The sequence below is a fragment of the Lytechinus variegatus genome, chromosome 1 (assembly GCF_018143015.1).
Source record: "Lytechinus variegatus isolate NC3 chromosome 1, Lvar_3.0, whole genome shotgun sequence".
Classification (NCBI taxonomy): domain Eukaryota; kingdom Metazoa; phylum Echinodermata; class Echinoidea; order Temnopleuroida; family Toxopneustidae; genus Lytechinus; species Lytechinus variegatus.
The window spans coordinates 60,921,467-61,065,645 of NC_054740.1; the positions used below are offsets into that span (position 1 = coordinate 60,921,467).

The window sequence follows — 144,179 nt, forward strand, 5'->3', positions numbered from 1 at the left end:
GGAATCCACTACGAAGAAATAAAAATGCATGACCCGCCCCTTCATAACCACAATCTCATGTTACACAGCAAAAACTGTGGTGTTAACCGGTGTACATAGATAGAGGACCACATCAGTAATTTTACACCGGGGTTAAATTGGTGGTGTTAGTTTTACACCTATATGTGTCATTACAACACCTTTGGTTGTTACATTTACACTCTTTGGTGTTATGTTCAATCTCTAGGGTGTAATTTTAACACCTCAGGGTGTGGTTCTCTATTAACACCAATTAGTTTTAACACCACAGTTTTTACAGTGTGTCAATCTAATCACAGGTGGAGTGTTCTTTGTAATCTTCATATGTTTTCTTCCAATCCATCATCTCCACCTGCCACATCTCATAACTCTTCTTCCATTTGGTCAAATCGTCCTCCATTTCAGCTGGAATAGAGAGAGACAGAAACAGAGAAAAATAAGATTTCCTTTGCAATTTCACACAAAAATATATATCATATCAGTAGCGTACAGATGGGGGACTTGGGGCGCCTGTCCCCCTTCCCCCCAAAAAAAGAAATACGACAAAGAAAGAAAAAAAAAGAAATGGAAAGAGAGAAGGGTGAAATATATTTTTTCTGAATATTGTATCAAAAATGTATCACAAAATTTGATTTTTGTATTAAAATGTTGGAAGTTTCAACTTTTCATAAATTTGACCCAATACACAATATCACGCTCCCTAAAATTTTTAGCTCATTACGTCACTGTGTGAATTAATTACGGTACAATGCATACAGTCACGTCTCTGATATGATATAGGCATCAGTTTACTTAAATAATATTGAACTTTTGTAGATGATCTCATTACATGAAAACATACATTTCCTATCCATACTCAGCAATTTGTCCTAAATTAAATATTCTAGTATTTTTGTAGAAAAATCACCAAGAGTATTATGATTACATGAGGATCAATACTTACGTTCTGCAATGTTGGTAAAGCAGGATAGAGACGAGAACGTGTATGAAAAGAGAAGTGAAAGAAACATAATAAACACACATTTTTCTATTATCAAGAAGTTGTTTTCCTAGCCTCCTTGCTCATCCACTGTATAATTTTCCATTCCATGATGAGGGGTTCTACAAGCCATGGTCTAGCTTTTTTAAAAATAGATTTACTAGTATATTTCAACATCAAGATATTCTTTATAGATTATCAATATTAACTAGATTATCAATCGATTTTCACATTCTCTTTGTTATCTCAATTATAATGATTTGCAATAATTTAGAATGCACATTCATGATGATCTTAAAGAAAGACAATATTGAGACTTTCAAATCTGAACTGAAGAACTATCTTTTCCAGTAACTTTGTGAATAATGTGAAATAATTGGGGAGCCGGTGCTTTTGATTTTTTTTCAGATAAACAAAACAGCTGTTCGTCTTCATTATCATCATCATCATCATCATCATCATCATTATCATCATCATCGTCATCATCATCGTCATCATCATCATCATCATCATCATCATCACCATTATCATTATCATCATCATCATCATCATCTTCATCATTATCATCATCACCATCATCATCAACAACAAATTTGGTTCACAAAAAATGAAATGAAATGAAAACCCATATTTTATTGTTCAAAAAGACATGAGATGAAATCCTCCGAAAATTTGCTTTGCCCAATTGATCGTGGGTCCGGCAGCCGCTGTGCACAGCGCCAGATTGACGAGGCTCTATCCCTTTAATCGTTGAACACCAAACAGGGTAGCAGCAACTCCCATCTTTCTACGTCTTTTGGTCTGACAAGGCCGTGGTTCGATTTCCCGACCTCCCGGTTGTGAGACGGACGCCCTACCAACTGAGCCAACACACCGGTAATAATAATAACAATGGTTGTGAATATTTAGAATTGCTAAAACAAAAATGATTGTTATAAGCTCACCTTTAGGAGTATACATCTCAGACCATCCTACCACGTCTCCATTCATCGCGTTCTGTTCCTTCAGGTAATCGATAAGGGGCTGGAAGTAGTTGATCAGAGATTGAGCGCTGATCTCTTCACTACCAATGATGGCTTTTAGAGCCTCTGGCCACGGCCTGCTCGATCCCATCTTCAGCATGTCACTAAAATAATGATAAAAGAATATTGGATTATCATTCTTAAAAGCTTTAAAGTGCCATCGACTTGTCGAGATGACGGGATACCGTTGTCACGCTAATGAATATAATCACAACATATTGATTATAATCTTATCATTTATAATTTGAACTGTGAAAGTGAGGATAAAAGTAACTTAATCAAAGACATTTTCCTTTTCGTCCCATCCAAACTTAAGATAATTTGTGGTTAAGAGGTCAGTAATGAATATTGAAGTGAAAAAAGAAAACATAAACATAATTGGCCCGTTTTCTGTCCTGGATTCAATCTAATCTCTGGGGACCATTTCATTACCATTTCCATCCGACAATTTGTTATATCTGACAAATTTCCTTGATTCTTATTGGCTGAGAAGTAATGTTACTATGGTAACTGTCGGATAAAACGACAACTCACTTCATGTGTACACTTGTGTTTTTAAAAAATAACTTATTTGATTGGCTGAAAGGCACTGGCCTCTGACTGTTAGTATGGTAACTGTCGGAGAAAGACAACTTGTCACTGCTGACAACTTTCATAAAAGGGCCCCTGGACTTCAGAATAAGGGGCATTGAAAAGGAATGAAAATTAATATTTATCAAGGGTGACCGTTATCAACTTATTTTCTCTTTAAACAAGTACACACACATAGTTACCAATAATAACAATGTGGCATTTCCATTACTTTAATCTAGGATAAAAGAGCACAGTAGATTAGATGCTCGTGCTTATAGGCCTAAGTGTCTTTGCCGGGGGATCGAACCCCGGACTTTCATGCATCGAGTCAAGCGCCTTAGACCACTAGGCCATGGCACCTCCAATTACAAAGATACTCACGCAAGCAATTGACCGGCTTCTTGTGATTGGTATATATCGCATTTATAGAGAGGTTCGTCACCAACATTACCGTATTGACCGGCGGCTTTGCAAAGGGCTTCGTGGAATTGGAATTGCAGGACAAAACTGATGAAATATCTGCAGATTATGTGGAATGATAATAGAGATACGAATTAAGGAATGTATAAAAGATTGATAAACTAAGGAAAGAATAACAATATAACAGTCTTATGTATATATGACTGTCTTGCTTGAATAGGATACTTCATCGTTAAAAATGTTTATGGTATGGTATCTGTATGATTTGATTTCAAGAAGAAAATTCATACAAATAGTATTGTTATCATTATTATCATTACTTTTACTATTATTATTATTAGTAGTAGTAGTAATATTATTACTATCATTATTATTATCATTATTACTATTATTATTATCATTATCATTATTATTAGTAGTAGTAGTAGTAGTAGTAGTAGTAATAGTAGTAGTAGTAGTTGTTGTAGTAGTAGTAGTAGTAGAAGTAGTAGTAGTGGTAGTAGTAGAAGTAGTAGTAGTGGTAGTAGTAGAAGTAGTAGTAGTAGTAGTAGTAGTAGTAGTAGTAGTAGTAGTAGTAGTAGTAGTAGTAGTAGTAATAGTAGTAGTAGTGGTAGTAGTAGTAGTAGTAGTAGTAGTAGTAGTAGTAGTAGTAGTAGTAGTAGTAGTAGTAGTAGTAGTAGTAGTAGTAGTAGTAGTAGTAGTGGTAGTAGTAGAGTAGTGGTAATATATTGTTGTTATTGTTGTTGTTGACCTGTAGGTTTCTCCTCCCGATATAACTGATTAGAGGAGTGCAAGTGGACCACTACACCTTGACCTCCCCCCCCCACACGACTATTCTATCCGGGGCTTCCATTTAACGTGTCATCCGAGGGACCGAGTGTTTTTCACTGTAACATAGCCTGCATCCATACCTGATATACGGCACGTCTGCAGGGATGTGGTACTTTGCACCGGGATCAAAATCTTCCTCACTCCTTGGTGTCGGTGGTATGATACCTTGGTACCGGAGTCTAAAGTAAATCGAAAATAATGATATTCAATTAAAACTGATTATAGCAATTCATTGCTTCATTTGAAATTTAAATCATTAAAATTAGAATGAAACAAAAATAGCAAAAAGATCACCCAACATATCCGAGTAAACAAAACAATAGACATATACTTTTTTTTATATATATACAGCAAACTTTATACGTTTATGAAATAAAGTCTCATACGAATCTCCATCGTACTGAACCTTTAAAGTTCCACCACCTTGATGATATGAAGAGATATGTCGGCATTAAAAGGTCTTATTTATGCTGACTTGGCGAGATACGTCCATCGCGTCTCTCGCCGCGTTGACACACATACAACTCTTTAGAAGTCGATGGTGAGGTCGTGTATCTCGCCAAAGTCGACACAAAACTTTGGCAAGATACCTCACCACCTCGTCACGTCGATGATTCTAAAGCATTTGGATGCCTGAATCTCTGAGATATAAGAATACCTTAGTTTCCACCAGTCCTCGTTATAGTGATCTTCGGTGGTAGATCCGTTGAACACTCCCCATCTGTACTGGTCCATCAGGTATCCAAAGGGTAGGAAGGATATCTTATCCAAAGCCATACTCATTAAGAAATTCAAATCAGCCTCTGTGTCGGTCAGATCAAAGAAAAAGATGAGTCAGAAGGTAATACAATGTAATGTACGATCAGTCCTTTCATGCTACACATTTTTTTTCTTTCATTGATCTACTTTCTAAATGCGAATGAACTAATCTGGATCCTAACCACACTCCTCCTCCAAGAGTGGGATGAGGGACCAGTCCCGATGGAGCGAGATTTTAATCCTTTAAGAGCGAACCTCCATCTTTTTGGAGTGAAAGTGTGCATCTTTTCTACACTTTCACTCCTAACAAGGCAACAAATCACTCTTGAAAGACCGAAACCTCACTCCATCAGGACCGGTCCCCCATCTCACTCCTTTTAATCTCACTCTGAGAGGAGTGTGATCAAGAACCAGGTGCCCGTAACAGAAAGCTTTGCAATGATCGTATAACATTGATTACAATGTACAATCAATCGTAAAAATCAAGCGTACGATCAATCGCTAACCTTTGTGTTACGGGACCCTGATAAGCTCATTTGCATTTAGAGAGTATTGCTCAATCATTCGACCAGAAAACAATGACTTATACCACTAGACAATAGTTACAAACTTTTGCTCGCGAGTAAACAAAGATTCACATCTCTCATCGGAATTCATTGCTTCATCTATAATATGTGTGAAAAGAAGACAACGGAAAATATCAATACCGTCATCATCCACCACTTCATCAATCAATCCGACTTGTTGCAGATGCTTGGGTGTCGATACCGACAAAGCGAGGACGTCGCCCACTGCCTCGTGGAATCCTGGGTTGGCTCCGCCTCTGTATACCACAGGTAGATCCTTGTATTGAAGGTAATACTCGATGTGTCCCATCTCATGATGTATGGTGATGAAGTCATCCATGGTAATGTCAGTACATTGCTTGATTCTGTATCATAATGATGAAGGATATCATAGAATTCTCATATATAATGATGATGATGATGATGATGGTGATGATGATGATGTTGATGATGTTGATGATGATAATGATAATGATGATGTTGATGAAGATGATGTTGATGATGATGAGGAGGATGATGATGATGATGGTGATGACGACGACGACGATGATGATGATGACGATAATGATAATGGTGATGATGTAATGATGATGATGGTGATGATGATGTGATGATGATGATGATGATGTGATGTTGATGTTGATGATGATGATGATGATAATGATAATGACAATTATAATGGATAATTATGAAATTATATTAATATAACGCAAAATGAATAAAAAAAATCTGTTCTTTGTGTTTTGTGTATAGCTCTCTAAGATTACATGATTACGAAAGGACCAAATGAAGTCCTCAAATTCCACCTAGAGATAAGACTCCTTTACAAGCGCTGTTATGGACTGATAAACTTCTCTATACCACAGTAATACAATATCACATTTTAACAATTTAATGTACAGTTTATGATACTTGTAATTAAAATCAATCGTAAGACTTGTCATGTGGTTCTAAAATGGTACAGGAGGTCTGTTAATCAAGATGCCCTCCTTGGGCGGTGTTCAAACCCCAACTTTGAGATAAACAGAGGTTTCCCTTCCCCACATGGAGAGGAGAAAAAAATATTAATCAAAACACCCTCTGCGTTTATACCATGTGCCATTTTTTCTTACTTGATTGTAGGCCTATATCCGTGGCGTAGCGAGCCACAAAGATTTCGAGGGGGCACAACATACTAGTAGTGTATGTGGAGAAAATTTTCAAAATTCGCGAGCGAGCGAAAATGTTGGCATTTTAATACTAATGAAAATGTAATAAATGTTATTAGTGATAGGTTTTGACACAATATTTAAACAAACAATATCATGTTTCACCCGTTTGTCTTACTCTTTTATTTCATCCCTGTGTTTCTTTTGGGAGGGGGGGTGGGGGTGAAACTTTGGGGAGGGGCAGAGCCCCCAAGCGCCCCTCTCTCTGTATGCCAGTGGCCTAAATTGCCAAATTTATCTCAGTTTGTCTTCACCTGAAGTCCACTTGATTTAGGAAGTCCCAGGCCGAGGCGTGGCACACCACATCCCTACCATCATCTGGTTTCTCAATCATTGAATGATCCCAGAATTCTTGAGGCATCTTGATGAGACCGAGCGACTCGAAAAAATCATCCGAGAGTTCAAACATCTGCAAAGCATCATAGCCCTGAATAAGAGAAATACATCGAAAATGATTTAGATTTAACCATGGTAAAATGCCCCTAGATCGTTGAACCTACCTTGAATTTCCACACTACCATCTTCACGTAGGTAGTGTGGCGGGGTCTGGGGGCTTTGTAGCCCAGTAATAATAGATCAGCCATTGTTTTTTTTTAACAGAAGTCGCGCGTAAACAAACAAAACAATACAAATTAGAACGCATGAATGATAGCAATTGTCACTATTGTATTATTGTCAAGATAGGGCCACTTAACAAAATGATTAACGGACATAGTTGTGATAAAAATACAGAGCATGGCACAATAATGAGGAGGAAATTAGTTTACAGTCCTTATCAAATCATTCACGCCTTATTATTGTACAAATACTTGAAATGATAATAGTGTTGTTGTTGTTGTTGATGATGGTGGTGATGATGATGATGATTATGATGATAATGATGATGATGATGATGTCGATGATGTTAGTGTTGGTGAACTGGTGATAATTTCAGTGTTGATAGTAGCTTATCATCATGACAATCATAATAAGACTAATTTATCCCGACGCACAAGCCCTGTTTTAAGGAACGAGTATTCCTGTCAGGTACCCATTGATTTGATACAATTAAATACAATGTTGGCGAGTTCTTGCTGAAAGAAATCAACACTGTGGCATGGATTCGAACCCACAACCCTCTGACTGAAAGACGAAACTCAGAATCACAAGACCAGGGTCCCGTAACACAAAGGTTACACTGTAAAAACTGTGGTGTTAAAACTGACACCAATTGGTGTTAATAGAGGACCACACCCTGAGGTGTTAAAATAACACCCTAGAGATTGAACATAACACCAAAGAGCGTAAATGTAACAACCACAGATGTTGTAATAACACCTATAGGTGTAAAATTAACGCCACCAATTTAACACCGGTGTAAAATAACTGGTGTGGTCCTCTATGTACACCGGTTAACACCACAGTTTTTGCTGTGTAGCGATTGATCCCATGCTTGATTTTAACGACTGATTGTACATTGTAGTCAATGGAATCAATCGTAGAAAAATGTTCTACGATCATTGCTAAGCTTTGTGTTACGGCCCCAGGACGCTTCTAGCGAAAACGTAGAAAAAATAACTTTTTTTTGACTAATCAATCAATTTATCTGTAATTTACCTGTTCGACGAGGGCTGGGGTAATATCGACTGCTTGTTTTCCAGGGAATGGTTCGCATATGTCGTAAATGTTGATCCATGACTGAGCCCACATATTACCTGTTGAAAGTGTAAAATATATAGACAAAGGTAGATTGAGTGAGGGAGGGGGGGCAATGGAGCTCTTAATTCTGGTGAATATAATCTTGTTCTATATATTTCGTTTCAATCCCGAGACCCGGGGGGCGTTTCATGAAAGGACTTGTCGGACGTTTTATCCGACAAGTTCTATTTTTTCCGACAGTTACCATAGGAACAGTGCCTCCCAGCCAATCAAAATCATGGAAAGATGTCAGATCTGACAACTTGTAGGATGAAAATATTGATGAAACGCTCCCCTGGATGTATTTTATTGTTGCTACCAATAAGGAATCCATTTTAACAAAATTTTCGTTTTATTATGCCTGTTATTTGTATAAAACAAAATATAATAACAGAAAACAAGTTTGTGGTGCATGCTGTTAATTTCATGGGTAGTCTTTCTAACTTTATTAAAAAGCCCCCCCCCCCCTCCGATCTGTATGCCAGTGATCTTAAACTATGATACATATCCAAATAATAACCTAAGATGTGTGCTGGGATTGGTCCTCGTAGGTTAATGTAATCACAGCCGTATCGGTTGTACAACTTTCTCCTCACATAGGCGTGAAGCTCCTCATAGAGGGGTTTCAGCTCATCGTATAGCTTCTCTGCGATCTCCGGCAGATTGTCAACTTCATAATAAGATCTCCAGTACGCCCCTGCATCCGGTTTGTCTGAGAAAACGAAATAAAAAGATGAAAATATATGATTCAAATTGATCTCTCTAATATTTTCTTATTATGATTATTTAAAAATTATGACCGAAAATATTGATCGAAAGTCAGAAACAAAGTGTATGGTCAATTTATTCTGTCTATCAGATTAAATAATGCGAAGCCACAATTTCGATCTTTCAAGGGTTTATGCAGACCTCATAGAAGAGGTAGAATGTTTTGTAGCTCAGAAAAAAGGGCAACATCACTTGGGGGACCTGCACCTGAATCCATGAGATACCAAAGTATCAAAGTTTATCTTAAGAGATACCTATTCAACACTTTGCCAGATAAATCAGTGTCCAATACTAAATTTTATTTACAATTTTATACTGAACTTTTTTTTCTTACTTTATACTTTTCCTATACTTTTTAGCGCATAGGGACATGCAATCTGCTATGTGTGATGCGCTATAAAAAACCCACCAAGTATTATCAAACTTTAAAAATTCATTGTCTTTTTCATTTGAAGAATTCTCGTCAAAGGTTAACTGATATGTTTTTCTCATTTTCGGAATGTTTCAGAACAACCTTATGTCAGGGTAAACATTCCCTTTAACATGTAACGGGATTATGCCACGGGGCCAGTGGTGGTCGCCCCCATTATTTTTTTTTTCAAGTAGTGAAAAAGGGACAAAGTGTGTGTGAAAGGGAGGGGGGGGTAAGTAAATAATAAAGAAGGTAGAAAAGTACATTCAGGAGAGGCATGGGTCGTGTAAACCTGCGATTTAAATGAAAAAAAATATGAAGTCATCTTTAGGTCATTTTGCCCCACCCCCTTCCTCAACACCGCCCAGAGACATATAACTATAATACTTCCCATGATATTGCCTGTGTGGTTTTTTCCTTCTCTTTTTTGTACCAATAATAAAAGACCCCAAGGGCCGTTTCATAAACTGTCCGTAATTTAAGAGCGACTTTAAGAACGACTGGTGAACCTTTCTTACGCGCTAAACCATCGCCAGTGAATATACCATTTACCACAAGAAGAGATCACCAGTCGTTATTCATATAGTTAGAATAAGAAACACATTGATAATGCTTGTATAATTATATAGAATAAAAGATCTGTCGGGAGAGAGCTTGGTTCGAGTTAAATCACACACTGTTCAATATAATATTATGCTATATAGTCAATATATCTTTATAAAATCTCGCCTTCCGCGTCGTATAACTGTCATTATCCGCCTTTTTATGATGCAATCTCGATTATTATACAAACTGTTAAGGGGCGTCACTGGATTTCGGATACAAATCAAACTAACGCACAAAAGATTGTTAGTTTGACAAATTTACCTTCCCAACAGGATGTTGCAAGAATTTGCAACAAAAAGGAGGTAAAATGACCTTTAGTATTGAAAAATCAGAATATGCTTTGATTCAAGAACCTGTTATAGGCCAAGTCACCCAAGGGAGTTTATCCCAAGAAAACATGATTTTTTTTTCAAAATAAATGGGGGGAAATATCGCCGTGGTTGGAAAATATGAAAGCGAACGAGTATGATTCTTTAAAGGTTCGAAAATCACGGGTGGGAAACGAAATGGGAACAAACTACGTCCCAATGGTAACAAACTTGTAATTTCTTTTGTATTTCTTTTAAAGATTTTCGATCTTTAAGATCCCGATATGTATTAAATCAATTTCTCGAATTCTTTCATCCAATGATGCAAAACTTGTTTTGATTTGCTTTGCTTCTTAATGAAAAATGATTAATGAGTTATTGTTATGTTTTATCATCATTTATATCATTGATATATCATTCAAATCTAATAACCAATTGGAAATAATTTACATGTATATTCAATATGATGAAATGGAGAATACTTTCGTCCGCTCCTAGATTTGCATACTGACTATGATATACATTCAGCAGTACTATTAAAATAAGCAAAATCTAAAGAGGCCATGACTTTCTAATTTACATCCAATTTTTATGAAACTTCCAGTAAAGCAGTGCTCTCTCTATATATATATGCTTGGCTAATTACTATTGGAATCTTTTAAGAGAAATCTAAAGACATGTTGTGGTGTAATTAATCAAAACGATTGTGCGCTATACAAGTATTATTTCGTTGACATTGTTATTATTATATCGTTTTCTTGCTAAAATAAACTATATATAGTCAATCCGATGAACTTTAATACAAGTAAAGTTTTCATTTGATTGACCGTACTCTGATCAAGTTTTCATTAACTCTTTATCTCGTTTAGAAGAATCTAGTGTCTGGGGTCTTTATCACCATCCTTAAAATGATAATTGGAAACGGAAAGAGAACAATATAAATACCAAAATGATAAGAGGTGAATGATGACGAGCAAATGTATGTACTTTATTATTTATGAGCATATTATTAAAAGGGTGTTATGAGCTTTGACCGTTTTTTTGTTTACTTCTCCCATCATAGATCATGAAATGAAATTTTGTGGCAGTAATAATCATGAATAAAAACATACCAATATGGTTGATACAAAAGAATATGAAAATGTCGAGTCATGTCTTATTGACAAGTAATATCTATTTTTAATGAATTTACATTTTTTAATAGAAGGGCCGAGGCTATTTATTCGTAAAAGTTATTTGAAACTATACTGCTCTCTATCCCATGTATATCTCTCCCACCCTCTCCCCTTTCTTTTTTTCTCCGTCTCTTCACTCTCTCTGTCACACCCACTCTCCTCTCTCTCTCCCTCTTCTCTTTTCCCTGACTATCTCTCTCTGTATTGTTCTCCCTCCTCCTTTCTTTATACGCTCTAAAAAATGAAGTGCTAATTCAGCTCTTAAAGAGCGTGTGTAGTGACTGCACTTCGGAGTGCTGATTTGTCTAGTTCAAATTTGAACGAGAAAAATCAGCACTCCGAAGTGCAGTCACTACAGTGCGTATCAAAAAAAAGTTTACACTTTGAAAAAGCCCTGGGAATTTAAAAATATACAACATGTGGGTAATTTTTGCACATATAATCTTGGGTTTTGGTCTCATCTATCCAATGAAAGTAAAAGTTTTGTCAGAATGTTACTCTTTAGTGAGCACTGTCCATTTCTGTAAAGCTCGCAGAAATCTGTTTGCGCAGAAATGCTCGTTCTCATGCTGTGTCAAGGGGAAAGGGCGAAATCAAACTTACCCTACGATAGATTTATCATACATTTCCCTTGCACTTTTAGTCAATTGAAATAAAACGGATACATTCCAGCATTTTGTAACAATTTTGCCACCCATAGTGAAATTTCAACTCTTATTAAGCACAACCTTTACCCTATTTGTGCCAGCTGGATCTGAGGACATAACTGAATCTGAAGAAAAGTTTATATCAGACATCTCCAGCATTTTTTCACTAAGTTTTTATCATTGAAAGTGGGTTTACATTTCATTTTTCATTTAATACTTGTTTCTCCAAACTTTTCTCAAGTTTAGCAATGATAAACATAATGAAAATCAAGCTTAAGCCATTCCATGTAAATCACACCTCAGTGTAAAGCAAATATCGTCACGATGGGCTCGGTGTGTGGGGGAGTGGGGTGGGGTGAAATGCACTCTTCGAAGTGTTTTGGGCAAGGAAACAAGTCTAACAAGGTAGAAGATATCTTCAAATTAATTTTACTAGCTAAATTCCATGTGTTCTTCATGATTACGGTCTACTTTTATTCGCATAACTATTTAATGTTCTGCGCAAATCATTTTTCACTAACTTTTCAAAATTAAGTGGTGCTCACTCAAGCGGAAATATTTTTCGACAGTTATATCGTTATTTGCTTTAATGGACCTGTACCAATGTTAAAATGTGGCAAAATCTTCAAGATATTACTAATGCATAATTTTACAGGATTTTTTCAAAGTGTAAACTTTTTTTTGATACGCACTGTATACACGCTCTTAAAGAGCTGAATTAGCACTTCATTTTTTAGAGTGTAGCTTCTCCCCATTTCTTTCTATTCCCCTCAACGGTGGATCCAGGGTTGATCAGCATGGAGCCAAACTTTTTCTTCAAAAAACAAAAACATGACACGAAGAAAAGGGGAAAGTGTTTAGGGGTCACCACATTTTTCACATTTCCACCAATTTTCTTCAAAAAGCAGCCCCCAAAGAAAATTTAAATAAGGGTCATCACTCTAATCACATCCAATCTGCCCCTTGGCGCCAAGGGGGCCGGCGGAGCCCAACAAACACATTACACACAGGTATCTATTGTTGTCAGTTTTAATCCTATTTTTCCTGAAGAGAATGCTCCCCGCCCCCTTCCCTTCGAATATGCCCCCGACTGATATACCCTTACCGTTTGCTATCGCAGCTTGATTTTTCAGCTCGACGTATCTCTTGTAATCCTCTCGGGCAGGTGCCCCGACCTCGGCACGCCATGCATTCCAGGCCCAATATAACTCGTAGTAATCATGTGATGTGGCCATTATCCGGGTGAGATCTATAAAATATGTAAAGAAATGATGTATTAACATGTGTAATAGGAATTTGCTTTTCTGCCAATCACAATTGAGTATATGAATATAATTCAAATTTTGTATTTATTTATATGTCACTTTTTAATTTATTCAATGGGACAAGATGAACTTTCAGGAACTTCCAAGCTACCAGGGATGCTACATATGATTTTATTTTATTATTATCTTTCGCCTTACTTTGTAATTCTATAGCTGAACATTTTAAATGAAATTAATCTTTTATCAATCGGTCAATAAGAACGCCCAAAGTCAATTTTGAGTAAATCAGGAATGTTTTTTTTTGTATGTCCATGGAGTATTTTTGTAAGTTCTTCATTCATATTTCTGTACTTTTGGATGGAATTCCGGATATAAATTTCACACAAGATGGACTCGTTTATAAGTAACAACATACCACGTTTAACTCAAATTATTGTGCTAGTAAATACTATATAAAAATATATAAAATACTTGTTGCAGATTACTATTGAGATAAAATTAATAGTAATAATAATAATCCGCTTTTATATAGCGCTTAATACATCGAAACGACGTGTCTGAGCGCTTTACAGAAATATTATTATCCCGGTCATCAGATTCAATAAATCATTTCTGCACACAATGCATGCACATCTTCCACTCCCTGGGTAATATTCCAGTCAGTCGCCAGTGAAGCGCACACAGTACTGGACAAGCTACAGTGAATTTTACATTCTACCGGATACCCATTTAGCACCTGGGTCGAGAGTGGCGGTGGGATTCGAACACACGACCCTATGTTTACAAGGAAAGAATCACTACAACCACTACATCATGATACATGGAGTGTAAACACCAATGTTTATCGATCATTACAAACTTATTCTGCTACGAATTATAGTATATTTATCACATTTTTATATGAGAGGAAATACATAGGCCTAAATAATGTATAAAAATAGAAGTTCTGATTAGAATTATATCCCATCCAAAATTTGCCGGACTTAAGAATATTTTCCCGAGAACCAGAAAAGTGTTCAAACAGGATTTAAGGAAGATTTCTTCAAAACCATCATTGGTTCAAACTGGAAACGTTGCGTTTTTTAAATTTTAATTATTAAAAAACAAAATTTTCGACAGCCTTGTTTCATCATGAAAAATGTAGGGATCTCATTTAGTGCTTTTATCGTAATTCTTTGTAAAGTCGATTGTAATTTTATATGATATGCTCTAGAATCACACCAAGGAACAGTATATAAATGAGAACAAAATGAGAGAGAATGAGGGAATATTTATATCACTCACCCGGCTCAAGAGAATAACATTTTCCATCCATATCACACGGCTTTCCAGTTGAATAGCGAGTCTCCATATTAGAAAGAATGTCTTGAAGCTAGATTTCAAATGAAGCAATACGAACTTGAATAAAGTCATTTCGATTAAAACCAATTGTTTCATGCTCTTTTATCCTGCTTTCAAATAAATGAAAATGCTATAATGCATTATTGGTAACTAGGTGTGCACTTGTTTTAAAAAAAAAAATAATAATAATTACAGTGATGATACAGTTAGCACAGCATGATATAAATAAATTCCAAGAACATAAAATGCTAACATGTATATATTACAATATATATATATAAATATATAAAATATTACAAAATAAGACTTGAAAAAGAGTGAGCACCAAGTAGATCCTGAATGAGGTTGGGAATGGAATCACGGAAGAAAATCAAATCATTATTACCGAATAAAAAAAAATAACCAAATTATATTAATGCTGATGGGAGGCGAATCACAGATTTTAAATAGATAGCTGATTTTTTTAAATAATTATTTTGTCAACATTGGTTTATCTTTTGACAATTTAATATCTCTGACTTCAAAAGGCTCTGATAATTTTACCAAATTCTTGCCCATGCAAAATTCAAATTATCTTTACTTCAAACCTATTTCTGAGAACGATATCACTGGTGTTGTTAAAAAAGCTTAACTGTCCAAATATTTGTGGCATTGATAATTTTAATCCTCGAGTTATAAAGATTGTTCTATATTGTATAGTCAAACCATTATGTTTTATCTTTAATTTGTCTATTTTGACTGGTATTGTACCTTTCAAATTGAAGATTGCAAAAGTTATACCTGTTCATAAGAAGAGTGATGTGTTGAAGTTTTTAATTATTAACCAATTTCCATACTTCCTTATTTTTCAAAAATGTTAGAAAGGCTTATTTATAATGGACTTTATGTTTATTTTATGTACAAATTTAATTTAAAATGAATGTCAATATGGTTTCCTAAAGAATATATCAACCGAAATGGCTGTCATTGATTTACACGATTATTTGATTATTGTTTTCAATTAAAAAAAATATTGGAGTATTCTTAGACTTAAGCAAAGCTTTCGACGCCATTGACTTTTCAGTACTTTTATCAAAACTTTATAACTATGGAATAAGAGGATTACCCCTTCAGTGGTTTCAAAGTCATTTGTACAATATAATTTAATTGTTTCTTTTAACAATATTTTGTCCAACCCATTAGAGATTTCATGCGGCGTGCCCCAGGGGTCAATCCTCGTGCCCCTCTTTTTCTGATATATATCAATGACCTGCCTTTCTGTTCTTATAAATTGAAATTTATTTTATTTGTTGATGACACCAATTTTTTATTTACTTCAATGACATTACTTCTTTATATGACATATCAAACATAAAGTTATTGAAAGTTTCGAATTGGTTTAAATGTAATAAATTGGTAAATAATGCTGATAAGTCTTACTTCATATACTTTTGTTCCCAATATCGACATTTATCAGCTGATATCCTAGATTCGTTTAAATTGGAAATGTCAGGAAACTATATCAAACGTGTTACCTCATCCAAATTCCTGGGTATTACTATTGACGAAAATTGATCTTGGAAAACTCATATAGCTCAAATTAACATGACTATCTCTAGAAATGTTGGTGCATGTCATCGGCAAACTTCTCCATGTATTGCCTCGATCCGTTTGGCTAATGTTACACAATACTCTTATTTTACCGTATCTCAGTTACTCTAATATTGTTTGGGCAAATACTCATCCAACCAAACTCAAATGTTTATACTTCCTGCAAAAGAGGGTTGTCAGAATAATTGCACTTTCTCATTATCAAGCCCATTCTAGCCCACTATTAAAACAACTCAATATATTTGATGTATACCAGTTAAATGACTATATTATATGTGCAATTGTCATATTTAAACATGTAAACACTGAACTTACTAAATACATATCGGATATGTCTGTAAAGAACAGTTTAATTCATACTTATAATACTAGAACCGGGAATCAATACCACGGATGGAATGTGAATACAGAATTTGCTTTTTATTCAGGTAGGCATCATGCTCCTACAATCTGGAATTCACTTCCTCAATTTCATTTTATAACAGATTTAAGCACAATGCAAAGCTATATTGGATCAAACGTGACTCTCGTTGAATTTTAAATTATTTTTGCCTTTTTACTCTCAACCCCCCACCTCTGCTTTTCATTCTCTCCTACCCTTTACACATATGTTTGTTCTGGGTTTGCCTTGGTGCAAGACGCAATTCATTTATATTTACTGAATTTGTTCTCCGCTTTTATTAATTTATAAAATCTTACGTTATCAAGGGAGCTGTCTTGACAAGACCTTTATGGGTTTTTTTTACAGCGATACCTTATTTCAATACTTTTCTGTACCAATATGCATGTACATATTATTGAATTATTTTATTTGATCTTGAATTATCCAATGTGTTCTAAAATATTTTTAATATTGGAATTGAAGTTGAACTGAACTGAACTTGAACTGAATAAAAAGCGGCCTTACTAGAATGGAAAATGTTCTTTGTAAACTTACTACATGAAGTGCAGTTGTCAAAGAAATATGACGATTTGTTTTTTAAATCTTTCTATACCATCTTTTGGAAGTATTTGAATAACACTTATCATTATTATATGGGCATTTGACAAAATTTGATGGCTTTTTAGCTGACCGAGTTGGAAAATTAATGCAGTATAACATACTGAGTTTTGTGTGTGTGTGTTTTCTCTTTTTTTTTTTTTAGAATGGAGCATACATGAAGGCTATAATATGAGGAGAAAAGACAGTTATTGTTTGATTATTTATTTCATCAAAATAACGTTCGGAGCATTGAAGCTTTTGCTTGAACTCTGTTTCTCATGCGTATATGATGTAAATAACATTCATATCATATCACACACGGAGGAGCTGTTTGTCGGTGATTACGGCTTTGGAAATTCACAACTCCGTTATTGCTTTGGTGGATTGACTTTACTCATTTTTTTTTTTTTTGCTTTTATTAATACCAACTTATCGTCGGGGTGAGCTTCCCTTTCTAACTACCAGCTCTTAAATGGCAAATAATGTTTTCTCAATAAATGCTTTTGTGAATTCGTTTCGAATGATAACAAGTTTTGTTTCAAATTTACCTCTTTGAGTTCATCGTCTGGCAGAGCAGCCGATCCGATGTATCGTATGCTATCTAGTTGTCTCTTGGTATCGTTGCTAAAGCCCGTCTGATCGAATGCATTCGCGTACTCACTCATCACCTTATCAAAATTTGCACTTTCGATGTTTGCTTGGACCTGTATGACGATAAAACCATTAGAAACGATAGTGATAATCGTGTCAGATATTAGTGTCATCTGTGATTGAATAGGATTATGACAATTGTAAAAGCTTATTTTCAAAATTTGATGAATAGTCATGTTAATATACAAAAATACCATTACAAGAACGTGGCTTCATGTTTTCTTTAAATATATGTGATGATTAAATCAATTGTGCCTTTTTAGTAAATCAACAAATCAATGTCTTTTAACTATCAATGTCATTTTATGTAAGAAGCACTTACCCATATTGATTTATTACTAATAAAAAATATACAATGTCTCAATTCTATGAAAAAGTGAGTATTTGGACTTGTTCATGTTTCCAAAATGTTTGTTTACGAAACATGCTCAATCAGTGCATATAACAATTACTTTTCAGTACTTTAAAACAAATATACTTATTTCACATTTAACGAAATTTGTAACTCATTTATCAAGTACTTAGTGGTAGGCGATATATGATGTTACAAAAATTAGGTTTTTATTATTATTATTATTATTATTATTACTGTAGTTGTAGCATTATACATTGTTTGCCTTGCTTGTCATTATTCTCTTTTATACGTATAAAAAACTATTTAAAATTAAAAAAATCGTGAAGTTCTGTCGATTTTTTGATACTGCATGAAGATAAGCTAGAGAAAATGCAAAACATTTATTTTTCGTTATTAGTATGAATATGTTTGTTCTTCTTCATTCCAACCAATCCAACATTGTAATTTTAACCATTTTTCTTCTAGTCTGAACTAATGACGTGTCTTTTCAAGCAACGAGGTGTAAAATGTACCGTGGGAGCATAGAGCCTTTCAATATTTTTTACTGACAAAAATAATGACGCTTATACAAATGTTGTTCATAATCACTATAACCACCATCATCATCATTATCATCATCACCATCATCATCACCCTCATCATCATCATCATCACCCTCATCATCATCATCACCCTCATCATCACCATCATCATCATCACCATCATCATCATCACCATCATCATCATCACCCTCATCATCATCATCATCACCCTCATCATTATCATCACCCTCATCATCATCATCACCCTCATCATCATTACCCTCATCATCATCACCACCCTTATCAAAACTGTCATGATCATCATAATCCCTCATAACCACCACCACCATCTCCATCCTCCTCTTCATCATCATCTTTATCACCATCACCACTACCATTACCACCATCATCAAAATCATCATCACCACCACCACAACCACCATTATCATCATCATCATCATCACCATCATCATCATCATCATCATCATCATCATCATCATCATCATCATCATCATCATCATCATCACCATCACCACCACCACCACCAATCTATATTTACCATTTTCTCCTGGTTATAAGCTGTGATATTGGTATAATAATCCCACGCTTCGAAGGAAGAGTGGGAGTACACCTCCATAGCCATGGTGTTATATTCATCCAAGAATTGCGTTGCATTTGCTTCATCATTGACACTGCCGGCGGGAGGAGGTGGATTTTCAATAAAACCAAGAGAGGGTCCTGGTCCTGAAAACAGGACCAGGCCCAGGACCGAGAGCCAGACAGCGCGGATCATTTTGGTTCGGATTCTGGTTCAACGTCTAAACCACCTTTCTCTTCCGACCAACTTGGCTTTAATAAAAGGCTTCTCATAAAATCCTACCACATTCGCTTTGATCCACCACAAAGTAAGTCAATAAGCACTTCGTACCAAACTCAAATAATCTTTTTTTCTATTTCCTTTGGGAACGATATTTGTCTATAAAGGCGTCAGTGAAAGGGGGCAAAGAAATAAAAAGAAATTCCTTCTACTACTTAGTGTAACGCCCATTATATCTAAATAGACGGTCAAAGATGATACTATCATGACAAAAGAAAGAGTTTATGGTTCTGCTACTTTGGACTCTGCTATTTAGTCCCTGTAAATCGAAAAGCAAATGAATTTCCGATGTTGATACACTACCCCCAAGGTGGAGTCACATGCTTATAAGACAATGGCAGGTTGGTGTGTAAATTTCCTCATAAACCCATTTTTTAGCTTGAATAATTCTAGGACATTATTTATCTACATTATGATAATAATATTCTACTTTCATATAGCACTTAATACACTATACAGCGGAACGATGTGTATAATCACTTTACATAGATCTACACAATTTGTGTGGAATAAGATGGGGAGGGGGAGCAAGAAAATGAAAAAGGGTACTTGCAACTTTATAACACCTGTTATTGAAAATTTGATGTCAGCTTCAGATCGCCTTGTGCATCCCAATAAAATATTCCTTTGCACTGCCTCTGCCAAATAGGCTAATATGATGTCCCTTTCATCTCACTCTTTTATTTGGATTCCTTAAAGCAAAAAAAAACACTTGAAAATTTCCATTCAAAATTTCAATATCAAACAATATGAAACTACATTTTTATCCCATTTCCTTTATCAATCACATCATATACGTATGAATCATATAAAACATATGAAAATGATGGAATGAGTTATTGTAAAATGGTAATTAATCATTCCTCTTGCATCCCACAGAAGTAGTTTTTTTTTCTACCCAACTCATACTTTTGTAGAAGGGAATATACCCATAATGGACCTATAAAAAGTACACAGGGGAAATGAAAGAAAACACAAATCCAATACAAACTCATAAAAAAGATATATAGGCCTAATGAAAGTAACATTTTTCCATAGAATTCCCTGCAGATGTACATTTTATACCCCCCCCCCCAAAAAAAGGGGAAAATATTGTTAAGCAAACACTGTATGTACCCCACACAAATAAAAAAGAATCAGGGCCTCCACCCCAGACAGTCTAAATCTAACCCGTCCCCCTCTCGGACACTCACTCCAATACCCCCCTCCCCATCTTAAACATTTGCAAACAAACACACCTATACATTCTCTAAATTACTCACAGCGTGATCAAATTGATCAATGTATCTAAACAAGATAACACTTCATGAACCTCCGTCATTTCCTTCTCAACTACACTACTTCTAAAAAAGAAAATCATGCTATTAACATCAACATAAATTCTTTAAGCCAAATCCCTGAAAAAGCTTAAATGGAGTTATGTTAGTCATTTTACAGAAAAGCATTTTGGATCACTTGATTTATTAGTTTTCCTGTCATTTGTCTTGGCAACGTTTGTTTTCAAATTCAAATAAACATACATAGTACAAACACAGGGAAATCAAAATAATAAAACACAAACACTTGATTTATTATTAGTTTTTGTACTTTCATATATTTGTTTTGTTATGAAATACTGAATAAGTCTTGTCCTTCATTGCATTTCCAAGTTCATATTACAAAGCAGAATTAAATGAAAGAAACTGTATAACGGGGCATGATAATCATCTGATTCTTCCAAAAAAACCCATAATGAAGCACATTCAAGAATATGAAGCAAGTGTATGTACTGTGCATAAGGTTGGTGAGTTGTAATACATTGTACTTGTCTTCAGAATGTAAAATAACAAACAATTAGGGACTCGTTTCATAAAAGTTGATTGTGAACAATTCATCCTTTAAACAATTTTCTTTTCCTTGTACGCATAAATTACATTGTATTGCACACGGTTTGTATTGATGTGATCCTGAAATTTGCAGTCTAAATTCAGTGAACAAAGTTTGTGGGAGGGTGGCCTTACATAGCATCATGAATACACAACTGTATATTCAAGAGTGTGACATGACTGATCTGTTGTATACAGAGTATTGGATCTCATTCAAACAAGTGATAAAACAATTAAAGATATCAAGATAATATTTGATATGACTGAGACAACCCTTGATGAACAATCAATGGTATATAAAATGCATTTTCAAACCTACGGAAAATTGTTATAAACATTAAGTTTATCGCTTTCAGGTCAACATATTCTACTACTGCTGTAAAAGTTTTGCTTGAATGCGATAAATAGTTTTCTGTTACTTATCGTTTTCATCTTCTCTCTCCCAAACTTAACACTACAGACAAGTAATCCAAAAAGGAATCATTATTTCATCAATTACTAAATTTACTAATTGCCACCTCTTGTGTCGAAACAGACCATTTCCTGTAAGAGGTCCCTGGGACTAAGTTATAATATACTAAGTGTGTTGAAATGGGAACAAGCCCCAAAATGGTTGAAACAAATGGTCCCTTGCAGGAAGAGATACGATTAAATGTAACTCCAGATATTGCAACTTGATTTTTTTTCACCCGATCAGAAATGTGAATGTTATATTTTTGCTTGATTTTGCTGAAAGGGCATAAGATGAAATGGGGTTGTACTAAGTGGGGTGTGACTAAGTGGTGGTGGTGGGGGGGGGGGGGCTAATTGGGTTGGAGCAAATGGGATGGTACTAAGTAGGGTCAGATCAAGTGGAGAGAGGCCAAGTAGGAATGTACAAAGGGGGGAGAGACCAAGAAGAATGGGACCAAGTGGGAAGGGTCAGGTGGGCTTGGAACAAGTAGGATGGTACCAGGTATGCTGAGACCAAGTGGAGTGAGAACAAGTGAGTTAGGACCAAGTTGGGTGGGACCAAGTGGAGTGGGACGAAGCGGGATGGTACCAAGTGGGCTGGGACCAATTGGGGTGGGACCAAGTGGGGTGGAGCCAAGGTGAGACCAAGTGGGGTGGAGCCAAAATGAGACCAAGTGGGGTGAGACCAAGTTGATTGAGACAAAGAGGGATGGTAACAAGTGGGAGGGTAATGTGGGCTTGGAATAAGTGGGATTTGCAAACACACCTATACATTCTCTAAATAACTCACAGCGTAATCAAATTGATCAATGTATCTAACCAAGATAACACTTCATCACACTCCGTCATTTCCTTCTCAACTACACTACTTCTAAAAAAGAAAATCATGCTATAAACATCAAAATAATTCTTTAAGCCAAATCCCTGAAAAAACTTAAATGGAGTTATGTTAGTCATTTTACAGAGAAGCATTTTGGATCACTTGATATATCAGTTTTCCTGTCATTTGTCTTGGCAACGTTTGTTTTCGAATTCAAATAAACATACATCGTACAAACACATGGAAATCAAAATAATAAAACACAAACACTTGATTTATTATTATTTTTTTTTACTTTCATATATTTTTGTTATGAAATACTGAATAAGTCTTGTCCTTCATTGCATTTCCAAGTTCATATTACAAAGCAAAATTAAATGAAAGAAACTGTATAATGGGACATGATAATCATCTGATTCTTCAAGAAAGAAAAAAGATAATGAAGCATATTCAAGAATATGAAGCAAGTGTTTGTACTGTGCATAAAGTTGGTGAGTTGTAATACATTGTGCTTGTCTTCAGAATGTAAAATAACAAACAATTAGGGACTCGTTTCATAAAAGTTGATCGTGAACAATGTATCCTTTAAACAATTTTCTTTTCCTTGTACGCACAAATTGCAATGTATTGCACACGGTTTGTATTGATGTGATCCAGAAAATTGCAGTCCAAATTCAGTGAACAAAGTTTGTGGGAGGGTGGCCTTACATAGCATCATGAATACACAACTGTATATTCAAGAGTGTGACATGACTGATCTGTTGTATACAGAGTATTGGATCTCATTCAAACAAGTGATAAAACAATTAAAGATATCAAGATAATATTTGATATGACTGAGACAACCCTTGATGAACAATCAATGGTATATAAAATGCATTTTCAAACCTACGGAAAATTGTTATAAACATTAAGTTTATCGCTTTCAGGTCAACATATTCTACTACTGCTGTAAAAGTTTTGCTTGAATGCGATAAATAGTTTTCTGTTACTTATCGTTTTCATCTTCTCTCTCCCAAACTTAACACTACAGACAAGTAATCCAAAAAGGAATCATTATTTCATCAATTACTAAATTTACTAATTGCCACCTCTTGTGTCGAAACAGACCATTTCCTGTAAGAGGTCCCTGGGACTAAGTTATAATATGCTAAGTGTGTTGAAACGGGAACAAGCCCAAAATGGTTGAAACAAATGTTCCATTACAGGAAGAGATACGATTAAATGTAACTCCAGATATTGCAACTTGATTTTTTTTCACCCGATCAGAAATGTGAATGTTATATTTTTGCTTGATTTTGCTGAAAGGGCATAAGATGAAATGGGGTTGTACTAAGTGGGGTGTGACTAAGTGGTGGTGGTGGGGGGGGGGCTAATTGGGTTGGAGCAAATGGGATGGTACTAAGTAGGGTCAGATCAAGTGGAGAGAGGCCAAGTAGGAATGTACAAAGGGGGGAGAGACCAAGTAGAATGGGACCAAGTGGGGAGGGTCAGGTGGGCTTGGAACAAGTAGGATGGTACCAGGTATGCTGAGACCAAGTGGAGTGAGAACAAGTGAGTTAGGACCAAGTTGGGTGGGACCAAGTGGAGTGAGACGAAGCGGGATGGTACCAAGTGGGCTGGGACCAATTGGGGTGGGACCAAGTGGGGTGGAGCAAGGGTGAGACCAAGTGGGGTGGAGCCAAGGTGAGACCAAGTGGGGTGGAGCCAAGGTGAGACCAAGTGGGGTGGAGCCAAGGTGAGACCAAGTGGGGTGGAGCCAAGGTGAGACCAAGTGGGGTGGAGCCAAGGTGAGACCAAGTGAGGTGGAGCCAAAATGAGACCAAGTGGGGTGAGACCAAGTTGATTGAGACAAAGAGGGATGGTAACAAGTGGGAGGGTAATGTGGGCTTGGAATAAGTGGGATTTGGTGAATTGACAACTCACATGTATTGGAACTTGCATCCCTACACTATGGCTAAGCCTAATATCACTTGGAACCAAGTGCCCATTTTCACACATTCATTATTTAACATTTGTAGATATCCAGGGAAATGCATGTTAATTCAACACACCATTCTCTGGCTTGCCAATCTAGCTACAACTAATTATAAAGTGATGGCAGTATTTGTGGTAGTACACTATAATCCTGTTAGTACTCTGATACACAACATGAAAAAAAAGAAATTTACAGCAATGAAATAGTTAGTACTTTCCTACCAACCCAACAAAATAAAATAAATCTGATAATCTTGAAAATTATATCCATTTGTACTGCACGTTAATACCGTTCAAGAGTTAAGCATAAGTATCAGTATATTCCTCATTTGATTTTTAATTACAATGTCACAAAGAAATATTTACAGCCAGCTGTTTTGTAAGGACAAAATCCTTGGAATGTACAAACAAAGTGACGGACATCTTACATTCACACATAGAGAAATAAAACACGGGAATTGTTGAAGAAAAAACATCTTAATTTCAAACTACAGAAATGGAAGCACCCAGTAGTACTTTACATCAAACAATATACTTGACATGAATTAAATACTACACTTGTATTATGGATATGACTTTCAAATTGATAGTCAGTAGAAAAAATGCCCCCTGCTATACTATATACAGTACATGAAGTGAGGGTTTAATGTCATTATTAACATGAGCTGAAGTTAGAAAATGGTTTGTGTTTTTATTTTTCATAAATTTACAAATGCAATTCTGCATAGATTAGCGTTTTTGTCTCTAAGAGAGTGCTGGAGAAAAAAAATAAGGTTACATAAAAATATTTAGAGAATAACTAGCAACTTATACATGAATAGTTCATTTAAAAGTTATAGAGAAAAAAATCTTGCCATAAATAAAAAAGTACTTGTATCTCATAAAATTTGTAATCTTTATTTACTTTAGTACTTTGATCTGCCATTATATTTACATTAGGGTATATAATTCATCCTTTTTTTAAATTCATTTATATCAATATTAATAGCATAATGCTGAAAACCTGTTTTCCAAAACAGTTCTTCTAAGATAAAGATATTTCATGAACCAAAAGAATTGTAAATAAACTTATGATAAAGAAATGAATGTATTATAGCTCATACTTATAAACAGAACATTTTGAATATGTCCAGAGCAATAATATTTGTGTGCAGTACACAACAGATGAAGCTTATTTGATTTGTCTCTTTATTCATCCATGATCAATCCTGTTATCATTTTTATTTCTTTCACATCAAACATATTGTTTTGTTACAAATAAAAGATAGGATAACTAAATTCAGTATATTCAGTATATAAATGTAAACATTATATCATTTGGAACCACTTCTGCTCATATTTTTCTTAGGAGAAAATAACTTATGAACTAGAAATAAAAAAAATATAAAATTCAAATGCATGGAGAGTGAACACAAAAAGATAACAAAATTCAATAGTACTTCTGATTCAATAAAAAAAATAAAAAAAATAGATAATAAACAGACAACTTCCTAAAATAATAAATGATATCATAATCATATTAAAACACAAACACACATAAAAATCATCCTGAAATAACATAGACCACATACCAAACAACACAAGCTTACCTTTACATAACATTAAAAAAATGTCACGAAATGAGACAACTTTTAAATGTATTACAAAATACTGATGTCATAATTTAGTACATAACAACTGATGTCTATGTATTTGTGGAATACAAGACATTCATGTAATAAATTGTTTGTTATCAAATGAAAAGTTATATACAAACACATTTCATTGCACAAAAGAATTGAAATAAGTTAGAAGAAAATGTAGAATACATGAATGAGATCCAAGAAATGTTATGCCAGCAGTTCTCCAGTAATGATACTGGAAAAAAGTAATAATACCGGAAAAAAAGTAAAAACATCGGAAAGTATTATCGCATAATATTCATATAATTTATTCAAGTAATTTGTAACAGGCTTGAGAAATTTGATCGAAGCAAGCACATGACACACCTAAATCAATTAAAAAACTGCACATCATTATTACAATGTTAGTAGGACCCTAATGTTTGATACATTCTGGTGAAAAGTATCACAAGATTGTTTGCTAATATTGACACATATTTCCACCTAGATTCTGGCTGGTTTCGGTAGAGTTGTAAAGTGGATAAAGAAATGCTGTTAAGTAAATGATCGTCAACCTTATAAATTCAAAGGTCTTCTTTCAAATTTAGCTCCTTTATTCATAACATGATTTCACGCAATGAGGTTTTCCCATTTTCTTTTTTTAAAATAAGATAGTTCGAATAAACGAATAATCAAATATAAATATCTTTTTTCTTTTAATAAATAATAATTCTAACAAATATCTAAAATTGTCTCTAAGTTATATATATCTTTAAATTCCTTTCAACTATTCATAACTAGTTACTGAAAATGATTATAAGAATGGGAAAAGTATTTGAATTTTAATCCCAATTCACAAATGAATCTGGAGCTCATGCATGCCTTCATTTTCTTTCAATCAAATATTAGAAAGAAAATGGCTTGAAAAACATGCATAAATGGATTATTATTATACTTGGATATGAAGATTCCATACAACAAACATTTCAAATGTAAGTGGTTACCTATGTTTAAAGGAAATAAAACACATGAGTTGTCTCATACAGGTATCAACTTAATAAGGAAATTAATTAAAACAAATTATCTAACTATAAAAAAAAGTTAGATCTACTCAATTATATTGCTTTGAAAACGATTCAGATAGAATTGCAACATTTTAATGTAAACCTACATTAAAAGAAATTGAATGGGAATGGGTGGGGGGGGGGGGGGGGGGGGCTTATTTGCCCCCCAAATGCCTCAGTTTCCTAGAAAAATATAAAAGAGCCACTGAACCTCCCGTAGGGCCTAATATTAAATGTAATACAATAGCAAATTTTGGCAGATGAGCTTAGAAATTAGCCCAATGAAGTTGTTTTATATTTTGGTCTGATATTAGATATTGATGAGAATCATTCACAAAATTTTTGTTTGAGTTATCAACCAGGGTATAAAACAATGAATTCTTCATGAGTTGTCAATCATTTTTTTCATTTATGGACAAGGAAATTATTTTTTTTGACATCGAGGAAATGATCTAAGACGAAATTATAACTACAAGTCCTTTCAACCACAATGCGTTTGATAACGACAAATGGATGTCAAGTGCTGGAAATAGATAAATACATTATATATTCAGAATTTCAATTTTGTCTTTTGCCATCTCCCCCCTCGCAAATAAAGGTATTATTCACACACAACAGGCAAAGTATGGGTGAAAGATTGTTGTCTAAGTAAACAAAATATCAAAGAAGAGGCTAGAATAAGAATAAAATAGAAGAGATAGCGAGAGAGAAAAAAAGGGGGGATTAATTTCCGTGCAGTATTTGTCCAAGAAACAGGCTGGATGTAAATAATGGAAAATCTAAAAGAAAGAAAACACAATCCGTTAAACTGCCCCTTGATCCATGAAAGAACTTGACAGAGAAAGAACTTCATCAGAAAACAAGATTTCTCTCTACACGTTTGGTTCTGCCTCAGTCCCATGCCTCTGTATGGAAGTCGGTGGTTTCGGTGCATTCCTTGTAATCAAATCAAAATGTAACCAAGTCTTCTTCATTTCTGGACGGCTATGTCCTCTCACATAAACAATGCTGAATCACTATATCCAAAACATAAATAAAATCAAGGTATCCCATCTGCCACTCTACGCGAGTCAATTCTCAATTCAACACAAAAACTGTCCTCAGAATCTGACAAATAAAATAAACTTCCATCGCATCATGGCAAAGACTCGAAGGATTCAAAGTTTATCAGTCCTATGTGGGATCCTGCTTGATCGATGCTTGCCCGTTGTGTAGCCATTGGCGGGTTTGGATCCATTCCGATCCTGTCGCTTGATATCAAAGACGGTAGTCTCATCATCGCTATCTTCGCCCGATTCAGATATCATGATGCTGCTACTCTGCTTACCTGTAATGAAAAAAAAAACCATGAATTACATTAAATGGGACTATGATTATATTGAATGCATTAAAAATTAATCTCTTAGGAATTAAATGACACATGATTGAATTTATTCTTAAAACCTAACGACAGTGTTTCATTAATATTACTTGACAAATGAGACAGTAAAATGGATGCAAAAATAACAAAGACAAATAAATACACAATAGGAATATCAATTATTCATGAACTGTTACAAGGTACTGCACACATATTCAAGTGTAAAGTAAAGTCATCTTCAAATCAACTGACAAGAAAATTTACTTTAGTAAATGCGCAACATCTTAAAAACTTGTTTTTGGTATGGAACAAAATGAAGAGCAAAAAGTGAGATGAATCTGAAATTGTGCATTCGGAAATGATCACGTAAAATTCAATAATTTTCATCTTTTGCTTACTTTTTTGTTATATTGTACAATATTTTGTTATTTTGACTGACATATCATTCCATAAATGGCAAGGCAAAAAGTATGTTTGCATTGTTGGTGGGTGTTTCATAAAGCTGTTCGTAAGTTACAAATGAGTACGACTGGTGACCCTCTTTCTTGCACTACATGATATCCCCAAGTAGCTGACTTAGCACATACCAACATGTCATGCGTAAAGTCGTGCGTACCTTTGAGAACAACCAAATTTTTTGCATTTGAATGGTATGAGACTTTGCTAAGCTGAGCCCATCACTGCATTTAGTGCACATATACAAAAAGCAGCAGCAAAAATGATTTATGACGGAATTGATGGTTTGTTTTTCTTCCTCTGATCATAATTTCAGGAATAAAATCTAAATCATGTAAAACAAGAAATAAATACAAAATAAAGATAATATAGCAAAACTATAATTTTTTGTAAAATATTTTCTTTTCAGGAACATGCTGGGGAATGAGTCTATCATTATTTATTCATCATCAAAATGATTCCAAAGCGGGCACTATTATAGATTAGCCTGCATGTGGGGATCATCGAACCAAAAATAAAGTATTCCTGTGCATAATAAGCACGAAAGTCACCATCAGAATTAGATTTTTTTAAAAGTTTAAATGAAAAAAATAAATAACGCGTGCAGCAAGGATGCCACTGGCTTGCACGATATGGTAATATGGTTTCATGAGGATTAACTCTCATTTTTTGAAAAGTGTAACTTATATGAACTAGAATTGTAGATAAGACTTATGATATTAAGTATTCCATCCATTTCTATTAACTTTTTTCTTCTTATAACCCTCCATCTTGAACTACTCTAAATTTTCTTCTTCCCCTCCTACCTCTTTCTCCTCGTCCTATTTATATTTGCCCAATTTTTATTCCATTTATTCATATATACATATTTTTTCTGTTTCCTCTGCTACTAATTTTCACTTAAAAAATAATATCTCACTGTCATCTCTTTACTTCTATATTACAGTATGTCTTATCATTGTATCAAGCAGGACTTTAAACTGTTAAATCTTAGCATAAACACCATGTCCTTCCATATATAGTAAACATTTACAAGCAATAATTTTCATGTAGTCCAGACTAAATGATATTCGTATCTCCCAACATTTATTGAAAACTGAGAAAAATATTCTAGTTTATGAACCGAAATACATCATGCACATTACAGAAAACTTAGTCTAAAAGAACAAGGCAACTTATCAAAGATAAGAATGCCAATATTAAGGCACTCAGCGTCTGTTCATGTAAGATTTTCAACATTTACATTGTTGAGTCCATGATGAATTGTGAGGATTGGTTATGAAAAGACGCTTGCAGGATTTCTGCGGGAAAAAGCGCGACTGACGTTTGACAAGGTGACAAACAGTATCACAATGGCACTGCTAACTAAGTATTCACGGATTAGAGGGTCATAAACTTTAAGCTATATAGTCATTCTTGATAACAATTACAATATTCTATCACATGATGCATTTCTAATAAGGACTGAGCATTCACGCACATCATATGACAATGCTGCAAGGTAGTACAATATCAAATTAATAACACTTTATATATTGCACTGATCTCATGATGTAATGGCTTGTAATATGCGAAAAAATCTCCGACATAGACTTGGGAGCAGAGCTGATTATTTTGAACAAAATCCGCAGGACAATTGTAACTTGCACTTTACATGGTCTTTTGGGGTATTGGTAGATGAAAATAAGAAAATACAATGATTACAATAAAAAGAAAAAACAACATATGAGCTGCTACTTTTGCAAAAAGCAGAAAAATAACTATTGTACTTGAAAACAAGGATCAAAGGAAAGTTTAGATTGTTGGCTTATATTTGGGTGAAAAATTTAAAAGGAAATGCATATTTGATGCACAGGATAGTGAGCAAAAAAAAAGGCAAAGGGAAAAAAAAGAACAAAAAGAGGGTCCCATTTCATAAAGACAAACAACTATCATAACTTTGCCATTATTGTAACTTCCATGGAAACCTTCAATGTACATGTAATAGGCTACTAAGCTGTTACTATGGAAATTGTCATGATGGCACTGTTATAATAGTTGTAACTATTTATGAATATTGGCCCTCAGATATTTGAATGTCTCTGTCGTGAGGGGGGAAAAGACACATAAGAGTAAATATGAGAATAAAGAAATTGAGGGATAAGAAAAGATTGTTTAGGATTACAGAAAAATATATATCTATAAAGAAAAAAGAAAAAGACACATAAGAGTAAATATGAGAATAAAGAAATTGAGGGATAAGAAAAGATTGTTTAGGATTACAGAAGAATATATATCTATAAAAAAAAAAGAAAAAGACACATAAGAGTAAATATGAGAATAAAGAAATTGAGGGATTAGAAAAGATTGTTTAGGATTACAGAAGAATATATATCTATAAAAAAAGAAAAGAAAAAGACACATAAGAGTAAATATGAGAATAAAGAAATTGAGGGATTAGAAAAGATTGTTTAGGATTACAGAAGAATATATATCTATAAAAAAAGAAAAGAAAAAGACACATAAGAGTAAATATGAGAATAAAGAAATTGAGGGATAAGAAAAGATTGTTTAGGATTACAGAAGAATATATATCTATAAAGAAAAAGAAAGACACATAAGAGTAAATATGAGAATAAAGAAATTGAGGGATAAGAAAAGATTGTTTAGGATTACAGAAGAATATATATCTATAAAAAAAGAAAAGAAAAAGACACATAAGAGTAAATATGAGAATAAAGAAATTGAGGGATTACAAAAGATTGTTTAGGATTACAGAAGAATATATATCTATAAAGATTGTTTGGAATTAAAGAATAGCACATATACTGCACTCTTGGGAGAGAAGGATGAGAGAGAGAGAAATAGACAGAGAGGCATTCAGAGACAGGGGGAGAAAGTTAATAAAAGAGAAAGATGGAGAGAATAGTGAGGTGATAGAAATGGTGGAAAAGAGGAAGAGAGAATAGGAGAGAAGATATAAGAAAAGAGGGGAGAGGAGAAAGAGAGGACATGTGGTCAACAAAGAGAGAGTAATATAAAAAGTACAGCTTGCTCTAAAAGAATACAACATACAAAAGCTCTCACTCATAAAGAGATTTTATATGAAGATACAAAATGACAGCAGCAGAGAACAGACGAAGTAGAAAATAAGAGAGAATACAGATAGAAAGAAGAGCAGGGAAAGAGAGAGAGAGAGATATAAAGATACATATGGGATGATGAGGGGTTGGGTAGTCGGCAGGCACAGACTTTTTGCTTTCGCATCACGCACGTATAGTGCAGAGACGTAAGCAGTGAGGCTAGATTCACTCAATACGCACCATGACACATACACAAGGTCTGAGAGTCTGGTCTACACCCTAAACACAGCATTACTTGTCAAAACTGGAGTCTGTGCTCGCAGACTAGGATGGGTGAGGGGAAAGGGGGGGGGTGGCAATATATCAGCTGGGATGGGTTAGACCATGAAGTAAAATGTCTACACCAATACAGCTACCTTCAGATGAGTTACTTCTGCCTGTTAGTTTATCAAGAACGTTGCCATTGTTACCTAGGGAATCAGTTAGTATAGGATGAAGGTATTACAATCAATATAAAATATCAATTCATTTTCACGAGCCTATAGTGTATCTCTTTATAGTTTCGATAATCTGAAACCCTCAAAAGCTCATTGACCCGAAATGACCTTTCACCTTCATCATGTGACCTAAAACTCAGATAGGACAATCAAGGATATCTGATAACCCTAATGTCCAAGTTTCATGTACTAGATCCCAATACTTTTAAGGTTATGTTGATATTTCAGAAACTTAACCTCGGGTGATTTCCGACACATGGTCTAAGTACATTGACCCAAAGGACCTTCAACCTTGATCATGTGACCTGAAACTTGTGCAAGATGATGATACTTGATTACCATCATGTAAACATTTTTAAGTCATGAACAGGAACCATATACTTTTTTTCAAGTTATGACGGCTTTACAAAAACTTAACTTTGGTAAAGATTTCAATATGGACAACACCACCACTACCTCATGAAAAGTGGCACCGATAGTCTCTCTCAGCTATGCTGCTGAGATTAAAATTGAGACAGTAACATTGATTAAATAGATAGCTTTTGGGTTCACTGTGAAGGGAATTCTTAATGGCTGAATAGTTGATTTTGAAACCACTATTCATGCAGATTTCATGTCATGACTATGCTTAATTCATTTATTAATTCAAGCTTCAATACAATACGACTTTCTAAATAACATGTTACATACCATTTCCCATTTTTGGATGCATCTCCATCATATCATTGCCTTCCTGATCTTCTAACAGAGTGTAGCGATGCCGCCTTCTTCCTCTCTTTTTTCTCCTGCTCAAACAAAAAATACAAGGATATTGTTCAAAACAAGTTCTCCAAGGAAATTCAAAATAAAAAATGCTTAATCATGTCTATTATAATTTGTTCACAAGTTAAGGTGACCTGGTAAATGGCTACTTGTACAAATATTTCTAATGCTGGATGTATGAAGTCTTAGGTTTGAATTCCTTCAAAATTAACAAGAGGTAATATTCAATTACCCATCCAAATTAACTTCTAAAAACATCTTTAACATATTTTATTTCATACAGAATAATCCTAAAACATTCTATCCAATATGCAACTGATTGAGGTCCATTTGTTTAACAAATCATACTTGTCATGCAAATAGCAAACTTTGCATTTTTTCTTGTTAATGAAATGCACCTTTTTTTCAATCTGCCATAACTTAACATCGTATATTATAAGTAAATAGAGAATATTTGCAGAACTCTTTGATTTATTCATTTATTGTATTGTTTAAAATCATGTACATGAAACTCATGTCATCTACATGTGCAAAGTACATGTAATTGGTCAAATTTTATCATTAGTTGTAGCTGTTTTGAGTTGGTTTGGTTAAAAAAATGAAAGGCAATGTATGTGTAGGCAATTTTATGCAGAAAAAAAACATCAAAAAATGTTTAATTACATTGCCCAATCCACATAAGTGGAGTATCATTTATATACATTAGTAAAGCAACATTACCCAGTAGTACAAAAAAAATTAAGGAGCTTTACAAGAAAGAATGTGCACAGCTGGAAGGAAAACGAAGGGGGGAGGGGGTAGATAGATAGATATAAAGAGGGGGAATGGAAAAGGGGAAGCTGATAGAGAAGAGAAAATTTAGCAAAAGTCACTTTGGAGATCAGAACTGCCAACTCATATTGCAGGGAGGATCACCAAGAAACTATGGAGATCTTCCTTAATTACAAATAATCCAGTTGACATACAAGACATTATTTCACATGTACATGTATGAATCAGGGAGGGGTTAAAACCCCCTTTGCATGTTTTCACGCTAAAATCGGTCATTTTTTTTTGTTTTCAGTGATTTTGTCAGCTAATCCGGGAGACTTGGCAGCCAGTCCTGCTGAAAGCAATGGAGAAAGGAAATGAGAAAAAAGCAAAGAGGAAGAGACAAGAGACTTGTAGAGAGGGAAGGGAATGAAGGGAGATGGTGAGAGAGAGGGAGAGAGAGCGAGAGGGAGAATATAAAAAATGGAGACTGCAGAGAGGAAGGGAGAATGAGAGAAAGATAAAGAGAGGAGGATGAAATAGAAAGACAAGCATATAAGCGGCAAAGAGGGCTGAGATGAATGAATACATAGTTAAAAAAGGAGAACAACAATTAACACATGGGTAGCATCAGATTAGTCAACCTATGCCAGCACAAGAAATCAAAAAAGAGAAATATTTGTGTGTCTATGAGCATACCAAATATACATTATACTTTGAAGAACAAAATCTACAAAAACAAAAGTGAATACATGTATAAACACATGCAAAATACATAACAGCAACACAAAGACAGGAAAGTTAACACATTTGATTGCCCACACTAAAACTGTTGTTTCACATTGATAGACACAAACTGATGGCTTAAAATAGATATTAGCAATTCAAGCATAGCATGGTTCACATGGACATAGATAAGTGATAGAACACCATGCATTACTTCACACAAATAATTACCATCTTTTTAAAATTGAAACTTCATAAGCATAAGTTGGATCATGTTTGTGGCTCAGAATGTAGATTGAAATGGAGGGTAGCTAGAGTTGAGGGGAGGGAAGCAGGCCGCGCTTACTGGGCTTGGATGGGATGGGGGGGGGGCAGTTGGGATGGGAGGGCTTTTACTTTGTTTACTCATTCAGTTCAATTGCGTCGCTATAAATTCTTTTGTTATATCTATTTTTTTTCCTTCTATCTACAGAGTTAAGTATTTACTTTGTTCTTGATGACTCGAATGTTATATTCTGTATTTTCTTTGTGTGTGTGTACAGTTTTTTTTTGTATTATGAATAATTATTTATTTGACTTTGTGAACAATATTTTGTTGATATGATGCACCACGCCGTACACCGGAGTACCATAGTACCCCGGGGTACGGCGTTGTGCAGCGCCATCTCATGTGGTAATAGTGTACAGTTACATTGTTGTCATGGTGATCACGGTCGTACAATCGGTGCGACAATCATGACAATGAATGGGGACCCAGGGTACAGTGCAAAATATAAAATAAATAATTCAACATAATGGCGGATTATTATTTGGTACCCCAGGGTACCAAATACTGCATCATATACTATTGTATGTATGATTTTGAACTGAATGATTTAATAAATACTATTTCAAAATAAAAAAAATATCTCCTCTATTTTCTTTTTTGTTTCTTGCATAACCGGTCAGTTTCTTCACGATTTGTTTTTTAGCAAAATTATATAAGTTTTATATGTAACTCTTCAATAACAGTGAATCAGCAATAATGTTTTATCTGAAATTTTATACAATAGAATTGTAAATAGTTAAGCTAACTTGATCGAATTGCAAAATAATAATCACTCTATATTTGATTGCTAGAGTAATTCTTATATAGCGGTACATAACAAATATTATATTTGAAGGAGAAAGAAATTATACATGACTATTAAATGATTTTTAAAGACCTCATTACAAACACTTTAAACTTTAAAGATTAATAAAACAATTGCATATAAAAAAACATGCTAGAAGTAAACAGATAATAAAACACATGCAAAAACATTATATTTGACTACATAGATCAAAAAGCATACAAATAACACATGCACACCATGCCAACACATAGGTAATGTTTGATTGCAAAAATTTGTATTATACTCGTGATGCAAGATGGAAATTTTAATACCTCAAGAATTCACTCAAAGAAATTGCTGAATTTCTCTTCCTTCTAAAGATATTACATAAAAATATGAGAATTTTTTTACATCGGTTAAAGTTTAAAAGTTTGAATATCTCATCTTAAAAAGTGCAACAATAAAAAAATTGCACATCAGTATCTGCACATCATTAGAATAACAAGCAACAAGACTGTATTGAGATTTTATATATCAAAAAAGGTACAATGTAATTGAGTTGTGTGGGAATTTGAAAACAATTTTTTTTAAAGGTGTATAATGATCAAATAGATGTTTTTCATATTTTTTTACTGTAAAAAAATATTTAATTTTGATGCTTCTATCAATAAATCTCATATCAAATGAAAAAGCAGTTATAAAGTATTCAGATGAAAAATAAAATATTATTAGTTGCATTCTTACCACCCATCAAAAGCGCAAACAAAATGATAAAAACATGTTCTCCAGGTACGATTAGATCAAGCATATTAGACAACTCCACAGCCCAAGGCAAAGACGTATAAAAATCAAATTTTGGTTAATTCAAAATTTCATGCATGAATCAAAAACAAAACTCATCAAATGGACCATGATGCATGTTAAGAAATCAAGCAACCTTGAAACAAGAATAATAGCTCATGTTGGACTGTCTTCACTTGTGAAATTAATTAAATTATCCCTGGTTCAAAGTTTATGCTGAACATGGTAGGTAAACTGGAAGAAAATAAATATTTTTTCCACTGAATTTGAATTGAATGGCAAAATAATTGAAGATTTTATTCAACAATACATATGGCCTGCCACACCAAGAGTACAAAACCAACACTAAGAGGTCAGGTTCTCTGAAAATAGCCAAAATAATCATTGGTTTTCATAGGGCAAAATGAGAAAATTAGCTTTACTGAAAGATTTATTCATCTTCTTCTTCACACTGTGAAGGTGTAAAGATGATTAATGACAAGATTCAAGGGTTTCTCTGACATCATTTTGGCAGACTGCTTGGAAAATTTACCGAGATTGCACAGTGAGCACAGTTCATGCTTGAGTGATCTCCAAACTTTTGGGGCCACGTTTCATAAAGACTTACAACTGTTGTAACTTTGCTATTATGGGAACTTCCATTGTAACAGGGCTCAGCAGCCAATCAAAATCAAGGTTACCATGGTAGTTGCTATAATGGCAAAGTTACAACAGTTGCAAGTCCTTTATGAAACAGGCCCCTGACCTTGTTTCTCTTTATTCTTTGAACCTCTCACTGAATTCTGTCTACATTCTATCAAGTTCTTGTTTGTGTTATTTTTGATCAATTTTGACAGGCTTTATATCATTGGAAAGCTTGGGATGCGCCTTTTCAGGTTCAACAGATATCCCAAATTCATGATAAGGGCGACTTATGTGGGTTTGAGGTTGGCAGGTCAGATATTTGTGCATTCGTGTCGGGAAAAGATGAATAAAACATGCTTTATTCAACTTACCTTGCACAGCAGCAGGCTATTAACCATACACATACACCAAGGGCCACTAGCACCAAGAAACATACAATAATTACATATAGAATACTCCAATCTATAGACAAGAGAAAAGAGAGAGAGAGGGGGTCAATCAGTTGGGAAGTATAACACTTAATTTACATTCGAACACATCTCATTAATATCGATTGACAACTCTGTATACTCTACAGAGCTTTGAGAGAAATTCTCATTGCTTACACAACAATATTTGATTGTTTTCCTACCTGATTGGTAATAAAGCATGAATGCTTGTTAGCAAGCAATCAGAGGATCAAAGTGCACTCCGAGGAATCTAGTTATGAGGACAAATGCCTTACCGAAGAGCACAAGTGCATCAAGGGTTAAATCTAGGGACGCTGGTGCCATTCGGTAAGGCATTTATCCTCGTTATTACCAAGCGTTTTAGTTTATAGCACCTTGTAAATTTATCACAACTACCAATCCTCACATTTCATTGCGGACAAAGTAATGGGCATATGCAGGAAAGATGTAATGAAAACATGCAAAACACCCTCACAGCGGGATTTCCGCCAGAAGAAGCGGCTCAGACTGTGGACAGCTTGCCTATGTTATAAGATCCTACTCACCACAGTTGCTTTCTCCATCTTGGAATTTTACCCTGATAAAGTTCTCCATCCAGAATGTCTCGCACACACAGCGTTTTGTGTAGGGGTCACAATGACCGTGGTTGGAACAGTTCTTCTGACAAACTGTGTGCAGAAAGAAGAAGAAGAACATAGTTTATGCCATGGCTGGGATTTGAACCCACCAGCCTCTGTTTCAAAGATTAGATAAAAACCGTAGGAAATGGCACCTAATTTTAGATGTCATAGAAAACAACCTACTTTGAACATAAAGCTGAAGACAGAATATAACATTCTTATTTACTTTTCAGGGAGGGGATGTATGAAGATGTATTTTCTTGCAGGAATATGGTTTATCTATTCATTTTAAACTAAACATTCATTTGATTCGATTTTGTATGAACTGAATTCATGATTATGAACATTTGTATATATGTTTTATGTATTTCCATATTTACCTTGAAAGTTAACATTATTGGATCAATAAAACCAAGGAAATAGTGTAGTGGTCTTCTCCTAATCTAGCTCAGTGTTTCTACCTAATCACTTAAAAAAACCTGTTCCTTTATTTTCCATAATCTAAGAATCGTAAACAAAGCAGTTTCAAACACACTCGTTGGAAAAATACAAGAAAACAGAAGCTATGAAACACTGTTATTTTTACGTTTGCCTTACCTACTGTGTCATACTCTAATATACTATGTTTGAGTAATGCCGACTGTGACATAATGTCTTTGCTCTTCAATCTCTTTAAGACCTCAGGTCCAGGGAGTGGTTTATGAGATGTTTTGTTGAATGCTAGAAACTCAACCTTTAGCCTGTAAACATGAACAAAAGGAAAGTGAGGGATACAACGTATTAAAAGCAAGTTCACCCTGACTATAAGTTGGTTTTAATAAAAGCAGAAAACCTGTAGAAGATATTGGTGAAAGTGTGATGAAAATCAAAGATATTAAAGAGAGATATGCATTTTTAATGTTTGTAATTCATAACGTCATTTGCTAGCAGATCCCCCAAATATTGATATAATGTAAATTCCAAAAGAATAAGATTTAATCTTTAAATGAAACAGGATGAATAAAAAAATATATATGTTTTACATAATAGGATATGGAATGAGGTGTCTGATGATACATCCTCCATATGAAAATAACCAAAAGCTTTATAAATCAATATATGCAATCAATCATATGAATCAACTGTATGATCAATCACCAAGCTTTGTTCAACCCACCCCTGTCTCAGGACGAATTGAGACAAGGCCACTTAACACAAGAGAGAAATTTTGGGTGACTGGTAAACTAAATAAGGCAGTTATAAACTTACATTTTACTGTCTGTCAACGCAATCCTTTGAATGATGACATCTCCATTGTTGACTCCCAGCATCACAGCAAGTGGCATTATCAGATCATTCTGTGAATTGACAAAATTCTATATGATGTTCTTGGCATAACAGGAGACATATTCACGCATGGATCGTTCTACAATTCGTGAATTTCACAATCCTTCAGGCAAAAAAAAATCAATATTTTATTTTCGACGGTTACTTTTTACAACCTCCAGCCTAAATCTGCGACGTTGGATAAGCTTTAATCAACATTGCAGTGAAAGAGGATTTTCTGGGGCTTTCTATTTTTTCCAGGGGGGTGTTTCACAAAGATTTTAGTTTGACTTGGAGTCGCACTTTATAAATGTCTAGTTGCGCACGGTATAATAGGCATGACAGCATTGGTCAGATCATGCCAAGAGGACACGCACTAAAGCGCATTGATCGATAAGATTGCGCGTTGCATAGCATGTACGCGTCGGCATTGAAATGCGACCTAAGTCATACTTAAATCTTTGTGACAAAAACCCCCACGTTTCATTTGAGCATACCAGGGGCAAAACTCCCAAGCCCCAATATATTTTTCCCCTGCAATCCTTATGCACAAGTTGGGCCCTTATTTTTGTCTCACCCTGCATTAATCACTACATGTATTTCTCTCCTATTCTAACAGGGTTCCCAGCTTTTCAAAAAAACCCCCCAAATTCCCTTATTTTTCCCTGATGAAGTTTTAAAATTCCCTGATAATTCTATTACCCATTCCCAGTTTTGCAAGTTTTCTAAGTTGTTGCAGCGAGTTACATGTATTTTCAGTATAAAAACAATAATGTAAAACTTATTAGTACAACAAAAATAGGCCATTCAATGGATGTTGTTTTTGACATGCAACAAAACATTACAGAGTCTGATTGACTACCGTGCTTTTGACTTTCGGGTTCACCAAAATTCCCTGATTTTTCCCTCATTTGAGGCATTTTTCCTTTATTTGAGCTATTTTTAAAATCAAATTCCTTTTTTGCTGACTGGAAAAAAGTAAAATAACTTTCCCTGATGGGCTGGGAACCCTGTCTAAGTGCTTTTCTTTGGACCACACTGATCGTTACCCATATTCTTCCCTGCGATTGGGATTCATTGTTCAGTCAAGTATTTATTCTATTTATCATTCCTCACTTGCAGTATACGCTATCTAGGAAAAATTGTCCATCCACAAGGAAAAGTACATGAAGGCCTTTCATGATAATGAATGTTGGTGCGCATAATTGTGAAATGCTCAAATTTGATTACACACATTACATTCTTCGGAAGAAGAGCCAAGCATTAGAAAAAAAAAATGTAAATAATAATACATAAGATTTATATAGCGCACTTTCCATCTTGATTAGATGCTCAAGGCGCTTCAGAGCAGAACAACAAAACCTATTTACATATACATGTAATACATGTCTGAACAATAAGTCTATCAAAAAACACTTTTATACAGGTATGTTTTCAGGTTGCCCTTGAAGGTGGTCACTGAAGTCTGGGTTTACAAACTGTGTGGGAGAGAATTCCACAGGCTAGGTCCTGCATGAGCAAAGGCCCGCTCTCTGCATGATTTCTTAGCAACTGGAATTTGTAAGAGATTACTGACTGATCAAAATAAATTCAAACTAAATTGTATTAAATTGAACTCCGAATAGCATGTTAAACATAAGACAATAACGTTATCAAAAGTTAAAACAAACAGATATTTAGAGAATTCAAATCTAAACTGGGGCCCGTCTTACAAAGAGTTGCAATTGATCCAATCAATCGCAACTATGGATGGCCAGCCACGTCAACATCTATCACGCATGTTTGTTCAGAATATTTTCCAGCATTCTGTTCTTGAAAATTAACTGTGCTTCTCTTTTTTACAAAGGACATTGTGCAAATTTCCTGTTGAAAAAATTATGACACTGATGGATTTCCAGTGTTACAATCGATTGGATCAATCATAACTCTTTGTAAGACAGGGTCCTGGTGTGCATGCATTAATGGCGAGAAGATCAGGAGCATGTTGCAGAAAGAGTTGCAATCAATCGCAACTCTAAAAATCATGCGCAACTGGATTTTCAACCAATCAACAGCGCGCATTTGGGACTTACGTGACTTTTTAACTTGCGTTTAAACGCAACACTTTCTGCAACGGGCCCCTGGTGGGTGTTTCATAAAGCTGTTTGTGATTTACGAATGACTTTGGGAACAACTGATGACCCTTTCTTGCGGTTAAATGATGATTTACATGTACACAAGAACTTTATTGGTGTTGATTTTATTACCTAAAAAAAGGTTCACCAGTCATTTGTAATGTCAATCGTAACTTACGAACACACACCTGACTTGAGCTAGGTATTGTGATAATAGATAATTCAATCAATTGGACAGAATGCTTGCATCAAATCATGGAAGCATTTATTGGTCTGTAAACATGTTAAGAAATCATACAATGACTGTCAAGATTAACATGATACACTTTATGATAGGCATATTTACCTTATCTTGCTCAGTAAACAGCGTGATATCTTCATCAAACACAATCTGAACCCGAGAGAGGATGTGGGGGTCTGTTGTGGGAAATACAAACAAATACAAAATGTGTATGTTTATGATGATAGAAGATTAATCAATGGTACAATGACCTTCAGTCCCAAACATATATATACCAGTAGCTTTGAAAAAAAAAGATAAAAAAACAGCTTGAAAATATTGACACAATTTGGATTCAGCATCAAGATTGATATTGTCCATGCAAACTGTATATCACTTCTATACAATGAGGCACTTTTATAGCAATTTATGCTGGCCTTCATATCATGATTATGGTAGAAAAGTTTAATATCTGCAATAAATATGGAAAAAACAAGGCATTCTGTAACATGACAGTTCATTTTAATGCTATAATTCATATATATGCTCATGTGTGCTTTATATGTGTTGCATTGTTAAGGGCAATTTTCAGCATAGTACATGTACATCATTATTTAGTTATCAATATTTCAAAATTTGTTGTTTGATTAAAATATGTCAGAACTGCCTTGAATTAAATTTTGAATTATATGATAATATATTCACATTGAGGTTATTGCTCATTCCAACAATTTCATCTTAAACACTATAAACTCTAGGTGAGTTTTCCATAAACAGTTGTGTCAGTGATTTTCCCTGACTACTTTACTCTCAGCCAATCAGATGCAAGGATTTGAGTAGCTTATAACAATGAGATGCCTAGGTGACATACCTTCCTTGACTGTGATGACAGTCGTATCTGTGCCATACGCACCCTTGGCATCAGAGACATTGAGAGTGAATTTATACTGCCCTGGAACAAGGTCTACCATTCGAAGGATTGGTTCGTGATTAGAGTTTCCAACAACCACCTAGATGAAACAGAACAAGGTGAGAATTGAGCATTGAATCATCATCATCATCGTCATTATCATCATCGCCATCATCATCGTCATCATCATCATTATCATCATCATCATCATCATCACCATCATCATCCTCCTCCTTCCTCCTCATCATCATCATCACCACCACCACCACCACCATCATCATCACCACCACCATCATCATCACCATCATTATCCTCATCATCATCATCATCCTCATCATCCTCATCATCATCACCCTCATCATCCTCATCATCATCATAATCTTAATAATCATCACCATCATCCTCACCACCACCTCCATCATCCTCCTCCTTACCCCTGCAGCAGGACTTTGATTACTCCTCGTCCAAAGATAAGAAACTATTCCCTTATCATCTGAGGATTGCGATCCATCAACCTCTAACGATGTTGAAGGGAGGATTAGCTCTTGATCGGGTCCAATCCTAGCAACAGGTGGCTGATTTCTCTCTGATTAAGCATAAAAAATAACAAAATGGTAACTAAGTTATACCTAAGATTCGCACTTTAATACATATCAGAACTGGATTAATGATTTTGAAATAGAGGGGGCGCAGATAGAAAATTGGAAAATAGAGGGGGGCACAGGTGAGAATTTTGATTTAGCCATGTTAATCTGTATGTGCAATGGGCAATTCTTAAAATTATGAGGCATGTATCTTTTGCACCCCCACCACTGACTGCATAACAAGAGCTTGTTTAATAGGTGTAGTGGGAGAAAAGATTCCTTCTTGGCTACAAAGTAATTGACCATTATAAAAGAGAAGCATGCTTTGCTCTCATTACCATAATGTGAACACTTGGCAGAATCACACAGCAACATCAAACCAAGTAAAATGATTAAGAGCATCTGAACCCCCCCCTTTTCCTTTGTTTCTCTCTCTATTTCTCTATACCATCTATATCCCAGACAGGCCAATTCTCACGCATTAGGCATGAGACTCTCCCCCAAATCTCTTTCTCACAAATGTACCACAGCTTATTCTCATTTATATTACACACAATGTCTGGTGATCTCACATCGAGTCGAGTCATAATAATACATAATAATACATATAATTTATATAGCGTCTTTTCCATTTTGATTAAATGCTCAAGGCGCTTAAGAGAGTAAGACATAAAAGTAAAGAGAACTAAGAGAAGTACAAAAAAAAGGGCAAATTTAAAAATGAGGAAAAATGACTGTCTTCAAACCTAGTACCTGCTGGTGAACAAAAGCGATTTTAGGTTGTCCTTAAAGGATGTTGCAGAGTTTGAGTTCTTCAGCTCCTGTGGTAGTGAATTCCACAGGGCTGGTCCGGCATGAGCAAAGGCTCGATCGCCCCAGGATTTTTTAGATAGTGGGATATGCAAGAGACTAGATTGGGATGATCGCAGTGTGCGTGCAGGTTGATAGTGGTGTATAAGAGATTTGTTGTAATAGGGTGCGGATCCATTGATGATATGATGAAAAGTAGAATTTTGAAAACTATGCGATCCTTTATGGGCAACCAATAGAGGTCTTTAAGAACAGGAGTGATGTGATAGCGTTTATTTGACAGAGAAACAATGCGAACTGCTGAATTCTGAAGTTTTTGAAGTCGGGTAATTTTGGAGTTAGGTATATTAAAGAGAAGACTATTACCGAAATCAAGACGTGAGGAAATGAGTGAGTGCACAAGTTTCTCTGTTGCAGAACGAGTTAAATATTTTCGAATGAAACCAATGTTGCGCAATTGATAGCGGACAGATTTACAAATACTTGTGACCTGATTTGACATTGACATTTGGGAATCAAAAATGACACCAAGATTGCGGCATGAATCAGAGAGAGGAACAGGATTACCGGCAATGAAGATGGAGTCTATGTTAAGTTTACTTAATTGAGATTTGGAGCCAAAAAGCATGAACTCACATTTACTGTGGTTTAGTTGCAGTGAGTTTGATTTCATCCAGGTGTCAATGGCAGAAATGCAATTTTCCAAAATGCGCAAAGCTTGGGAAGCTTGAGTTTGGTCCGGTGGAAAAGAGACAAAAACCTGTATATCATCGGCATATATATGGTAATGAACAGGGTAATTTTGAAAAATATGCCGAAGACCGAGTAGGTAAATTGAAAATAAGGTCGGTCCGCCTACAGAGCCCTGTGGTACTCCACAACATAATGACTGTGAGGAGGATGTGAAACCGTCAAGAACGACAGACTGTGAATGGTATGATAGGTAAGATCTAAACCATTCAAGAGCCTGGTCCTGGATACCTAAGCTTGCAAGAGTATTGAGAAGTATCTTGTGATCTACAGTATCGAAGGCCGAAGACAGATCTAATAGAGTCATGGTTCCCTTCCTAACATCTCACACATTGTTGGTCTTTGAACAAGGCATCTCTGATATTCCATTCATATATTTACCTCTCTTTACAGTAAAAGTGACCTGTACTCTATATTTCACTCACTCTCTCATTCTTTCCCTCTCTGTCTCTCTTTCCCCTTCTCTCTCTTCAATTTTCTATTCATATCTTTACCTCTCTTTACAGTAACAGTGACCTGCGCGCTGTCCGATACACCCTGACCATCTTGGACGGTCAAGCTAAAGACGTAAGCTCCTTCACCAAGTCCAGACACATCTACCGTTGCTTGGTCAGGGTTGGTCAATACAGCATCACTCGGACCACTGTGTAGATGGAGAATATAGATTAAAATGACATCATTGGGGACAGTTTTTTTTATACATCACCTGGGCTCTACTTATGGTACAGCAGCGGGTAATACAGACTTGATTTGTTATTAACAAGCATGTATGCCTCTTTCTTTGATCTATTAATTCACCTACTAAGATGTCTTGTACAGTGAATATTTTGACAAGAAACAGGTCATTCCTCACTTGTTGCCATTGACCTACACCTTGAAGCTTGTTTACTAAACTCAAGATAATGGATACTGAACCATTAGACAAATTCATTACAGGAATCTTGATTATGTTTGGCTGCTGAGTACCGGTACTATTTCCCTGAAAGTTACCAGAATAGCAAAAATTACCATTATCACAATTTCTTTATGGCACGGGGCCCTTATCATTTATACCCTACTCCCATTGAGGCATGTGGTATCAGAGAGAAGTGTCAACTCTTTATTTGGCAAATGGATTTAATAATGATGTTATAAACCTAGAATATATCTTATTACCTAACTTGTACCCAATGATAGGATTCTATGCCTTGATCATCTGTACTACCACTCCCGCCCAGAGAGGTGGTATTGGAGGGTAACATAAGCTCCTTATTAGGCCCAGCACCCCCACTCCCAAGTTATATAGGGGTAAAAAAAATATAAGCCTCAGAATATGTCTTACCTAACTTGTTCCCAATGATAGGATTCTATGCCTTGATCATCTGTACTACCACTCCCGTCCAGAGAGGTGGTATCAGAGGGTAACATAAGCTCCTTATTAGGCCCAGCACCCCCACTCCCAAGTTATATAGGGGTAAAAAAATATAAACCTCAGAATATGTCTTACCTAACTTGTTCCCAATGATAGGATTCTATGCCTTGATCATCTGTACTACCACTCCCGTCCAGAGAGGTGGTATCGGAGGGTAACATAAGCTCCTTATTAGGCCCAGCACCCCCACTCCCAAGTCATATAGGGGTAAAAAAAATATAAGCCTCAGAATATGTCTTACCTAACTTGTTCCCAATGATAGGATTCTATGCCTTGATCATCTGTACTACCACTCCCGTCCAGAGAGGTGGTATCAGAGGGTAACATAAGCTCCTTATTAGGCCCAGCACCCCCACTCCCAAGTTATATAGGGGTAAAAAAATATAAACCTCAGAATATGTCTTACCTAACTTGTTCCCAATGATAGGATTCTATGCCTTGATCATCTGTACTACCACTCCCGTCCAGAGAGGTGGTATCGGAAGGTAACATAAGCTCCTTATCAGGTCCAGCATCCGCAGAAGGAGGGGTATTGTGTTCTGAGGAAAACAATCGATAAAGTTCAGATCAAATACTGTGATGGAGAACCAATGATCTTCAAATTTTTAAAATCCAACACCAAAAATTTAACACTGTACTTGGAACCCCACAGCAAACTCCCTTGTTTTCAGTGTTCAAGCTTTCACGAAAAGATGCACCAATGTATACTCATGAAGAAAAATAATACAGCAGACTCCAATTAAGCCGACGTTCCAGATTTCTGTGTTCCAAAAGACTGTCCTAATGCAGATTCACATGTACATGATAACACTCAAAGATTTTTTTTTTAAATAGAATTGGTTACAAAATGAGATTGCTGTGCCTCATTGGTTGTATTCTGATAATTAAACCTAGGTTTAGCCTTGGTCTAAATACAATTTCAAACACATTTCTGTGGAATGCTTGCGTCATAATATTTCTTCCAAATTCATGGCAATTATAATGTACAAATTAATTAATTAAAATTCATATCTCTTGTATTTTTGTACTCTTCACAATTCACGACTCAACTAATCCGTTGAGGTGCGGGAGGATAAGAATAATTTTCAATTGGAGAATCAGGTGAAAACTGGCACTGCATTAAAGTGTGGTCTAAGTCAACCCATGTTTCACTAAACCATGGCTATCAAATAAAAAGTTTACTGACCTGGTTTGACAATCACGGTAGCTGTATCAGAATCCTTTTGATCTTTAGCATCAGTGACAGTCAACTTGAAGACATACGTTCCCTCTTCTAGCCCAGTAAGGTGAAGTATCTTGGATGAAGATCCCTACATTTTTGAAAAGGCAACGATATAATTTAATCACATATATGGCAGTGATGATGTCACCAATTACATGTAAAAGGATTATTACTCAGATGTTGTGTAAGAAGAAGTGGCAATGAAGCAATTATTATAATCAATAATACTATTATTATTACTATTATCATTATTACTATTATCATGATTACCATCATCATCATTATTATTATTATATTATTTAAAAACATAACTGGAAGTCAATGGTCTAAGAGATATAATCAATTATACAATGAATGATAATCAAAAGTTGTTGTAGAAAACACTGATTTCACAAGAAAGTCTGATAAAAGCACAATGTAGGTCGCAAACACAGATAAGCACATGTGGGACAGTGCATTATCATTACTTTGAAAAATACTTGACATCTGACTGAATCCCATGCTTATTTCACTAATTACACAATAATTACGTGATTTTTTCCAGAATCCTTTGGCACACATTTTGTTTCCATACAGCAAACAGACACTTGGGTGGTCATTTTATTGGATTCGTTACCACAACTGTCATTCATCTCGACTTAGCCTAACTATAAAGTCAATGGCCAACCATGAATCAATCGTAATAAGTGTCACTAATTACAATCACGAGGTGATTGTACAGCGAATCTTCTTAGATGTTACAGGCAAGGGTAAGGTGACAGATTTCATAAAAACAGGGATCCTTACTGTCATATCAGCCACTCTATCAGTCATCTTGGTCCACTCATAGCTGGTAATACCGTGATCATCACTGCTCTTGGAACCGTTGAGTGTTGTGAAGTCTACAGGAAGCTTGATCTCGACATCAGGACCAGCTTGGGCATGAGGTTTATAATCCTCCTCTAGATATTCAATATTCAGAAATAATTAATTATGATGATACAATCGCTAACATTCAAATTTTATACAGCTTTCAATGGAAAGAGATCTCTAATTTCTTTACAGGATATATCATTATCCAGCTTGAAAATAAACATATATGTACTACATATGGTTTCTTAATAGGAGGGGTTTCTTTAGTGTTTCCAATTCAGTTATTCATCCATAACATTAATAGTTGACCCAAAATATTATATCTAGGGATAAAGAAAAAGAGGAGAAATGATATAAATACCTTCTTTAACAGTGACATTTGCTATGGTAGAATTAGAAGCTCCATCGTAATCTGTAACAGTCAACCTGCAGACAGACACAAAGAGAATATTGTTATAAACAATAATATCTTGCTCTCTCTTACAAAATATTCATGTCTTCTTTAGGATTCATAGTTTTCATCATTATTGAATATTTGTTTAGTGTAGTATCATAAAGATTCCACAAAAAAACATTGATATACATGTACAATATTACCCTGCCATTCAAATGTAACACCAATTTGAAGTTAATTTGTAACAACAAACTCATAATGAACCAAATAATCAACAGACAATAAAACATGGAGAAAAGTATGGTACATACAAGGACAGTCTGATCTTTAGACAAACTAAGTTACCTCACTTGGATAGACTAAGTGATGATTGGAGCAGATGACAACTGATAGTAAACCAAATACAGTCATCAACAGTGTTGTTTAAAGATCTTGGAATAAGACTATATCAAACACTAGATCGAATGATGATTGGGGCAAATGATGATCATTCCAAACTAAAAGTAGACTAAATACATGAATCCAAAGTGTTGTTTGGAGATTGAATATTAGACCAAGTGGTCCTATACCAAGAGGAAATTATTCATCACTTATAGTAGACCCAATACATACAGCTGTAATGTTGTTTGACGATTTGGGATTAGACCAACTGACACTAGCCCAAGTAGCATTAGACCAAGTGGCACTCAAAAAAGTAGTATTGGACCAAGTGGATATAAACCTCAACACCTACCTGATGAGATAAACACCCGGTTTGAGATCGGTCAATTCTAAGGTATCTTGGTCACCACTGATCTCATGGTCATTCAACGGTCCTTTGACTTGATTCCAACTGTAACTTGCTATCCTGTCATCATCATCGTCGGTACTTCCTGCACACAGGAAATATAATCAGACATAATGCACAATGAAATACTGTCAATGATATATCAGTGGCATGACACTTGCTCCAGTCTGAATATGTTAAAGGACATAGGATCAGAGTTAGGATTGTAATAGAGTTTCTGGTTCAAAATAATGTGAAGATAAGGATGATGATGATCCACAGCATTCATATTGCGCCACATATCTGTAAAAAAACATTCATAGGTGCAGGCTCATCCAATAAGTTAATCACTACACATCTGCCGAAATAAGTGAGTTTTGAGAGATGGTTTAAAGAGTTCTAAGCTGTCAATTGCACGAAGTGAAGAGGGGAGGGAGTTCCAAAGGAGCAATATTAGGTGTGTGATGGGTACATGAAGAGTGACACCAGTACCAGATGAGCGCAAGCCAGGGCGTACACGGTGTTGTTCTATAAGGGAGGTCACGTATCCTGGAGCTAAACCATGCACAGCCTTGAAGGTAAGGAGGATTTTGAATTCGATCTTGTAATGAATTGGGTTCATTTAGTTTTGGAGATAGATTTTATGTGTTGCTTATAACATGCAGAATTTAAATCAGGGCGATTGTTGCAGGAGCAAATGTAACAGAACCAATATGTCAAGGGTTGGCAAAAACATAGCCATAACTCAACTAGATGAATTTCTCAACTGCATGGAATCTGAATTGTTTCTGCCATTGCCAGACCAAGAGTTTATTTAAAGCACAGCTAATATAACATAATGACCTTCCTGACCTTTGACAATTGACCCCCAAATAAAAGCACCATTGTCATCCCACTTGTGCGTACATGAGCCGAGGTTAAAGATGAACCCTCAATTATTACGAGAATGAGATATTTGAATGTATGATATGACCTCTGTAACCTTTGACCTCATGACCTCCAAATCTATTAGGATCATTATCCCCTGGAAGGCAGCTCAAGCTAAAGCTAGGGGTAATAATAACAGTGTTCTTCAGAATAAATTATCTCTAAATAGATGATGCTATACATGTATAAATGCCTATAATCATTATTATTATCAACAATATCTAGGCGGGGGGGGGAGGGGAGTGGGAGGACCTCCTCAACGATTAGAATTTTGTAGACTATGTCAAAGGCAACCTGCATGCCAATTTTTGGCGAGATCCCGCGATTGACAGCAGAGATCTCAAGGAAGACTTTGGGAAGCCCCCACCCCGGGCCATATGCTCTCCCACAATACCCCGGCCTAGATAGGGTTAAACCTACCAGATCCATCCAATATGGTGGCCGAGTTTGGTAGCAGCACCACCTGCATGGCTGGCTGGATGACCGCTACCGGGGACTGATTGATTCTAGGCGGGGGAATGACCGTCACATTGACCTGACCTGTACCAAATGACCTTGACCCCTCCACGGAAACCTTGAACTGGTAAAAACCAGCTATCAACTATGGGAAGAGAAAGAAAGGGGGGGGGGTAGATATTGGAATTTAAAATCACAATTCAAAATCACATTATTGCAGGTCGTGTATTTCATGATACATGCCCACAAACATTCATTAGAGCTCTTGCAGTTCAACTAATTTACTTTTTTTTATAGGTTATTAGCATGTGTTGCGAGCGAGAATTTTGAAAAAAAAAGTATTCAATTGAACAATGAATCCAAAGGGCAGGGAAGAACAAGGATTAATCCACAGATCTACAAGTCTCATCTCAAACATATGATGTAAAATGTATTATTTGAAGATAAATTACTAGTATGTTTTTGTATTTATTTGACAATTTTAATAAGCATTTTCAAAATAAATTGGGTACCTTCCAGTCTATTCTTGTTTCACCTACTCTCTATATTGTATTGAAGTATAGCCTATATTGTGTATTCATTCATATAGGCCTACACTTTCACCAGTCTTCACAGTAAAATATTGGTATTTGTAATGAATCGAGCTTTTTGTTGGGGTATACTAATGAGAGATTTTATCCACATGTAATATTTTCTTTAATAATCTCATATCATTTTATTCTCATCCGGGGGGGGGGGGGGCACTTACATTGACGAGTGGATACCATGCGCGACCCCAAAAACATGTAAAAAGGATGTCTTTTTCAAGATAGGGCATGTTACGTATGTAACATAATAAGGGTGTCAAAAAACACTAAAATAATGAAAAAAAGGTATCTATTTTCGCTAAGAAAGCTATGTGTTTAGGGTTAAATTTGCGAGGGTATAAAAAATTAAGACTAAAATGTTTTATAAAGGATGTACTTTTTGCCCTAACAAACAACACAACGTGTTTAGAGTACGATTTGCGTGAGGTGTGGGAGGTGGGGCCGTACTAAACTCAATGATGTAGTAAGTAAAGCTAAACCGACAACCGACGTCTGTGACATAATTAAAATATTGCTATACTTGTTTAGGAGTTCAATTTAGGGAATACTTGCCAAGGGTATTGTTTTGCTTCCAATACTTGTTAAGGGTAGGGTTTCACACGCCAATACTTGTTAAGGGGTGCATTTTCAGAATATGGAAAATACGGTGTTTAGGGTGCTTTTCAAGACCCATGGTCGCGCATTGTATCCACAAGTAGATGGAAGTGCCCCCCCCCCCAGGATTCTCATATATTTGATTGCGATTGTGAATGATGAAAACAAGCATGGAAAAAATAAAAAGTCGGTCACCCGTGAGATGGTAACTTGTGGTTCGGCTGGATCATCTGAAGACATCTGTGCAGAGCTGCCCTCTGGCTGAGTGACCACCTGATACTGGTAGGTGTAAGGTTGATCGTCAGGGAGGACAAAGGCGTGAAGAGTCACGCTGGTCTCCTCTGGCAGCTGAAGGAATTTACTCTCGCCCAGTGAAACGGTCAGCTGAACAACTGTGTGTGGAATAATTTTGTAGTCTCAAAATCAAATAAAGATTGAATATGACAGGGTCAAATCACTAAATGATTGAATATTAGTGTCAAAATCACTGTAAGATTGAATATTACAGTGTCAAAATGACTGAAAGATTTAATGTTACAGTGTCTAAATCACTAAAAGATTGAATATTACAATGTAAACATCACTGTATGAATGAACACTACAGTGTCAAATCACTGTAAGATTGAATATTGCAGTGTCAAAATGACTGAAAGATTTAATGTTACAGTGTCTAAATCACTAAAAGATTGAATATTACAATGTAAACATCACTGTATGAATGAACACTACAGTGTCAAATCACTGTAAGATTGAATATTGCAGTGTCAAAATCACTGAATAAGTCTGTCTCGACCTCACACTCTAGCAAATATTCCAATTTTCTGAAGGGATATGCTCTCACTAATTGACACTTTCAGCCAAAGTACTCAAGTGGAAGAAGATCAGTTTGTATGATCTGTATCAATTAGGTTTATAAACTAAAAAATGCCCTGACAAACAAATGCACAAAAGTTGTATACATTTCCATGACTAGACAATCAATGTGTCATTTGATGCAGGGCCTACACAGGTACCAATTTCATAATACTAGGAAAAGCAGATATATAATTACGTCATTTTGAAAATATCTTAAAATTAAAACTACATGTATTTGCAATGACTTTCCCCCCAAAAATTCCCTGACGATTATTAAAGAATTCAATCATTTGACTTGGACAAGGTTCTGTGGAAAACATGCATTGTACTTAAATTATTTTCAAGGGGTTAAGATGGTTTGAATGAAAATGATATCAATATCTCCATTTTACATATAACTGATAATTCATGGGACTCACTCCATTCTTGTACAAACATGGACAGCGGGATATTGTATTTTACTGGGTAATAGTCTGATTCTATGATATTCAAGGACATTACAAAAAATGTTATCTTTAATGATTCTGACAATTACAAAAACTTCTACAAATAAATTTACATGTATACTTGTGGTAAATACCCCAATGTGTAATGATTTTAAAATTGTTTTGATATGTACTGGTATATCTATCGGCATTATGTTAATTGTGCTTATAAATAGCTACATTATGAAGAAAATAAAATAATTTGGCCTGACCAACTATATATTTTATAACAAAACAGAGGTATAATCATACACCATAACAATATATTGCAATAGATGTGATCACTATTGTCTGACTTATTATTTTTTTTTTGATGACAGCATGCCACAAATTAATTAACCGGGGATGTAGTCGAGGCCACATTTTACCAGCCTTGGCCTTGGCTGAGTCAGGTGTACAAAATCTATGGGAGAAGGTTTCCTCCAGCGGCCTCACAACTAGGGAGTACCGGCATCATCTACATCCATGTCATTCACATTTTATTCTACCACTGCTACTGTATATATATATATATATATATTGTCGTTATTGTGTAAAATATACAAGATAAACTTATAATTTTATCACCATTGATTAGGCAGACTTATAATTTACAACTGCCATCTAGTAATACCGATGTTTTTAGTTGCAAAACCACAGCTGTATGCTATTATAACCCATACATGCACATCTGCAAAAACATACAGTAGAGTTGAAACTTGCGACTCAGCCCAAATGAAATACATGTATACAGCACAAGGAAATAATGCAAAAGAGTATAGGATTTCTTTTTTTAATTTGCTTTTTTGCATAAAAAGAAATGGCACAAAAATCATAGAATACTCTCTTACTGCACAGAGAATGCATGCACGAGCACATTTAGTCTGCAGGCCCAGACCCTGATTGAAATTTTTTCATCAATTAGGTCTTGACTTTAAAAAGACTAACACAAATACAACTTGCTGTTTCAATCAAGAGGAACCTTCTGCAGCAGTCAAGGGCAGGAATGTTAGGCTGCATATTCAGACCACTTTCCCTGGGTAAACGGTTTGCATAGCAAAATACAATACTTTGTACATATACATGCATATTATGATTATACTTCATAACTTGAAATGTTTTATCTCAAGATATTTCTTGAGGAATATATGACATTTTAATTGCATGTCCACTTATTTTTATGTATTTCAATATTAGAACATATAGCAGCATGCAAATGATGATTTTCCTAAGTATGGTAAATATCATAACCATATCTATAAAAGACATACTACATGATTAAAGAGGTGGCATGCATGTAAACTGGGTGAATACTATTCCTTTCTTTATAGCACAAACTCCTGAATTAGACAATTTTTTCAGTGATTTTGACTAGGCCTGATTTTGGCTGAAAATTGTCAAATGCAACAGATATCGTTGCATCTGACTGGCCAAGAAAAAAATAAATTGAGATGTTTCAGATTATGCTACACCAGCAAAGGACTTCTTCTTTCTCAATTCTAGACACATCAAAGGTGGGTTCACAAAGTTTTAAGTGCAACGTAGAATCAAAATTAATTTTCATTAGGTGCAGTATTTTACGCATCACTGCACTGGTAAGATCATGCGCACAGAACGCACACTACTGCATATCTACTATTTGATCTGGGTCCCGTAACACAAAGGTTAGCGATTAATCGTATACTTGATTTTTCACGATTGACTGTACATTGTAGTCAATGCAATCATTCGTAGAAAAATGTTCTACGATCATGGCTAAGCTTTGTGTTACGGGCCCCCATGTGTCATTTTTGGTGTTCAAGCATGAAAGTCACAATTAACTTGTTGTAAAACATCGCCCGGATATTCTTACAGAAGTATCTAGTGTTCAGAGAGTACAGGAAAAGTACTCTGTCCGTATTCAAGGAGCAAACCAATTTATAGATTGATTGCTAGAGAATTGTTTGGAAATTAATAGAGAATCATTTGAGATTTGTTTGAGAATTTCTTGAGAATCATTTGAGGGTCGGTGCATGCAAGTGCAATAGGTACCTTAATACCCAAACAAACAAAGTCCACATACTCAGTCACTTTTCCGAACACTTTTGGAAACAAACCTTACCAAGATGACAGATAAGCCCTTGAAACACTTGAGAAAAAAATAAAAACAGACTTTGGAAGCGTAAAAGTGCCACCCCCCAGATGTTCAGGTAATCATTGTGGAAGTTGATATCTTATAGTGAAAGATCAGATGATGAGATCTTAGATCTCATCATGAAGACATCCCTTCCATTTAAACCAACAAAAGTAAAAACAAGTGGATTGCCTCTGGCAGTCTTGCCTGCATTATGCGATTTGATATACATGCAGTAGCAGTGCTGACTTTGAAAATGACTATAGAATAATCATTCACAAAAAACACCATTCATACAATGATAAAATACTATGTTAATTGACCCTACACGACAAATGACCTTGATAGCGTGAACGAAGACTTGTGCAAGACGATCAGTGATACTGTACTTCATTACTTTTATGTCTATATTTCACAAACTAGATCCACAAACTTTCAAAAGTTATGATGGCAATTTAACAAATACCCCCAACATGGCCAAAGTTCATTGACCTTTGTAATGTGACCTGAAACTTACACAAGATGTTCACTGATACTTGATTACCCCTATGTCCAAATTTCATGAACTAGATCCACATACTTTCAGTGATATGACAATTAAAAAAACTTAACCTTGGTTAAGATATCGTTTTGATTCCCCCAACATCATCTAAGTTCATTGATCATGAATGACATTTGACCTTGGTCATGTGATCTGAAACTCACAACTTATGTCCAAGTTTCATGAACCAGATCCATAAATTTTCAAAGTTTTGATGGAAATCAACAAATACTCCCCCCCACAAGGCCAAAGTTAATTGACCCTAAATGACCTTTGTCATGTGACCTCAAACTCTGGCAGGGTGTTCGGTAATACTTGATAACCATTATGACCAAATTTCATGAACTTGGCCAGTATACTTCTATTAAAGTTGTGACGACATTTCAAAAACTTAACCTTTGATTAAGATCTTATGTTGACGCTGCCGCGGCCATCGCCAAAGCACGCTTAGTCTCACTTTGCTATACAGGCGAGACAATAATCATACACTTTTAATTTTTCATGGGAAAAAAATTGCATTGACCCTTATACACAAAATCATGTTTTTTTGAGCAATTTGGGGTCAGACATGCACTTACAAAATGTTGCACTATTTCGGAACTGCATACTCAGTCATCGAAAATTTTGTCTCAAAAAATGTGCAAGACTTGAAAGTAGTAAGTCAGCAACCAGTGCGTACAAAAAAGTTTGTGTGGCGGCGTAGTCACAAAATTCATTGACGATGGTCAATTTGACATCCCCCCTCCCCCATTGAACATCTGGGTGGCAGTTTTACGCTTCTATAACCGACACTCAAAATAAAGGCTCAACGTCTACATGCAAAGAGAATGAAACTCACAGGGGTGCGTTCCCCCGCTACCTAAGGTAGTAGAAGTAGTAGAAGTGGCAGCTAGCAGAGGAGATGAAAGAGGTGGTGCTGTTGTCGAACGGGGGGCGGTGGTGGGGTTTTGATCATGCAACAAGGGGGTGGTATCAGGGATATGTTTGTTACCATCGGATGTGTTCACTGTCGTTTCTACGACACCGCTTGATTTAACCTCAGTGCCTGTAAAAAGACAAGCATACAGGAAGTGGAAATTTATCAAAAACCTCAAATTGGAAATGTGATGAAAACATCAAACTTTGTTTCTATGCCTATTCACCATATTCATATTTCTTCGGGAGTGTAGGTTCATTCTCTCACTATTCCTAATACATCAACCATGGCCCTGGGAAGCAGGGGTGCAGAAGCACCCCCTAGATATAGGTAGCACCCCTAGGAATTTGGTTCAGTGTGAAAAAATTGAAAAATTAAACCAAAATGACCTTCATTTTCTTTTTAGTGAACACCCCCTCCCTTTTTTTGCTTGTCAAATTTCTCAGGACCAAAACGACCTTCATTTTACAGCAAAAAAAACCCCTTTTATGCTAGTCGAATTCTCAAGAACAAAAGGACCTTCATTTTATAGCAAAACTTTTTTTTTGCTTTAAAATTATTTCAGGACCCCTAGTAAAAATTGTTCCCAGGGCCCTGACATCGACCTTATTCAGAAAAAGGCAACGATGATATGAAAAAAAATATATTGGAAGCTTTTTTATGGATAGCAAAGGCTTTAAAAAAAATCAAAATGTGTTAAAATGAAAAACTTTATTAAACAAAACATACGGTGAAAGAGACTGTAAATACCTACCATTGCTTGAATCACTGCCATCCTTCTTAGCAGGCATCTCCACCACAGAGGGGGTTATCAGTCCACTGGTACTAACTTCACCCGTTTGGAGTGGTGTCTTTTGGAAAAAAAAAGAATAAAGAATAATGAATCCATTATTATATTTTATTTACATATCACAAATATTTGCAACTGTCAGAAGACATCTTAGGGCCCAGTCTTACAAATAGTTATGATTGATCCGATCAGCCTAAACTATAGAAATCCATTTTTCTACAGGAAATAATCACAACGTCCTTTGTAAACAAAGAGAAACACATTGAATTTGCAAGAAAATGATGAGGTATAAACATCCAATCGAGAAAATATTTGGAATATGCATGCGGTTTAGATGTTGACGTTGTTGGCTTTCCATACTTGTGGTTGATTGGATCAATCTTAACTCTTAGTAAGACAGGACCCAGATGTCCATAAGAGAATCATGTTTTAAAGGGGGAGCGAACTGACAAACACAGTGTGTGTTTCTCTGTGAATAATGTATAGCTTTAAGCAGGACTCCACACTAACACTTTTTTCTACTTGTCCAACCTTTTCATGATGGACCAGTAGATACCCAGATTTTTAACTTTTTACTGGTCTGTACCTAAAATTTACTGGTCAACCAAATAAATAAAAACATTAAAAATTATTATGCTGTCTTATATTGATTTTATCCCCCCCCCCCATACAAATAAATAGTACACACAACATACTTCATGAGAGCAGTTTCTCAATTTTGGAGAGCCATTTTTATAATTTACAAAAAAAGGAGAAAAGATCATTTGTATCAGCTTGATATATTTTAATGGTCACGTCGGACCAGTAAATCTGTGTATTTCTGAAAAGGTCCTGGCCCAACAGCAATTTTTACTGGTCTTGGACCATCAGACCAGTGCTATTGTTGCGTGCTGCTTTAATAATGAAATTCACACAAGAAAGTGTTTTATCAACATAACAAATTTAAATGTAAAAGCAATTCCCCTGTAAAAAAAAGAAATATAAAACACCTATCATATGTACACTGTACATGTGTCAAGTTAATCAGAATTTGAAAAAAAATGTACAAGTAATCATTGGAATAACATTTTTGAACATGTACAAAAAGATGTTTTCTATTTTGTCAAAGTTAAACTAACTTAATTTTCTGTACTTTTTCATCAATGCCCACCTTCAGGAGCAACCTAAACACAAACCTGTATAAAAAAAGAGCACTTTTTGACAGACATAAGTATAAGTAATGTATTCATTTAGCTATATTCATTGTTAAATTTGAATGTACATGTTTACATTTTTTTCCCTTTCTCTAATTTTCTCTTAAAGCTACTTGAGCATCTAATTACAATGGGTAGTGTGCTACATAAATCATATGCATTATATGCCAAGAGTTTCAGATTTCAATATAATTAAGCCCCTTTCAAACAATAATCAAATGATACTTACAGTGTTATCGATAGCAAGAGTAGGTCTTTTCGTCTCTGCAGATAAAGGATGTTGAGTTGTGGGTAAATCTCGTAAAGAATCTGTGAATTGAATACAAATCATACTGCAGGTTAAAATTACATTAAAAACTATGTAAAATGACACTATACTCAGCACTGTTAATTTGTAAGAAGTGATGGTATGCATGTGAATATGTATACCGTCTGTAATAATAAACAAAGCACCAGTCACGAACGAAACAAATGCGGAGAGGGGTAATGTCATTGTTTTTACTTCAGTATTCAATAAATTTGTTAAATGCATTTGTACATGTACACATGTATGTATTACAGATGTACACATACTATAAAGCATTCATCAATGGTTTCTAGATACTAAGCCAGTGATATGCAATTTTAACAAGTGACCACTGAATTTATGTTTATTGGCCAAAAAATAAATGAATTCAATTCAATTCAATTTCTTCAAATCAGTGTACATGTATAGTCACAGCATTCTCAGCAAATAAGCCACTACTCAAATGTACGCTGAAAAAGATAAAATGTGATCCAACATGCAAAGATATCATTAGGGAAAAGGGAAGTTTACCCTGACAATTATTTGTCAGTATTAATAGAAGCAGAACAATCAGAGAAATACATTGGTGAAAGTTCTATGAAAATCCCTAAAAAATGGTTTTATGAATTTAAAAAGTTTTAATTCTGTTACGTCAAAGATGAACAGCTCTTTCATACAAGAATGTTTTGTGAAAGGATAAAGAAAGAATAAATAAATTTGATCAAAATATTGAACAAAATGAATTTTCATCAAATGTTTACTTTTATCTCTCAAAATAAACTTATAATCAAGATGAACTTCCCTTTAAATTATGTGAATAGTGCAAGCATTTACCAAGCAAGCAAAGGCTAGTATGAACATGAAGCATCATCATTCACTATTGCTAGAAATGAAAGTGACATGTAAACATTATAACATGCATTGTAATGGAATACATGTTATGAATCCAATGCCAGCATTGGCCCATAATTGGAAAATCATGACATAAAGTACTATAACCTTTCTTTTTTATTCATCCATTTTTTTTCTTGAGGGGGGGGGGGGGCAAGGTGTTAGTTAACAATCACTTTAAGGTACTGTCTCTGAATATTACCATTCAATTCAAAGTCTACATGCACATCAACATTTAAACTGTCTCCTGTATTTGTCTCTACATGTATGGTATAGACCATGATTTAATTAAAACTCACAGAGACAAAGGATAATAACAGTTGATAAAAAAAAGATCTCTGCCTTTTTTAGGGGGTACATAGGTGCATGTTCCTGTAATACATTCTAACAATGGATTCTACATCAGGGAAACCAAGTTAATGGTCTTTATGGACAGGTGAACCCACTATACAGGTGGTCACTACAGCAGGGTTTACTACAATGTGTACATCCAATCTGAGGTGATGCATTTGCACTTCCATTCCACCCCCCTCCCCCCTGCTTTCATGTGTGAATAATACTCAATGATGAGATTCAAAAGTTATTTTTGACTGCTTATAGGTTGATAATCTTGAGATTTCAAGCAGGAGTCTGGGGATTTAAATCTGGAGATTTAAAGCATGGGTAAGCTAAACCTCTGTCTATGGCAAATCCGATTGGTTTTAATGTTGGCGTGCATGGTTTTCTATAGAGGTTGTGAGAGCATAGAATAGTGCTACAAACTTCCAATACAAAACAAGATCAACTGTGCAAATCATCATTTCCATTAGAAAGTCCAAATAAACACAAATCACGTCAGACTAATATCAAATCCAAAAGTGGAATGCCCCCTGACAGTCTTGTCTGCATTATGCCAGTCAATATAGCAGCAGAGTTGATGTTGTGACACTGAAATATCAAACATCGTATCATTTCAGCTTTCTACCATTTGAATTTAATCAAATTTGCAAAACTTATGGAAAGTGCTGCAAACCCCCAAACTTCCAATGCAGTAAAAGTGCAAATCCTAAGTCTAAAAAAGAAATGAAAAGTTACATCAAACACTCCAGACCAAATTGAAATACTATTAGAATATGAAGAAAAATATACTGTATGAAAAGAAAATTTACATTCTTTTGTCATTCTATTCTCTTCATATGACTCAGACTTAGTACCAGACCTATTGACACATTTCTACAGTTTCACACTACAGACACACTGACACGGTAAATGGATGAGGGGGGTACCTAAAACAAAGTATCTTTGAATATTCATTCCATATTCATTAAACTTGGATTTCCATTAAAAAAAAGGTAATAAGTAAATAAATTTACAATAAAAATAGGAATAAATACACAAAAATCATTAATACATTAGTACATAAATGACAATTACAGCTTACAGGGGGGGGGGGGAAAGGGGGTCTACATGTAGAGGTTAATAGCACATGCAGCAATGGTAGTGCTCACATAAATGTATATTTTGGGACATTTATAGTATACATGTAGGTCTTGATAAATCTTTGCATGATTATTCAATCCATGACTGTATGCACCGTAGGAGCAGCAGGCAGCAGCACCCCCCCCCCCCCCAAATTAAAGTTAACTTGTCAAAATTCAGGGGTGCAACTGCCCACTGCTCCCTATGGTACACATGCCAAATTTTGAAAGTTAAACTTTTTAAATGAAAATTTCACAAAATTCACCAAGTATACACAAAATCCTTAAATTTCACATTAGTAGAAACAAAAGTGCCTCAAAACAAGCTTGATCGCTTTTGTTCTATTGCTTTTTAGTTCCAAATTTTTGTATACGTCTTGCCCGCCCCCCCAAAAAAAAAAATGCGTATGGCCATGATTTGTTCTTACATAAGAAAAATTAACACAAATAAAACCCTTGTAAAAACTGAGCATATGTCAAGCATCACACTGGGCTCACATAATTTTCCACTTCTAACGTATACAAGATAAAATGAAAATTTCTCCTGGCACTGGGAGTGTATCTCTGAAGACATTCCAAATGAAAAGGAGAAATGAATATCACATTAATTCTGAACAGTTTTGAAGCTTATAAGAACTACATTTTATAATGAGAAATATGTCAAGAAAACAAGGGACATGAAGAAAGGTACATGTAATTTGAGCAAACATGGGCACACAGTGGCACAGAGCCCAATTCAAAGTCCCATTACAAATTTGCAGCAAAAACAAAGTGATGGATATTCACTTATTTCACTACCACCCATCCCTCTCCCCCCCCCCCCCAACCATCCCATCTCTCTCAGCAAATCATGTACTATGTATTATCCTTCATGCAATGGTGCAAAAGAAGTATAAAGCAAATTCCAAAAAAGGAATCAAAGCAAAGTAGAAAGCACTGATTTTTGTTAAAGTATCATGCGAACACGGACAGTTATCATCATTACCTTCACGCTTTCTTTGAAAATGTGCAGCTAGAATTATGAAACGAGGAAACATATATAAAGAAACAATACTATAATGACAGTACTCTACACACAGTTCAAGACAAATATATATTGCATAATCAAATGTCTTCAGATACATGTAAGAACATGCCATCATGCGAAACTATCCCAGTATTTCTAAATCAATTTTGGTTTACTTTTTTCAATTTTTTGTACCAGGTATATATAATATAACATACAATTTTCAACTCACTGTGCTGGCATTGTAAGTAAAATGTGACTGCAGTAATGTGTGCCAGAAATCTCATCCAAATAAGGGCAATAATTTTTTTTTTAATACAAGAAACAAGAGCTTATCATTTTGAAATGATATTTGAAAGTGCCAAGATACAAAATGATGACACAAATTTACTGTGAGTGAAAATGTATGGTACATGTACATGGGCTTTTGGTCTTCATAATTATACATTTTCAACCGATCATAGAATTTTAGTGGGGGGGGACCATGTGGTATACGGTGTTTTACATATAGCGCCAAAAGTGTATAATTGCTATCCAACCAGTTCTAGTAGACTACAAGTTAAGATACCAGATAGCAGATATCATAAAGCTGTTCGCATAATACAAGCGCCTTTACAAATTACTGGTGATCCTTTCATAGGTGCCAATTCAACAACAATGAAAATCTTGTAGGTATCATTTACCACAAGGAAGGATCATCAGTCATTTGTAAAGTCACTAGTGACTTAAAGGTCAAGTCCACCCCAGCAAAATGTTGATTTGAATAAGTAGAGAAAAATCAAACTAGCATAACACTGAAAATTTCATCAAAATCGGATGTAAAATAAGTTATGGCATTTTAGAGTTAAGCTTATATTTCACAAAACAATGATATGCACAATGAGTCACTCGATGATGTCCATCACTCACTACATGTATTTATTTTGTTTTTTATTGTTTGAATTATACAATATTTCATTTTTTACAGATTTGACCATCGGAACCGACTTGACTGAACCATAGAGTATTAACCAATGCTAATTCTACATGTTCAGAGAGCAATAAATCTGTGTTTCACTTGACAATGAGGAGAAAGTTCGAATATTTCATACCTCATATAATAAAATACAAAAGAAATAGTGAGTGGATGACATCATCAGTCTCCTCATTTGCATACCGACCAGGATGTGCATATAACTGTTTTGTGAAATTAAGCGAAACTTTAAAATGTCATAACTTTCTTATTCTACATCCGATTCTGATGAAATTTTCAGTGTTATGCATGTTGGAATTTTCTCTTTTTATTCAAATCAATTTTTTGTCTGGGTGGACTTGTCCTTTACTAACAACAGCTTTATGAAACACCCACCTGGTATTCAGATAGTCAGATTGACACCTTTTCTCATATTTCATCTCATGATCATTTTGTCTATCACTTGACCTGCGTCCAGTTATTACATTATTACTTACAATAACAAATTTGCAATATCAGTTTAAAACTACTGAAATCCGCTAATCTGATTGGCTGAAAGTAAATTTGTCATAGAAATTGTGCATTTGTTATCATAACTAGTCTTTATGAAACGGGACCTAGGTGAGTATGAAAGAACTAGCAAAGCCTATTAAACTGAAAGCGGCAACTGGGCGATTTCAAGTTCAGTGTTGACCTTTCGGTGCTGGTGTTAGGTCAATATTTACATGGGCATAGCACCAAACATAAAATGAAGTTAGTCCTGAAAAGTCACTTACTACATGTATGTGTTGAGCTGTCAATATTGTGATATCTGGATTATTTGTGTTAACTCAGAATAGGTATTGAGAAATGCAATCCAAATTGCGCTTCCAACACCGACAAAGGACTTGAAATCACCCAATGGAATATGTAACAATAAGGCCAAATAGTTTTGAGACAAAATTATCATTGATCAGACTGTGTGGGAAGAAACCAAATATGCATTGCATTGGACAAATTGGGATAAATTATCAAAGTGGCCAATCACCAAAGTTTGTAAACTTGGGAAGCATTTCAACATATTTCATCCAAAAAGTTATCAGATCCAACAACTTTCCTCGGCTTAAATGACTGAGAAACATTGCTACATGGTAACTGTCAGATAAAACAGACGTTGTTGGACAAAACATTGGACAATGCTATTACAAACAATATGTGCTTTATCCGAGTTACCATAGTAACAGTGCTTCACAGTCAATCAAAACCAAGGAGAGTTGTCGGATCTGATGACTCTTCGGATGAAAAATACTGATGACATGCTACCTAGGTTTACATTTTGGAATATTTGAAGGTGTGGCCTGCGGGTATACCAAAGGCGTATCCGTACCTGATGCACATATGCCATTGTCGTAAAGATCAAGTCCAAAGCAGAATTCTCCTTGTTCGCAATCACCATCACTGTAACAGAGCTTGAGATTGCCAAGGTCCTCTGGCTGAGGTGGAGAGGTCTGTGATCTGCTGTCGAGTCCAGTATCTAGGTACATGTAGATAAAACAAATAATTTGGTTGATCCTGTTCATATACACTGCATCCCACAAAAAAATAAACCTATTTTTAGAGATAGATTTCACAATAAATTATTTAATATGTGTTACTTTAAATTTGACACTTATAAAAAGAGGGAAGTCTCTTCTTTAATTTAAGAAAAACCAAAACAAGGCAACAGCAATTTTGTGTCTCGCCCACTTAAGAAAATAACCAGAAATATTGTGATTTGCGAGGGCAAGCAACAGAATCATATAGAAACTTCATTGTGAAATGATTGGGATGGAATAACACTTGTCATAAGAGCCTTGCACGTAAACTTTAAAGTTGACCTGAAAATGACCTTTGACCTTACCATGTGATCTCCCACTGCAGCATACCATGCAGTTCCCCCAAGTCCATCCACCATCCAAGTTTGGTTGGAAAGTGACTTACGGTTGCAGAGTTAGTTGTCATAAGAGTCTTGCATGTAAACTTTAACGTTGACCTGAAAATGACCTTTGACCTTACCATGTGACCTCCGACTACAGCATAACATGCAGGTCCCCCAAGTCCATCTACCATCCAAGTTTGGTTGAAAAGTAAATTATGGTTGTGGAGTTATGTGTCATTTGTGACAGACGGACGACATTTGGATCCCTAAGTCTCGCCTTCACCTCTGGTGGGCGAGACAATCATATCAGCAAGTTATTTTTCTGGTTATTTGCAATAATATTAAATTTGAAATGACTTTCCACAGGAAGCTACTAAAAAAATCACATAATATCATACCTGATTACTGTACATAGGTTTTAAAAGTTAAAGTTGATCAGAAGTCTCTAAAAGGCACATAACAATGCAGCATAATTAGCCTGGTGTTTTAATAGCAGAGAAGCTATTCTGCACACTGCCCATAAAGGAATAAATTCCTGCCAGGCATCCATTTTATACCTCACCTGGGTTGAGTGCAGCACAATACAGATAAATGTCTTGCATATTTGGAGGCTTGAGTATTACTTACATGTACTTTCATCATAGACACATTCCCCGTACAAATCTCTAGAGAAGCCGGCCTGGCACTGGCAGGTATTCCTTTCGTACGTCGGGTCTCTCCGACACACTTCATTGTATTGGCAGTCATTGAATCCTGGAATACACTGCCCACTGGATGTTGTTTCATGATCTAGTTTGACAAGAAAACAAATACGTCAGAACAGGGAACCTGGTTTACCTATTCTTAAGAAGCAAAGATAATGGTGATGGTGATTTAAACAGTGATGATGATGTTGATGATTATGGTGGTGGTGATGATGATGATGATGATGATGATCACGCTGATCATGATAATGGTGATTATGAAATTAATCATCATGATCATGATAATGGTGATTGGGATGATCATGATGATATTGAAAGTGGTGATGACGATGATGATGGTGACGATGATGATGGTGATGATGATGATAATGATGATCATGATCATGGTGACAATCATGACGATGATGGTGATGATGATCATTGATCATTTTCATGATAGTGAAAGGGAGTTTACAATGATGCTTTATACTGCAAGTGCAAATCAAATTTTACATCATAGTAAAGAATACATCCTGTTCATCGAAGCATAAACATGCCATACAAATATGGTATCGATTTACTTGGGATAATATACTATTTCAGATCATGTATATTTCTCCATAAATTAGTGAATTGTGAGGTGTACAAGTTTTTTTTCGTCTCACAAGATATGTGTAATACTATACTAATATGCACAATTTCATAACAAAATGCACTGTTTAACAGGTGTGCAATATACATGCAACATACAGGAAATCTCAGCATATTTCACCTTTCAGTGTTAATTATGATAATGGTTCTTCAAAAGAAAATATCAAAAGTATTGATCATGTGTCAAAAATATTGATCAAATGTAGTACATGAGCATTAGGCCTACATGAATTAAAATGTTCAAAGAAATATGGTGGCCACAGTTCACTATTAATTGGTAGGAATGCATTATAATAAACCCATGAGGTATCAGAAATATACACACTTGGTATTAATACTGCAAGAATATATTTCTACCATTCCTAGATTGCAATTTACCATTTTGTTACAGGAAATAATGTAATTTATTATTAATATCATTTTATCTATTCTAAATTCTCACTCAATCATGAATGTTGACGAGACTTTAAAAATCAAGTCCATTCCAGAAAAATGTTGATTTGAATCAAATTAGAGAAAAATCAAACTAGCATAATGAGCAAAATTTCATCTAAATCTGATGTAAAATATGAAAGAAAGTTATGACATTTTTAAGTTTTACTTATTTTTCACAAAACAGCGATATGCACAACTCAGTGACATGCAAATGAGCAGACGATGATGTTCCTCACTCACTATTTTGGGTTTTTTTATTGTTTGAATTATACAAAATATATATTTTTAAACAGATTTGACAATACACATGTAGGACTAACTTGATTGAACCATATTGAACAATGCGGATTCCACATGTTCAGGGAGGAATTAATCGTTGTTTCACTTGACAATGAAGAGAAAATTAGAATATATCACATAATACAAATACAAAAGCAATAGTGAGTGGATGATGTCATCAGTCTCATTTGCATATTGACCAGGATGTGCATAACTGTTTTGAGACATTAAACAAAACTTTGAAATGTCATAACTTCCTCCTTTAAAATCTGATTTTTATGGAATTTTCAGTGTTATGCTTGCTGTCTTGGATTTTTTGCTTTTTATTCAAATCAACTTTTTGTTGGGGTAGACTTGTCCTTAAAGGTCAAGTCAACCTCAGAAAAATGTTGATTTGAATCAATAGACAAAAATCAGACAAGCACAATACTGAAAATTTCATCAAAATCAGATGTAAAATAAGAAAGTTATGACATTTTTAAGTTTCGCCTATTTTCAACAAAATAGTTATATGAACGAGCCAGTTACATCCAAATGAGAGAGCTGATGATGTCACTCACTCACTATTTCTTTTGCTTTTTATTGTTTGACTTATACAATATTTCAATTTTTACGAGTTTGATGATAAGGACCTCCTTGCCTGAAGCACAAAATGTTAAAACAATGGAATTCCATGTGTTCAGGGAGGAATGAAACTTCATTTCACATGACAATGATGAGAAAATAAAAATATTTCATATTTCATATAAAAAAATACAAAAGAAATAGAGTGAGTGATGTCATCAGTTCCCTCATTTGCATACCGACCGAGATATGCATATAACTGTTATATGAAAAGAAGCAAAACTTTAAAATGTCATAACTTTCTTACTTTACATCCGATTTTAATGAAATGTTCAGTGAACTATGCTTGTTGAATTTTTCTCTTTTTATTCAAATCAAGTTTTTGTTTGGGTGGACTTGTCCTTTCAAGTAGGCTACAGGTGCATGTACATGCATGTCAGGTATGTTTTATGGTTCAGTTCGATGTAAATGTAGACATGAATTTATGTTCAGTGCATGTTCATGAATGATATACACATACATGTACATGCACCGACCTACATTACATATACTTTACAGTATGTACAAGAAGGAGTCTGATCACTCGGGCACAGGTATAGATTGATTGAAAGCTATCAATCTGTATCAAATATTACGAAGTACATAATCGTGGTAGACCAATGTTTGGGGATATCATATTACATGGAACATATGGCCACCTCTCTCTCTCTCTGTATCTCTGTCTTTCTACATGAAATTCACACATTCGTCTTTCTCACACCATGGATACATGTAGGTCCATGCTCATACTGTTTTTTTTTTCTTTTCTCTTCCTCTCTCTCTCTGTCTTTCTCTCTGTATCTCAAATTCTATATCTCTCTCTCCTCTCACACAGCTGTGCTCGATCTCAGGTTTTAGGGACTCCAGCTGTCTGCGCACACAGAGTGTGGGATTGCAAATTAAACTCAAGAGTGCTGGTACAGGTACATTGTACAGTGCACATGTGGGCATAATACAGTCCGATGATTTCAATCTGTTATCAAAATGTCTGAATCAATGCAAATAAAACAGATTTTGCTTGATAATTATCTTGATCAAATATGATTTGGCATCCTGCTAATTGGAATATCAGTACCGATGCACAATCCTTGATTTGCCTGAATCACATTTTATTGGGGAAACAGAACAGTTTCCCATAGAAAACACAAGAAAATTTACATTTTTGTTGTTATTTGATCCCATCCCGTCCTGTTCCATACATGTAGCTGTATATAAACATCTAATATTAATCAAACAATGCATATTGCCCTTTTAATGACCAGTGTCTTTTCTCCATGTTTTCCTAAATTATTCGGTCTGCAAAACCACCATAAGCCTACACCACACACATGAACACTGTGACTGTGAACACATGCCAATGATAATTTGTCTACTTGCTATAAAAGCTCTGATGAATACAAGTACACCCAGGGGATTGAAATGAGCTGTTATGTTGACAAAGAGCTCAAAAGTTTTGTGTACAACTTGCTTGGAAAAAAATTGCAAGAAAACATGTCAACAGTTTCATGACAAAATGCTATATCATGAAAAACATCAAATTACTAAAATACATGCACATTAGTTTTTCTTTCAATCTTGTCAGAGTGCATCAGGGCTCGACACTAACATTTTTTCCTGGGGGTCCGGCCAGACGCAAAGATTTTGTACAAACTTTCGAGAAATTCAATTCTGGGCGACTGGAAAACATTTCCATTATGAGATCATGAAAGCATTAAAAATTAACTTCAAACAATCAACAATCATGCACCCACAATCACCCTGATGTACAGAGAAATCATGTTTCCATATTAAAGCTTTAATTAAATCAGCAATAAGTTTTGAAATTTCACCTGAAACAATTTTAAAACATATGCGGAACAATTGTGCAATAATCTGTGGTGTTGGCGACTTTATCTCCATTTTGTTTCCCTTTCTGACTTTATCCATAAGATAATACATTTCTACAAAGGTAGTACTGTATGAGTTCATTCTGGAAGATATCAAAGTCCTCAGTTTGCTGAAAATCTCAAAGGGCAGATTCTTTGTTTCAAAAGGCCCTGTCACATCGTTCCGTGCGAGCCTTGCAGGTGATTGCCCGCAACTCACCCGCAACAAAATTTTGAGTATGTTCAAAACTTTTCTATGTGCAAATCAGACTTACATGTACTTCTGCGGGCAACTTTGTGTGAGATGCAAGCGAGATACTGCCAATGCTGGCAACCTGCATGTGACAAGCAGGTCGCCATGAAAGTCACCCACAAGTCACACGCAAGGCTTGCACGGAACGTTGTGACAGAGCCTTAAAAGCTTGAAATTATTTTATAAAATGTTCCATGGGAGGAATCACAAATTAATTTTTGGAATTTTAGCTAGCCGATCCAGGCACCGAGATTTCTTCTTTTCCCATTTTCCAGTGCAACAGAGATCTGATCTGGGCGCTAATGGGTCCCAGACGGCTAATAATGTCAAGCCCTGTGTATATGTATTATTAAGGATTGAGAATGAATATTAGCTAGTAATTATTTCACAAATAGTCCTTATAAATTCACATTCCAAAAGAAGATAGAAAATTCACCTGATTGGTGGGTAATTTGAACTACCGTCGTGTCGCTCGGCATATCATGGCTTTCTCCAAACTGGCACGTTTCTTCGCTGAAGCACTGCACAGAATAACAACTGTCGGTCACCATCCACACCATATCACATACTTGTGACTGGCAGCAAAATGTAATGCATTCATCCAATGATCTTGAATCTTTTATTTGTTTATAATGGTTTAATGTGTGTTCATCACTAGGAACGTAGCCCCTCATTTTCTTTCCTGTTATGCACGTCCCATCTATGGAAGCTGTGAAAATACAAATTATAAAAGAAAAAAGGTTGGTTTGGCAAGGAAGTTATGACTTGTTGTGTCATGAACATGGATAATTTTGAATGAATTGTGAATTCTATATTGATCATTTAACTTTAACAGTATAATCGTCAGTAGAAAATAAAACTATTAAATCACAGTGAGACACAATCTTGTGAAAAAATATGTACATACATGTACATGTATTTACATGCATGAATTAAAAGTATACAATATAGAAACATAAATTCTAAAATGCATCTATGGGCACATATCAAAAATTATTCTCTCACAACTTCAAAGTATACCATACATGAAGGAGATATCCAACACCCAATGACTAAAACAAGTTTACTTTATTCATCACCATTCCTTTTGGCAATCAATATCAATACATATACATGTACGTGTAGAGTATATCTTCAAAACTATTGTGATACTTACCTGGTAATACTGTTAGCACCATCACGAACAGGAGCAATGTCACATTTTGAATCCAGTGTGACCTCCAATTTAAGGTCGAATCAGCAGCCCTTGATGAACCTCTACAACACTTCCTCTTCATACCCTTCTCCATCTTCAGTGGCAAGACGATGATCTGTGATTTACGCAAGCACTGTCCGTCAACAGCTGGAGACTCCATTTCCCAGTCGGCATCGAGTTCCAAGATTAGACTGTGTTAAATCGATGCATTATTAAAAGATTGCTTGATTTGTTTGTCTCCTGTCATTCAGACACCGTTGTTCAAGTCGGTATGAAGCCGTGCTTCTTGTCTTGTTGTGCTCATGGGCATGAAGGGTTGATTGTGTGTAATATTGGCTGCACGTGAAGGAAGCTACATCAGACACTGGGAAGGAAAGAAGGGAAAATAATGGGGAGATATCATTAGGAGGGTTGCACAAAAATGGAAATTTATGGAGAGAAAACAGTGTGTGCAAGATATGGGTATTGAACAGCGGGAGGATAGAGAATGAGAGGTAGGGGGAGAGAGATAGTGAGAGAGGGCAGCAGTGGAGGGGGAAAGGAAGGAGAAAGGGTAGGAAAGGGATGGAAAGAGTGCAAGTGAGAGAGGAGAGAAAAAATATAAAGAGGGTATAATAGGAGTGGAGGGGTAATGAATAAAAGGAAGGAGAGAGTAAAAGTGAGAGAGAGGGTGAAAGTGAAAGAGAGGGAAAGACATAGAGAGATGGGGCAAGAGTGGAGGGGATAGAAGGAAGGAGACAGGGGTACATGTAGGAGAGGGATGGAGAAAGTGAAAGTGAGAGGGAGAGAGAGAGAGAGAGAGAGACTTAGACCCCGTTCTCATTACACTTTTTAAACCTAGTTTACTGGAAACAGGTTCATGAAACCAGTTTGGCAGCTCGCTTTGCTAGTGTTCCCATTTGATCGCCCGAAATAGGTTTTCAAAATCACTTCACGTAAAGCAATCTTGTTGCTATGGGAACGCTCTCAAGTGAGGTGACACATTTTGCGAAACTGCAGCATAGGCATTCTACATACAGTGTGTGGAGTAGCTCACTCAAAATTTGCGAAGATTGCTTCTCAAAGAACAGTTGTGTCCTCACGCTAAAACCAGTTTAAAACAAGGCAAAGTGATCTTGAAAACTACTTTGCGAGGTGGTTTTATGAACTGGTTTGGAAGATCGCTTCTTTATAATTCCACAAATTATCTGCAAACTTTTCAAAAGCAATTGTACTGATTCTACACTGTCAGACTCAATCTCTAAAGGTACTGTATAGGCCTACATGTATGTTCCATACATATGTACTGATCCCCGCTGAAGCCGCCTTACGCAACTGATGTATATGTACTGTACATACACATCTTCCTTCCATTTCACATAAAATAACAAAAGCCTAAAAAGAGCATAATAATAGTCAGGCCTGTAACAGGTATAACAAAATAAAATCGCATACAAAAATGTATACATTGTAAGCAATTATTACAAGATCTTTAATGCAGTGCTAATCAGATTGAATTGAATTAATTTATTCTGTTAATGGACATTTGGTGATCACTTGTGATTTAAAAAAAATACAAATAACTACATTTGCATACAAGTAAACAATCATGATGACAATCAATAAAGCCAGTCATTACAGCAAAATGGCATTGTAACATTAATAATTGAATGATCAATGAACTATTTTGTGACATTTATAAACTGAAATACAATGTAATTACAATACAAACATTGAGCAACTGTTGTAGCGGTGTACCAAGGAGTGACTAGTGAGGCCGATGACCCACATTGGCCGTCTGCACTAGCCAGAGTTTTCAAATTAGCGTGATATTTCTGATCCGGCAATTTATCCCGATCTGAACAATATAATAGATTATTTGTAATGGAGACGCAATTATCGCGCTACATGTAGTTCGCTGGAATAATCTTGAGGTTGCAATCCTAAGACAAGTTGGGATTATTTGCAAAATAACGCATTATTTTAAGAATTATTCCGCTAATACACAGGTACAGACGTACTCAGGATGATTCATTCTGGCGTCAGTCCATAATGCATCGATGCCTCGCTAGAGCAGGAATCGCTCTTCTTGCGATGGTGGAGACGGGGTTTCTTGAATCTCGAGATTAATCGTGAAGAGAGCCGATCAGGCTAAAATCTCGAGAACAGCACTGCCTCTAGAGTTAAAAGTGTTTTTTTTTTTGTATTTATATGTACTAGAGTTAGTTTCAGGTGACAGTAGGCGGTTTCAAACCGCCTCGATCACAAGAATCCCCGTTAAATTACGGGAACTATTTTCGGCTAAAAAATACCCGTTAATTATTCCTGCATTCACACCGCCCCGAAACACATCCTTCGGGATAAGTTCCCGAAGTTACGAGCATGCGCATTATGGTCTGATAAGCAGGCAAGGCGCGAAATTCAAAATCACTAGCCCAGCAGCCACCCACGCCGCCGCACCCAACGACACGCTGGGCTAAAAGTTCCCGTAATTTGCTTTCACATCGCCAAAATACCTGCGACCTTGGAAAAATCCCCACGAAAGTTCTCGTAATTTCGCCAAGTACCTACTATTTAGCAGGTATTTTCTTTCGGGGAAATTACGCGTAGTTTGCTTTCACATTACCAAAATACCTGGTATTTTCTGATCGGGGTAAATTTCCCGATCAGAGAATACCTGGAACTGGTGAACTTCGAGGCAGTCTGAAACCACCTTCTATAAGAATTTATTTAACAGGTATTAAGTATTGGGTCTATTCTTTGTTTACCTCACGACTGGTTTGAAGAGGATTTCATGGGAACAATTCATTTTCAAATATTTAATCTCTGTGACCTTTAAGCCACTGACTCTGTTCATCACCTTTTCGTGATGAAAGAACATTCACAAATCATTCTGCGCCCCTTCAGGCAAAGGCAACAAACAGCAGCAGCATACATGTGTACATATTAAAAGTGAATCTTTTTTTTTCATTAAGAAAGAAGTTATACAACCAGGCTAACCTGATTAAAAAGGCCATTAACATACATGTACACTGGCGGATCCAGGGGAGGGAGGGGAGGGCAAAGCCAGCCCATGCCCCCCCCCCTTCTGAGAGGCACAATTAAAATTTGTATTGTAAAATGCTGTTAAAGCATTTTGCCTGTCAACTTTTTGTGGACGAAAATGTCCTTATTTTTTGTTGATTTTTTTTTTCTTGTCAAATTTTTCCTTGGGGAAAATGTGTCCCCCCCCCCATTGGAAAATAGTGGATCCGCTCATTACAATTGACATTATCAGGCCTACATGTACAATATGCTGACCAGTAATAATGTCAAACAATTATTCAAGAGTTTTCAAATGTTGGCCCAATATTTGACAGGCCATTTCGACATATGCCATTGCATTATCAGATTTTCTTGTATAAATTCCCACCTACTGTGTAGCTCAAGGTTTGGGTCACCTTGATGCTTCTTCTTGCTGTCCCCATAATTTGTGGCCAGCCAAAACACCAGCAACAACTGCCCAAAGTTATATAGCCTGATCTTGGATTTGGTCCACCAAAAAACAGTGAATGCAATAAATGTAAGCTTTAAAAAAAACCTGCTTAAGGGCAATTCCATACACTATGCCATGCAGGACATTTTGACATGTAGTTTCTTTGCTGAATGCTTGAGCAATAACATTTTCTTCATTGCTCAACTATACACATACATATTTTAACAAGGGCGGATCCAAGATTTTTAAAAAGGGGGGGGCACATTTTCCCAAGGAAAAATTTGACAAAAAGCAAAAAAAAGGTTTTCAACAAAAAATAAGGACATTTTGTACACACCAATATCGTTTTTCTCTATGCTGTATGCTTGAGCAATAAAATTTTGTTTATCGTTGATGATAAAGTTATAGAGGGTGGTCATAAGAAAAAAAAAAACCAACAAAAAAATATTTGATTATGGGTGAGTTAAAGGTGAAAATATTGTGTTGTACGGAATCAGAAATGGCCTATACGACACGCAACATTTTCACCCCTTATTCACCCATGGACAAAATATTTTTGTTGGTTGTCATTTTTTCACATGACTACCCCGTAGCACTTTATTATAACCACAAAAAAATTGAAGTTCCTCATTTTTTTGGACAGTAGGTTGAAAGATATTGTGAAAATGGCTAATATTTCAAGCATGGAATCGCCATGAACCACTTGTTTAATGGGCCATTGTTTTATGCAAGCTAAGAGACTCTGGATGGGAAACGAGTATCATGCATTTGGTTAGCTAGCATCAAGTGCATTTTAATTGGTGCTCCAAAATGTCCTCAGCTAAGTAAGACCTCAAGGTGATGTAGGAATGACATTTAATATGGCAAGGGGGGGGGATTGGGGATAGTCTGCAGATACAGACCCTGGTTGATCAACAAGTGGGTTGTCACTCAAGACTTACTACAACAAGTCATTATTAAAGGTCAAGTCCACCTCAGAAAAATGTTGATTTGAATCAATAGAGAAAAATCAGACAAGCACAATGCTGAAAATTTCATCAAAATCGGATGCAAAATAAGAAAGTTATGACATTTCAAAGTTTCGCTTATTTTCAACAAAATGGTTATATGAACAAGCCAGTTACATCCAAATGAGAGAGTCGATGATGTCACTCACTCACTATTTCTTTTGTTTTTTATTGTTTGAATTATACAATATTTCAATTTTTACGAATTTGATGATTAGGACCTCCTTGCCTGAAGCACAAAATGTTAAAATAATGGAATTCCACGTGTTCAGGGAGGAATGAAACTTCATTCCACATGACAATGATGAGAAAATAAAAATATTTCATATTTCACATAATAAAATACAAAAGAAATAGTGAGTGAGTGATGTCATCAACTCTCTCATTTTGATGTAACTGGCTCGTTCATATGACTATTTTGTTGAAAATAAGTGAAACTTTAAAATGCCATAACTTTCTTATGTTACAACTTACATCCGATTTTGATGAAATTTTCAGTGTTATGCTTGTTGAATTTTTCTCTTTTAATATTCAAATCAAGTTTTTGTAGGGGTGGACTTGTCCTTTAAACACAGAGAAGGAAGAGGTATCCTGTATTGCAGCCCCCCCCCCCCCCCCCCCCGCACCCTGTAACAGCACCAATAATAATCATAACATCTCTAAAAAGGTGCTTGATGTTATAAAGCACAGTTGCCCAAAGTAAAATACATCACCACAAGCAAAGTTCAACTTCAATCAATAAAGAAATCACTGCCTCTCCCAACGTCTGCTTTCACAAAGGGCTTTGATACAAAAGAGATTTCACTGAATAAAGAAAAAAATAAATAACACACCCAGCACTAGATTTAGCTTAAAATTAGAAGTACCTTTATCCAACATAATACTTGTTGAAGTTCATTGGGACTCAAAGAACACACAAGCCATGAAATGTCTTAAATGTCAAAGGATCTCCTCCATAATAACCTGTACTGTTGGTTTTTATTGAAATAAGTTATTGTGCATTACTCACTGTCTGCAAGCAGTTATCCCTTCAATTTTATTTCACGATAAGACTCAAGAGCTATATCAATATTGTTTTCTCATGAATAGCAAACACTTCATACATACATACATGTAAGAATGTGAATTTTCTTGCTCTATTTCATATTTTCTTGAAGCACCATGAGCACCGTAAGGTGGACCTGTGCACTATGAAAGTAGAGCTAAATATAACAGTAGCTCTACTGTTATATTTATTATTCTGCTGCATACAAATGCAGTCAATTACCGTATTTCATAAAGAAAAAAAACATTTAAGTTTGATATTTTTAAAGTTAACCAAACATTGGATTTCCCTTTTTTTATACCTACATGTACATGTAGTTAAACAATGCACTCATTACTACATGCCATGGATATAAATAGGGATGGCCAAAATTAAGTACCGGTATGAATATTTGGTATATATTTAGTCCTAAGGTCCCAACCTTTTCAAAACAATATTGCATGAAACATTGGGGGGAAAAATGTTAGATTTTCTACATTTAACTTTCAATTCCCTGTTATCCCTGCTCTCAGGAGATTAAAGGTATTGTTTAACTTTGTGAGCAGCCGATTTAAAAAATTCTCAAAGACTCAAACCAAGATGAAACATGTGTACAAGTGCATGTATTAGAACTAATAAACCCTGAAAACAACCATTAATGAGAATGATGATAAGCTAAAACTACAAGGCAAACCCCGATTTTGTAAATGGGCGTCTTATAGACGCCTAAATAGTACACATAAGTGTATGGAATGAAATTAAGATGGTGTTTCCGGTCACTTTATATTTCAATTTTTGAAGCACTAAATAAATAATTATTCTCGAACGCAATTTTTTCTAGGCTTCATTTTTGTGACATATCACAGACACAGGTGACAAGTGTGACCTTCTAGCTCAGATTTTTTTAAAGTCAAACCAATGTTAACCAATCACTTTAATCCTATAGAAATATGAGGTGGTTTCAGACCACCTCGACCTCGAAGTTCGCCAGTTCCAGGCATTCTCTGATCGGGAAATTTACCCCGATCAGAAAATACCAGGTATTTTGGTAATGTGAAAGCAAACTACGCATAATTTCCCCGAAAGAAAATACCCGCTAAATAGTAGGTACTTGGCGAAATTACGAGAACTTTCGTGGGGATTTTCCCAAGGTCGCAGGTATTTTGGCGATGTGAAAGCAAATTACGGGAACTTTTAGCCCAGTGTGTCGTTGGGCGCGGCGGCGTGGGTGGCTGCTGGGCTAGTGATTTTGAATCTCGCGCCTTGCCTGCTTATCAGACCATACTGAGCATGCTCGTAACTTCGGAAACTTATTCCGAAGGATGTGTTTCGGGGCGGTGTGAATGCAGGAATAATTAACGGGTATTTTTTAGCCTTAAAAAGTTCTCGTAATTTAACAGGGATTCTTGTGATCGTTTGAAACCGCCTACTGATACAACAAGTAATTTGTCTGGTGATTCATACTGTATCAAACAGGAAGACCAGGGATCAATGGATCAATTAATTTATGGAAAATTATAGCTCTAGTATAAAATATGATTGAAAGATGAGGAAGAACACATTTCAAAAACGCACTTTTGTTGAGTGGTTGAATTTGAATGATTTCAGCATGAGGCTTGGCACCCCTGGCTTTACTATGCACATGCACCTAATGTATGTATGCATATCTGAAAAGCAGGGAAAACTGTGCATTTAATGTAGTTTGAATTTCTAAGTGCTGAATAAATTTCCACTCTGATCTCTAAGTACTGTTTTACAGCCTCATCCCCTGGAGTTCCCTTTTACTTTCCACACCCTTCCCTGAAAATAGCCTGGCTAATACATGTATTTATAATTTGTTTGAGACTTACTATCAAATACTGTTTTTTCCCCCAAAGAAAGCCTATTTTGAAGATTGGGAGTCTGGGGCATTTAGCACATTTAATATTCTTGGGAAGAGATGTGGAAATATACGTCTAAAAGGTGACTGCATAATAAGTATTATACATGTACATACAAATGCAACCATCTACATGTATGCCAGACACGCAGGTGCACTTTAATACCCCTTTCATAAACCCCATTAAAATGAATTAGGCGGCTAATAGCAGCATAATTTGGTCGTAAAATTGGAGGAGGACAAGAGTTATCCGCATTACTCTGATGCTGCTATTATCCGCATAATAGCAGCATCGGGACAAGATTTTGAGTTTATGAACGCATTTCCAAATAATGCGGATAATTGCCATGGTGCGGTCACAAGGTCACCCTTTTCCAACACAACCGCATCGGAGGGGGCGTGTCCAGTTGTCATGGCGATTATTCGCCTTTTGCAGGACGGGCGCTCGTAAAAATAATGCGGCTTATTTTCGGAGTTTATGAACGCAATTTTTATTGAATTATCCGCATTACTCTTAGGCGGCTAATTGGAGGATAGGTTTATGAAAAGGGTATAAGCATCACTGAATGGGACTTACAGTAATATGCGTGTATACCTCTTTCATGAATTCACCCTAAAATAGCTGGATCAAATGGTTATCAGAATAAAACATTGTATAATTTAGAAATAGTCCATTGTCATTATTACATGTATGTAGCCCAGCTACAAAATACTGCAGATAATCACTAAGGTATTGATGGAGAAGTTCACCCTTGTGAAAAATTGGTTACCGGTATTAAAAGCAGAAAAACTATAGTAAAATATCGGTGGTGGTTTGATGAAAATCTATCAATAAATAGTTACAATACATGGATGACTTTTGAAAAATTTATTTGTGACCTCATACTTTGTAGTTTTTATATATTACTTCTTATTAATTCATTGTAAGCGCTTTGGGCCTAATGGGAAAAGCGCAGTACAAATAAATACTACTAATAATATATATGCGAGCTGCTTTCCCACATCATCACGTACATGTACACGTAATACGATATACTAGGAGCTGCTCATCTGTGATGTCATGTACATGTACAAAACTTCTTGTTCCAAATACAATGAGAAAAAAAACCTAAGAAAAGCAAACAAAGAAAGAGAGAAAGAGAAAGAGAGAGAATAAAACAGACCCAAAAAGAGGTATTGTTGTGAACCCCTGGATTTTCACATCATTGTCATGCAAGATTAATTTTGGATCCACTGAATAATGACTGCGATGCACAACTAACAAGGAAAGCTTGAAGCAAAATGGATTAAAGCTGCAAAAAATGATCAAGGATGTTCAGTCTAGACAAGTCAAAAAACCATATTGCAAAGCCAAAGGATATACCATCAGATACATGTAATAAAACAACACATTTTATTTATTATTCACATATTGAGGAATCTTCAATTATCTTTTACTTTCTAATAATTTCTACATCTTTTGTATTCCAATGAATATTTCAACAAATATTTGAATAAATATGTCAGAATAGGATATCAATCATAACAAAATTTTTTTTTGCCATCTGAGCATTTGTGGTTTTGAAATCTTGCTTTCATCCCATTCCAAGCCTACATGTAATCAGCAAAAAAATAAAATAAAACGCGCACCAACTGGATATTTTCTACTCAACATGACTACACAACTACATTCACAACTTTTTGTTAGAATCTGAACTTTAGTATAAATGTGGTGTTTCAACTACATTGTAAATTCAAGTTCTGATTTATAACCCAATCCAAACCATATCAGACTGACATGTACAATAAAGATGGGGAAGGGGGGGGGGGTTAGTTTGAATTTGAATGGTTGGTTTTACCATGGAGCTATAAAACAGAGCCAGACAGATGGACAGACGGACGGACACCGAGCATGATGCAATAATACGTCCCATAGGACAGGCATATAAAAACTGAAGAAAACAAAGTTCTTCCTAATGCTGTCATGTACCTTGAGTGTACAATGCCATATCATATCATGATGTAGAATTTACAACATACACCTGTAACATACATCTGCTGAAATGGGGAATTAATTGGTGATAAAACAATATTGTACAAGTACATGTACACAGTCACAGACTAAAACCTACATAGTTCCTTTGATTTCCTACCCTTGCTTCCCTCACACAATGTACAAATGCATGCTTTTGTTTCTTGAACTACAATTATAGAAAAAAATGTCAATATTTACCTTGATTATACATGTAGCCCTACAGGTACAAGCTCAATACTTAATAGTGTGACTCATAGTGTCAAGGCATTAATGCCAGGTTAATATATGTGGAGTCTCCAGAAAGTGACATTGTGAAGAGTACAATACCAGTACACAGTAGATGGTTTCAAACCCCCTTGATCATAAGAATCCCCGTTAAATTACGAGAACTTTTTAGGCTAAAAAATACCCACTAATTATTCCTGCATTCACACAGCCCCGAAACATACTCTTCGGGATAAATTCTCGAAGTTAGGAGCATGCGCAGTATGGTCTGATAAGCAGACAAGGTGCGAGATTCAAAATCACTAGCCCAGCAGCCACCCACGGCGCCCGCGCCAAACGTCAAGCTGGGCTTAAAGTTCCCATAAATTGCTTTCGCATTGCCAAAATACCTGCGAACTTGGAAAAATGCCTGCGAAAGTTCTCATACTTTTGCCAAGTACCTACTATTTAAGCGGGTATTTTCTTTCGGGGAAATAATGCGTAGTTTGCTTTCACATTACCAAAATACCTGGTATTTCCTGATCGGGGTAAATTTCCCGATCAGAGAATACCTGGAACTGACGAACTTCGAGGTAGTCTGAGTCTGAAACCATCTAATATGAGAATGACATTTTAACTTTATATGTTCAAGCACAACTGAATGTACATGTACATGCAGTATGTAATGTACATGTACATGTGTACAAAAAAACAGCTCCTTTGAATCATTTTTAATGATTTATTTTCAAATGTAAATGTATGGAAGGGATGCCTCCAAAAAAATATTCACTGGCCCTACATGTAGGTCTTCTAATCAATGTCTTTGATATTTCATACCTTAAGTCCAATGACATTTTTTACAGATACTAAAAATTATAGAAATTAAGAAAGAAAAATATGCATCTATGTTTAGGTTCTGTTAAATGAAATCAAATGTAATCATTTTTTTTTTAAATCAGCAATTTTAGATGTCATTGATAGAGCAAGATATATTGGAATACAAAAATATTGACATGACAAAGAAATTAAGACAAAATCATTTTACATGTCAAGGATACATGTATACATATAAGGTACATGTAGGTGAGTATGATATTGAAGAATGTGAGGAAAATATTGAGATGATTAACTGTAAAGAAAAAGGTGACTTACAAAAATATTGAAGAGACAAAATAATTACAAATATGGCATACCAAAAAAAAAAGCTTTACTTGTCTAGCAAGAAATCCAGTGAATATGAGATAGACATGATGAGAAATCACACTGGGCATTAGGGACATCTGCACCAGCCAGAGTTTTCAATCTGGCGCTATTTCTGATCCGGCAAATTATCCCAATCTGAACAATCTCAAGATAATATACAATGGAGATGCAATTATCACGCTACATGTAGTTCATAGGATTGATCTTGAGATTGCAATCCCAAGTCAACTTGGGATTATTTGCAAAATAGTGCGCTACATGTATTTTACGAATTATCCCATTAATTCGCACTCGGGATTATTTATTCACGGCGCCATACCAAAATGCATCAATGCCTTGCTCAAGCAGGAATCGCTCTTCTTGTGATTAATGTGATGGTAGAGACAGGGTTTCTTGAATCTCGAGAGGGCTGATCGGGCTAAAATCTCAAGATTGAGCAAACTCGGGCTGGTGCAGCACCGCCTTCTATGAACTAGAAGCACCAAAGGAATAGACTCACAATCTCAGTAGGATTACCAACAACATGATTGTCGACTAGACAAGAGGGGCAAACTTCTTATGTACTCTTATGAAGGTACAAAAGAAATCAAAATGACACCAAAAGTATTACATGTACATGCAAGTTGACTACTCGAGTAGATCTACATAAACATGCATTCTGTGTATTAACAGAGAGTATTATGCTCTTCATCTGTGCCTGTGCTCTTCTTGAGATTAATGTGATGGTAGAGGCAGGGTTTCTTGAATCTCGAGAGGGCTGATCGGGCTAAAATCTCAAGATTGAGCAAACTCGGGCTGGTGCAGCACCGCCTTCTATGAACTAGAAGCACCAAAGAAATAGACTCACAATCTCAGTAGGATTACCAACAATATGATTGTCCACTAGACAAGAGGGGCAAACTTCTTATGTACTCTTATGAAGGTACAAAAGAAATCATGACACCAAAAGTATTACATGTACACGTTGACTACTCGAGTAGATCTACATAAACATGCATTCTGTGTATTAACAGAGAGTATTATGCTCTTCATCTGTGCCTGGGAGGCGAAAAGCGAACTGAATCACTATGACCCGCAGGTCTCTCTTCCCGCAATAACTGATGGGGGGAGTGCAGGTGGGGTTTCCCCTACTCCTATACGAATAGTGCAGTGGGTTCTTTGTGCAAAGGTGATGACTCTGCTCTACACGGGGCCTCCAATTAACATCCTATCCAAGGGACGGAGTGTTTTCCATTGTAACATTGCCTGCATCTATGTAACATTGGGCTTCTCTCTCTCTTCTACATGTATCAGATGCCAGTATGATAATTGCCTGAATATTATGCTTGAGTGAGCACTGAACACATTTGTAAAGCTAACTAACAGAATTGGGTTTGTGAAAAATACTGATTTTCAAGCAGTTTCAACGAATAAAGGCAATAAAACAACTTGACCATAATATCTATTTTTCATATTTTATTCGCATTTTTCGATCCATGAAGATAAGAATGATAGTATTGCAACTTGCTTGAATAACTTTGATACTGAACATTTCAACCCTCGGTAAACATAACTTCACATTATTTGTGACAGCTGGATATGAGGGATATAAACTCAAAGTAAACAAAAGTTCATTTCAAACACCTCCAATATTCTTCTTTCAAGGTTATGTGTTGTCCTTTGCTATTAAGGGATTTACACAATTATGCATGAATTCTCCACACTTTCTCAAGCATGGCAACAAGAAAAAGAGAATAACGAGAAAAAAATCAAGCCTATTCAACTCAATCTTATAAGTAACTTTGCACACTGTAATCTTTATGATATACAATACATACTGTACCAGCATCCACTTTAATAAATATACTTGTAATTCTTTCCCAGTTTGGTGCAAATATGATGTTCATATTGTCATTAATAATAACAAATCATCAAGATATTACAAATTTTTCATTTGAACAAAGTGCAAACTTTTTGGATATGCACTGAATAATTATATTTCAGTTGGGACTATTAGCTGCTGGATACATCTACATGTAACTTCTACATCTAAGTGACATATTGGCATACCAGTCGCAGTACTTACATCATTTTTACATGTATAATAAGGATAACAATGGCATCAGGAAAATTGAATTTGCATTATTGGTATGAATGTTAGTTGTTATTCTCAAGACACCTCCAGACTAGTAGAATGTATGATAAAATAAAAGAAATTAAATTTAAAACTTCTTGAAAGTAATAAATTTTACAGTAATATAGGGCCTGTGCCAGTAGGCAATTTGCCCATCCCCAAGTTCAAAACTGACAACAAAAACACTGGCACCGGCAAAAAAAGGTCCAAGTCACACAAACAGTTGACAGTAATTAGTTGACAGCGCTAATGCAGTTTCGCGCTGGCCAACTTCGAGCAAATTTCCCTACCAGATATTGTTCACAAAATGTCTTGGCAAGTGTCTCTGTCACATTTCAAGGTCAATAAACAATATGTGGCGAACAAACAAGTGAGCTGCCGCAGGCGAATCTTGGTGCTAATGCAGTTTTGCACCGGCCGATTACCAGCATACCTCACCACCAGTAAATGTTCACAAATGTCATAGCAAGTCTCTCAGTCACATTTCAAGGTCAATGTACCCAACGCTTTTCCGAATATTGCGATCGGTAATGCCAATGGCTGTATTTCGGCTTCCATCTCGACGACACCAATCATTCGAATCCTTAGTCAGACATCGCTTTACTTGGTTTCGCTGTTCACGAAGCAATACCTGACTTAGACCAAAAGCTTCAGTCTCTGTATTTTGGTTGTTCCGCTAACTCCGTTGGCTTCACTCACCAAATATACAGAGACCGAAGTTCTAGCGCGATATGTACAGACCGGATAAAATGGGGAAGTGAAGTTGCGCGACAGAAGAGGTAAGTCACTGTTTTTGTTCCTTTTAACTTGATCTTTCCCCATTTTTTGACAATTAATGCTAAAAGGTAATATTAATTTGCATTTCGGTCGCGTTAATTTTTAAAAGTTTGATTCATTAAAGACAAAAATTGAAGAGCCCCGACAGGGGGATTTTGCATTGTACATGTAAGTCCCCTAATGGTGGCTGCACGATAGCATAGCGAGCCGTCTGTGTACGAGGAGAAATTGAAAAAACAAAAAAATTTTAAAATACTCCTTGAAACAGACGGCTACAAGCTGTCTACATGTATATGGTTGGAACTATCCCTTATCGATCAACTAATCTTTTAAGCATCATATCTGCCAAAATATTCATCAATTTTACCCAGTTTTCATTTCATTTGTGCAGAAAATTAAGCAGATCAGATTCCCATGTTTCACACGGCGACTCCGATTCAATCAGCGTATATATCGACGAATACGACGATTTTACATGCTAATTTGCACCCATCTTTTGAAACCGAACACCCGCGATACATTAGATTAGGTATGTTTAAAAATTGTTTTGATGTCCTTACGAGTTACATGTAAGATATACCTTTCGTTTCGAACTCTCTAAGAAATAAAAATCACACATGTACATGTATATGACAACAGCGGAATTAAAATAAAAGAACAGAAGTCACAAACATCTAAGATTAATGTACGATCTATCTCAGGACATGTTTTAAGGTGTTGATGAATTAAAATATATCTGATATACCTTTCGGTATGGACTCCCGTTCTCCGAGAAGAAATATAAAACACGCAATTTTCTGACAACAGCGGGAAAGAAAATAAGACAAGATAGAAGTCACAAACATCTCAACGATCGATTAGGTATGTTTTAAAATTGTTTTGAGGTCCTAACGAGTTTAAATATATTTTATATACCTTTCGCTTTGAACTCTCTCAGAAATAAATTCATACATTTATTCTGACAACAGCGGAAATGAAAACAAAAGAACAGAAGTCACAAACATCTAAGTTTAATGAACGATCTATCGGGACATGTTTTAACATTGTTTTGAGGTGTTAATGAATTAAAATATATTTGATATATCTTTCAGTACGGACTCCCGTTCTCCGAGAGGAAATATAAATCACGCATCTATCAGAACATGTTTTAACATTGTTTTGAGGTGTTTGAGATGCCTTTCGTTATATATGGACTCCCGTTCTCCAAAAATAAATATAAATCACGCATTTTTCTGACAACCGCGGGAAAGAAAATAAGACAAACTAGAATTTTAATTCGTCATGAGGACGAATTAGGTGATCTGTCTCTGATTTTATGAACACGAAGACAATCAGCATGTTTATTGAGATAAATATGATCATCATGATGAAAACTGAACTTTCTTACGAAAAGAACATGTTGAATACTCTTGAAAAGAGGGAATGAGAATATGTGAAATACATGTAGGTGTAGGCGATACACATTGTACATGTTATAGGCCTATTAAAAACGATTTTAACCTACTTTATTGTGCGATATTTGAACTAATATACCTTGTAATGGTGATTAAGGAACATTTGCGAAAAGTTGAAAAGAAAAAAAAAAGAAAAAAAATTTATGTCCACTTTTGGGTTCGAACCTTCGAACTTAAGGATGCAAGTCTGGTGCCTTACCAATTGAGCTGCACTGTATCCCATAGACTTTCTACACAAGCAAATTAAGAGGATCTCAAATCCAATTTTGCAAGTGAAATACGGGCATGATCCCGGCATCTGATCGGAAAACGAAGACCACACATGCGATAGCTTACAATCTCAGCTACAACATAGTTCAAGCTCAGAGAAAACTAACCAATAGAAATGGAGATTTGCCTCGCGAAATTGAGGAATGTAAAATCCAGTTTTGAGAAAAAGTCATTTCCCATAGAGATTGCACACAAAATGAGCGAAAATGACATGCCTCTATAACTTGACATTTTTCAGGATGATCCGATCCTTAAAATGTAAATATACCCATCACAATAGAAAGAGTATGTCCTCAGCTACAACGTAGAAAAAAACTGAGCAAAAATTGACCAATATTAACAGAGTTAGAGTCAAATTTGCATAATTACGATGACGTCATAAGTAGCAAAATGGGAATTTTGAGTTCCGACGCCATTTTGATGACGTCATGATAAAATTTCGGGTCAAATGTGACATGAAATCACATCTCCCATCCATACTCTATTCGAATATGAAAAAAAAAATGGGGGTCAACGGACTACCTTAAGAGCTATAATGAATTTTGTATAGGCATGTTTTTGCACATATATTGTCTATGGTTAGTGCGCGCGCGCGTGCGTGCTGTAAACTTTGATGGAGGCTAATTCCTTTATTACTTGTCGTAGAAGGTTGATCAAGGTATCAAATTGTTCAGAATTATATTATCGGTGCATTGATATGTAAAAAATGGCGATCCTATGTTTTATAGTGCCGTTACGCGCGGGAACGCGCGCGTAATCGTGCGCGCGCGCAAATTTTTGAAATGCTTAAAATGACCTGATTCGTACTCTGTTTTGGTCAAAAAGTGATTTTGAGCATTTTAAAATTTTGATGCGCGCGTACGCGCACGTCGTGACCTTTACATGACCTTTGATGACATGGGCAGTTGACCCTTGACCTGAAGTTAATGTGATGTGAATATTGTTAACTTTTGATAATTGATAATGAAGATATGATTGATAATGTGATTTTACAAAATGGCGTCTAGATGACGTCATGATGACCTTTTGACCTTGAACTTGCTTTATACACATTACATGATAAGTCCCCATATCTGATGATATTTTGATGAAAATTGATGATGTAGATTTGGAGATTTTGTACTAACAAGAAAAGGGCGGAAAAATAAAAATAAATAAATAAAAAAGAAAATTCGTACGAAATTAATAGTTGATCTGTCGATTGACAGATCACCTAATTAGAAGTCACAAACATCTCAGATTAATGAACGATCGATTAGGTATGTTGTAAAATTGTTTTGAGGTCCTAACGAGTTAAAATATATTTCATATACCTTTCGTTTTGAACTCTCAGAAATAAAATTCACACATTTATTCTGACAACAGCGGAAATGAAAATGAAAGAATAGAAGTCACAAACATCTAAGATTAATGAACGATCTATCTCAGGACATGTTTTAACATTGTTTTAAGGTGTTGATGAATCAAAATATATTTGATATATCTTTCAGTACGGACTCCCGTTCCCCGAAAGGAAATATAAATCACGCATCTATCAGGACATGTTTTAACATTGTTTTGATGTGTTGATGAATTAAAATATATTTAATATACCTTTCGGTACGGACTCCCGTTCTCCAAAAATAAATATAAATCACGCATTTTTCTGACAACCGCGGGAAAGAAAATAAAACGAAATAGAAGTCACAAAAATGTCAGATTAATGAACGATCCATTAGGAATGTTTTAAAAATTTTTGAGGTCCTAACGAGTTAAAATATATTTTATATACCTTTAGGCTTTTGCTATGAACTCTTTAAAGGGGAAGTTCACCCTGGCAAAAAGTTTATTGTAAAAATAGCAGAAAAAATAATAAAAAATATTGCCGAAGGTTTGAGAAAAGTTCATCAAGTAATTAAAAAGTTATTAGAATTTCAATTATTTGATTTGTGACGTCATATGCGAGCAGCATTCCTACATAGCAAATGGTAAAAAATCAATGAAATGTCATTTTCTCAGAAAATTGAAAATGGTTTTCACTGCAACTTTTGTATATCAATAGCCAAATCATTTCATACCCGATCATGAAAAGAAAACAAAATTAAGTCATCAGGAACCATACAAAATTTGAAATTCATACATTTTTTATTACATAACACATGGGGCAGCTGCTCGTTTATGACGTCACAAATCCAAAATTTTGAACTCTAATAACTTTCTTACTCTTTAACGGATTTTCCTCAAACCTTCACCAATTTTTTTTACTATTTTTTCTGCTATTTTCACAACAAAGTTTTCTTCAGGGTGAACTTCCCCTTTAAGAAATAAAAAAATGAAGCTACAGCCAAAGCAAGTGATACCTCCTTCGTCATATAAGGTACATTGCGTAATAGCTTGGGTGAAGCAGCTGGGCTAGATCTGTCATCAGGACACTGGACAACAAATTTAGATAATCTGCCAAGATTTGCTGAACCATTAAATCAGGTAAACATGAGATGAAAATCGTTTCTCTTGGGTATCATTTGGGCAGCCACTGAGGTCATTTTAAAACATGAGCCATGAGAGCGATTGCTTTGGGTGGTGACGGACATTTCATTGATTTTTTTTCAATCAGCGACTATACAAATAAAAAAAAATTATACAAATTCTAATAACTTTTAAAGTCTTTGATGGATTTTCGTAAAACTTTCATCAATGCTTATCATTATGTTTAAGTTCTGCTATGTTTACAATAAACTTTTTGTCAGGGTGAACTCCCGCTTTAATGTTTGGTCACTTGAAAATGACACCTACGTATCACGAACGTGTGTTTTCAGTAAGTTAATTTTCAGTTGGGAAATATTGGAAATATACAAAATCACTTATTCATTTTTACCATGCTTTATTTTTTTTCAGGTTCAGACTTCGAAAATGTGTTGACCATTTTCATCATTTTGCAATTCAAATTCCCTTTAGAGAGATGTTGCAAAGTCTTAGGCATATTTCTGATCTGTACGATGCAGGATCTAGGGGCGGGGGAGTTGGCATGACATATCGATTAAAAATACCTAAACATCGATCTCACGCCACCCCCCCCCCCAGAACATCAATCAATAGAACTGTACACACATGTGAAAAACAATACAAGAAATTATAGTCTGTTTTAGATGAAAGAATGAAAAATAAATGGTGAATCCAGCAAATTAGCTGTCATACAAATAACATTAACATCTCGCTCCCGGGATCTCGCTTTTTTCCTTTCACAAAATCATCCACATGTATATCGCAAACCGTTTTAACATTCATTCACATTTTCTAATATCAAGAATTAATTTCTTGATGTCAAGTATTAATTTCTTGATATTAAGAATTCATTTCTGATTTCGAGGGTCAATGTATTGCAAGAAATCATTCTGATTTTCAATCAGAAATTCTTGATATCAAGAAATTAATTCTTGATATCAAGATCTTCATTTTCATTTCTGATTTTGTGCATGCATCAATATATTGCAAGAAATCATTCTGATTTTTATTCACAAATGAATTATTGATATCAAGAAATTAATTCTTGATATCAAGGTCTTCATTTTCATTTCTGATTTCGTGCATCAATATATTGCAAGAAATAATTCTGATTTTTATTCAGAAATTAATTCTTGATATCAAGAAATGAATTCTTGATATCAAGAAAATCATTCTGATATTTATTCAGGAATCAATTCTTGATATCAAGAATTCATTTTCATTTCTGATTTCGAGCGTCAATGTATTGCAAAAAATCAATCTGATTTTTTTAAAGAAATGAATTCTTGATATCCAGAAATTATTTTTTTATATCAAGAAATGAATTCTTGATATCACAAGAAATGAATCTTTGATATCAAGAATTCATTTCTGAATTCGATCGTCAATTTATTGCAAAAAAATCATTCTGATTATTAATCAGTAATGAATTCTTGATATCAAGTTAGAAATTAATTCTTGATATAAAAATAAATGTTTTTTGGTATCAAGAATTAATTTCTTGATATCAAGAAATCGTTTTATGATATCAAGAAATGAGTTCTTGATATCAAGAAATTAATTCTTGATATCAATAAATCTAATAATTTTTGATATCAGAAAATGTTAAAATAGCTTGCCATACGCACGTCGCTGGCCGGCCAAGCCTATTACAGTTCATACATCCAAGAATTTCAACAATTATTTCGTTGTTACATGACAGCAGAAATTGAGAATGAACGTTAAGAATATACTTAGCAAGTAATTACCAGGAAAATTATATGGAACAATTCATTTTAAAATCAAAATTTCTTGAAAGTTATCAGAATACGGTATCATGTAAAAATGAAAAGTTACGTCGCATCGCGGACAATTCAGTTCCAAACATTGCGTGCAGGTCCGGCTCTGGCTCAGCTAGCTACCCGCGCCAGCGGGCTGGCAAAGCTAGCGTGGCTGGCTAGCCGGCTGGAAGTGGAAATGCGCCAGTGTCTATGCATGGATATTATCCGGTCAAGTGATAAGATCGTAGTTTGTCTGTTGCCGAAATGATTCTGAAACATTCTATATTTTTGAGGATTGATGATGAATGATGCAACCAGGGTTGGCAGATTTAAATCACGTTGATTTAAATCGTGATTTAAATCGCGATTTAAATCACCATGATTTTTTTTAAAAAATCATTGATTTAAATCACTTCCATTGAAAAATGTACAAATCATGGACAAAGTATTTGTTCAATGCAGTTTTAATTCTTCAAGTCAACTGAAAAACTTTGAATTAACTTTATATCAATAAAAGATCAACAAAGTCTTCATATCTACTTAAAACAAATTAAAATCAAATTAATAAAATCAGGTAATTAAAAACTACAGGGCAATTCCACAGGTTGGTCCAAATCATGTAACGTGAGTAACCGACACATTCCAAAGATTTGCCAGAAGCATAATAGAATTTCCCAAGTTTTGTTTTTATACAAAGGATAGTCAGACTGTGTACTGTGTTGTGGTAAGGAGATGTTTAGTTCCTATCAATAATAATGGAGTTACAGCTCCAAGTATGAGTCAAGGTGTCTCCAAATGTAACGTGAGTAACCGTGGAATAGCCCTACAGATGAATGTTGTCAATAGGTACAAATTTTTTGTAAATTATGTCGAGTTTTTCTTCTGAAATTTTACATTCTTTGTCAGTTATTATTAGTCAATTTCTTTCTTAACGTAAAGTTTTCACATAATCCAAAGACTTTTCAGAGAGCAGTTTGTAAAAAAAAATATATAATATATAAAAGTCAATGAGAAAAGGTTTGTTGGCAGTTTTCCAGTTTTGATCCTTTGCCTACACATAACTACTTCTGTCATGTAAAATAAAAAAATGATACCTGCATGTAATCAACATATTTAACATGCCTCTTATTTCGTATTGTTACATTTATCATACATTTGATGTTTTGAATAACATAATTATAAAAATCACATTAACATAATGTAGTACAGTCATAATTTGACTGTTGAGAAAAGCTTTCTCTTATAAACCTTTTAAGTCACTGCAGCCCATTTTATGTTCAGTGCTACAAATAATGGAAGTTTTGTATCTGCATGTAATAATGGAAAGAGCTCTATAACAACAATTTGCAAAACTCAGAATTAACACTGCATTTTAATGTTAAGATGCAGGTACTTCAGTTACAATCATTGGCAGTTGTAAGCTGTGTCTCATTTAAAATAAAATACTTCTTTTTGTAATACATATGTTGTAATTTAAGCAGTTTTGCAGTTTTTATCCTTTAAGTTAAAAGTAGATTTTTTTTCATACTTCATGGATCAAACAGATTTTTTTTGTAGAGAATATGGGAATAAAAATTGTAGATTAATGTAAAAAAATCACAGTAACAGAATGTAGTATAGTCACCCTTTGACTAAGCTATCTCCTATATTGTTCTCCAAAACTGAGAGTTTTGCATCTATATCTGTAGCAAGAGAAGAGCTTTTTATCAAAAAGATCCTAAACATATACAGTTGTAGTCTCTCTTTGACTATTGTAAAGCTGTGACTAATTGAAAAAAATCATTGATTTGAATTATTTCTCTTACAATATACATGAATACTAGTAATTGGCAAAGGGTTTGTTGGCAGTTTTGATAAGGGATTTTTTCTCTTGGATTTTTTAAATATTTGAATGAAAAATCCCAGAGGGGAATTTTCTCTACTCACTGGGAATTCCCAATGGAATATTCCTTCATAGGCCTATGTATGATAGAATTAAGTTCAGATACATGATTCCTCAAATTTATTTTAATTGTCCATTTTTACTGGATTTTAATTACAAAATATGTGGTTAAGAACAATATTAGGGGTGAAATGTATAACATCAATATTGATGTCATTGTAAGAGTAAGGGGGGGGGAATAATTACCCTTTTTTTCGAAGGAACTTTAAAAAAATCAAAAAAATCTGATTTAAATCAAAAAAATCTGATTTAAATCAAATAAATCCGATTTTTTTGATTTTTTTAAAAAAATCAAAAAAATCGCCAACCCTGGATGCAACAATTATTTTCGATGATTTTCCCTCACTTTTTATAATTTTTTTTTTTGCCTGTGTCGCTCACTTTTTGCGCGTGACGCACCAGGAGCTTGTGGAATTTGCGTGTGTCGCATGCGACGCGTGTGTTCTACACTGGCGAGAACGTTGCCGATCGCAATATATGGAAACGAGGTGAGAATGTTACAATTCAACTTTGACCGAGACTGAGACTGTTAAATGACATTTCACTTGACTTGTACTTGAAGTTGTAGTTGCTAGAAACTAGTTGTGCCTTATGCCTTTTCTGGTGGGGAACGGAATTGAAGAAGTTTGCTCAAAAAGTCAGTCATGCCAGTTGACAATCGATAAATCACTCACAAATATTCACTGTGTCAACTCAACTCTCGGCAGCCCAACTCTCAAAAACTAGTTCAAGTCACTCAACACTGCACGTCACAGACCCACCATTTAAATGGCGCTACACACATTGCAGTGCAGAGACACTGAATTGGGTCATGCCAGTTCAGTGCGCCGCTAGCCGCTGCCGCCGTACCGTACCGGGACCGTGCCCATGGTGCCGATATCTGCAAGACGACCCGACGGCGACGGTCATGTCTCGTCATTATTATCTCGTCATTTTTTATCATGTCCCCATATCCCCCAAATATGTCGGTTAATACGAGGCCATTCGATGATCCCGTTCATTTAGTAAATTAACAACATTAATTATAGAAACGATTTGGAAACTTACAAGCAGCAAGTCACAATTTTTACAAAAATCTGCCAGCTGTAAATTCCATCTTACATGTAGATCGATGATTATCGGTGCTACGGTAGCCGTGAGTTTACCTTTAATGTATTGGCTCGGTTTACGCGATGGCGAAAGCTAGAGATCTTTTTGATAATGCCCATGTGAAATTTTAAGGGAGGGGATAGGGGAGGTGGATAGACACTCTATGCTGCTTAAGCTTAATTATGTTCTTAAAGTGGTACTTCAGGCTGAAAATAACAAGATTTGAACAGATAAAGTAAAATCAAACAGTCAATTAAAACACTTCACCAAAGTTGGACAAGAAATAACAAAGTTAAACTGAAAGCCTATTTTCCCCCCATTATTTCGATGAACTATAAATATGCATGCCAATGAGCAAGTTAGTGATCTCATATTCTCACATGTTATTTTGTATTTCATTATATAGAATAATATTCATTCAAACAAGTAATTGGATTGGCAACTTTTAATTTCACTTTTTATTGACGATCCCCTCTGACTGCTCTTTTTGTGTCACATGAATATTTCAAGTATTATCCCAAGTTTATTTTGCTTTTTCTTTCTCTTGTAGGTTATAATCAGATCCAATTTGGGTATTCAGTTGGATACAGGGACACAGTAGCATACTGATCCATAACAATATGAGCCGAGGTCAAATACGGTATGTTGGGCTGCTTGGGCAAAGTTTACAATATGTCGATCACGCCCTCAAGCATTTTTGTTATTTTTTTTACACAAAAAGTATTTTTTGCGATAGATTTTGAAAACATATTTAGGAATTAATGACATATTTTGCTTTTTTTCTTTCATCCTTTTTCTTGGTACAGTGCGTATCAAAAAAACGGGACAGATTTGAAAAGTCTATAAAATTTTTGTTTCAAATTATGATGTCTATATTTTGGTGTTAATAGGTGCTCTAAGGTCTTATCTTTCAAATGCTATTAAAACAAATTTGTTTCGTTCATGCTTGAGCGAACACGGAATGTTTTTGTCAGGGGTTACAAAGGAGGCTTGCGCCAAAATGGCATAAAATTATAAATATGATGATCGGACTTCTTGCTAATTAGCAGACTTCCTCTTATCCTTTTCATTATCTTTGCCATAATTTTCAAATCATGGGGTCAAAATTCATTTTCAGATCTATTTATTTACTTAAATTGTTCTGTTGTTGTTTCTTTTTAATATGCTCTCTGTTAGCTTTGAATATTCCTTCTTCAAGCTAAAACAATTTTCAACCGAAGTATGGGAGAGCGTGGATTTTTTTTTCAAATCCTTTCATTGTGTGCTACAAAGGTTATGGTCCCCTTTGAACAGTGCCACACAGATGGGCGGGGGCTCGGGATGCCCCCCCCCCCCTCAATTAAAAAAAATGAAGACAAAGAAAAAAGTGGACAGGAAATAAAAGGAAAGATAGAAAGTAAAATATGATATGATTTTCTGAATATTATGTCAAAATCTATCACAAAGTTTGATATTATGATAAAAAAGTAGGAATATTTGCATGCTCACTTTGCTCGCTCACAACTTTTTAATACATTTTACCCGATCTGCCATATCTAGCTCCTTCAAAATTGACGCAATACACCATTGTCATTGAAAGACATGAATCCCTTCCTGTGTTTCCTGTCAAGCAATTTAACATGATCAATGACCCCTTGAAAAATAGATTCATGTCTTTTAAAGGTACATAACATAATTTTTTCATATAATAAAAGGATTTGAATAATCACAAGTTTTTCCAATTAATAATGCAAATCTTCTTGCTTGGGTTGACAAAAAATCTTTTTTTCTCAGTTACTTATGAAGGGAAATTAAAAGGTAAGAGAAGTTTAAATGAAAAAAAAAAATGTAATTCAAGTAAATAAATAAATTTGTAAATAAGATTTGACAGCATAATTCGAAAATTGTGGCACAAATAATGAAAAGGTCCAGAGGAACTCTCCTGATTAGCAAGAAGTCAGATCAACATATTACTTAAATTCTGCAATTCTGGCGCAAGCCTCTTTTTCAACCCCCAACAAAAACGTCCTGTGTTCGCTCAAGCATGAACAAAATTTATTTTTTTAAATTGCATTTTAAAGATAAGACCTTAGAGCACCTATAGCACCAAAATATAGACATCATAATTTCAAACAAAAATTTTATAGACTTTTCAAATCTGTCCCGTTTTTTTTTATACGCACTGTATAGGCCTTTGCGGGGGGGGCATTGAGGGCCCCCATCTGGCACGGTCCCCCATAGTCTGTACGCCCCCAGGGTCGGCACCGCATGAGTCTTTAAGTTATATTATAAAAGGAAACAATAAAAAGGCTAGCCCCCCAAAATGTAATATGTGTTTATGTGTTGATGAAATTCCCCTTTTATTTTATATACACTCAAAGACTCCTATACATATACATTTTGTATTCATATTTGATCGTCTGAATTTAATTCATAACCTCAAAGCTATATATACCAAATTGAAGGGGCCGCTAAGTATATATGGTTTTAAAAGTTGGGGCAATTTTTTTTTAAGTGACACCATTTCTCCAGTCATCCTTTCACTGGTATTAAAGGGATAATCCGGGCTGATTATATTTATATGAAGCTCTAAGTAGAGCAAACTCTACTTCATCAAAATCGGAAAACAAATAACGAAGTTATTGAATTTCAAAGATTTGCATTATTCCCGGTAAACTAGGCATGTCTTCATGAATATTCATTAGGTGGGCAGTGGGCTGATCCCCACTACCTTTTCTTATGTTATTACATGAGACCATAATTATTTATAGGCCTACATGATGTTTCTCCATTAAGTTGCAGCAAGCCAATGCACTTAATTAGTTGTCAAACCAATTGTTTTAGTTATCGGTATTTTGAATAAACCCAATTTCATAATTGTGATAGAAAATACAAGAACAAGTGGGGATATGACATCATCAGCTCACCTAATGAATATTTATGAAGACATGCCTAGACTTGTTTCAATGGAATAATGCAAATCTTTAACATTCACGACTTTTGTATTTGTTATCTGCATGATTTCAACAATTCTCCTCTATTGAGATACAAATATCTTCAGCCCGAATTATTAAGGGGTTCAGCCCTCGATGTCGAGATACTTGATGTAGTTTGGCAGCTGATAATAATAGGAAGCTACAAAAACATGCTCAGATGCCTATAGTGCCACAAGGCCTTATTTTAAATTCATTTATTGCTTTCTTTTTTTTTCAAACAAAAGTAAATTGTCACTGCGAAATAAGGTGAGGGAATGAGGTACAAACGTTTTACCCACTATTTTTTTAACACAAGGGGGGGGGGGTAGGTCCTGTAATGCTATTTTTAGAATTTTTCAACCTTAATGTTCGTATCTTCTTTCTCTGATTACTTTTTTTTAACATGAAAAAGGCCTATAAACCAGAACTTAGTATATTGATTTTAGTAGCTAAGTAATTGAGGCCTGCAAATTTCGTGTATAGTTATCTAGTGCCGTACACTCTGGAGGATGGGGTACTGCATGGTTTGGCGCTTTGGGTGCTTGTAGAGTGACTGCCCTTTTTCGAGAGCTGGTTTTTTTTTTAGAAATGAAATTTTAACTTGAATCAAGGTGCCGTTGGTTCCTAGACTGAATTGTCACTTTGTCATTATAGTGTTGATACTCCACGCTGTTTTTTATATTTATAGGTATTTGCATCATGATATAAAATTGTAAATCAATCAGCTGATCATTTTATCACATATTTTCCAATAAATGAATGGATAAGTAAGTAAATGAATAAATAAATAAATAAATAAGTAGATAAATAAATAAATGAATGGATAAACAAATAAATGAATAAATAAAATAAAAAATAAATAAATAGAAAAATAAATGAATAAATAAATAAATAAAGTAAATGAATAGATAAATAAATGAATGAATAAATAAATTAATAAATAGATGAATAAATAAATGAATGGATAAACAAATAAATTAATAAATAAAATAAAAAAATAAATAAATAGAGAAATAAATGAATAAATAAATAAATAAATAAATAAAGTAAATAAATAGATAAATAAATGAATGAATAAATAAATGAATAAATAAATAAATAAATAAATAAATAAATGAATAAATTAATGAATAAATAGATAATTAAACACATAAATAAATAAATAAAACAAGTGCACAACTCTTGTATCGGGAATTTGATTTAAAAAAAAAGCAGTGAAACACATGTTTGCTGCCCTCGATCGGAGCAGCAGTTGAAAATTACGAAAGGGTTAAAATTTCGGTTCACAAGAAAGAAGAGTATCTTTTAGTAACCTGAACTTGTTAGAAGTTGTAGTTATTTCCAAGTAAACGATCTTTCTTCCTTTTAATGATGAGTTAGTTTGAAAAAGTGGGAATATCCTAGTACGGCCAGCCTTAGCAAGTGCAGAATTCAAAAGAAAATCTTGGAAGTTTGTACCGCCCGGAACATGTAAGTCCCGTCTATTTATTTTTGTGTACCGGTAGCTAGTCGAAGTTGCGGTACGTTACGAAGCGAAGTCAAACTTGTGAAGGCCGAATGCTTTCACTCAAGGGTTAATTTCTATTCTGTCTGTGGGGAATCTACAGGTAGGACTATGGCACTCATTCATTGAACAAGGTTTTGAATGACATCTCCGTGTGGCAAAATAAGGCATGTAAGGGTGTAGACAGCTGGCAGCCGTCTGTTTCGAGGAGTTTTTTCATTTAACATTTTTTTTTTTATTTCTCCTCGTACACAGACGGCTCGCTATCGTGCAGCCACCATAGGGACTTGCAATGCAAAATCCCCCGTCGGGGCTTTTCAATTTTTGTCTTTAATGAATAAAAATTTCGAAAATTATAGTGACCAGAGTGCATATTTATATTCCCTCTTGGCATCAATTGCCAAAAAATGGAGAAAAATTAAGTTAAAAGGAACAAAAACAGTGACTTACCTCGGCTGTCGCGCAAATTCACTTCCCCGTTTTTTCTGATATTAAGTACATAAACATATGGCCATTGAGTCCCCTGTACAGATCGCGCTAGAACTTCGGTCTCTGTATTTGGTGAATGAAGCAAACGAAGCTCAGCTGAACAACCAACAAAACAGAGACCGAAGCTTTTGGTCTAGTAAGGGTGGCAATGTTTGGCTTATTTTCTCTTTTTCTGTGGGACAAATCACTTGTTCACTGCTACCACCCTGCCTGTGGGGAATCTAGAGGTAGGACTATGGTATGCCAATGTTGTACAGAGCACACACTTTAAAAAATCATTAAAATATCACTTTTGTGACCAAAATTACTAATTTCCATACAGTTGCAATTTATTTTTCATTAGTAAGTTGGGAATAATTTTTTCATTCACCAGAGCGCTCAAAAACTTGAATTTTGGGCATATATTTGTGTACGCCCTCTATTGGTGGAAAGTAATATGGCAAGAAAATTTTCATTTTTTGATCTCTATATTTAATTAAGAAAAAAATGATTTAAAGAATCAAATTTAAATAAGAGCCAAGTTGTATGAATAATAGATGTAATGGAAACTGTCAGTGTAAAAAAATCAAGCATTTGCCCCAAAGAAAAAGAGAAAATAAGCCAAACATTGCCACCCTTATTTTGCCACACATGGAGATATAACTGAGAACAAGGTTATATTATAACCTTGTTCATTGAATGAGTGGGACAAATGGCAAATGCTTGATTTTCTTACACTGTCAGTTTTTATTACAACTATTCATCTTATAACTTGGCTCTTACGTAAATTTATTTTTTCAAATTATTATTTCTTAACTAAAAATAGAGATTTAAAAATGAAAATTTTCTTGCCATATTACTTTCCACCAATAGAGGGCGTACACAAAAATATGCCCAAATTTAAGTTTTTGAGCGCTCTGGTGAATACAAAAATTATTCCTAAGTTACTAATGAAAAATAAATTGCATCTGTATGGAAATTGGTAATTTGGGTCACAAAAGAGATATTTTAATGATTTTTAAAGTGTATGCTCAATACAGCATTGGCATACCATAGTCCTGTAGATTCTCCACAGGCAGGATGGTAGCAATGAACAAGTGGAACTATGGTATGCCAATGCTATACACAGCACACAAATAAGCTTTAATAAAAGGACAAAAAAAACTAATACTTCGTCTGTAAGGCCATTGAGTCCCTGTACAGATAGAGTTTGAACTTCGGTCTCTGTAATTGATGATTGGAGCCAACAGAGCTCAGCAGAACAACCAATAAAACAGAGACCGAAGCTTTTAGTCAAGATCGTGCATGCTGCGACGCCTCAGTTAAATTCTGGCATCCACCATTTATCATTTCATTTGACAAAAATACAAGAATAAGTGGGGATATGACATCATCAGCTCACCTTATGAATATTTATGAAGACATGCCTAGAATTTTCAACGGAATAATGCAAATCTGCAGAATGCAGAATGGTTGCAGTGAGCAAGTGGCATCCACATGCCGTGGCTTGATTTTTCTCTGCGTGGCAGCGTGTGATGAATCCTTGAGTTAATAGCAAACTTCAAACAATTCAATTCAATTTCAATTCAATTTATTTATGAGGTAAAAAATCACACGAGTAGATATATACATTGTAAAATGTGAGGATCAAACACCCTAGAAAAGCCAGAGGCTTGAAAAGCAGGGGGATCCATGACAAATCTAGATGTAAACATAAGTTAAGGTACCTCATCTGATCATAGATATGAATGTCAATATGGGCTATTCCACGGTTACTCATGTTACATTTGGAGACACCTTGACTCATACTTGGAGCTGTAACTCCATTATTATTGATAGGAACTAAACATCTTATCACAACAAAGTACACAGTCTGACTATCCTTCGTATAAAAACAAAACTTGGGAAATTCTATTATGCTCCTGGCAAATCTTTGGAATGTGTCGGTTACTCACGTTACATGATTTGGACATGCATAAAATGAAAAGTCAACATAAGTGAAAAGTCTCCTCATACAAGGCTTTTATGAAAGTTGATTATATCCATTTCGAAGAAGTATATTAGGGAGACAAACTTTGTATATAATTAAAAAAATAAAGAACACATGGTTTTTACTTGGGGTGCAGATAATATGGTTACTCACGTTACATTTTGTCCATGTATGGTTAACAACACACATGTCATTAAAAATTCAATAATGTGTGTAAAATTCATTGCTAGGAACATCTAAAAGAGATTTTATACCAAAAATTGGAACAATTGGAGCTTTATTAGGGAGTAGGAGGGAAAAGTATGATTTCGCTTACTAATTATGCATAAATTAGCATAATCGCTTAATACCAATTTGCATGAAATAAATTACTGTATAGTATTGTAGATTATGTCCAAGACAACCTGCACGCAAATTTTCGGCGTGATTGTGCGGCCAATGGCCGAGATCTCAAGGGGGGCCTGGGAGCCCCCCCCTCCCCCCACCCCCCGGGCCATATCAACTCCCAAAATACCCCGGCCTAGATAGGGTTACAGGTAAGGGCATTCAATGTGTTGTTCAAACACTCTTTAAAGTTAGGTTAATCAAAACCAAGTCTTACTAATGGGCAATTCCACAGGTTGGTGGACATGAGCTTAAAAATTCAAATTCAATATTTTCTTGAATTTTTTAATACTTTAAGTCCTTCATACATGATAGTTTCAGGAACAAGAAATAAAAAGTTTATTTTCATATGTATACTTTGGAAAAAAATGGTCAAAAGTTGTGTCTTCCATTTTGTACCAAAATACAAGAAAAATAGTGAAAAATGAAATATGCCTTATTACCATTTTGTTATTGCAACAACATACCACTTTATATATTTCTGAAGTTTAGAAGGGTCAAATTACTTAAAATACACAACAGCTTTTCAAGTAAATTTGTAGTACTCATTCAAAACTGAATATTGCAACCTGTTGAGGTGATGTAACGTGAGTAACCAAAAAAACTGACTTTGTTTTCTGAGAGAAAAATTCTTCACAGTTAATTGGTGGGATTTTAAATTCTCTTCCTTCAAACAATCTTTGACACAGTGATGACTATCAAAATCATTAAAAAGTACAATTTTTTATAAAAATGATGAAGAAAAACTGTAACGTGAGTAACTTTGTAACGTGAGTAACCATCATGTAATGTGAGTAACCAGTAAAAATTAATCAGTTAGGTAACATTTTCTGTGGGATGTCAAGTTTTAAGTCTCATGGTGAGTTGTGAAGTTATTTTTGATTAATTAAAAGCAAAATGAGGGTACACATCTTTGATGTGACTCTTTGTTCATCAAAATATCAGTAGTCATACAATCACACAAAAAAATGAATATTAGTAGAAGTATTCACAATGCGAGAGTGCATTAGTAAGGCTTGGTTTTGATTAACCAAACTTCCGAGTGTTCGAAGAGTGTTCGAACAACACATTGAATGCCCTTTATACCTGTAACCCTATCTAGACTGGGGTATTTTGGGAGTTGATATGGCCGGGGGGGGGGGGGGGTGGGGGCCTCCCAGGCCCTTCTTGAGATCTCGGCCATTGGCCGCACGATCACGCCGAAAATTTGCGTGCAGGTTGTCTTGGACATAATCTACAATACTATACAGTAATTTATTTCATGCAAATTGGTACTAAGCGATTATGCTAATTTATGCATAATTAGTAAGCGAAATCATACTTTCCCTCCTACACCCTAATAAAGCTCCAATTTTTGGTATAAAATATCTTTTTGATGTTCCTAGCAATGAATTTTACACACATTATTGAATTTTTAATGACATGTGTGTTGTTAACCATACATGGACAAAATGTAACGTGAGTAACCGTAACGTGAGTAACCACATTATCTGCACCCCAAGTAAAAACCATGTGTTCTTTATTTTTTTAATTCTATACAAAGTTTGTCTCCCTAATATACTTCTTTGAAATGGATATAATCAACTTTCATAAAAGCCTTGCATGAGGAGACTTTTCACTTATGTCGACTTTTCATTTAATGCATGTCCAAATCATGTAACGTGAGTAACCGACACATTCCAAAGATTTGCCAGGAGCATAATAAAATTTCCCAAGTTTTGTTTTTATACAAAGGATAGTCAGACTGTGTACTTTGTTGTGATAAGAAGATGTTTAGTTCCTATCAATAATAATGGAGTTACAGGTCCAAGTATAAGTCAAGGTGTCTCCAAATGTAACGTGAGTAACCGTGGAATAGCCCTAATGCACTCTCGCATTGTGAATACCTCTACTAATATTCAATTTTTTTGTGTGATTGTATGACCACTGATATTTTGATGAACAAAGAGTCGCATCAAAGAGATGTACCCTCATTTTGCTTTTAATTAATCAAAAATAACTTCACAACTCACCATGAGACTTAAAACTTGACATCCCACAGAAAATGTTACCGAACTGAATAATTTTTACCGGTTACTCATATTACATGATGGTTACTCACGTTACAAAGTTACTCACGTTACAATTTTTCTTCATCAATTTTATATAAAAATTGTACTTTTTAATGATTTTGATAGTCATCACTGTGTCAAAGATTGTTTGAAGGAAGAGAATTTAAAATCCCACCAATTAACTGTGAAGAATTTTTCTCTCAGAAAACAAAGTCAGTTTTTTCGGTTACTCACGTTACATCACCTGAGCAGGTAGCAATATTTATCTTGAATGAGTACTACAAATTTACTTGAAAAGCGGTTGTGTATTTTAAGTAATTTGACTCTTCTAAACCTCAGAAATATATAAAGTGGTATGTTGTTGCAACAACAAAATGGTAATAAGGCATATTTCATTTTTCACTATTTTTCTTGTATTTTGGTACACAATGGAAGACACAACTTTTGACCATTTTTTTCCAAAGTATACATATGAAAATAAACTTTTTATTCTTGTTCCGAAACTATCATGTATGAAGGACTTAAAGCATTAAAAATTCAAGAAAATGTTGAATTTGAATTTTTAAGCTCATGTCCACCAACCTGTGGATTTGCCCCTATGATATATTTCCTCTATCATGATAAAATGGTGCGAGAAATGCAGCAAAACTTGAAATAAAAACTTACAGAATTTTCAAATCACTGACACTTTCAAGCTTTGAAGTGAATGTTGTTGAATGCCGCCCTTTTCACCGTACAGGGGTGAAAATAAAATGATGGGACAGAAAATTTAGAATCCTTTCACCCTGCCATAGAGTAGGTATTATTGTAGCAATATTGTGGTGCAATCCATGGCATACAAACTTGCGGACTCAAACATTCTGTGCATATCCACAAATCTACACTCAGGGTAGTATACATGTAGTAGTGCATTTTCTATTTTAATTTATTAAATGGGCATTTATAATGAGAAATATAACTCACAAGATTGGAAAAGTTGCTGATAAATGAAAAATAAATAAATAATGATAACATTTGTAGGGCACTTTATACTGGTTTTTCAAAGCGCACAGGTTGGCATCCATGTTCTTTTCTTTCATTTCTTTTAGGCCATTAGAATGAATACTGTATCAGGTTTGCAACATGTTGCAGCAGCAACCCCCACCATCCAGCAGGAGGGTTTCCGGTCTCTTCCAGCGCATGAGGTGCGCTCGGGCACAATGAAGCAATCCCGCCCTCTTCCCCGCTGGCTCTGGTACATCATCGCCAAATCCCTCGGAATCAAAACCCATCCCAAAGACAAGCCCTGGTTTGCCACCATCCTCTACGTCCTGACCCTCATATGCACGGTCGGTTACTTCATCAACTACACCTGGTACACGGTGGCGGACATCGTCTCCCAGAACACCACCTTCGATTCTCTGAATGGCACCGTCAACATCATCATGGCCATGGGCTTCTGTGCCGTCAGCGTCTACGCCAACAACCTTGCCTTCCGTCTCTTCACGAACCGTCTCTTTGTGCAGAGCGTGAGGCTCCACACCAAGACCTTCCTCAAGCTAAACTCTGCCGTCGTCATCGGCCTGCTGGGTATGATGTTCATTGGTCTTTACAACTATGATAACTTCAACCTTTTTCACGCCGAGACCTGTAGTGCTGTCTCTATATCACCGTGGATATGCTATGTGCAATATAGCTGCCTTGTAGGATTGACCGTTTTCTCATTCGTGTGGAACATGCTGGTAGCAGTGGTGTGCTTGTCCGTTTGTCGCACTCACACGATAAGTAAGTATACGATTAAATGCATGTGTACGGTAGAATCTTATGTTTTATACTATTTAATGCATGTTTTAATTTCTTTTTTATTGGATCTTACAGAAATTTAATAAGTATGTGAATCAAATGCTTGAATTATGTTATGTTGCCAACAGCTCGCAGGCCCCTCCCCTCTCTCTGTTTTATCTTCTTATTTTGTTTTCCCCCTCTCTTTTAGTTTTTAGTGATAATCAAAAACAAATAAAAATCAATAATAACTATATACATCTTATTTTACGACTCTACACTCTTTATTCAGGGGATAATTTTCCTGATGTTTTCATGATAGGCCTATAGGTAGATAGTTTATGACTGCTAAACAAAATTTCTTTTGTGTAGTAACTCAGTTTTACTCAGGAGTGTCCAGAAAATAGTTGAAATCTTTTCTCTTACAACCAGAAATGATAATCAAACTTTAGAAGTGAAATTATTTCCTGTACATCACAACATCCTATTCCATCACAACAAATATTCTGGGAGATTATTGTTCCAAATACAATGTAAGTAGAGCATCTAATTAATGATATATTTATTTTTTCCCCTATTTTTCCTATTCTTGCTGAAAGGTGTTCGCCATTTTCTCCTCGAGTTAGACGAGGATGCAATGATCTGCCATATCAACAACTTTCATCATCAGAGAGGTCGACGACGTCGCCACACAACCAGCCTTGTGGAGGACCACGTGGATGGAGCCCACAATGCAAGCGACAGCACCCATGCTGGATATCAAAATCTAGCCTCTCCAACCTCTGAAGAAGTCATCAAAGATCTTGAAGGCAAGTGTCCAAATCAAATTTGCTCTGTACAAACTTAGGTTTGTCAAACATAGTTCCATAATTTCAATAGGTTTCTGGAACAAACAATTCCATAATAAGTTTTCAACTTTCAATTTGTAAGAAATATGGAAGCTCTCAGAGGAAACACCTGTTACGACTCTGACAGAGCTGCCAACCAGTATGTTTTTGGCGTATTTAGTACTTTTTTGCAACCAAAATACGACGGTACATTTTTTCTTATGAAAATATGATTTTGAAAAAAAAAAATTGTTTATATTTTTTGTACAAAATCGTAATTTATTGAGAAAGATCATCTCCATATGTTTCTATTTCATAAAACTTACACAAATATGGTTATTGGATCAATGTAATTTCAGGTAACTTGTTGTTTTTCAATCATTTTGTTAAAACCAGGGTGAGATGTACCAATGTTTCAGTGTTTTTTTTTTCATCTGCAAGAGCAGTGCTTATTTTAGCTTGCATGCAGCATGAACGCCGCGATGAGCGTCCACGCCACGCATTTTAATATGAGATACAGTTTTTTTTATCAAAGAATACAATCTTTCATTCCCAGAGGTTGGCAGGTCTGCTCTGATACTGCAATTTCATAACCGTTTTTATACTTGGGCATTCACTTTGAAATAAATGGTACTGTGTTTGCAGGCACTCACATATACTATTTACTTTTCCCAATAAAGGTTTAAAGAAGATAGTAATGTCTTTCATTTGCTGTTATTTTTATGTTTAGATGAGTGGGATATGAACGAGTATGAGAGGAGGAAGCAGTCCGTCACTAGACTTCATCGTACCAGCATGGGTGTAGATTCTGTCGATGGTGATCTCTCCAACCATGATGTCTGGGCTAACCTCCTGGCTTCTGGTATGGAGGGTGCTGGACAGACCAATACTGGAGAGGTAGGTGTAAATGTGAATTTAAACTCTAGCTGGGTTCAATTGAATCAGGGTGCTACATTACTGTTAACAAGCACTTGCCCATTTAGACAAGTAAAGTTTCAAATAGTTGAAATATACTTGCGCAAAAATCTATTTCACTTGCCCCAAAAAATCCTTGAAATTTTGTTTTACCTCTTCGAAAGAAAGTTTGAGGTTTTATAAACCATTGGCCTTTTTCTCACTTTTGACATGAACTGATCTACCTGCCATGGCCAAAATTAGGGATCATATCATATCGGCCGTAATTTTGGTCATTTTACTGTGAGAATTTTGCTTGCCCAAGTTGGGCAAGTGCTTTTGTAGCACCCTGATTGAATGATGTTTTGAATGGAGAATAACTCCATCTATGGCCTGCCTGATGTTAGCTTTAGGGTACACTGGTAAAGGGTACGTTGGCAAGGTCATCGTTTGTCCCTTTCCAGAGTCATGAATTGTTGTTAAAAAAAGTGCTGTTGACGTCAGTGCATAGGGTTAGGACAAGGTCTATATCTAATGCCAACCACAAACCAGCAAGTTCCATCATGTAAGTCGATATGGACTGGTTATAGTCATCAATTACTTTGGAAAGGTACCAAAGGTGAATTAACAGGATTCAAGGACAATGATTAATTAATACATAAAAGTACTCTTTCTTTTAGCATCGTTTGTCATAAGGAGTGGAAAATGTAATATAATCGTAGATCATGACCCTTTTTTCTGTCATTTTATCTCTGATACAGCCAAGAAGTCAGCTTCCTTCGGAATACAGCCACGTGCCAGGGCTCAAGATCTTAGAGAATAAAGAAATACTGGAAAAATATTGGAGATTGCAGGTATGTCCATTGTACACAAGTACCATTTCAGTAGGAAATTACATTTAGAAATATTGGAAATCAAACTTGAGGCCTTTATCTGTTTTTTGTCTCACTTGCGAAGCAAAGTGAGACTATAGGCGCCGCTTTTCCGACGGCGGCGGCGGCGTCAACATCAAATCTTAACCTGAGGTTAAGTTTTTGAAATTATGTCATAACTTAGAAAGTATATGGACCTAGTTCATGAAACTTGGCCATAAGGTTAATCAAGTATTACTGAACATCCTATTAGAGTTTCATGTCACATGACCAAGGTCAAAGGTCATTTAGGGTCAATGAACTTAGACCATGTTGGAGGAATCAACATCGAAACCTTAACCTGAGGTTAAGTTTTTGAAATGTCATCATAACTTAGAAAATATATGGACCTAGTGCATGAAACTTGGACATAAGGTTAATCAAGTATCACTGAACATCCTGCATGAGTTTCACGCCACATGACCAAGGTCAAAGGTCATTTAGGGTCAATGAACTTTGGCCGAATTGGGGATATCTGTTGAATTCCCATCATAACTTTGAAAGTTTATGGATCTGATTCATGAAACTTGGACATGATAGTAATCTAGCATCACTGAAAATTTTGTGCAAGTTTCAGGTCTCATGATTAAGGTCAAAGGTCATTTAGGGTCAATGAACTTTGGCCGAATCGGGGGTATCTGTTAAATTACCATCATAACTTTGAAAGTTTATTGGTCTAGTTCATTAAACTTGGACATTAGAGTAATCAAGTATCGCTGAACATCCTGTGCGCGTTTCAGGTCACATGACCAAGGTCAAAGGTCAATGAACTTTGGCCAAATTGGGTGTATCTGTTGAATTACCATCATAACTTTGAAAGTTTATGGATCTGATTCATGAAACTTGTACATAAGAGTAATCAAGTATCACTAAACATCCTGTTCGAGTTTCAGGTCACATGATCAAGGTCAAAGGTCATGTAAGGTCAATGAACTTTGGCCATGTTGGGGTTTTTTGTTGAATAACCATCATATCTCTGTAAGTTTATTGGTCTAGTTCATAAAAAGTGGACATAAGAGTAACCATGTATCATTGAACACCTTGTGCGAGTTAGAGTAGTATTCAAAGTCAGCACTGCTGCTATATTGAACCGCGTGATGCAGGTGAGACGGCCAGAGGCATTCCACTTGTCTATACAAGCGGTCAGTATAAGAGATTTGACTGCAATGGAGTTACATGTACCATTATAAAGAAGAGTGAACTTTTTTTGGTCGGTATATACATTTTGGTGATGGTTTTATTTTTGACAAATTTACAAGTCAAATACCTTCAAATTTCTATTTGTATATAGCCATTGTAGCACACGAAGTCAATATTATCATGAATATGCCAATTGATAAAAAAAATCATGAAAATTTAATCATGTTGAATATTGGATTATACAGTGTATTTCTCCTCGTAATTCCTACCAGTGCAATCTCTGGATTTTATTTTAGCTAATTTCATTTGTCGAACACCTTCGAATAATTTGAATATGTATATAGCCAATGCAGCACATAAAGAAATCTGAAATTTGCTGATTCATTACAAAGTTATGAAATGAAATCATGTTAACCCATTGCCAACCGGAACCAGATGATCCCTGTATGAATCATGTGGGTATCACAGAATTCAGAAGTCAACAGGTTATTTATTGGCATGCATGTATGTTTTACCTCCTTGTGATTCTCCACCAGTGCTGTCTCCGGACCACATCCCACTGCATCAAGCGATGGCTGCTGGATCGTTCTTCTCATCTTCTGGAGTGTAGTGTGTCTTCTTTGCTGGATCAGCCATGAGTCATCCATCATTATCATCATTATTATTATCTTTCCTCCTTGTAATTCTCCCCCAGTGCCGACTCCGGACCACATCCCACTGCATCAAGCGATGGCTGCTGGATCGTTCTTCTCATCTTCTGGAGTGTAGTGTGTCTTCTTTGCTGGATCAGCCATGAGTCATCCATCATTATCATCATTATTATTATTATCTTTCCTCCTTGTAATTCTCCCCCAGTGCCGTTTTCGGACCACATCCCACTGCATCCAGGGATGGCTTCTCAGCTGGTTCGTTCTTCTTATCTTCTGGAGTGTGGTGTATCTTCTCTGCTGGAATAGCCGTGAGGCATCTATCATTATATTAATATCTCTCTTCTTTTCCTCTTATCATTTTCTTTCCTCCTTGTGATTCTCCCCTAGTGTTGTCTCTGGACCACATGCCACTGCATCAAGCGATGACTGCTGAACTGGATCATTCTTCTCATCTTCTGGAGTGTGGTGTATCATTTCTACTGGATCAGCCATGAATCATCCATCATTATTATCTTTCCTCTTTGTAATTCTCCCCCAGTGCCGTTTACGGACCACATCCCACTGCATCCAGCGATGGCTTCTCAGCTGGATTGTTCTTCTTATCTTCTGGAGTGTGGTGTATCTTCTCTACTGGATCAGCCATGAGGCATCCATCATTGACATGTTCCTCTTCCTGCTGCCCTTGGCCATCTTACCCATGTTGTGTGCTGGACCGACAGAGGTCAACGGTGAAGGTCACAAGGTGCCAAAGGTGAGAAGTCAAATTATTAATGATAATAGTAATAAAATAATATAACATATATATAAAAATAATATAGGAATTGTATATTGCACGTATTCCCCTTGCTAGGTGCTCAAGGCACTCCAATATTACCCCGGCTAAGCTATTCTACCGATTCTGGTGCGCACAGCTTTTTGAGGAATTTCTTCCTGCCGGTACCCATTAACCTCACCTGGGTCGAGTGCAGCACAGTGTGGATAAATTTCTTGCTGAAGGAAAACATGCCATGGCTAGGATTCGAACTCACGACTGTTTGTTTGAAAGCCGAGATTCAGAACAACTAGACCACAATGTGCCCACACAATAATAATAATGATAATAAAAATGATAACGATAAAAAATAATGATAATATTAATATTATTCAGTTTATTTGTAGCACATATCACACAGTATATACATTCTATATTTGCTTCCAAAGGGATATCATCACTTAAATGCTGAAGAACTGGGTGATTGGTGGTCAGTCCTATACAAAGTCTATGTCAACATGCTAACTATAGTTGTCATCACCATGATGATGATGATGGAAATGATCGTCAATGTCATAATCGTCATTGTTTATCCTCATTACCATAATAAATATTGTCATTATCTTTGCCATCATCATTTTCATCTTCATCATCATCACCATTATCTTTGTCATCATCATTATAATCATCACCATCATCATTATCATCATCATAACCACCATCATCATCATAATCAATATATCGTAATCATCATTTCACATTTTCATCATCTGGTGAACAGAACTTGAAAAAATAGGAATGATCAAGACATCTACAAGAGCAAATTAAATTGCTCTCCTTTGATTATATGAATGGTAGCATAATGATGGTTCTTTTGCAATGCTCAAACTTCATTTTGTGGTGTTTTTTTTAATTGAAAATGTACACGTTTTAATCCCCCTTTCCTTGCACCAGAGCATCTGCCCCACAGAAGACCGACTGAGAATCATCGCTTTCATCAAACAATCTCCTCTCTCTTTGACAGTAAGTACTGCATCTTGTTATGGGTTATTAAGTAGATCTTAAAGCAAATATGAATCGGCAGTCTAGTATAACACTACCTCGAGTCGTCATTGACTTGAATTTTGTACAGGTTCCTTAGCCCACAATGCAACTCTCTGAGTCGTGTATACCCCGAGTAGTGTAGTCCTGTAATATAGGTCCACTTGAATGATAGTACACTAATTCACTCCAATGCATCATGTGGACACACATTCTCATTAACCTGATATCTGAAGGGGAGAATTTGTCCTTTTCAAATGAGGAAGAAATCACTTAGTATGGGAGCTCCAGAATTGTGCTTGCAAAAATAGTGTAACATCTGCATAGTTAATGCGTCATGAATATTCCTGTATTTCCAGTAGGTGTTCAAGTTATCATCTACTAGTAATATGTGTTCACATTGTATCTACTTTCCTGCCAGGTGTTTGGATTTGAGTTGAGCTACTCTTCCGTCTTCACCACCATCGTAGCTATAGCACTTGCCTTTGCCACCAAGATCATCCTGCAGGATGTGTCGGATACCCCACAGATTCCCGCCACCACCATCGCACCGACTGTGCAGGTGGTGACACCTAGCCTTGGACTTTGATGGGTGACAATTGTAAAGGTGTTCCACAGGGATGTCTCTTGGAACCCCTTCAACTTGTCACCATGCCACTTGTAGAGCTTGATGCTTTTGATGGAGACATCCTCTCTCACCTTTGTGCACTCTGACATTGATACACTATGATCCACTGGAATGCCCAAGTTGGAGCTTTGAAGAAAATTCCTTGCTGCTCATGCCTTTGGGTGCCCAAGACAGTCTTGTTAACATGCAGTAACAGCAAGCTTTGAGTATTGACAAAAGCTACAATTGTGTGCTTCTCAATGATGATCACGCCTAGGAGTATCCTAGACAATAATGTGGTTCTGACGGAATTTCACAGAGCATACATTCATTATCACAGTGTCTGGGACCCTAGAATTTCTTGCCATTATTACCACACTTTCACTGCCAACTGTAGAAAGGGACATCGAGCAGAAGTCTTTGTTCATGAAAATAATCTCTTGATGCACTCTCCTTCAACCATCTTGCAATTCATTTTTCTGAGACCTTGCCTCACTACCACTTGCAGACTAGGGGAGTTTTTCATGGAACAAACCAGTGATTCTCACTGATGAATATGTTGTTAGCCAATCAGATGCAAGGAATCATTATTTGTTTCACAAATGACGCCCTGTGTATGCAATGATCTGTCCATCTTGGGGCTTTGGCATCCTTTACCTGGATGCAAGCATGCTTCTAAGGTACATGCCATCAATATAATACATAAGACTGCATACATGTAAGTCAAGTAAGTCAAAACTCCAAGCATTATTTCAGACCTGAATATGCAAAACATGTTATTAACTTTTAACTGCCATACTTCTCCGAAGCTTTGATCAACTTAGATCATGAACTGCCATACTACTTAAACTCTTAAATCAACTTTATCCTCAGAGTAGTTCTTTTAAGGTTATCTTGAAGCATGTATTGTACTAAACAACTCATTGTTGCTCATGGGAATATATTTTGGATCCTGTAGGATCAGATCCCTAAATTGTTATGGATGATGTTTTTCCGCTCCCAATAGTTTATTTATCAAGGATGTACTAGCTATTTTGTTGCAATCTGGGTATGGGTTTTAATAAACCATATTCTCTTCCAGGAAACAGACCAAATCTTGCCTTATTACCACCTCAAATTCATATTCGAAAGAATGGCCAGATATCAATTGCAATGAGGTATTGCATCTCAAATACCTGTAGCATTATTTGGATTTTTTTGTTCTTCGTGGTTTTTATAGCCTCACAGTGACAAGTAATTGAAGAATTGATGGTGTAGTTTTGTGCCCCTGGATGACAGTGATCACATTACACTGTAGTAATAATAATAATAGCTGGATTTATATCTAGCACTTTTTGCCCGAGGATACAAAGCACTTGCTATTATCAACCTGTCTTTAGGTCAAGCTATCATCCCCGGTGCTCTGTGCATTCAAGGAATTTATCCTACCGGGTACCCATTCACATCACCTGGGTCAAGTGCAGCACAGTGTGGACTGAGTCTGTTTTATTTGTATTGTCACAAACTATTTCTGAGTGCTTTTTATCATTAGTTTAAAGACCTGCAAACGATTGTTACTTGCCATCCCTTGAAATAAAGGATTAAGAATATCAAATATAATCTGGGTTCCAAAAGAAACTTATCAAACTTTACAAGGGCACTGCACAAATTCCACTGTGTCAAAATGAACAATATTTTTACACATGCTAGCTTCAATAATTTTTTTGTGTGTGCAGTGCCTTTGTAAAGTTTAATAAATTTCTTTTGGAACCCAGTTTATTTCATGTTTTTTGCACTAGGATGGATACAGAATTTTTTCATAAAACTGCCCTCTATGCTTATGATTCATGGCAGTTTGATGCAACCATCATATTTGAAACATTTTTAGGTGTAGGTAGACTCCTGACTAAAAAATGCTCTGGAAGTCTGCTTGAAAATGCGAGTCATCCATTCATCACCATGTTGACTTTTAGTGTGCTCCTCCTTGCTTTTAAACATGCAAATTTCGTGTTGGAAAAATGATGATGATGATGATGAGTTGCAGTGTAGTTGAGATTGATTAGATCAATGGTAATTCTTTGTAAGATGGGCCCCAAATACAAACTTAAGCTATTGGGAATCCACATCAAGGGACACCATTCATGGCCACCCTAATAACAGCTGTATGAAAGACAGCCATGATCCATGGATAACAAAGTCACAAACAGAATTAGTTTGATCACCTGTTCCATAGTTGAAATATGATATGTGAGCTGATATGTAAAGCCATAATGAAAGAATAAATTAATGTACTTAATAATGAGATCCACTGCCAGCCGTGCCAGGATGAAAATGCAAATGTCTTTAAAAACTTTTTTTTATTTAAGAAATTTTAAATTTTTTTAAAGAATTGTATTTCTTCTACAGCAACACATTATTGTTACCATAAATTCGAATTTAAATCATTTCTAATCAAGGCAAGGATTTTTAAACTATCATTATTTTTTTAGTGACTTAACTATAGGGCAATTCCATAAAATATGTTCGTCCGACCCCCTATAGTGGGACCTTCATGAGATTTTCCGTCTCTGATTTCTTGTTCTCTTGACAGTCTGTAATATTCTCAAAGGACCATGACTTGGTCAGTTGATGAAGTGAATTAAGACTTGAGAAAAAAAGGTGGTCGGATGTGCAAAAAGGTTGATCATTATATAGCATTGCCCTATAATTGATTTATTATACTTGATTTGTCTAAGTTTCTCATGTTAATCATGGCAATATAATTTTAACCGAGCTGTGCCTATGAAATGAATCTCATTCTTGTTTGTAGAATATTCAAATTTGTATGATAGATGATGTATGTTTGTGATTTATGATCAAATTCCTCTGCTCAATTCAGAGTTCAAATATTTTATTCATGAAATGGTCAGTGATGATATGGGTTTTGAGAAAGGGTATACATTCAAATAGTATTACACATCACTACTTTGTAAATAATGCATATTTCATTGAGGTGAAGGTATTTTATCTAAGATCTTTCTTTTTTAAGAAAGGGGTTATTTTTAAAGTTGAACTATATGCATGCCATGATAATTGACTTAGTGATTTCATCAACTAAGTGTGCTTTAATTATCATCAATATTCAAATGTTATTTTTCTATTTTTTTATCTGTTCTATGAAATTTTAAGAAAATATCATATTTTATTTACTGTAAGATATTTTGTATTGCAATTCTTTTGTAAATTATAGCAGATTTTTCTATCATATTTTAAAATCCATTGTATGAACTTCAAAGAAGCTTATTCATTTTATTTGATGTAATATATCTTTTATGTGGTTCTTTTGTAAATGATAGCAGATTATATTATTTATTATTCATTCTTCCATAGGTTTTCTTTGTATACTGTATTGGAATTGTGCTTAATGAAATTAGGATGACGCAATGGTAAAAGAAAAATTGTATCGGATGTATGAGATGATATATTTCAGAAAATAGAAATACCTAACAAAACTTAGTTACACTGTTTGCATTGCTTTTTAATATTTTTTCTAGTACTTTTCTTTTCACCACAGTCATTCAGTGCTAAAATTTGGTGTTGAAACTGACACTAGTTGTTATTACTAGAACACCACACCTTGAGGTGTTAAAATTATACCCATGAGTGTTAACATAACACCAAGGAGTGTACAAGTACACTAAGGTGTTGTAATGACAACCATGGGTGTTGAACTAACACCCTAACTTTTAGCATTGGCGTAAAGTGACTGGCATGTTCCTCTATGTACACTGGTCAACAGCAGTTTTTTCTATGAGGCAAATAATACTCTTTCTTTGCAAGCTTCATGGGTAGTATACAATCCAAGAAGTTTTGCAAATATTTGCACGTCATCATCTTAGGGTCTGTGGGCAAATAGGAAGAGTGTTTTTTTACATCGCCTGATGGGTAATGGTTCTGTGGCAAATTATTTTGATTGGTTTGATGTATTAATGTAGTAAATGTGGCAGCAGTAGTAAGAGCATTAGGGACTTACTGTTATCCACTGTCTCATTTTCCAACACCATCCTTTAAAAAGTATAAATCATGTGTTGGTAAGTGCATCTGCTTTCATCACTCAGTAGGGGCTTCTCGATTATGTACATCCAATAGTGGACTGATATGAAAGCACGTCACAATAGCTTATTATATGTTTATGATGTAAAAAGTCAGTGGAGTGAGTAGCACGAGGCTCCGAGTATGCCAAACTTGCTTCACTGTAGACACCTGTGGCCCCATTTTATTAAACTTGTATAATAACAAATTTGTGATAACTGTTAAAAGCTACTGAAATCCCTTGATCTGATTGGCTGAGAGAAAATTTGTCATAGAAATGTATAACAACAAGTCTGAAGGAAACGGGACCCTAAATATATTACCAGTTTGTGACAATGGCGTTGATTTCTATCAAATCATTTCTTTCGCCACAATAGTGGACAGGCAGTGTGCTTGTGGATGCTTTGTGTATCATGAAGCTCAATTTTATATTACTTCAATAGTGGAAGTACAAATGGAGAAGTCCCCACTGATTGATGGAAGCAATTGCAGATGCACTTATAGACACCTGGTTTATACTTGTGCAAAGATAGAGTGATGTCGGAAAAATGAGAGTGGATAACAGAAAGGTGAATCAAGCAGTGCAATCAAGAGGAGAGTAAAGGGGGGAAAAGAGTAAGCTAGAGAGTGAGAGAGAGAGAGAGAGAGAGAGAGAGCTAGAAAAAGGGAGAGGGAGAGAGAGGGGGAAGAGGGAGATTGAGTGAGAAGAGAGGGATGTGATAGAAAGCAGGAAAGTAGTACCTGGGAAAAAAGAAGAACTTGAAAGAAAAAGCAATAGGTAAAGGAACTTTGTGCATGATCGGCGAAGACGGTCGTTGCCATGGTAACATATGTCATTATTCAACTCCACACCCCCTCCCTGTCACTATTTATCTGAAAAACGACTCGGACAATCGCCCTTAAATAACAAAACGGTTGATCATACATGCTGTCTATCTTATAGAGAATCTTTTTAAAATAATACACATAAGAAATGACATTGAATTGTGGGTCAAAATTTGAATCATAAATCCAATCGGTGAAGTATTTTCAGAGTGCCCTTTACTGTCATTAAAAAAATAACATTGACATGGGGGTCAAAAATTGAATCTTGATTCACTTGATACAGTATTTTCTGCGTAATATGCACTTAATCTAAGATTTCAGCCCCGGGTTTCAGCGCAGACATGGTAGTTCTAATGCATATTGCCGTGATCATCACGGAAGAACCCTCTTTTTGAACGCATCTTTGAATGATATTTTTTATTACTTACCGTACTGGTTTTTGATATCCGGTCATTTTGTTTTCTATCAAAAATATATTTTGTTTTAAAAAGGTCATTAAAAAAAATCCATCTCGCTGGGTCGCTCGTTTCTTTGTAGAGCTTATGTTTCATTCGCCATATATGACCCCCATATCTTATGGGGGGGGGGGCTTATTACGCTACTGATCATTCTGAAACAACAAGCTTTGCAAATAAGACAAAAGCGACCTTATTGTTGTTCACTGTTGTTTCGTTTTTATTTGGTGTATGGGTCTGGTAATGATAGGAATATATATTTTATTTATGCTTGAATGATATTAAAAAACGATTTAAGCAGACTACTGACATACTGAATGGATTTCTCCCATCGTCTCATGTGGGGCGACAAAGAGGCCGTATCGAATGAACTTGGTCCCTCTTGAGCGAGCGACATCCCAAACTCCAGAAGACTTCGCCTCGAGCTTGACATTTGACCTTTCGTCGAAAGGACACGGGGTGTACATCATAATTGTATACCGAAAACCATGACAACCGTTTATCTATCAAATACGTGCATAGAAATCGTTTCGAATTCCGCGACCTGCAAAGTACTACTAGTATATTTTGTAAAGTATAGTGTATATGTACACGATTCTTCGTAGGAAAAAGTGCTTGCTTCTGCCTTATTGAGATGAAGTTAGTGAAAAGTTGTCACATGAAGATATCAACGAAGGTAATGTATGTAAGGTGTTTTTGCCCTTTCCTGGCCGTTACGTTTCTATCATTCTCCTCTTCTTCTTTGTCATCGTCATTCCTCTTTAAATCATGATAATGTTGATTTTTTTTCAGACAGTGTTTAATCATGTGTAAATGTGGAAGTTTTAATGATAATTGAAATATTGCTCTTCTGATAATTGGGCATTACCGGATGAAATGGAAGTAATATATACTTCTTTAAAAGTGTATATTGGTATATTGATTACCGGTAGGCCGAATGAAAGTTGTCGAAATCCATTAAACATTACTTTTTACAGTAGTTCTAGGTATATCCTTTCAGTTCTTCCATGTACAATCTCTTTATCCGCATTAGGTTTATTTATGTTTACTAATATCATTTATAATTTTATTGGCCTACTAAAGCTCTTTTAGAACAGTGCTCGTAAGAAAGACTCGGGTGAATAAGAATAAATTGGGACAAATTTGCTTTCAAGAAGTAACGTCCATGATTATAGAAAATACAGTACAAATAAACAAAAGTCTTTATCCATACACTTTTTATCCATCTCTTTCCTTTCTCTATCTATCTTCATCTGTATCTCTCTCTCTATTTCTCTATCATTACACACACACACACACACACCCATCCACCCACTCTTCCCCCCTCCTCTTTCACTTTTATATCCTTCTTTCTCCTCCAAAGATGTCATCGAGCTCACAAACAGAGTCCTCACCGACGAAAGGGCTCTCCATCTTGCTTGGATACCCCATACTTCACTCCAGCATTTCATTGGCTTCGAAACCTCTTGAACCTTGAACAGCTCATCCTCGACAAAAGGGACTGGATTCCTTGCTGTTGTCACCCTCTCTGACAATGACATTTCAATCATGAAAATTCACCGCCAAACAAAAGCATGTTCCTTTTAAACCCTTTCACGAATTATAACCAATCGATCGATCGATGTAGACGGGGGTACAATAACAAGTTTTCCGTCAACTCTCTACAGCCCTGTGGAAAAAAAGTCACAGATATACAACAAAATAAGAAGGAGTTGAAGGACCATATAGTTGGAGCTTCTTAATTGTTGGATCAAAGCTTTGCAGCTCGGAATACACAGAAATTATCATCAACGGAACTTTCTTGATATGGCATTGTCGTAAAACTTTGCAGGGACGGGGTATACAATATAATATCGAACTTGCTTAGTGATGACACGCTTCACGCGTAGATGATAATGATAATTCATTTCCACCACCGTGCAAGCATATCGGGAGGACAACAGCAAATGATATCACCCAAGCGTGCCATATAAGCGTGGTATATCCATGGATTTCAAATCTCATTTCAATAATGGCATGCGACCTTCATATCAGGGATCAGGAACAATTCGAAGGATTAGCATCACAATCGAATTCGCCGACGGTTTCATCTTTCTAATTTAGCTCTCTCGTAACAATTTACTCTAAGCATATGCCTATTGGATCCGGAGAGAGTTTTAATCGGGAATATCAGTGGCATATAACTTAAACATTTGCTAATAATAATGACTGGTAAAGTGGAGTGCAAATCATTTTGATTGTTGATATACCGCTAGCAGTCAAGTTACAACCTACATGTCAGACCATAATGTGAAGTGATCGAAACATCGCATTCATCAGAGACTTTGCTGATCTGAAGTTTGATCATGCATAATTACAATGAGAGGGACTGAATGTTTTCACTAATTAATAGAGCTTAATTTGTCAGTTTGGCCCGTGCCAGGTGAATCCTTGTCATGTAAACATGAAGAGACGAGATGATGGAATCAGTAGCACATGAGAGTAGAGAGGCGGAGGCAGCGGAAACGTTGACATGGAAACTACATCATTCAGAATCGGAACCATCGAAGCTTCCATGTTAATTTGAAAATATCATTGTGCATCTAAAGAATAAAGAGCTAGACCCACTGACTGCTGACTCTGGAAAAGTACATGCATTCCTAACACTTTGGAGTACAAGATCATTTCTGACAGCAATGTGATTGCAACTTCTGAAAAAACAATTATTAGAGCTAGATGATCTATTTCTCTCTTGGTAGCAACATCTACTTCGTACTTTCGATGATAATCAGCCAACAAAATGGATCAGCTGCTTAATATTGTAGACAAAGATATCAATAAACGACGCACATAATTCTGAGCTCATGAAGCTCTAACCATTTAATGACATTTTCATTTATTATTTTGAAGACTTCCATTGCATGCAAGATGTATAGCAAGAAAGTAAAAAGTTCAGAGGTCAATCTGGAAGCGGTCAACCCAACATTGGGGAAAACGTAAGTATATTGCATTATTATTTCTTACCTTGGTTTCTACTTGATACTATTAATCTATCATTGGAAAATGTTTGATAATTACGTGAAAATTCTGAGAATAACTGAAAATACGGGCACGTGTACTCGAAATCAAAACACCCCGCTTTTCCGCCACATTTAACAACTCTGATGAAAAATCACTTTGGATAGAAAGTAAAAGTGGACAAAGTTTGCATTCTATTGATGTATAAAACCCACATCTTAGTTTGGTCTCTTGAAAGCTACTGATGCAAGTACAGTCAAACCAAAAGCGGCCACTGGAGACGGGGGCCGTAATATGTATTGACAGGTTCTAAAATAACACATATTTCTTTCAAAATAATGAGAAACAATTTTGATGGCCACTAAAGTCAGGTTTTCACTGTAGGCCTATTAGACAAGTGGCTGCTAAGACATACAGGTTTGACTGCATGGAGTGTAAAAACTCAGGAGAACAGATGTAGCCATCCTGTTCGATGGGAAAAGTGGTGTCTCTTTTAAAGGGCGGGGCCACAATGGCGGCAAAGGACGGTTGCCCGTTTTTTAGTAATAAAGAAATGGAAAGGAAGCTATTGGAAGTATTGCTGGGTCGTGAAACTATTATCATAATACCCCCATTTTTCGAGTAGAAATAAAGTCCCACCCATAACTTTGATTATAATACCCTGGTGCTAGACAGTCCAAGTTACCGTACTTGGCCTTGTGCCTCTCTGACACATTAAATTAAATTAGGTTACATGAAAAACTATTTCACATTCCTTACCGAGCGATTAGAATATACCAATATAGTCCAGTGCCATGGTTGCAGTAGTGTTGTTATTCTATCAAAATACACCATAGGCCTATTATCTGGGTGATTTTAAGTCTTTGTAGAATATAACTCTATTTACTTACTTTCCTAGCGAGCTGAAAATCTTACATTTACAAGTAAGACCACCACTGTATATGATTAATGATATTATGGCCTATGTCGTCACCCGACTGGTTTTGTTTAAAGGACAAGTCCACCCCAACAAAAACTTGATTTGAATAAAAAGAGAAAAATTCAACAAGCATAACACTGAAAATTTCATCAAAATCGGATGTAAAATAAGAAAGTTATGGCATTTTAAAGTTTCGCTTATTTTCAACAAAATAGTTATATGAACGAGCCAGTTACATCCAAATTAGAGAGTTGATGACATCACTCACTCACTATTTCTTTTGTATTTTATTATATGAAATATGAAATATTTTTATTTTCTCGTCATTATCATGTGAAATGAAGTTTCATTCCTCCCTGAACACGTGAAATTCCATTATTTTAACATTTTGTGCTTCAGGCAAGGAGGTCCTAATCGTCAAATTCGTAAAAATTGAAATATTGTATAATTCAAACAATAAAAAATAAAAGAAATAGTGAGTGACATCATCGACTCTCTCATTTGGATGTAACTGGCTCGTTCGTGTAACTATTTTGTTGAAAATAAGCGAAACTTTGAAATGTCATAACTTTCTTATTTTACATCCGATTTTGATGAAATTTTCAGCATTGTGCTTGTCTGATTTTTCTCTATTGATTCAAATCAACATTTTTCTGAGGTGGACTTGACCTTTAAAAGCATATAAGCACCTGCTGCACAAACAGGGGCGGCATCAACTTTCTGTGAATAGGAATCAGGCCGACCTATAAAGACGTCGCCATTATTTTTACCCAATTGAATAACAGGGTAGTGTGTGGTTGTAGAACCAGATTTTCCTTTTGATTCCCTTTAATTTTTTTTTCTTCATTTCTTTTCTCTTTTTCTATTTTATTTCGCTAGAACCAATAACTCCCCCCCAAAAAAAAGGGGGGTCACCGCTTCCCTTCCTTCGTACACCCCTGTGTCCAAATATGATATGCTGCTGCGAAGCCAGCAATAATATTTCCAGCTTACATAGGGAAGACATAAAGCGGAGGAATATTTTTTTTTATATCTGTTTCGAGTTAAAACTTGGCGTTCGATTTCGTAAGTCTACCAAACTATAAAAAACGAGTTACGAGCATGATAAGTAGAAAAACTGTTTTATGTTTGTAATTTATAAATGAAGAAAATGGAAAATCACTGATTTAGGGAGCGAAGCAAGCGAGCGTTTTATTCGTTCCTTTTGTTCTTTTTATTTGTTTCTCAATTAGTTTTCGCTATCCGCTTTTCGCTCCTTGTCATTATCTTTAATTTTTAAAATTAATTGCCTCTTCTCCCGATTGATGTTAGGACTCTGAATAGATTGATTATTATATTTATTTTATTATTATTATTATAACCTGATTAAGATAGTATTAGTCCTGTATGAATATTGACATAATGGTTTCTTTCAGTCAATCAGGAACGAGCGATTTCAGCTCTCTAAATTCCGTAAATTGAAAGTCAATCTAATAGATTGTGGTCAGTGACCAATCCAAAATTGGATCGAAAATTTTAAACGAATAGGATTTAATTCTAAATCTATATAAGATTTAAACTTCAATCCAACTTTGGATTGGTCCCTGATCGTAATCCATCTAAATCTAAGGAACTAAGATGAATTAAGAAAATAAAGTAAGAAAGGTTTTCCTACACCTCTGTCACTTGAAGACGGTATAGTTCTTGTTGTTGCCACGAACTAAGTCCAATCATGGCAATAAAATAATCTAAGATAGTATAGGAAGGTGGTGATTTTACCATCTTTAATCCGTTTTGATAACAACACCGACTTCAGGTGCAACTGAAACCATATATGACAAGTGGGCAAATGATTTTCAAATTTACTTAAAGTCTTAAGATACCGTTTGCCCCATGCAGCGGGAAAGATCCTTGGTAAATAGTGTCAGTTATTTTCCCGTCCTGTGCATACCCCACCCCAACAACGGTAAATCATCTAAGTACTTCCCTGAAAATCCGAATGGTTTATTTGATACAATTTGACCACTTCTTATTATCACAGGGGCACAGACACTGCCCCTTCAAAACAGAAAAATCGGTTTTCACTGTCAAAGTACACTGTTTATCCTTAAAATAAAAGAAGTTCCTGCAGCAGAGTCTCGAGAACACCTGTAATCTTATCAGATTGCGTAATCTTACAGAAAATTGGTATTCGGTGTATGGAATCTTACAAATTTCCTTTAATAAAACACCCTTTTCCCCCTTTTAAACAGGCCTGATCTGTTAAATTGCAGAATTATTCCTGTTTTATGAATTTACAGAATGATTCTGTTATTGCTTTCTGCAAAATCCTCTTTTTTGTAAAATCAGGAGTTTTTTAACAGTGTAGGAGGAAGTGAAAGTAAAGGACATGAAAAAAGGGTAAAATGAATTATGATTTTCTGAATATCGATCATGTCAGAATCCATCACAAAAGTAGATCGTCATTTTAAAATGAGGGTAAATTATTTTGCTCGCTTGCATTTTTCCCCCCAGAAAGGTGTGCCCTATATGTTCTGTTCTCCCCAAATTGTTTGCTCACCACGCTATATAGTGATTGGGTTCTACTTCAAGACATTTTCAAGATGGGGGAATAAAATTGTAATTTTAATGAGTTTTCAAACATTCAGATTTGCATTCATGTCGTACCTTGCATTCGAACTTATCGACTCCCTCCCAATCCACATGCAACAAAAAAGACAAAAAGAGGACCCTAATATTGTCATTAAAACTATTAGGGAGAAGATACTTCTACCACATGATAATAAGCATGATAAGCAGTCATGCCTCTTCTAGATATCGATCTACTTTTACCCCAATTCTTCTACAATTATGAAACTTTAAGTACTGAAGACAGAATGATGATTCGATTTCTTATTCAAATAATGATGATGCAACATCTCAACCTCACGGATTATGTTTTATATCTCGACTGTTGTGACGTATTTCTAGATGTGGCATCCGCACTGAGGTAGCACCCCTCCCCCATCGCCTCTCCCCCATACCCCAATCAATTCATTGTACAGAAGACTTCATTAAACTCAAATGTTTACCAAATGACTTTTAAGCGGGAGCTAAGTTACGTCGATTGACATGGAGAATTTGTTGGCGAACAAGAGATAACAATGCCGGACATTTGTAGATGTATATATCCCATGGTTGTCAAACATTTATCTAGGCCTTTGGATCTATTTCATGGTTTTAGTTTGCATTGTCTTTTGACCAGCGACACTGTTTTGCAACTTTGGTCAGGGAAACAGAGAGAGGCCATGCACCTTTCTGAGCGAATACTAGTATTTATGTATTTGGCATTTTAGTTCTTTCATGTCGCTGTCTAGAGAGTTGCTTTTTTTGTTGTGCTTTTTGGAATATTGGGATATGTATCGACAACTCGAACAGTATTAATTGAGTCATAATTTTCCACCATGATGCCTTGTCGATCTTTTAGGGTTTGATGAAACATCGATACTGTCAACTTATCTTGAACATGCACCACCAATCGGGAAGGAGGACCCGTCAATCCAAATCAATAATATTTCCCAGCATCAGACGTCATTACTTTAGTAAACACTTTTTGAGTCGTGTATAATAGGGATAATATTTGGGGAAAGTTTCTTCTTTTATATGGATAATACTTCTCAAAGGAGAAAATTCAATCTTACCGGCGGAAAAGAGTCGCCATAGTTCCAGAGACTGACTGAAATGACATTGGACCCTGGTGTAGTGTGACCAAAGGTGCCCAATGTTTCTCGTATATACAAGTTCCGTCTATTGGAAGGAAAGGATATATAAAGACTAATGTTATTTCTGATAATTTGGCATGATCATTTGGAAAGACTGAAATTATTTTGGACCCTAATGTAGTCTGGCCAAAGACGCCGAATGTTTCTCTGCAAGATCAGTCTCTAAGGACGTTTACGGAGAGAATAAACACAACACCCAAGGACACACGTCATTTCTGATAATTAAGCTTGATCTTTCGGAAAGAACTGAAATTATTTTTGGACCCTGATGAAGTGCGTCGAATGTTTCTCGTAAAATATCCGCCAATTGAATCGTTTTAAGGAGAGGATAGACAGAAACATAAAGACCGATGTAATATCTGACGATTCAACTTGATCTTTCTGAAAGACCGAAACTATCTTGAGCCCTGGAGTATGCTTTGTTCCTTGAACAAGATCCGTTTTTGCAAAGGATAGCTACTTAATAAAATTGTTAAATAATTTAGCTCAATCTTTCGGAAAGCATAGGTCTGCATTTTTAAAGTTCTTTTGACAGTTTGATATCTATCAGAAACCATGGGGAGTAGAGACCAGGGGATGCAGAGTATAGAAACAGGGTAGGTATAATGTCTCCAGTAAACTTTCAAGTTGGCAACTAAGTAAAATTTAAAACGATCTAAATACAAGACTTAGATAAGACTCGACAAATGTAACTCGTCATTTTAGCTTCATTCTTTCACTTTTTTTATAGTTGATATATTTTAGATATAATTCCGTTTCAACGAAAATGGTCAATTGGCTTAATCCTCCATTGATCGTCCTAATCAAGTTGGCTCATTATAACTATAATTTCAAACGATATTGGATTAAAAATGGTTCTCTTTGACTTGTTGATATCCAATATGATCACTTAAATGTGAGGTATTGTAATGTTAAATTCACAAGTTTGTTGAAGTTAGGCCTAGTTATAAAATGTTGGTGACAAAGGCGCAACACGGTCATGTCTCTCTGTATAAGTGGGCCGGGTAATAAGCCCCCCAAAATGAGGGATATAGTTATTAAACAAGTCTCGAGTGAGCAAAGCTAGTAAAAAATGGTGAAATTCTTTATACGGAAGGCTAATCTTGTGACAGAGTTTGAAAATATATTTAGAAGATAAATTCGTAATTAACCATTGTATGCCATAACGCCATTGGTTCGCCCATGGAGGTATACCTCCATGGTTCGCCCCTTCGCCCCACCCCACTGTGCGCTTCCACTGCATCACTTCTTATATAAGGACCGAATGTTTGCATGGCGGAAATCTGTCCCCAAAGGGGCTGGAAACTTTGACAAGCAAGCAAAAAAAAAAAAAGAAAAGAAGAAGAAAAAGTTTTCACCCAAAATGTAATGTCGTATTAACCAAAACAAAAATTGACCAGCAAAAAAAAAGGTTTTTCACCAAAAATGTAAGGTCGTATAGTTCAAAAATACGTGTATTTTTTCGATTGTGAATTATGAATCTTTCTCCATCATTAAAGGCCATTATAGTAGAGGGACATTTTGATATTGTGCCCACTACTAGTTTTGGTAGGGGACGCGTCTCCCTTTCTCCCTTGCGATTTCCGCCCATTGTGTTTGAACATCACTAATTCACATTATTTAACTTTTGCCAAAACATTCATAGACAGGCCTCAGTGATTCGTGTTTGCAAGATAATTGTCGTTGTTTTAAGTATTTGATTAAGTAGATACTTATTGATTTTCCGATGCAATGAAATAAGACATAGCTATTTTCTTTCAGCCCAATATGGTTGTAAAATGACATCCATTAATCATATGTGACCAAATTAAAACAACAATAAACTTTCGATTAAATCGATTCAATTTGCTTAGAATTGTCACTTTGCGTATTTTGGTTAATGTAAATATACATGTAAAAAGTACTAACGTGCTTTTTAAATAGGGAGCTAGAGAACAGCGATTGTCAATCTTCGTTTCGATCTATTTTATTTAAAGGAGAGGTCGCTTTTGAGCGCAATCTTTCATCATATTTTGAATTGATGTGACTTCATGCATCCTATACTATATTTAACAAAATTTACATATCACTTCAAGTCCACATTTTAAACTAAAAATGTTGTTACTCTTTTGATATTTACAGCCGATACAATATAAATGAAAATTTAAATTTGCCCTTAAAGATAACTTATGTTGATAAATTGCAGTGACGTCCTACATCCTATATTAGGCACTTTTATTACCCGTCCAATTTCAAATCGAAGAATTTTTTCTACACTGTTAACGTATCAAACCGATCTAATATAGATGCAAATTAAAATTTGTCCACAAAATATTTTATTCTTTCCAAGTTTTCTATGTAATAAAAAGTAAACTCAGCAATTTTTATACTCCTATAAAGACAGAATTGGCAATGCTTGATATCCGCGACCCTCCAAAAAAAAATCGTTGCTATTACTTTCATCATTAAGGAGCAGCCGTTCTCACTTTTCGTGGCGCCATGACGGAAAATTGATTGCATTAAGTGCTGCGCGCAGACGACCTGCTGCTATCAAAATCGAAAGTATAATAAGCTATTGATATCAATTATTAATAGTTCAGAACGTAGCTGTTGAGAACGGAAGTCTCCCTCCCTATTGTACTGGTAGGAACAGGTGATAAGCAGCGCCAAATCGATTGGGATTTCTTGTGGGAATGAAATTCATCGATTAAGAAATACTCTAAGGAGTGAAAAAAAATGCAATATTGTATCAAGATCTGACCCTTCTCTCGAGTGTTTAGATGATTATGATATGAACAGAGGTTATTTTAAAAAAGAAAAAGAAATAATTATGAAGCTGAGAGTCTGGAACCAAGTTAAGAATGGTGCACACACACACGTAGTACGCTCTCATAATTTTGTAACCACCCCATTTGGCTAACATATAAACATATTAATAAAAGTGTTGGCTTTAAATTCATATGTTGCTTTACATGCAATTTTGATTCATCCAAATTTTAGTGGCTTGTATATTTTGAAGGTACTTATTAGTTGGTTTTAAAACATATATGCCTAGTAGCCTAAAAGTTTATTATTCATGTAAAAAGCCACTATTTTCTTGCTTGTTATATGGTACGAGAAAATATATGATGCGAAGAAGATCAAATGTAATCATGAACCAAAAATCAACGAAATTCAATGGTTTTCTTTAGCCTCCAATTTGATCAAAAAAATAATTTGTTCAAGAGTGGATTGAATGCGATTTGTTTTACCCATCTCTAATTTTCAGTTATCTCTCGATGATTGACAAGCTAGGAATACTGTTATTTTGTAAGACTGATCAGATTCCAAACGGTATACTCTTAATGCACGATATTTCAAGACAAATACATTGCACATTTTTAAGGCTTTGTATTTGATACGAAGAATCAACCCTGTCTTGTTATCGATTTAAACCCATCTCAATAATCATCCCTATGAGTGGCTCAATTGGGCATGTAAGTGCTAATTGAAATCAATAAATAGTTGATTAATGAACCAATGTGCAGTATATAGGCCCTATAGTTATTTGATTTTAGAAGCTTGCCCATGTGATGCAACACTGACTACCAGTACCGTATCTAGGATTTTCCACAGGGGGGGGGGCAAAATCGTCCGCCCAAAAATTTGACTAGCAAAAAAAAGGGTCTTCAACCTCAAATATAGGATTTCGTACCAGAAAAAATTGACAAGCAAAAAAAAGGTCCTCAACCACAAATAAAGGATTTCGTACCAGAAAAAAAATTGACAAAAAAAGTCTTCAACTTCAAAGGAGGGGGCCCATGGTGGCTCGTGAGGGATCAGTTGTGACTCGTCAGGGGGGGGGGCAGTCTGCCCCCTGCCCCCCATAGGCACGCTAGTGCTGACTACCTTATCAGACTATATCGAGATATACAAGTTAAAAATGATGAAGATCATAACAGAGATTTTGAAGCGGTTATCACAATTTTTATAGCATCCCCAAAAATAATTCCCCCCCCCAAAAAAAATAAGATGGAACTCTACTACTTTACAATGAATACAACATCAGATAGACAGATTAATTTATAATAAAGAATGTTGAGAGACAGAATCAGAATCTAAGTGACATGCGTTGTAACATGTTTTCCTGCATGATTTTAAGATTACCAATCATAATTTTGTAATACTAGTAACTATGGTCATTAGGCGATTTTTTTTGTTGAAAACTGTTTCAAAATTAAGAAGTATGATAATGATTATTCAGATACATTTTCCTATTTTATATAATTATAGAAGTCCTTTATGAAATATTCTATAAAAAATCATACAATAATTATTATGAACACAATATATATCTAAAAAATGCGCTCTCCATCGAATTGGCCTAAACTGGTATAGCCACGATTTTCATGTCTTGAAACTATATTTGTTATCATCTTCCAATTTCACATGAAACGAGATGAATCTCAGATTATATTACTTATCATTTTAGTGTATACAAACTTCATGTCCATATTTTAAACGTCATAGGCATTATATCATCGATTTATTTTCATATTTTAATTTCTGTCCTGTTAGCTACGAGATGGTATGAACACCGAAATACGAAACAATGTTGTGGCACCTAATACAGCAATGGAAATACCCTTTTCAATACCCTTGTCCATTTTATATTCTATGTTCTTGTGATATATATATTCACTCAGGCGCCTACTCGAAAACCAGTTCAGAAGCTCGCTTGCACGCACACACCAGCAATCAAAGAAAGGAAGAAAAGTCCCCCGATCGTCTTGTGTTTACGGTTGCTTAGAGACGAGTCCGTCGGGCGACACGCCGCGCCGGTGCCGAACAAAAAAAACCTCGTCAACCCGTTATGGAGGTCTCGAACGGGCTCTGCACTCTCTAAACATTCAATAGAATCAATACATCCAAGCTCTTCAATTATATTTATTGTGTTCTAAATATTTGTCACAGAACAGCGCTGTCATTTCGCTATTAGTTTCCCTAGCTTCTCGTCGGACGTCCGAGGTAGTATATTCGCGATATAATTCCGACGCAAGTTTCGCGATATCGTTTTTTTTTAAACTATGCATTTACTGGAATAGTTGCCGAAATTGCGAAGGAACCGGATGATGTCGTTTAATAAACATTGGAAACACAGGACAATGTTCTGATATTGTTTGATAAAATTTGCGTATGTACTACCATTACATGAGATAACATTTCAAGGACGTTGTATCTCAATATACTTTGCTCCAACTCTGCTGCACGTTATTGGACCAATCGAACTCTGCTCCTGCATGTTCCAGAAAAAATTCTCGTTCCATCTAAGATATGTTCATTTCTTGTTATACTTCATAGTTTGACTGGCTAAATCACATTTAGTTAGTCTGGAATATCATCATTTATCATCATTATTTTGATTTATTACCATGTCATCTCATATCATGCACGACCGTGCCACTTCGGCCGGTTACCGTCTCCCCGCTTCTACCCGTATTTCCAGTGCCTACCACAACAAGTGCGCACCGGAGCCCAAGCAACCACCCCAACGGACAGGCAACCAGCAGCCAAGGGCGGGAGCGGGAGGAGCCCAGGGAGCAGGTGGAGCTGCTGGAGTAAGCGGGAGACATACAAGAGCTGATTACAGAGAGTGCAATAGTGTGATCGAGGATAAGACGTGGAGAGAGACGGTCGGCAGGGAGAAGAAGGGGCAGATACGATGGTAAGTACATGTATAATCCCTTTTGAAAATATTTTGTCATAATGGATTTTATAAAAATCCAGAAAGGAGACCCAATTAAATTTCATGTGATGTCATAGTTCATCACGTTTGTTATATAAATCATTATAAAATGATAGACCATTTCATTAACATAACATAAATAAAAATGCGTCACCTGACCAACTTCAGCCAAATAATACTACAATATCAATTACATATTGGGTAATATATTACTTAATTCAAATTCTAAGTTATTTCAAAATGAATCCTGATTTGATGTTTAAGGGGATTGTCGTCATTTGAAGGTCACAGAAAGCCTTCATCTATGGTACCGATGTTCCCCAATTATAATACTGTATACTGGTATTGAAACAACCACTTATAATATATGCGATACTATCATGAATGTTTCCCAGTAATTGAAAGCAAGCCTATATATATAGCTCATGCATGATATTGTTTTAACTCTGTTTTTGAAAATTTTCACTTTTTGACCGTTTGTTTTGCCGCTCGATCATCAATCATGTATATTTACGACACAATTCCTCTGAAAAAAAAAGTTTTGTGTTAGGCCAATAATAAAAAAAATCATGATTATTGTGAAAGGTTCCTATTTGGTGTCAGTATCGTTCATATACTTATGTGCGTTTTAATTAATGGAAATTCTTTCGCAATGTTTCCAATAAACTTTATTTAATAGTCAAAATATTCAACAGGCCAATGTTGGTAAATAGCGTACTATAGCGCTTGACTTTTAGACACTTTCTGCCTTTCTGCAACACTTACGAGCCAAGTTGGATCCTAAGTCCGTTATATCGGTCAGTTCCACGATCAATATTAAACCTTCGGTCAAGTTGCCAGATTTTAAAAGGATTACCACCTCAAGTATCTAGTTTGCCAATATGACGGTTTCATTCCGTGTTCTTCTTCTTTTACAGGGATGAGGGCTGGGGATTTCTCAGGGATTTCGATCAAAAGGTAAGACAGCCATGTTAAATTGAATATTTTTAGATTTAATTTCATAATAAAGAGAACATAATATCTTTGCAGGTCTTTTGAATTTTACCTTTTAAGTATTATTAATGAATACAATTTTTATTATAGGCCTGGAGCCAAGCGGCGTTAGATATCTAAAATACATGTGTATAAACTTTTGTTCCATTTTACTGAGGTCAGACTTGTTTTAAATAGCTGCAAAAAGACATTTCTCACCCTATAACGTTTACAATATTAATATATTTTTTTCGTCTGCCCGTACAGGTATACGTTGTCTTAAAAATGAGATCAGCTCAACAATTTCAGATTTGAGTTTCCAAGGCAATGTTTAGAAGCATCCTATCATGTGGTTCTGTAATAATTCATTGTAATGTCGGATTATACCGTCTTGCTCACTATTCATTTATCTTCTTCGTTTTTATAACATTGATTTAGGGTAATCCTAAGGTAAAACCGGAACCGCCAGAAAACCTGACCCTGTTCTCCGAGTCGGTTCCTAACACGTCAAATCAGCGATTCGGACACCGGCAGAAAACCGGAGCCGCCAAAGCAATGGTCGATCTACAACATAGACTCAGTACAACAAACCGGAAGAAGCATCACAAAGAATTAGTTTGCTACGATTGATCACAAATCTCCATGAAGCACTCCATTAACTATTGAGCACCATGGACGGATCCGTTACCGGAATTTGGTGAAACCGACCCGGTCCCGACATATACTCAGTAACCAACCGGAAGAATCATGCATCGGGCACGTAATTAGTTTGCTATGACTGATCACCGAGTTCTGTGAAATCCTCCATTTGCAGACTCAAACTAATTTAAGCATGTATCTTGGTTATGGAACTGTTAACGGAGTTTGGTGAAACCGACCATCATGGTTTTGCATTCGAGGACAACTTTCCGGATCGACACCTGTCCGGATCTTAATATATCTCTTTCCGACCTTCAGGAAATAAGGACTCCTTGGTTTGGACGGAGAGCGAGCTGTAAATTTTATATTGAATATTTATCAGATATGAATTATGTACAAACGATTGTGCCAAAGACTTGAAAATGTGGACGTGTATTGCTTTAAGAATCGATATTTGGTGTATATTGCAACCAAGCAGTCAGACACTATTTTCAAAGTCAACATTATGACAATAGCAGTACATTATTTTCAACATTTCACGGGCGGCGCCAAGGAGAGGTCAAGGGATGACCGTCTCAGCTGCCGCCCCATATGTTTTCAATTATTTCAAGAATAATTTTTTTAAAGGGGAAGAGGAATATAAATACAGGAAAGGGGGGGGGGGGGTGAGTGAGAAAGAAGAGTATAAACGATGGTGTTGGTATAGAGAAGAATGACGTCAACTCCAATCTTTATCCCATCTTGTCCTCCCCGCCCATATTGAAATACACCGCCGTCACCCTGGTGCATATTGCACGTAAATCTGTTCATGCTTTCAAGATTAAGCTGAAAGCTCATGTTCACGGTCAGCCAAACTACGGGAAATCATACAAAAGGAAAGTTTTGACCGTTATAAGAGTTTTCAACTTTATTTCATTTTGAGAAGGAGGGATATATTTGCCAAAATTTTTATATAATCTGCCGTTTTTATCGGAAAAATATATCAATTTTTACAGGGTTACATCCCTTCCCAAAAGCTTGTTTAACTAGAACAGAGAGAAATCAGTGTTCGAAGATAAATTTAAAAATAATTTAACACTTTTAGTGCTTTTATTATGTATGGTTTTACCAACAGTGGTATTCTATGGCCTTTCTCAATGAAACGAAAGAAAAAAAGAAGTGCCAATTAAGACATCATGTTTGAAATCCGGTTATTTTAGGTTGATAAACACATTATGTGAATTTGTTTATAGTCATTTAATATTGTTACATGGGTCTGAAGTCCACTGTGCCCGGCTTGATGCTGTAAGAGGTTCATTCACTCATTAGACAAACATCTTGACAACAATCGGGTGTTTCAAAGTCATGTCTTACACCCCCCCCCCAATTATAGTTCATGTGGTTAGGGAAGAATCTAGAATTTTTATTAAATACATTTTTAACATTCTTAAATGAAAATAGTGATCAAGTTCAATGTCATTTTTTTCATAATTGCTCTCGGGTATTTTGCGATTATAATTTCACTCTTATCAATACTGTATTTTGTAAACGGATGCGGGACAAACCATACTCTAGTCATGCGCAGAAATCCAATTTTACAATACAAGGAATATTTATGTCGATTTTGAGACGAGTTTAGGAGACGGTTTGTGGTATTTTTGTCAACTCTTGTTCCGAATTAAAGAATGAAGAATAAGTTTTGTGGTATGTTAGTTAAATCTTGTTCCGAATTAAAGAATGAAGAATAAGTTAAAAACAGACCCTCCAAAACAAACCCGAGGCTATCACCGTTGTCTTATGAATTAGCACATTGCGTAATGACGATGGCCAATCAATTATTCTGTTTACATGTAACATAAAGATTGACGAAAGCAAAGTCCAATAGAGTGATAATTGATTGATGACAGCGTCTACAGTGTAGGCTTTTTTAAAGTGATATGAGGCCTATCTGATAAGTGTCATCTAGCAAACAACGTCTGAACTATCATGAAGATTAAAATTGTGTCATAGGGAATTGTTAGTGAAAATTCCCTGGCTGAACAGTACGCGATGCTATTGTGCACCTTCGTACAATTTTACAATATTATCATGCATGAGATTTTTCTAAGGAGTGTTACTTAATCCTTATTTGCCAATGTAATAATTTTAGGTGGTACCATATTATAACGAAATTATTTTTCAGAAGACTTTTCAAATTTTCTTCATGATCCCATGAACTGAATTTTCATAATCAGTTAAGGTTTATTGATATACCTTGGCGTGCCTCCTTACCAGCGTTAGGTAACCTAGCAACGCTGGGTATATATTCCATCGCACCGGGCGAGATGGTATTCAAATATTGATGAAAACGTCTGCATGAAGAAAGAAAATTTCATCGTTTTTGCACAGTATATTAGCCTATAGTCATGTCCTATACATTGATCGTTTTATGAATTGCAAAAATTCTAAGAGATTTGCATCAGATACTGAACTCTTTGATATGTGAATATAAATTCCGTCTGTATTTTTAGTATTAGAAGTATTATTGTCACGATTATTGATTTTTCAAACTAATAGGAATAGAAAATTCTAACTTAATTCACTTAAGAAAATCAATTTCTGAGTAATCGATTAAATAATATTGCCCAAGATCAAATCCATTGTTCATCAATATTATTAAATGGTGAAACAATAATCGTTTAGCGACAGTCAAGATCAAGTGATCCCCTTGTATTTCAACAAAATAATAATCAATGAATTATTGATTTTGTGTATCGGTACAAGGCTGGATCCCACAGATCAAAACAGTGTATGGACAAGATATGAGTAAGTATGAGAACAAGACAAGTTTATGAGAACAAAGTGTTTTATCAGCCGTAATTACGCATTGATTTGTATATGGGGGAAATTACGGAAACGAAAGGTTAATACGAATCACGTTATGGGAAGTAGTAGCACGCAACCATTAACAATGCTTGGAAAGTTTCAACGTTAACTTTTATGATCTACCCCGCCCCTTCTATCTCCGCCTAACCCACCCCTCTCTCCTTCTCTATCCATCCCCGTCTCTCCCCTCTCTTTCTTTTATTTCATTCATTTTATCCTCCCTCTACCTTTCTCGCTATTTTATTTTTCTTATCATTCTCCTCTCTTTACGCCTCTCCATATATCGGGTGTCCCTTTCCAAGATACTCGAAGACTTAAATGCTTCACTTACATGAAGTACCTTAAAGTTCGGTGATGTGTATTTAGGGGTATTTAGATAAGTGTATTTTCATGATATATATATATACTTAGCATAAGTTGATAACTCTTTGTAGATATACATGTATGTAGACAAATCTGAAATAGGTGGATGGTGTAATTATAGTTATAGTATATTGTTTTTGTCTTTTAATTTTCTTTTAACATGGATGATTTGGGACTCATTAATGATTGTATTTGACAATGTAATGCATCAGAATATTGCTTTTGCTTGTAATAAATACAGGCGGAAAATACAGAAGAAAAGAGAATGTATGCCGTAGTTTTGTTGTAGTTTTCTGTTGAGTAAAAATGTTCCGCGTTGTGTGTCTTTAAATATGATATCGACAAAATCGACAAAAAAGAGTGAATGTTTTTATTCATTATGTGAGAGCTATTTTCTTTCGCCTGATCATTTCCTATTTTATTAAGTCTGGATACTATTATCAGTATTTAAGGATTAGTTGGTTGACTGATGAAGGGGTTTGTATTTTTTTTAATCCATTGCGATCATTTTCTCAGTAAAAGTTAATTGCTTGAATTTAATAAGTGATTACCAATTTTCGTTTTTTTAATCAAAATAAATATATAAGCTTTTTTTTTAAATCAAAATTAATAAATTCCATTAATTTCAATAAACCATTCCATTAATATGGGGACATAGTGGCTGGTTTAGCATTGGTAATATAAAAGGAGATGAATACAAGAAGGAAAATAAGATTCCTGGATAGCAGCGAGATACAGAGAATACATTAAGATTATTGGACAAGGTACTTACGAACCAAGAATCTCGCCTCATCTCGCGATCAATAAAAGACGCAATATGATCTTTTGACCCTTTGATAACCTTTGACCTAATGATTCTCATGAACACACATGTGGAGTTATCCAAATTTCTACCAAGTGTAATCACAATTGATACAGAAATAAAGAAATGAGAGCAAGTTGAACAGTAAACTTTTAAAAGATGGAAATGGCCTTTGACCCCTAGATGACCTCTGAACCCATCATCCTCATGACACACATGTGGTATTACCCAACGATCATTTGTACCAAATTGATGCAGATCGAAAAGAGAAATGAGAGCAAGTTGGCTAAGAAACTGCAGCTCAAAATCAACAAACAGAACTGCTTCTCAATGAAAACAATTAGATATTTTACACTAAAATGATTATTAGAATGACAATTTTCTTTCCTAAATTATGCATGTGACTTGTGCGCTCACACAAGTCTGAAAGAGCTGTATTTTAAATGTACTGGAAAACAATTGAGAACCAATGACACACTCTTGCTCTAAAACATCCCAAGCAGCTGGTCAAAAGCAATGGATCTCTGCCCAGGACAAAAAGGGACCTATTAAAGAAACTGACAAAATAACTATGCAAATGAGCTTGTTATCAATAGTAAAAAAAATATATATACTCTTTTTATTGCTGCGCCGGGTTCCTGTCTTTTGGCAACCTGGCTATAGATCATAATTGATAAGAAGGGTTTAATACTTAGGCTTAAAGGAAAAAATGAATAAAATGAAATATCCCAATGTGACACGATGCTCAGTTCCCTTAAAAATAATTAAAGGTCAAGTCCACCCCAGGAAAAAAAATGCCGACTAGAATAGAGAAAGTTCAAATTAGCATAGTGCTGAAAATTTCATCAAAATCAGATGTAAGAAAGTATGACATTTTAAAGTTTCGCTTATTTTTCACAAAACAGTGATATGCACAACTAGGTGAGTCAGTGGATGATGTCCATCATTCACTATTTCTTTTTTTATTTTTTGAATTATACAATATTTCATTTTCTTATACAGTGCGTATCAAAAAAAAGTTTACACTTAGAAAAAGTCCTGTAAAATTATACATTTGTAATATCCTGAAGATTTTTCAACATGTTAACATTGGCACAGATCCATTTAAGCAAACGACGATATAACTGTAGAAAAATATTTCCGCTTGAGTGAGCACGACTTACTTTTGAAAAGTTAGTCAAAAATGATTTGCGCAGAATTTTGAAATAGTTATGCGAATAAAAGTAGACCTTAATCATGAAGAACACATGGAATTTAGCTTGTAAATTTGATTAGAAGATATCTTTTACCTTTTTAACTTGTTTCCTTGCCCATAACACTTCGAAGAGTGTATTGCGCCCCCACCCCTCTCCCCCCCACACACCAAGGCCATTGTGAGGATATTTGCTTTACTTTGAGCTGTTATTTACATTGAATGGCTTAGGTTTCATTTTCATTTTGTTAATCATTTTCAAGCTTGGGAAAAGTGTGGAGAAACAAGTATTGAATGAAAAATGAAAAAAGTAAACCCACTTTAAATGATAAAACCTCAGTAAAAAAATACTGGAGATGTCTGATATAAACTTTTATTCAGATTAAGTTATGTCCTCAGATCCAGCTGGCATAACAATGGTAAAGTTTGTGCTTACTAAGTGTTAAAATTTTAATTGGGTGGAAAAATTGTTACAAAATATTTGAATGTATCCGTTTTTATTCAATTGGCTAAAAGTGCAAGGGAAATGTATGAGAAATGTTTCGCAGGGTAAGTTTGATTTCGCCCTTTCCCCTTGACACAGCGTGAAAACGAGCATTTCTGCGCAAACTGATTTCTGCGAGCTTTACAAAAATGGACAGTGCTCACTCTCAAGTGTAACATTCTGTCAAAACTTTTACTTTCGTTGGATAGATGGGACCCAAACCCAAGATTATATGTGAAAAAATTACCCACATGTTGTATATTTTTTAATTCCTATGGCTTTTTCAAAGTGTAAACTTTTTTTTGATACGCACTGTAGATTTGACAATAAGGGCCAACTTGACTGAACCATATAGTATTAAACAATGCTAATTACACATGTTCAGGGAGGAATTAATCATTGTATCACTTGACAATGAGGAGAAAATTAGAATATTTAATATTTCATATAATAAAATACAAAAGATATAGTGAGTGGATGACATCATAGTCTCATTTGCATACTAACCAGGATGTGCATATAACTGTTTTGTGAAATTAAGCAAAATTTTAAAATGTTGTAACTTTCTTATTTAACATCCGATTTTGACGAAATTTTCAGTGTTATGCTTGTTTGATTTTTCTCTTTTTATTCATATCAACTTTTTGTTGAGGTGGACTTGTCCTTTAATCAACTTTCTCAAATTGATAAATTTGACTTAGATGGCACAGAAGCAGATCCAATGATTTTCTCTGTAGAAAATGATAACTCTCATGGATAATCTTCAAATTAATTCAGACAGAAAACCTAACCTTTTGATGATAATGGTGGTGGAGGTCATGATAATGACGATGAGCAATATATATGCTAGGTAGACTGGTAGGTACAATACATAGATAAATAGATTGATAGGTCCACTAATGCACAGTTGACTTTCTTTGCAACACCGTCATAACATTCACTTCAAAATAAAAACAAAAAAATCTCACGTAAGCGTTCAGTTATACATACCAGGATAATACATTTATTTCATATAATATATAATTTCTCCAATATTCCATATCTATACAGAAATAGTACTTAACACATAAAATAAAAAACATGTATTTTAATGTGTACTTCACACGAATGTTGCTTCACAATTGTAGAACATACAATCATCCCATACAGCTACACATATACTAAACTATCTTGATAGGGGGTTCACAATGGAATGTCATAAATATTTTTCCTATCTTACTAGAATGGCTAAAATGGAAGGGTTTTGAGATAAAATGCAAATGATCAAATATCACCCTGATCAATTCCTCCCAATACATGGATTGATAAAGAATAATTCCACCCACAGTTTTCAGCACTTCTCAGGCTTTGACCTCTAGAGAGTTTAAAGACCCTTGTTTTACTATTTACTAGTAATTTTCATGGAGTATCATTTCTTGTAATTCAACATTTCAATTGCTGTTCCTATTTTTACCATAATGAATAGTAATACCTTGGTCACATTTGCTCTACGGTGGCCGTACGGCGAGTTGAAAACAGCCATTTTAACATTTTTTGTACCAGCTGCATATAGGTGGTTTGAATCAAAATTAATGAAACGGCTGTTTTTGACTCGCCGTATGGCCGCCGTAGAACAAATGTGACTAAGGTATAATTTACCAGATCCCTATGATCAAATTTCAATTTTACACAATCTCCCAAAGCACCAATCAATGCATGAATAAGTAATACATTTAATTAAACATATATTAATTCTAACTACAAATAAATGACACGATAACCAAACAGTTCTTTAATCCATGCATATCTGCATTTCTCTCTTGAATTGGATGACAAACAAGGAAACTTTTTCAAATGGTATTACGGAAAGAGTATATTTTCTACAATAATACTTAACAGAAAAGATGATTTCACTCCATTGCACATTCTGAAAATATATTTTCATATTGGGCCATCAAAATGATTAAAAAAGAAACAGAAACACAATTTATATATTCACAAATTTATAAATTGTGTTTCCAGACTTGAAGTTTAAAATACACCATAAGCTCTCCTGTATTGCTTGAAAGATAATCTGAACAAACTGTTACCTGGCGCACTGTAAATATATCTCACATTCCATCCTTCCTCTTTCACATAAACACACAGGTAGCATGCATATTCCGTAACTGGCATGGCACTCTTTAATCCCCCCTAACAACAAAAAAAACCATTCTAGGGAAAAAATTGTAGCATTTCAATTAATTCTACATTTTGCATAACCATAATTATTATATGGGTCACTCTGCCCAAGTAAATTCTCACAAATCTGTTTCACTTAGAAATTCTAATTTCTAAGTGGGATTACAAAACATGTGATATTAACACATGTTTTGGATATCCTGGGGCCGTCTTACAAACCATTGTGATTGGTCCGATCAATCACAACTATGGAAAGCCAGCAAAGTCAACATATAAAATGCATGTTTGTTCAAAACAAATTCTGGATATGAATGTATATCCATCAATTCATTGAATTTTTTGACGATTTGGTGTGTTTTCGTTTGTTTACAAGGACATTTTGCAAATTTCCTGTAGAAAAAATTGACACTGATGGATTTCCATAGAGTTACGGTTGATTGGATAAATTGTAACTCTTTGTAAGACAGGGCCCAGGTCTAAAATAATGCTACAAGTTTGAAGATTATTTTTCTACTGTAAGATCGACCTATTCAGAGTCTCCTGTACATACATTCTGTTAGAGTCAAACTTGTCATTTCTGATCATAAACATAATCATGCCGAGCGCGTGAAAGCTGCTTGAGCTACAGCCGGGGTAATAATATCCAAGTCCTTTGGAAGTGCATAGAGACATCATCATAATGTGTAATGCACTATACAAGGACCATACTAAACATAGGTGAAGGCTGTACCTACAGCTTTGGTTACAATGATAAACATAAATATCAAGAGATGCAAAGCTTCATTCCATGACATGATCGTTCAACAAAAAAGCTAAGCCCAGCATGGCTACATTATAATTCAAGGGCAAACCACATATTTGTCTTTTACCTCGGTTACTAGTCCAAGCCTGTGTAAGATGTTTAGCCTTACAGTATACAGCATGATGGGGTCAGCCGCTTTTTTTCTGACATGATGGGCTGAGAAATACTGGATTCTAATGGTTACTATGGCAACCATCAGAGAATGACAACTCCTCAGTGATGACAAGGGGCTGGTTTCACAAAGAATAACAACTATGGTAACTATCATGGAATCCTTGGTTGTGATTGGCTGTTGAGCAATGATACCATGGTAGTTGCCATGACTGCAAAGGTACCATAACTCTTTATGAAACAGGCCCGAGGTTCATATGAGAGTGCTCTGGTTACCAGTTTTATAACAGAGTTGCTGATTGTTGATATCAGAATGCCCACGAGGCTCCTCCTAGCTTGCCTCTTGCTGGACAAGCTGCCTTCCTAGGTACTCCCTGTGGAGACAACAGAAAAGGAATGACTGAAATGAACATCCTGAATACTAGAACTACTACAGAAATAACAAACTTTTACATTTATCTGCAGTGAATTTTATATTGCACAAGATTTAATCTGGTGACAATTTGTGCATTTCATAGTACATGCGTGGAAGTTGAATGCTCATAGCTCGTGGCTACATTCTAATGGGGCCTGGTACCCTCTTACAACGGAGGCAAAAAAACTTCAGGAGGGGTGAAAAAGGCATCTTTCCTTTTCTCCATTATCAATAAGTAACACAGGGTTCCCACAGAAATTTGAAATTCCATGACTAAATTGCTGCTTTCCATGACTTCTCGTGACATCCCGGGAGTTATGTAGATTTTGGGATGTTACAAACTGGGAAAAATGGAAATCATGAATACCAATTATAATAGTAGAGTATGAGAGTTGCAAGACATGACAAACTGGAAAGCTGCCATAGCCAAGAGGTAAATGCAATTCCATGACATTTCCATGACTTTTCCTTGACTTTCCATGACCACAAATTTTTCCAGGATTTTCCATGACTGTGGGAATCATGTAACAAGAAAAAAAATCCTTGTAAAAGTGGGATAGTTTGAAAGTTAGGCTTTTTCTTGGATCAAATTACAGAAGGGATGACGTTTACTCACCAATTATGAACCATGAGTTTCTGTACGGCAAGCAGTGCTTCATACCTAACGTTGGGATCTTCATGGGTCATGTACTGCATAACAAGATGCTTGCCTCCTAGTTGTTCTATCACACTATCAGAGAAAAGGAATAACAGTTCCAGTTTCAGTTCACTTTATTAAAGAAAAATCACTCATAAAAAGACCACAACAATATACTGTACAAACTTATAACAAATATAATCATGAATTCTGGAAGATATGAAAAAAAAGGAGACTATGATGAAGTTTGTAAAACTTGTAAGAAATAGTCCTCTAACATACAGAGGAAATGTAATAAGATTTCATGGTTTTATATGTTACAAAATTGCAAATAGTTCATGATACTAATTTTTAAAAACAATATGCACAATAAATAAAATTTTCTCACAAAGTCGACATAATAATGTTATTAGGTCATCATCATGGCAAGATAAATTTTCTTACCAAGCTAAAATTCATGGCGAGAACACCATCTCACCAAGTTGACATAAGAAACATTGTATATTGACATGGCGAGATACATTACCTTGCCAAGTCAACTTATGAAAAGTTGTATGACAACATCATGCCAAGTTGACACATAATAAAAAGTAACTGGTGAGAGATTTCATTTTATCAAAGTGTGGACACATACTGTAGATGTTTAACTGTAGCCACCCATGTAGTGGCCTGGATTCCCTTCCAACTGGATGTGGTGCGTGCATGTTGAGGATACCAAATCAAATCTCAACATTTACTTGTAATATGTCACCATAGAGAGACATTGACATATAACTTTTAATATGTCGACTTGGAGAGATAACATACCTCGCCATGCTGAAATACAGCTTTTTTATGTAAACATGGCGAGAAAACGTATTTCGCCATGTTTACATACAAGTTTTTTGTCAACTTGGACAGATTACATATCTCGCCATGTTGACATACACTTTCTCTATGTCGACTTGAACAGATTGCATATCTCGCCATGTTGACATGCACTTTTTGTATGTTAACATAGCGAGAAAACGTATTTCGCCATGTTGACATGCAACTTTTTTATGTCAACTTGGACAGATTACGTCAACTTGGACAGATCACGTATCTCGCGATGTTGCCATACACTTTTTGTATGTCTTCTTGGAGAGATAACTTAACTCGCCATGTTGGCATGCACTTTTTTGTAAGTCAACTTGAAGAGATTATATATCTCGCCATGTTGTCATGCACTTTTTGTAAGTCAACTTGAAGAGATTACATACCTTGCCATGTTGACATGCACTTTTTGTATGTCACCATGGCGAGAAAATGTATTTTGCCATGTTGACATACAACTTTTTTATGTCAACTTGGACAGATCACGTATCTCACCATGATGACAAACAACTTTTTAAAGTCAACTTGGACAGATCACGTATCCCGCCATGTTGCCATACACTTTTTGTATGTCTTCTTGGAGAGATAACCTATCTTGGCATGTTGACATTCACTTTTTATAAGTCGACTTGGTGAGATTACGTATCTAGGCATGTTGCCATACACTCTTTCTATGTCGACTTGGAGAGATAACCTATTTTGGCATGTTGACATTCCCTTTTTGTACGTCGACTTGGTGAGATTACGTATCTCGCCATGTTGCCATACACTTTTTGTATGTCTTCTTGGAGAGATAACTTATCTTGCCATGTTACCATGCACTTTTGTAAGTCAACTTGAAGAGATTATA

At 35.5% G+C, this 144,179-nt stretch overlaps 5 protein-coding genes and 1 long non-coding RNA gene across 8 annotated transcripts in view; 3 read left to right on the forward strand and 3 right to left on the reverse strand.

Annotated features, from left to right (window-relative positions):
- Window positions 1-227: 227 nt before the first annotated feature.
- LOC121418704 (angiotensin-converting enzyme-like) lies at window positions 228-19,524 on the reverse strand. Its single transcript, XM_041612744.1, has 14 exons — window positions 19,234-19,524; window positions 17,696-17,851; window positions 14,519-14,606; window positions 13,075-13,218; window positions 8,574-8,765; window positions 7,973-8,070; window positions 6,631-6,803; window positions 5,310-5,533; window positions 4,502-4,646; window positions 3,924-4,022; window positions 2,974-3,111; window positions 1,942-2,123; window positions 962-964; window positions 228-423 (listed from the first exon to the last, which is right to left on the reverse strand). The coding sequence occupies exons 1-14, from the start codon at window positions 19,465-19,467 to the stop codon at window positions 308-310; spliced, it is 1,992 nt and encodes a 663-aa protein (XP_041468678.1). The 5' UTR covers window positions 19,468-19,524; the 3' UTR covers window positions 228-307.
- Window positions 19,525-21,118: 1,594 nt separating this feature from the next.
- On the forward strand, window positions 21,119-25,227 carry LOC121418705. Its single transcript, XR_005970503.1, has 2 exons — window positions 21,119-22,522; window positions 24,495-25,227. It is a non-coding gene; the product is annotated as an uncharacterized LOC121418705 (long non-coding RNA).
- A 2,548-nt stretch (window positions 25,228-27,775) lies between these two features.
- Window positions 27,776-94,455, reverse strand: LOC121418706 (dyslexia-associated protein KIAA0319-like protein). Its single transcript, XM_041612768.1, has 26 exons — window positions 94,389-94,455; window positions 71,721-72,123; window positions 71,001-71,273; window positions 66,423-66,584; window positions 65,265-65,411; window positions 62,926-62,952; window positions 59,536-59,615; window positions 58,078-58,174; window positions 57,246-57,452; window positions 52,630-52,826; window positions 51,218-51,398; window positions 49,838-49,976; window positions 49,072-49,136; window positions 48,645-48,799; window positions 47,823-47,946; window positions 47,043-47,175; window positions 45,720-45,868; window positions 43,516-43,667; window positions 43,043-43,181; window positions 42,298-42,368; window positions 39,781-39,869; window positions 39,130-39,272; window positions 38,458-38,580; window positions 37,835-37,925; window positions 33,397-33,491; window positions 27,776-28,658 (listed from the first exon to the last, which is right to left on the reverse strand). Exons 2-26 carry the CDS (start codon window positions 71,917-71,919, stop codon window positions 28,489-28,491), a joined length of 3,408 nt encoding a protein of 1,135 aa, XP_041468702.1. The 5' UTR covers window positions 71,920-72,123; window positions 94,389-94,455; the 3' UTR covers window positions 27,776-28,488.
- Window positions 94,456-98,694: 4,239 nt separating this feature from the next.
- On the forward strand, window positions 98,695-114,979 carry LOC121418713. Its single transcript, XM_041612780.1, has 8 exons — window positions 98,695-98,854; window positions 104,870-105,545; window positions 106,142-106,351; window positions 107,100-107,266; window positions 108,025-108,117; window positions 110,503-110,715; window positions 111,670-111,738; window positions 112,178-114,979. The coding sequence occupies exons 2-8, from the start codon at window positions 104,879-104,881 to the stop codon at window positions 112,343-112,345; spliced, it is 1,587 nt and encodes a 528-aa protein (XP_041468714.1). The 5' UTR covers window positions 98,695-98,854; window positions 104,870-104,878; the 3' UTR covers window positions 112,346-114,979.
- Window positions 114,980-120,200: 5,221 nt separating this feature from the next.
- Window positions 120,201-134,342, forward strand: LOC121418720 (uncharacterized protein C2orf50-like). Of its 3 annotated transcripts, none has more exons than XM_041612793.1 (4): window positions 120,201-120,668; window positions 130,814-131,032; window positions 131,971-132,010; window positions 132,464-134,342. In XM_041612793.1, exons 1-4 carry the CDS (start codon window positions 120,556-120,558, stop codon window positions 132,653-132,655), a joined length of 564 nt encoding a protein of 187 aa, XP_041468727.1. In that variant the 5' UTR covers window positions 120,201-120,555; the 3' UTR covers window positions 132,656-134,342. The 3 variants fall into 3 exon arrangements, with proteins under 3 accessions (XP_041468727.1, XP_041468743.1, XP_041468735.1); XM_041612809.1 differs by lacking the exon at window positions 120,201-120,668 and adding an exon at window positions 125,234-125,945; XM_041612801.1 differs by lacking the exon at window positions 120,201-120,668 and having other exon boundaries at window positions 130,346-131,032.
- Window positions 134,343-141,463: 7,121 nt separating this feature from the next.
- The window catches only part of LOC121418740 (V-type proton ATPase subunit H-like), a 15,711-nt gene continuing 12,995 nt past the window's right edge, over window positions 141,464-144,179 (reverse strand). Inside the window, exons 10-11 of the mRNA XM_041612820.1 lie at window positions 142,454-142,567; window positions 141,464-141,796 (exon numbers count right to left, since the gene is read on the reverse strand). Coding sequence (XP_041468754.1) covers window positions 141,754-141,796; window positions 142,454-142,567 — 157 coding nt within the window. The 3' untranslated portion in view covers window positions 141,464-141,753. The remainder of the gene's footprint in view (window positions 141,797-142,453; window positions 142,568-144,179) is intronic.

Excerpts from the sequence above, each read along its gene's own strand:
- LOC121418706 (XM_041612768.1), bottom strand. The coding sequence starts at position 71,919 with ATGGAGTCTCCAGCTGTTGACGGACAGTGCTTGCGTAAATCACAGATC. Across the intron at positions 66,585-71,000 it reads TCAAATTACCCACCAATCAG|ATCATGAAACAACATCCAGT; the intron begins GTGAATTTTCTA and ends TTGTCAAACTAG. Across the intron at positions 39,273-39,780 it reads GCGTTGACAGACAGTAAAAT|GCTAAAGGTTGAGTTTCTAG; the intron begins GTAAGTTTATAA and ends TCATGTTTACAG.
- LOC121418713 (XM_041612780.1), top strand. The coding sequence starts at position 104,879 with ATGAATACTGTATCAGGTTTGCAACATGTTGCAGCAGCAACCCCCACC. Across the intron at positions 105,546-106,141 it reads TTGTCGCACTCACACGATAA|GTGTTCGCCATTTTCTCCTC; the intron begins GTAAGTATACGA and ends TCTTGCTGAAAG. Across the intron at positions 107,267-108,024 it reads GACAGACCAATACTGGAGAG|CCAAGAAGTCAGCTTCCTTC; the intron begins GTAGGTGTAAAT and ends TCTCTGATACAG.
- LOC121418704 (XM_041612744.1), bottom strand. The coding sequence starts at position 19,467 with ATGATCCGCGCTGTCTGGCTCTCGGTCCTGGGCCTGGTCCTGTTTTCA. Across the intron at positions 6,804-7,972 it reads CCCCAGCCCTCGTCGAACAG|GGCTATGATGCTTTGCAGAT; the intron begins GTAAATTACAGA and ends TCTCTTATTCAG. Across the intron at positions 4,647-5,309 it reads TGAAGTGGTGGATGATGACG|AGGCTGATTTGAATTTCTTA; the intron begins GTATTGATATTT and ends TGACCGACACAG.
- LOC121418720 (XM_041612793.1), top strand. The coding sequence starts at position 120,556 with ATGACATTTTCATTTATTATTTTGAAGACTTCCATTGCATGCAAGATG. Across the intron at positions 120,669-130,813 it reads AACCCAACATTGGGGAAAAC|TGCCTACCACAACAAGTGCG; the intron begins GTAAGTATATTG and ends CCGTATTTCCAG. Across the intron at positions 131,033-131,970 it reads AAGAAGGGGCAGATACGATG|GGATGAGGGCTGGGGATTTC; the intron begins GTAAGTACATGT and ends CTTCTTTTACAG.